The 144,179-nt window shown below is 36.7% G+C and overlaps 2 protein-coding genes and 1 pseudogene across 3 annotated transcripts; 2 read left to right on the forward strand and 1 right to left on the reverse strand.

Annotated features, from left to right (window-relative positions):
- Positions 1 to 24,145: 24,145 nt before the first annotated feature.
- On the reverse strand, positions 24,146 to 27,282 carry LOC149258414 (NAC domain-containing protein 68-like; annotated as a pseudogene).
- A 1,038-nt stretch (positions 27,283 to 28,320) lies between these two features.
- Positions 28,321 to 43,402, forward strand: LOC149258415 (uncharacterized). The gene is made up of 6 exons (XM_089415201.1): positions 28,321 to 28,580; positions 28,704 to 29,190; positions 29,451 to 29,650; positions 29,732 to 29,982; positions 30,074 to 30,149; positions 42,952 to 43,402. Exons 1-6 carry the CDS (start codon positions 28,321 to 28,323, stop codon positions 43,400 to 43,402), a joined length of 1,725 nt encoding a protein of 574 aa, XP_089271327.1.
- A 1,346-nt stretch (positions 43,403 to 44,748) lies between these two features.
- On the forward strand, positions 44,749 to 97,630 carry LOC149258416 (upstream activation factor subunit UAF30-like). 2 transcript variants are annotated; one of them, XM_089415324.1, is made up of 3 exons: positions 44,749 to 45,141; positions 96,879 to 97,008; positions 97,133 to 97,630. In XM_089415324.1, exons 1-2 carry the CDS (start codon positions 44,875 to 44,877, stop codon positions 96,999 to 97,001), a joined length of 390 nt encoding a protein of 129 aa, XP_089271450.1. In that variant the 5' UTR covers positions 44,749 to 44,874; the 3' UTR covers positions 97,002 to 97,008; positions 97,133 to 97,630. The 2 variants fall into 2 exon arrangements, with proteins under 2 accessions (XP_089271450.1, XP_089271448.1); XM_089415322.1 differs by having other exon boundaries at positions 44,753 to 45,141; positions 96,879 to 97,630.
- The last annotated feature ends 46,549 nt before the right edge of the window (positions 97,631 to 144,179 follow it).

The following is a 144,179-nucleotide window of genomic DNA, read 5'->3' on the forward strand; positions in this document are numbered from 1 at the left end:
TAATTAATTAAATAATTTTAATTATTTAGTTAGTTAACCATTATTAATTTAATTTAGATTATAATTTTTAATTAAAATTTTTTAATTTTAGCTTACGCAGATATTTTTCTAGAATTTTGATAATTTTAACATTTTATTTTTGGAGATACATATCTCAAGATTTATTTGGTTAAATGAAGTTCACAATACCTCGTTGGAAAGCTAAGATTTGAGAGAATAATCTAGGAGTGATAAGTTTAACATATTTAATCACTTAATGACCAAAAAAATCAGCAGAAGACAAAGTAACGAATTTGCAACAATAATTAGTTTTTTCAAATTTGATTTGGGCATATTTCATTGGCTTGAGAAAACTGTTGTCACTAATTCATTCTCTAGTATTGATTCAAAGGGTAATCATATCCATTAGAAGCAATCACATCTTGAAATTTCTTTAAATTTTATTTATTTTAATTTAGTAATTTCATGAGAGTTTGTTTTTCTGATTTCTAATTTGCAAATTAATTATTATGGTTTTGATTGGTTTGTAACAGGAGATCACTTGGAGAATTTAGATCTGAGGAATTTTGCAGAAATGGAAAAAGACCAACAAAGAGAAAAATGGGGAATTTGCAACTCTAATTCAAGATTTGGAAACTACTCTCAACAGTTCTCTATTTTGGAGATGTCTTGTAATTATTAAATGGTAGTTTAGCGAATGAACAATGAATTCCTCTTCTTTGCAACTAGAGACTATGAAAGCACTACTGTAATAGGATATTATAATTGTAAGTGAGGGGAAAACTTCAGATCCGAGGTTTGGGGAAAGATCTATGATTTTTCTTGTTATGCATTTTCACTGTTGTAGTGTACTGTGAGTTGAATTATGGAGAGACAGATTATTTTTAGTTCTGAAGAGAAGGTTGTTTTTCAATATTGTTGGCAATTTCTCCAAGGATTGACGCTGCTCAAGGACTGCAAATTCTTGTAATGGGATTTTGGTATGCTTTTAATTAATTTTCATTTCATGTGCACTATTGTCTGGGATATAAATCAATCATTTTGTTATCAGAATTTCTACAATTGATTTTAATTATTGTTTTAAATAGTGTATGGCATTCTGATATTGAGAATTATTGTCGTATCGATTGTTTTATGTTATTGAAGTTTTGTAGGAGCTATCTCTGACGGAAAGAACATAATTAGAATTAATATGAATTCATTGAGATAGGAATGTATTGAGCATTAATTATTTATTGTTTAAATACATTCCCGTTTTGTTTTATCTTTCATTAATTGAATGAACTACTTCTTTAATTAATGAAAACTATATAATGAATTAAATCATATAAACAATCCTCTTCCTTTATTTAGTTAATTTAGCCACCCTTGAATTGAGAGAGGGTTATCATTTTCCCAATTCGACATAGGATTAGTTTTAATTGTATCTTAGAGTAAATTTGCATTTAGATTTAAGTAGGGGCAAACCTTAGTTGTGGTTTGGCTGAGATGTAGAGTCAACTTAAGGATCACTTTCTTGCAAGAGCTCTGCAAGAGGGTAGATCTAATTTATCTCTTTCAATTGGTAAATAATAGACATATTATAAGCCATCAGAGAGGGAGAGAGGGTAACTAGACCCAATTGAACCAATCGGAACCACTACACCAAATAGATAAGAGCTTAGTTGGGACTTTGACCGAGTGGTCTCCCTTACATGTTGATAAGGTCATTTTTTATCATCAACACTTTCATAGATTAATTGGATAAATGAATCACCTCATATTTGGTTCTCAGAAGTATCACAAGATATTTTGTTAAGCGTAAAGGAAAAGTCATCTCAATCATCCAAACATACACTTTTAGACAGGCCCCCTTTTGACACACAAAATAATGAAGATAAGTTGGGAGACATTAGCAACATGGAATCTGTCTAGTTAGAATAGAGCGTTCAAGACAATGGGTAGCACTTTGATGAAGAACATTATTTAAATAAAGGTAGGAATGTGAAAAATAGTGGAGACAACAATGAACATAATATTCCTCCTCCAATTCAAGAGCAAGAATTGGATTAAGAAAAAAGTACACAACAACAGTCAACTAAGCACACCATGACCAACAAACCGGTTGAGGGGAACCCAAAAAATAAAGCATAGGATGTGGAGGGCACATTGCAAATAACTCCATAGCCTATTGAGCACTCAACTACAAAAAAAAGGGACTAATTGGAAGGTCAATTAAGTTGACCAGTAAAGAGTAAATGAAACAAAAGTTGAACAAGATGAATGGGATAAAGTAGTTGATAAAGTAACCAACCATCACTACAACCACAACTCCATCAAGACAGTCATCAACGAGTGTAGATGTTGAGATTGTGTTAGATCCAACTATTTGGTGTGAGGGGACTAAGGAGGTGAGTGATCTTATATGAATAAATAAGGGATCATCTTCTAGAGAACAAGAATTAATTCCACTTCAGACATCAATAGATCCAAAAGAGAAGACTAGTAAGAAGAAGAAGTAGGTATCAAAGAGAAAAGAGCCTAAAGTCTATACTACATTTAGAACTGCACAAGAAATTGGACTAGCAACAAGTGCAATCTTCGATTAGCACTAACATTCAACACGAAAAATATTAGATTTATATAATGAAATTGTGAAAGAGTTAGTCAAGGATGGTTCCATTCAGTGAAAGTTGAAGAGTTAATGACAACACAGGAAGAATAAAGAGAAAATCGTGTGGAAGGAATGTGTAGAATTGGCACATGATAATCTTCAAGTTGGCCCACCGAACATTAAGACAAATTGATTTGATTCTTTGAGGAATTTAGTCCAACAACTTGTGGATTTAAACATTCATTTGTTGTAGGATAACAAATTGTTGCATCACGAAAATAAATGACTAAAAGTAGATCAAATTGCCACATTTTCGTAGAAGGGATGTGATAACTTTAAGGAAACCAAGTAGTCTTTGGAACCAACATTGAAACAGGCTACAACAATGAACATAATATTTAATAATTGACCATCCTATTTTCCATCAACTTGTAGTTGACTAAAGGCACAATAAGTGCGAATAAAATATCTCACATCTAAAGAAAGTATAGTCGTCAACTGTCGGACATGAAAAGCATTATTAAAACAAATTGATGAAGAAAATCAAGTTGAAACAATGTTGATTCAAGAAGAGAGACAATGGTTTTGTGAAGGTAAAAGAGCACAAGTTGAAGTCATGAATGTTGTTGAGAACCTCAATCAAATAGTTCAACAAGTGCAACACTTACAATATAAATTCAACCCCAACTCATTGGACATGCTAAAAACACTAGTCATAGACAAATTGGAGTACCTTACCCAAATGAAGTCACTTTAGGTGAATTCCCAATCTTCTATTAATGAATGGTAAGTTTTTCATTAGCATCTACAACACCTTTCACCTCACATTCACCTGACAACATTCACTTGACTCCAAGTTCAACCACAATCGTGAACACAATCTATTCTAGCTTCTCCTCCTCAACCAATATTTAAATTATTCAGCCCTAGTGCTTAAGAGTTTAATTTTCCATCTCTAGGTTAACACACATCGACATAGGTGGAACGTTTTAGTTGGATAGAAGCACAATGTCAAACAACACGTGATAAGAAACTAGGGAAATAATTACCCCTCTACACATGGACAAAAAGCATTATAAAAGAACCCATCAAGCATCTAGTGCAAGAACAACAAACAAATCTAATAATAGTAGAGGCAACATTGGCTCAAGCATAGCCAACAGATCAATCAACATCAAATCCAATAAATACTTATCAAGTATGAAGAGAAAGAAACAATACTACTTTGACGTATATTCTATAAAATGCAATTGTAATAAATTCTATACAAAACCTTATAAACATAAGTCTACATCTCTCGCTTGCTCGATACCACCTTAGGATGAACAAAGAATTGAGGTGGGGGGAGATGTTGGAAGGGATACTTAGCTATGTTTACTCAACCTAACAATTGACCTAGGTTAAAGTGAAGTAAAATATATGGGGTTGACCACACAATTGGGTCAAACAACCAAAGTAGTTAGACAACTATAATTGTCTTGCAACCAAAAAACAATTATAAATATGTAACATAGAAAAAGGATGTAAGTTGTTGTTGTTGTGAACTATTATTAAAGTGCACATTGTTGATTCTCTCATTACTTTTTGTTCTTTTTGATGTTCGCTTGTCAACTTGACAAAAACAAACCACCTTTCACATTCTCTCAGGATTTTACCTAACGCTCACTACTCTAGATGACTATCTTTGTATCTCCCAAATGACAATGTTTTTTCCCCCAAATTGGTGTCCTAGCCATAGGGATTGGGTACCCCTAACTTTTGAGCTTTCCAAAATAAGTTGTGACCATGTAGATAAGAAGTAAACGGGTAAGCCAAAAAAGAGAATGAACCCAAGGCTAAAACCTGTTATACCTTCAAGTTAGAGTTGCCTTAGTTATAAACTTACTACTGTGTCCATATAAGCTTTAGATTCCTCCATCATACCTCTACAATGCCTCATTTGATCATTATTTCCATCCCACCAGATGAGCATCCTCACATTGAATATGCCATAAACATTCATCGTTAAGCCTTGGTCCTTGCAGATTAAACTTCTAGAAGCTTCCACATACATGCATGAGTATCAACTGCCAAATATAGGCTCCCTCCCATTTTCATAATTCCTCTACACGATTGTGCTAAGCACCATGACTACCTCCCCTTGTGACTATAGGTGTCAAATGATGGCATGTTGGAAAGTGACACATATTAGTGATCACATCCCCTCCTGTAATTACTCCATTCAGGTATTATGTTGATGATTATTATTATTTATTTTTAACTGAAGTATTTGTATTAAATAAAGGATATAACAAAAGTTTGCAACAAAATTACAACCAAAATGATCCCTTGGAGATTATGATTTGGAACAAACAACAAAACAAAAGAGAAACCTTCTCCCATCAAAATGTTGAAAGGGAGATTTCCAATCTTAGACCTATCATAACTTAAATCTTACTACTTCCTAAGAACATGAATAAATTCTTACAAATTTCTTGCATAAGATGATGCAAAGGCAAGACATAATTATCTTTTCTGTAGAGCACACCCCTTGGCAAACCTTAAGAATCTAAAGTTCGCTCACCAATTAAGATTTTTTATTTTGCCTTTTAATCATGGCTTGATTTTCTATTTCTTGTTAATGGAGGGTAAGGATGTGAATCTTTCTTTGATATCTCTGCAAAGGAAGGAGAATTAAAGAATGCAAGAATTTCACCCTTTAATTTGTTCACTTTTTCCTTTTTTGCTTCTATCTCTTCCTTTTTTGGTTTTGATTTCTTCACTTGTGAAGTTGCACATACCCAATTGAGGTCTTATCCCTATTAATTGGAGCTATATTCTCTATATTCTCTTGTTCCTTTGTTGATGGCCCAAATTTGCATGCTACACTATTCTTTTGAGAACCATTCTCATTGGATCCCTTTTTCTCTTCGTCTCAAGTCTATGGAACTTCAAATATGTTTGGAAAGATAAGAGGGCTATGACAGAGGTCTATGCTTTCTTGAAACTTGTTTGAATTAATATTACTTAGTGTCCTTCTAAGGAGTTGGAGTCTGCTTAGAAGATTGTTGAGTTTCTTTAGCTATTGGAAAACTTTTAATGAAATTCCCATACTCATGGCAAGAGTTACACTTGAAAGAAACCTACTTAATATCAAGGGCTTCAAGATGACTTCGGGCCACCAAATTGAGTTGAATCATCTCTTATATTCCCTTTTAAAAATCCATTTCCACATAGATTTTGGCACATGTGAAAATACTACCCTTTGGTTTAGTGTGGTCAATAAGACAAACCAACTTGTCTTCAATAACTTTGAAATAAAATTCACCCATAAAATAATGGGGAGGCGTGACAGTTTGATCAGTACATGATCAATAGGAATTTTCATGTGTGGATTAAAGTCAAGCGTCTAGGGGGAGGGAACATTCTCCTAAAACCTCTTTCACAATAAATATCAACGGCACTATTTCAAACAACCCAACTCTCAGAGATACATTCTTAGACAATTCGAAGGCTAACCCAAAATATTGCAAACTTATCTTTTAAACCTCTTTCATGTGGAATAATATAATTTATTTTTTTTGTAGAGGATATCATGTCTAGATTGGGGATGATTTTTTTCCTTTTGAAAAATTTGATCTTCTCGGGACATTTAACAATAGTAGCTTTAAAGGATTTGACCAAAGAAGAAAACAATTCCTCATCTGAAAGAAGGTCCACCCATGGCGAACAACCGAACAACCCAAATTTGATTGAAGAAAGTTGAAAGTGATGGTATCAAAGTGAACTCAAACCAACAAACCTAACCCGCTTTGAAGACTTTCGCTATTAACATTACAAATTGTACTTGAGCACACAGTTCAAGTGGAGGCAAGGAGATTGTTGTAGGGAATGGCTAAAGTAAATCCTAACTACTTGGGATGATTCTTATAGACATAATCACTCCACAGCTTTCACAATTATATTATGTGAAATAAATATATTATTAATAATCAAACAAAATATTAATATTCCTTTAATTAAAAAAAATAAGAAATAATAATTTTAGTAAATATTTAATATAAACCAATATATCTAACAAAACATATGTGTAAAGTTAAATATCTAAAGTAATAATAATTAAACCAATTTTTAAAATATTAACATTAAAATTATTTAATTATAAATTATTATTAAAGTAATTATCTAAAATATTAATGATAATTAATCAAACCAATTTTTAAAATATCAACATTAAAATTACTTAATTATAAAATATTATTTAATATAATTGACATTATATTAAAATACTTTTTTTAATCATAAACGAGTGTAGATTGTATTAAGTTTGTGCATGGTCACAACAAGTACTTAGGAAATTTTACATTTTGATCCCCTTCTTTCATGTCCCTCAAGGAGGTCGCTTATCTCTGCGATGTTACTATGTAGATTATGTGAATGGCCGAAATTGTTTATTGGCACTTTTGAAGGACTACATATAATGACAAAATTCAATACATTCGAGTAGGTATACACTTTAAAAAAATTGTTGAGCAAAATACAAATTTTACAATAATACATACTTCAGTTATTGTTATTAGTTTCCTTTATTGGTGGTCGATTGAGATCCAAACACTATCCATCTTCTCTCTAATTCTCATTGTTGTAAACGTTGAGTCTAGTGTTCAGTAGTTGAACCTGCTTTTGCAAGGCCACTATTTGGTTGTGGAGGCCTCTGTCTCATCCTCATGTCTGGCCAACTTTGTTGTTAAGGCCTAAACCTCTTCCAACGCTTGCACACCAATCATCATTTGTTTCTTCAGATTTAGGTTTTCCACTATCAAGTCCAACTAGAAAACATCCAATTTCTTCACCAACTGGTTGGTCCTATCATTGCAGCCATAATTGAGATACCAAGCACAATCGTCAGTGCTCGCTACTCCTGATTAGGCTCACCACATTGTAGTTTCTTCTCTCTTCATTGATTCCCACACCCACCTCTTAGGTCTTGTCACCTAGATGGTGATTACTCCTTCAAAAAATGTATTCCACGAGTCTCGGGAGGCACAATTGCCTTTCCCCCAAAATGATGAGTAAAACTCAGTGATGTTCATCCTAGGGAATCAGGGATACTTAGTTCGTCCAAACCCACTGTGTGACCGTTCCTGACTGTAATGCTCATGCGTGTTGGAGTTGTTGAAGCTAGTAATATGGATCTCAAATTTGCATTGAAAACAACCAAACAAGGCCGATATTGGACATCACCAATATCCTCTACACCACATTTATTTGAAGAGGATCTCGTCAAAATCCGAGCTTGGACACGATTGTAAATTCACCCACCATGTTTTGCCAATTTATAGGAACTAAGTATCGCTCGATCTTCCATCATATCCAGCTGTAATCAAATGCCTTGCAAATCCCAAGTTTAGAACAGGGGGCTGAACATACCAAGAATTTGAGTCTTGCTAACGAAAGCAAAGGTGCACTAGCCTGATGTCTACATCTCCACAAAACTAGCCATATTTTCTGGCGTTTTAATCCCAAATGAAGAGCTTAAATGGAAAGCCCTCTAGCCAAGCATAAAGGTCCATGTCTGCATGCCTTTGGTTTTCATTTTGCTTGACAAAAGCATTTTATGTAGTCGATGACTTCCCATATTAACACATTTATTGCTTCTTGTATCTATTTTTTCATGGAATTATAGAGGTTAATATAAACACAAAAAGAAAGGAAGTTACTCATTAATATCACCAAGTATGTTGTTCTTGTGAGTACATTGATTGTTCACTTTGTTTCTCTATCTATGCAAAATATGCACAGCGTAGTGGACTTAGAGCATAATCCCTATTGCATGGATCTCGTGATAACATGACGTTACCTTCTCCATATATTATATAAGGATCCCATTGAACTATAAAAAAATGTTGCTCCAATCATTAAGGTTGCAAATCATACATTTCATTGCTCTTGGGCTTGCATTTGATGTAGAGGGAAAGAAATGTAAGGAGTATTTTCAAATATTTGACACTTGAAGAATTGTCACACTAATACTAGTGTTTCTAAAAAGAAGAATAAGAAAGTGAAAAAGTGTTATAGATAAAAATGCATATAGTTGGGGAAAAAGGAATGAACATAGTAAGAAATTGATGATGCAAAAATGCAATGAATAGAAAATCACAATTCTTACTTTTGTAATCTCAATATTAGCTTTTGTGATATTGACAAGGTCCATTTTGTGCATGTTCATACATAAACTTAATCAAGAACATACACGTTATTGCTAATCTTAATAATATTTTTTATCCCAATCAAAATCATTAAAATAGTTTTTTGTGAAACAAAGAAAAACTATGCATTATGTTTATGATGGGCATGTCCAAACCTATACAATATTAATGGAATGTTGAGATACTCACATTCAAGTATTAATTATGTGGTTTTTTATGTGACTATACACTCCCATAATGTGGATGCCATGAACTACATACTAAGTGGTACATCTAATGTTCTCAAATAACAAATAAATATTATATAACAATGCTATAATCATGTTAGATTTGTTAATATGTTATATGCTTTTAGACATAAGGAATACTATATGAACATGAAGAAAGAAAGGTGAACTGATTTTCTTGGGTTCAACCAATATCTATGCTCTTCAAAATTGTCAATGAACTACACATTTGTAGTGAATCTTGCTTATAAAATTGTAATAACAATACAATGTACGCCCATAACCCATAATTGATTGTTTTGGTTTTTTGCAAAACAAAGAACATAGGCAAAGATAACAAATAATATAATAATATGTTCATCGAGGGATTTGAAGAAATTATTTATGAATATTAAACATCATGCAAATTATCGTATCAACAAGGATAAAAAATACATTTATCACGTGAATTCAATTCGGAATTCAAAAAGATAAGGTATTGATGCTTCTCTCAAAAGTTTACATTAAATGATAATTAATCTGGTGGACACTCTAATATAGTGATAAAATTCTCTAAAATTGAGATTGTGCTCGAGTTTATATTGTGAAAAGGTACATCATATCAAATAATGGATGTGAGCGAATAAGAATAGAGACAATTTTAGTCTTTATATGTAAATAAAAAGTAATTGATATTGAATCTTGAATATTTCTCATGATTCACATCCATCCTCATATAGTATGAAATGTATAATACTCATTGAACATCCCAAGGATTAGGAGAATTAGAAGTTGATGGATTATTGAAAATGTAAGTCTTTTTTTAAATTTGATAATATTTTTTTCCATTCACAAATAACAAATAATTTCAAACATGAAAAGTATTTTCTATATTATTATTGTAAAAAAAATTTAAACCCTTTAGAAAAGCAAAAAATAATTCATTTTTGATAGTTAATTCTCTCCTAACTTCATAACTACTTTCATCAAAACTTACATAAACATACAAAATATTTCTATATAAAAATTTTAATTCAAGTCTTATAAATTTCCCTAAATCAACCCTTACGCAGTGAGTTTCAAATAGAAAATATTCATAAAACTTTAGATATTGTTAGCCAAAATATATATTTAATTACATTATAAAAATTTAGTGATATCTATTTTAAATACGTTACTTTGAATATATATATATATATTAATTATTTCTGAATTTTTTATAAGATATAAATTAGTTAGTTAATTTACATTATTTATGAGAGATAAAAATAAAATCAATCACAAAAATTGCATTATTTTAAGAAAAGATTTTTCCTTGAGCCATATACCTCTAATTTAAATATAGTTTAAAAATATATATATATGACACACTGTTTGAATGATAATTTAGTTAATAATATTTCAACATTTTATTTTTAAAAATAAAATTATTATTTTAAAGGTTTAGTTAATAATATTTATATGAATGATAAAGAAGACCAATGTTTTAGTCACCATTTAGCTATTTAACTATCTCACACAAAAGACTAAATTGCTCATTTCATACAAATTTCATTAATTATTGAAATATCATAATTCCCACTTACCCAAATTGTTGTTACTTTAGAGCTTAAAACAAAAAATCTAATTCACAGTGGATATCAAGATTACATTGCGAGTGGTCATTGAGTTATAATGTTGTGGTTGGCAAAACACACTAAATGTGTAAATTAAAGGGAAAAAATGGCTTTCTAAAATCATAACTGTTTTGTTAGCGTTTTTTTTTTGCTAGGTTATGTGAGTATTGAGATGACTGTCATGCTTACCCTGTGCCTTGAGTAGTCACGACCCAAGGGCATCTAAGTTGTGTCGTCAAAATCACCTAGGGATCACAAGTGACCTCGCCACAACAACCCTTAGAATGGTTTGATTTGTTCCCATGAAGTTTCGAACTGATGACGTTTACACCACAAAGTGCCTTAACATAAACATCATGTCACTATTTGCTCTACACCCAGTGGGTTAAGAAAAATCGGTCTATAAAATCATAATGATTTTAAAATAATATGTTTTTTAAGAAAGAAAATGAATGTATAAAATCATAATTGTTTTGTTTATAATTTTATGAGGGCATTTTGTTGCAACTACTAGCACGACGATGCACAGTGAGGCCAAGCCGAGTCTACAAGACATTCAAAACGAGCTCCAGGTTATCCAACGTCAGTGGCAGAATCAGAACATCTGTCTGGGCCGGATTGAGCGGCACATCCCATGCCTGTCGCAATCTGAATTATCAAGATCAAGGGCTAAAGATCCTGCTCCGGTGGAGTCGTCTGATGAGTTAGGGGTCGAAGCTATGACTATTAATTTTGGCTTTTTTGTTGTTGTTTATGTCGGGTAACATTTATGATTTCAGTGTGATGTTTATTAGTTGGTTTCCATACGATCAACCTTGTAAGACTTGACTAAAAAGACTTAAAATATTTATGTTTTGGATGGCTTGTAATGCGATTCAGTGGCCAACAAACTTGGTTTCCCATTGGGCAGGTTAAGACCACTGAACGAACCATATATTTGCAACCTGCCTATTTATAGATGAATGAATGAAGAATCAAATGATTGGATTGTTAAGTCTTCCATAAAAACCCTAAGCCTAACAAAATAATTCTTCCATTCGACCCCTACAACAAAATAATGAACATGACACGTGGTTTAAGTAGGTGGTGAGTGTGCACTCTCTTCTAGTATATATATCGAATACGAGCTTCTGTTGTGGGGCAAATTCCGTTTGTACTATGTGTACACCGAATGCTCTATGAAAAAACTTGGATGCAACCTGCAAGCATAGAATCAGATATAGAACGTCGCGTGAAGGAACCCCTCTGCGGAGCTCATAACAATGGAAGTCTTCAAATTCAGATGAGCATGAATGTAAGAACGTGAATCACTTGCTCAAATACATATGAATGGATTTGAATAAATAAAATACTGCTTAAATTCAAATTTGAATTCAATGGGCTCAGGATTTCAATAACATTGATGCTGCCAAACTGGACTACGAGATTACAGACTGCATAGATGGACAGGCTGATCACGGAATGCAAAAGATCATGTGTATGGTAATGCTATGTCATGGGCATGTATGGCATCAACGACTATTTCCTGATGGTCATGGAAGTGACTGTAAATACCTCATGTATGCCATGGCCATAACATGGTTATGACCCACATTACCGTTTGTATTTCGATGTAGGGTATGCCATGTCTTGGAGTTGTGAGCCGCATAATCGCCCGCATTAAAATCTCTTAAGGGTATTAAATAACCTATAGCTTGGGAAATATTGCTTGTCGTTTTATACAATGTTGGGGTCTTTTGGGTTGAGGCAAGTTCCACCACCTTAGATCTCTATCGATTTATAATTGCCCTAGATTTCCATTGATTTCTAATTTCCCTACTTGAAGTTGGCATGCCCGATTGGCACTACAGTTAGGTTCTTACATTTTGGTTTCTCAAGACATGATTTTTTTAAAGAAATCTCTCCAATAGCTTTTTTATTCGTTTCAGAAGGTTCTCTACGTATTTGTCGCTTGCAAGGTTTTGTTGGATAAGTATTCAATAACAATGAGTGAATCCCCAAGATAGTATATTTGTCACTTATATGGTTTTGGCCGGAATCAATCCTTGAAATGAACCATGCATTTATGTCTGGTTGTTAGTCATTTGTCCCAATCTCCATGCATACATTTTTACAAGTTTTCCTTCAGGGCTATACAAAACCCTTCCGCCTTCTGCCACCTTTGACATTATATTAAAATTTTATAATTCAATACTAATTTAAATTCTTCACATTATGATGAAATACTTATAATTTAATTGATATAAGTTAATATTAATATCTAATAATGATTTAACCATGGTCGCGGGTTTAGTAAAGTTTATATATATATATGATTAATATTCGTTATTGTTTATATATATATATATATATATATGATGATGATGATGATGATGATGATTAATGTCCATTAAGACCTATATGGTCTATCGAACCTTAAAAGGTTAAGAGATTAATCATAATTATTTTACATTTTATTTCTATGCTAAAAAATAAATGGGAGCAGCATTCCCGAATCATTGTAGTTTTCTTGAGTCAAAAGGTCAAGAAGGTTGGCAGTGTGAGAGATATTTTGAAAATCAGATTGAATCTGAGTGTAAGATTGGCAATCTAAGAGATAATGTTTTCATCTTCAACCCTATTAGGGTCACAAAGGTGATAAATTCTTTCATCCCATGGTGTTTTCAAAATTGGCCAATGCAAAATTTCAGTATGAAGCTCATGAGAACTATTTCTTATTTTTGCAATGTTCACTTTCTTTTTAACACTAGTCGAGAGTAGAAGATAATGGAAACAAGAAATGTAAAAATATAACATTAAAACATTATATATATAAAAGTTGTATGAAAAATTGAATAATAAACTATTTTATTTATTATTTTTTAAAGTAAGTTTTGTGTTGAATTTATATTAGTATATGGTACATAATTTTTTTTTGCTTGTGTTCATTGTCCAATCAAGGGAAATTATATAAACACCAACCTAGATCCATCTTAACCTCTGGTCTATATCAAGCATCGAGAGGGATCAAATTTCTCAACTTGCAAACGTCTTTTCTTGAGTGCAAAACTTTAAATGTTTGCACCTCGAGAGACCTAGATCCATCTTAACCCCAGGTCTATCAAGCACCTAGAGGGATCAAATTTCTCAACTTGCAAACGTCTTTTCTTGAGTGCAAAACTTTAAATGTTTGCACCTCGAGAGACTTGATCCCTCTCGGAGCTTTATAGATTTGGAGTTAATATGGATCTAGGGTGGTTAATTATTAGTAATTTTGTATTTTGTATTTTATTTGTTTTTTAATTTTTATTTTTATTTTTATTTTATGTAATTTCACTTAGTCGAAATATTTTAATTAATAATTTTGTTTATTTTTATTTTTATGTAATTTCACTAAGTCAAAATGCTTAGATTACATAACATAATAAGACATTACACCTCTTCCATATTGGGATGGAGAGCATTTCTAGAATATATATGTGTGTGTGCTTTTCTAGAATATATATATATATATATATATGAAAATGAGGAATGGTTTTTGGCATGTGGTATTGATGAACCATGGTATTGGGCTATAGTATGGCATGGTTAATAGTTGGGGGTGAATATCCATGGTTTAAAATCTTATTATATTGTAAGTATTATTTTGATTGTGAAATGAGAGATGGATTTTGTGCATGTGGTATTGATGAGCCATGGTATAGTATGGTTAATAATATCCATGATAAAGTGGGGTGAATATCCATGGTTAAAAATCTTGTTATATGTAAATATATCTCAAAAGTAATTATAATATTTTTGTTATTAAATTTAATTGAAAAATGTTATAAAATTAAATTAAAATAAATTATTTGTAAAATATTTTGATTGTGAAATAAGAGATGGTTTTTAGGTACTTGGTATTGATGAGTCATGGTATTGGTCCATTGTATTGTAATGAAACCAATTTACAAGTTGATAATGTCTATGGTAAAGTGGATGTGAATGTCCATGGTTAAAAATATTGTTATATTGTAAGTTTATCGTAAGTATTAAAATTTGTATGTGCTTGTTAATTAAATTTAACTAGTACAACCACATTAAAAATATTAATGTGGCTGATAAAGTCGAAGACTTCATAAATATAACCTAAAAAACTATTGCAACAAGAAGAATGCCTTACTAATGATGAACCTAAAAAACTATAGACAATAATGATGAACTTATTAGAATTGAAATAATTTCAAATCCCTAGGAAATTGGTGGGTGGGGAGCCACATTGCACGAATCTAATTTTTAAAATTTATTAAAAGTCATACAACCTAACAAACTCTTTAATACACTGAGCATATTCCCTTGAGAATCAATCTAGGCCCTTAAATAAAAAAATAAAAAAGTGTCAACAAATGTTCATCCACCTTAAGTTGAAATAAGAAGCCTTTGGCGAATATGGTTACACAATCATTATTTTAATTTATAAGGTAAAATGGATCTTAACTTATAACTGCTACTAATATGTTATAATATTATGATTTTCTTTTATCTCAAAATTTATTTGTAATTTTATTAATAAAAATAAAATTACAATAGAGCAAATTTAAATATATTACACTACATCTCCCCCAATTTGGGCTTTATATTACTTTTAACCTTTCATTATTATTTAAATGAAATGACATGTGAATGTTTACACATTCTTTTTACTTCTTATAATTTGAGCATATTAATATAAGTTCAACATATTAATCCAACATGTAAAAATGTAACAAACTTTCTTACATTACACCTACACATATCCCCTGTAGTGGGTTGTTGAGCGCTTATTGATGCAATAATTCATGCATTCATACATAGAAAAAATAACCCCATTACTTGCCTAAGGAGGGAAATCACGTTTGGTCAAACAAATACAAGACCTACCCAGGATGAGAAACCACGCCTTCTAATACAAAAAATGTTTGACATAACACTTAGAGGCCTGCCATGAAAGAAACTAGGCCCAAAGGGTCCATAAGTTTGTTGACTATTGTTATCCAAAGTAGTAGACTACATAACAAAGAAAGCAACATAAAAATTAGACATTAAAGAGAAGTGGTATGTCCTACCTCCTTCGAAGACCATTGGAGCACTTGGGGTGTTTTCCACTTCTTAATCATTCATGAAATTAAGGTGATCAAAAGGTGGTTTACTTCTTAATCAATTCTAAATGCGTGTATGGTTCTTACTAATCTTGTTCTTGAGTTTGCATAGATTCAACCATGAAGGTTTTCTTGTGCCATTACAACTATAATAACCTCTGATATGTGACTTCCCTAGTTTGACTTGAAACATGGTCTACAATGAAGGGCATCACCTCAACCTCAATTTTGAATCTTTCCAGGAGAGCTTGTGATCCATGGTTAACAATTGTAAAGGATTGTGTTGTCCTGGTGAGGTGGGATAGAGGAATTCTCTTGCTGCATTAAAAGCATTTGTCTCTGCCTTGGTCTACGATGGGGAAGGCTTATAACGAGATTTTCCCTTGTGGGTTGAGCTTTGTGCCATTGGAAAGGCAACTATACATCTGGACTAGAGAAAGATATTTAGGGATCGACATTAAATGTGTTGAATTGAAGGGAGAATATGAGGTGAAAGAGGGTAGTTGTACCCAATAACCCTCCTAAACCTCCCAATTGAGACATTAATTAACAACATTATTGTAAAGAGTGGGTAAGATTTTGATCTGATCTGCATCATGTTGCTCCCACATTTGCGAGTCCTCCCATCATTCTAAGTGACTGCATTAGTCTCCTTGTCATGATTCCACATTGAAACCATTTGTACCTCATCATTGCATAATCTTGGAATCATATATTCCACACACATATATACATGATTGTAGTAAGTGGGTTGCAGTGAGGCAGAATCATAGCTCAAGGCTTCTTATCCTTGGCATGTGTCAATTATAGTAGGGAGGTTGCTACCATTTACCATATCATGTTCATACCCTCTTGCCACTAGACGTGGGGAGAAATTATTTTAAATTTATATGCTGAATGAAATCTTTAATTTATAATATAAAAGAAAATTTGACATAAAATTAAAAAGGAAAAAAAATCATGTGCTTTACATAAAATATTTTATGTTTTTTAATGAGTCTTTTTTCTTATTGCGTCGAGAGGCTCTACAACCTAGTATAGGGGTAGATGTGTAGGTGTAAATGTTTAACATTTAACATTTATATGTCGACTCAATTAAAAAATAATAAAAGGTTAAAAGTAATATATAGTCGAGTATGGTGGAGATGTTGTTGTGTAAACATTTAAATGTTGGCTCAATTAATAATAAAATGTTAAAAGTAATAAAAATAATAAAATTCAATTTGTTATATTCTAATTTTGTTTTGCAGGCTAGCTTAGCCCCTCCAACTCAAGTTAGAAATTATGCTATGGGAAAATTGCATAAATAATTATAAGTTACATTGGTCAATGCTAAATTAACAATGGTTGATAGACAAATCATCCTATAGTCTTGCTTTGGAGTAACTAATAAATTGAGATGTGAAGAGGATAAAGAAATTGCTTGTTCAAGCAAAATAACTTGTATAAATTTTGGTTAGTAATAACCACCAACATAGATCCATCTTAAATACAGATCTAACATGAGCCGAGAGGGATCCAATTTTTTCACGTGTAAATCTTTTTATGAGTAGATATTATTTAAATGTTTTTTTATAGTTTTTTTTCATAAATTTTATTTTGGCAGATATGAGCAAAATTTCAATTCAATTTTGATGACGGATGGACAACGTTACACATCATACTGGGTTGTAGAATGAGCTTTTCGGCTCAACTAGTAAGTCTACACATTTACATTTTTACTCCTATATAAGTGTTGAAGAAAACACAAATAATGGCACAAAGTAACTTTTGTAGGTATCATTTTTACATCTTATTCCTATCCATTTTTTATGCAAAGACTTGCTTAAATTATGGTGGGAAGTAATTGATGGTAGATATGTTATTTACTTGAGTATAAGTTATTTTCAAGTATTTTATTTTTGGATGGTTTTATTGCAAATCTTAAGAATAAAAAATCACTACACAAACCCCGATGGGGGTGGATAACACGTGGATGTCAGGAGTCGTGTCTGGCCTCCCCCTAAACTCTCCATGTGAATGACAAACAAGTGGGTTGCGTGGCAGGGCATGCGATAACAAGTCAGTGTGAAACCTTCCATGGGTGCTCGAGCACATTTATGTGGAGGCAGGTGGGAGATGGGTCTCATACGATGATTAGTGGGCATTATAATGTTATTATGGCGATGGCAGTTCGAGGTGTGCATTTTGGATTGGTGCCTTACACCAAACTCAAGGCTCATTGATGAGTATTGGAGCTTTGAAGGGGTGACTTTCCATACCTCGGTTTGTGACAAGGGTGGCACACAGTTGTAGAAGGGAGTGTTTGGCCCCTCGACTTTCTATTTATTCTTGTATTCTTTGTGGTGTCCTCTAGACTAGACAGGCTTTCGAAGTCCAAATTATTGATGGCTCTCACCGGGCGATTTGCATGAATTGTGGTTTATAACGGGGTCTATTTATGGAAACACTAGTGGATTTGGGCATAGTATCAATGGGGAATTGGTGAGGCACCTACCCCAATTACCTCTCTTCGCATCATGTTTGTGGTTTAGCATGGCTCTTCAACCCACTGGTGTAGGAGTGTGTGGTCGTTGGCAAGTTTTTGTCTACGAGCTTCTCAACTTGTGGTGGTGCACTCTGCTAGGGTTGAACTAGTGTGGGGTGACCATAATTGGGAGTGAAAGGGGTTCAACGGTGAAGTACATTATGCTCGGTGGAGGGATTTTGATATAGTCGTGGCCTAGTTTAGGGCGATAGTTAGACCCACCGACGAAGTTGGAGGTTGTCAAGGTGGTCACCTTGGACAGTATTAGACATGGCTCCGCGTCGAAGCTCCCATTTGGAGGGTGGTGGCAGTGGAACAACCATGGAATCCTGACCTCGATGTTGTTACCGGAAAAAGGAGGATGTTGGGCCGAGCACGACTACAAGGGGAGGCTCGTTGGGCCCTTGTCAAGGATGCTGACCAACACAGAGGAAGAAAGGAAACTCCTCTTGCGCAACTACGTCCCCATTGAGGCAGTATGTGAAAATGCAGTTGGAAGCATACGAGAAAAGTTGACATGAGGAACATGAGGCGGTAATGGCAGCCATGGACCAACTTCAGTGTTTCGAGTGTCAATTCCAGGAACAAGTGGTGGTGGTCTCGCGCATGCATATGCACATTCTAGACAAGCTGGAGCAGTTGGAGGCCTGGTTGGCTCGCCCGGAGCAACACACTAGCTGGCCATCCCACCCTCCCCTTCCTTCAAGGATGGGACCAGACGATCCAACCTTTATCAACTTTGATGATTGAGTATGTCTTTTGGTGTCCTTCTTATTTTGTCAATTTTTTGGCATTTTTTTCCCTTACGGTTATGGTCGTCCAACCTGTGTCTTTTTTGGAATGTTTGTTTTGCATTGATGGCAATGGTCAACAAACTTGGTTGGGGTGAGACCGACAAAATTTTAAGAAACAACCCTATAAATATTTACATTTGCAACTAATAGAAAGTTCCAACTTACAAAAAAACAAAATCACTACACAAATATATAAAAATCATGCATGAATATTGCAACCATATCCATACATTATAGCATAAAAAATGTAAGATAGTTATTCACATGGCATTATATTGTGTAAAGGATGTAATAAAACCTTCAAGTTATGGTCCAATCAAATGTTTGATTTTTTTAATAATATTTAAAAATAAATATTTATTTTTCAAGCTTAAACATTATAATTTGCACTGTTCAATGCTAAACTTATAATGATTAACAAACAAATAGATTGTTAGAGTTTTGCCTTGGTAGAGATTAATAATGATTCCATAACCATATTTAAATTTATTTAATAAGCACATAAAAACTTAATACTTACAATATAATAAGTTTCTTATCCATGGATACCCACCCCCACTTTACAAGGAATATTATTAACTTATAAATTTCTTTTGTTACAATACCATGGACCAATAACATGACTTATCAATACCACATGCCTAAAAACCATAAATCATTTCACAATAAAAAATTAAAATGTAAAATATTTTAGACACTACATATAACATTGATTACATAGAATGAAAATTATCCATGATATGGATAAGAGAGAGGGGGGAGGAAGAAAAGGAAAGAGGGAGGGAGATAGTGACAAAGCTGGAGAGAGAGAGGGGGTGACAAGGGAGAAATGGAGAGAGAGGGAGAGAGGAGAGGAGGGAAGATAGAGAGAAGGAGCGGAGAGAGAGGGAGAGAGGAGAGGAGGGAAGGCAGAGAGAAGGAGAGGAGAGAGAGAGGGAGAGAAAGGAATAGAAAGGAAGAGAAAGAGGGAGACTAGTGATGGAGGGGGGGGAGAGAGAAGGAGAGAGGGAGGGATATGGTGATAGAGTTGGATGGTAAAGAGGGAGAGAGATGGGGGGAAAGAGAGAAGGAGGTGGGAGAGAAAGGGAGAGAGATGAAGGAAGAGAGAGGACTCGAGAGAGAGAAGGAGAGAGGGAGGGAGGGAGAGAGAGAAATGGAATAACAAAGGCATAGAGAGATAGAGGTGGAGAGAGGGAGAGAATGACAAGGGAGAGATGGAGAAAGAGTGAGTGAGAGAGGAGAGGAGGGAGAGAGAGAGGGAGAGAAGGGAAAGAGAGAGAGGGAGACACAAAAATGGAGAGGGAAGAGAAGGGAAGAGAGAGAAGGAGATAGGGAGGGAGATAGTGATAGAGTTGGAGGGAAGAAGAGAGAGAGAGATGGGGAGGAGAGAGAGGGAGGTGGGAGATAAAGGGGGAGAGAGGAAGGAAAAGAGAGAGGGAAGAAGAGATGGAGGGAGAGATAGATGGAGTTGGAGGTGGAGAGAGAGGGAGGGAAGAAGAATTACATAAAGACAGAAAGGTGGAGAGAAAGAGAGAGAGGGTGAAAAGGGAGAGATGGAGAGAGAAGAGAGAGAGAGGGAGTGAGGAATGGATCCAACCTAGATATGGTATGTGTGTATATAAAAATCAACCTAGATCCATTTTAACCCTAGATCTATCAAGCGCTGAGAGAGATCAAAACTTTTCACTTTAAAAGAGGTTTGTATCTTAAGCGATTTGAACCCTCTTGGCACTTGATAGATCGAGAGTTAAGATAGATCTAGACTAATTTATCCAAATAAAAATGATGACGATTAACATTCACTAAAATCAAATATGATTTATGAGACCATAAAAAAATAAGAAATGACTTAAAACTCTAAAATTTTATTTCTATATTTGTAAAACATTAAGAAAACCATTATAAAGTAACCATAATTTTATCAAATTAACAACTCTCAACTCCTTTCAAAATTAAATATAATTTTTAATTAAAAATATTATAATATTACCTTTTTTCATAACTAACTTGGGATTTTAAAATATGAAAATATTTAAATAAAGATACTTACTATGAATGGTATAATAAGATAAAGAAAATAAAATGTTAAAGAAAATAAAATGTTTTTTTTTGGGTTTCCATTACTCAATTTATTTGATAATAATTTATACTGTGATTATGAGTTTTCTTATAATTATTTATTTTAAACAGGTTCACTATGACAATAAGGATTTGTACTAATAAAACTTATAATAGCGTTTACAACAATAATATATTAATAAAAAATGTTTCTAATCAACTATTCACAAGTAAAAAAAATATTATATATAATAATAGATTTAAAGGATTTCAAATTTATTTTTCTAAAAGATGCTCAAATGATAGTCAAATTGAAGCTTGAATGTTTTGTGAGGCTAAGGATGAGTGCCAAAATTGCTGCATATAAGGTTATAAATGCAAACATCTAGCTTAGCTAAGAGCTTATGAATCACTAGCCATGAAAGTCTAAGTATTGCCACATTAAAATCCCTCTATGATTACATCGAGATTGGTCGAATGATTCAAAGACACGTAGGAGGAAGACGGGTTGTGGAATGAGATTGGCGATCTTGTCTTACCCTCCGTCGGTTGAGGACGTTGGTCCCCAGGTCCTGGTTCAAGTCTTGGGTGAAAAATGTAATTAAAAGTGAACAAATATACTCAAAAAAATGAACAATGAATATACTAGCAATAGCCCCTAAAGGTGCAAAGATACACCGAAGGCATAAAAGATTTGGAAATATCATCTTGTGAAAAATAATCTCAACATAAACAATAGAACATCAACTTCTCAATTTCCATTATCATTGTGATGAAAAAATTGTTACAAGACCTAAATGTAAGGAATCTAAGTTATTTCTCATAGATATCCATCCATTATGTTTATTCAAGGAAAATTCTAGAGAAAGACATCACCAACCTAGATATAACACAAACTACATCTATTAAAATACCCACTTAAGAGCCTCCTTGTGTGTAATCTGAAATTTCCCTCCATACTTTTTAATGAATTATAATTCCCTTGACATTATATTTCCTTTGATATGTCAAAATAGTGAAGATGATTGTTTAAATTGAATGTAACAACACCAATAATTTCATCCAATATATTATTAAGTCAATACAATATATAATTTACAATAAAATATCTTAATAAAGTATAAAAATGTAAAATTCCAAATAAAAAAATCTTTCATCAAATAAAATAAGAAATTGTGATATTTAAACCTTATTACAATCCATTTCAATGACTTATACACTCACTTAAAAAAAAGTACATAAATACACATTGAAAAAAAATGCATAAATACACATTGAAACTTTTCAATTTCAGTGCACTACATATCATCATCTCTAACTTGATAATACTCACAAATAAGAATCATTAAAACATTATTTTCGGTCATTTACCCATTCAATTTGTATTAAATATTCATATTAATTTGTATTTGGTGTTTGGAAAAACATTTATAACTTTAAAACATCCCATGAATTAACCCTCCCATAAAAATCATGATTATGAAATCCCATTGAAACTAGTGTTCAGATTGACATCCTTACAGTAATCGACTTACACAGAAATATTAAACCTAAAAAAACAAATGAAATGCAAAAGAAGTCAGAGACTTCTGTCACATATCCCATTACCAACCCTTCCTCCTTGATGGTCACAACTTTAAAGAAAAAGCATGTGTTTGGACTTCATAGGAATTTCTATTGCGTAGCAGGACCCTTGAGAACATCGTCTATCTCAGTGTGCACTAAAAATAACAAACACAATCCTTTCACTTTTTACCGCCTTGTGAAAAAATACGGGTGCTTTGTTGTGGGCGTCTTCATTGACTCATATTCTCTGAAGTTCTTTGTATTTTTTTGGAATTGTTTATACTGCCCGTTGCTATAAAAGAAAGGCATGTGTGCAGATATTTGTACTTGCCAGATATTATTTCACCATATTTGGTTCTGCTAGCAGAATGGGATAATCGGTTGGACGAGTTCTGATCCATGCCATAGCTCTCGCATGGCTATGGTTAAACATTTCTGCTATTACTGGAGCTTCCCATGTGATGCATACCATTAATGCAACGAACTCAAGCGTTGAACAACGGTAATTTTCAACCTCAAAAGAACTCGATGAATGATTTGTATATTCTATCTTATTCAAGTTTGATTTCACATTTAAGTTTTCTATTTTGATTTTTAATTAGATCTTCTAACTCTCTTTTCGTTTGTGGAGCTAAGGAAAGAGTTCTCAAACACAACTCAGAAATGGAAATTCCTTCAAAAAAAAAGGATTTGGGTATAAATACAGAAATGTCGGCCTGCCTAATGGCATGTAAGGTTGAATCACTACACAGAGTAAACTTATCATTCTGTCCAAAACAAACCCTAAATTTTCTATATTGATAATAAAAAAATTCCTAGAACTCCAACATTTTAGCGTTTACAAACAAACACTGAAATCATACCAGTAGTATGAGCCCTGACAACATTGTTGCTTAATTAATTTAACAGTAAAACATACTAACGAACACTTTTTAAAATTCTAATTGTTTTGAAACATAAATCAATCAAACGAGGTTCGTCAAAGCCTGGAAGGCTTCAATATCAACCCCACAAAGAAAATTCCTATAGTACTATCGAGTGTCGGTTTTCCTCAAATCTGGTCAATCATTCCGCAATTTCAAAAATTAAGAACCACCAAATGATTATGGAGATGCATCGGTGAAATACAGAGTTGTAAAAAAGAAAACAAAGTAGAAAATGGAGAACGATGAATGCAGCAAGCCAGGTGCACGAGTTTTGTATCGACTTAGTTCTCATCATCAAAGTTTTAAGGTCCCTGCCAGCTTTTGTTCGCCATTTGTTTGGCTTGATTTAATTTAAGGCGAGGTATCTCAGGCAACCTTGGAATCAAAAATGTCTGGGACGCTGACGAATCGTGCAAAATGCAATCTGATTAATTTGATTTGGGTCGAAGTAAGTTGGAATTTTTTTCCATTTCATTTGATTCAAGACCAAGAGAGTTCGGCAAGAGCTAACCAGCCTGCCATAGGGCATTAAATGCCCGTATGGAGGCTGGCTCTACCATGGATGTCGATGGGGGTCATGGGCACATCCATCCTCCATACATCGTAACTCCGGCGGCCAGCTTTCCGTTTCTGGGAACGCGGGACCCACCACCCGCGAGCTCGCACCGGGACCCATTTTCAAACCTCCCCTCGCGCCAAAAGACCATTTTCGCTATTCGCGCTCCCGTTCGAACCTGCTCTGCCTCTGCAACCCGTCTGGACGAAACACGGCCTCTGCAACTGCTCACAGTTGCTTCCCCCTCGCAGGCAATCCCGGGCTCCTAGTAAATTAAAAATACCTGTTATTAAAAATACCTGTTAATAACAATCAGATGCACTTACACGTTAATATTTTTCCTTTAGTTGCATATATAACTGTGATTATTATTTATGTTAGCAAGAATGACTGTTGAACATCACTTTACATTGGAGGTCATTGGTCGATGGTCGATGGATTATGAATAAACTACATTCACAGAATAAGACTCAGCATATAAATGGTTGTATCTGCCTTACCATTTTAACAATATTGAACTTATTTGAGATATTGGAGGCACTGCTGAATTGATTAGTAGTATTGCAGAGAAAGGGGCAGAGTTAGTTTGTTCATAAGTATTATGTATTAAGCTTATGGTGAAACTTCGAACCTACAGTCTTGGTTTCAGTAACCTTGGTCATAAGTAGTTGTAAGCAGTAACAAACAGAGCCTGACCAGTCCTTCCCCTCCTTCCTGCCCCAATAACAAACAGAGCTGCAGGAAGGGCAAGTGCTTCTGGGCGATCATTTACTGATTCCTCTTCAACATAGATTACAAGTGATCGAGCTGCCTTTTGCCTCTGCGATCGGCTGGGAATTTGGCACGTTAATAGATTAAGATACAAACAGCAGGGACAGAACAAGACATAGGCAAGGCGGAACCCCGGTACAATCTTATTTTTCAAAATATTACTGGAGATCTCATACCAGAGGGTTTAGATTTGAATTCCAAATTTGTTTTCAACATATTACTGGAGAACTCATACCAGAGGGTTTATATTTAAATTCCAGTGCAAAATGAGGACAAATTAAGCCATGTGAAACGTACACTAAAAGGTTTAAACTACAAAACTTATATTTATTTGACTAAGAAAGCACAAACCGAACAACTACACTCCTTGGGCAAGGTCCAGTAAAGGCCTTTAAATAAGGCATGGAGAACACAAATCGAGCCCTTAACCTTAAACCCACGGGCAAGGTTCAGTAAAAGCCTTCAAATACAGAAATTATACTTAGATGCAGAGCTCTGTTGTCCCATTAACAGAAAACAACATATCGCAGAAATTCCAAAAATCTTTATTCTTGCGCCCCAGGTTGGATACATAGAATGTAGAGCATTACACATTTCTCCAGCCTAGAACAAAAACGAGAATCTAGCTAAGGCACAGGCAACAAAACCCTACAAAATTCACCAAAGATTTCGATCTGTGTGCATACAGAGCAGATGATTTATACTGAAATTTATATAAATAATAATAATAACTTAATTTTAAAGTCATTACCAAGCCAGATAATAAATGGATTAGGGTATGAAACCCTTAAAATGAAATATATGCCAACAATGCTTTAGATATATTTTCTTAAGTGAGGCAATTTAATACTCTAAATAAAAATTCTAAATCTAGTAATTGTTTTGGACTTCATATGAGCATAACAAAGTGGAACAAACTGATTAAAGTTTTATAACAAAGTGGGACAAACTAATTGAATTCCCTTTCATTCAACAAAGATGCTAAAGTACATGGCAAGCTCATGTCCTTAAACTTTCCTTTCCTTCAATTCCAACCTTATATTACATTAAAAATTTTATATTGTTACAACCATTCAAAAAGTAGTTCAGACAGAAAGAGTGAAACTTCTGATTAAAAAAGAGGTGGGCCTTTTGCTAAAAATAGCATGGGACCTAAGATAGACTGAATATCTGTGGCATCCAATCCTGTTTTATGTCAAAGGTTCTCTCCAAAGAATCAAGTTGTACATGATTTTGAAGCTAAAACGAGAGATTCAGAATATGGTTTGAAAATAACTATAGCCGGATAAGCTGTACAGGCAGACTCTTATAAAAAAATATTTAACCAGGGACCGACAAGACAAGAAAATAAATGACAGAGCAGACAAGAAAATATAGAATCCAGTCCCTAACTTATATTTCATTCTCTAACTATTTTCAAATGGCCAAATCCAAGACAAGGAAAAACAATTCCCAGCCTTTGGGACTCAGAGAACTGATAGAAAAAAATACAATAATTCATCCCATAAAAAATGCAAATCCAAACATTCCACTGACAATAGCTTCAATTGAGTAATCAATCATTTAAGTCCCCTGTCTTTTATTTCTATTCCAATCCAATACAGAACCAATATCTGTAATTGAGGAATCAAGCATTCAACACCAATATCCTTATTGCTAATGCCCATATGAGCAAACAGGGGAAGAAACAGAAGGGGGAAAGCATGGAACATAACAACCAGAAGCCAAATTGACCCAGTGAACTATATTTCCAAAACTACCGACTCAAGACCTTACAAAGAGGACAAAAGAACTTACTCTTAAGCTGCCTTTCTTCCTTGCAGGTCTGCTAACATCAGCAAGACGGTATTCGTGCATGATCCAATTTGTCTTTGTGCCTTTGGGTGCTTTCCCAGCATAGAAGACAAGAGCCTTCTTGATGCCCACTCGCTTCTTTCCACCTTTAGCAGTAATGGGCTTATCAGCACCTGTAGCTTTCCAGTATCCAGAACCAGCAGCCCTATTGGGCCTTGATCCATTCCGGTACTTCCTATCCCTGGAGTGAAAAAATACCATTCCTTCTCTCCAAACAGGGCCTTCTCTGTAAACAGAAAAAAGAAAAAAACAGGCTCTTCGTTAAGTCCTGAAATCCATCTGATCACACCTTCTATAATCTGTTTAGAAATATGGGTACAAGGATTAGAGGGGAGAAATGAAAAATATACCTGGAAGTTGCCATGGATCATATTTGTAGAGATCCACTTCTGCTATTATAGGAACAGGGATCATCTGAGAGGCTGCCTTCTTGCACAAGTAATGCACAACCAGCTCTTCATCTGTAGGGAAGAATCTAAATCCAGGAGGCAACTGTAAGTCAACCTCTGCATTTCTTCTACTCATACCCATGGCTATGTTTATCCTAGTGTTTTCTTCTCAATACTCCTGAGATGCTCTGATCATCTCTACTAACACAACATATAATAAATGATGCATCATTACAGTAATATTTTAGTCTAGACAACCTTGTCATGTCTGCCTAGAAGAATATTTTAAAATGGCATTTTCGAACAATAATTTCTGAACACAAGGTAGGGATACCTTTCATTATATCCACAACTGGAGATGTTGCAGGAGCCAATTGTTTTTCCCTCTGGTATGGAACTGCAGGAACTGCGGGATAAATGGCAATCAGTCAAAGCCACTGTGAAATCAGACATTATAACATCATCTTATAGCAGCACTAACTTTTCATACTAATAATGTGGAGTTAGGGCTATTTTGACACCTTCATAAGCAATACACTTCAAAAGGTAGCAGATATGGGTTTGGGAACAAAAACATTTCCCATTTTCATAGGACTTTAGCGAATGCAGCCAGCTACTCATTGGGTTCAAACAGTTATGTTGGTAAAACTCAAAACTCAGAAAAGTGCTTGTGCAACATCTACTAAGTAGCTTCTGTGCAAGAAGTTCTTGTTTCAGGGATTTGGATAAAGAACAATGAGGTGGGGAATCTTTGCAGACGACTTGGAGCCAAGAGATTGAGGGTTCTGTTTTAAATTGAGATACATAGACAGAGGTTTCAGTAATAGGGTTGGGTCTTCAGAATATAAACCCATGTCATGATCCATATTTATCAAGGAGTTGTTGGATTTTTTTTGCAACAGATTTTGCATGTTATTATGTTTCTTTCAGCAATGTATTGATTATACCAAGATGAAGAATTTGAAAGTCTATAATACTGTTTTGTGCATGGGTAGGAAATATTGAAGGGGAGATAGGGAATTATGCTCTAAATGTGTTTATATCTGGTGGGGTCTTGAGTGTAAATTGTACACACTACAAAAAATTGCATTTCAAGTGGTGTTCAATATTTATAGTATGAACTGTTGCTCATATGTTTAGTCAATATTCGTGTTCCCTCATTTGTATAGGGATTTGAAGAATGAAGAAGTGGGACTTGATCAATGAGTTGGAGGTTGAGGACCCAGAAGGAATGATAGAGTTTTCAGCGGAAGATTTGACATGGACAGAAGTAGCAGGAGACCAAGTCGCGATTATTCCATATTGTCGACTTGAGGATTTTATAAGTGGAGAGCAAATGAGGGAAAGTGCACCTACTCAATTTGTTGCTAAAACTCGACGAATTAAAGATGTGAAGGATATCAAGAGGACAAATTCTTCAACATATCTAGAATATGTTGTGTGAGTCTCTCTCTTTCTCTCTCTCTCTCTCTCTATCTATATGTATATAATTTTGATTTTAAGTTCACTATGTCAAACATGCATAAATATTTTATTTAATTTTTGGTAAATTCTTGATCACAGATATTGGTGTGCCTATGGTCCAAATCATGTACAATCCAGCAATGTAGCTGAACCTGGATCCACAACTAAGAAACGTCTTCCACGTCACAGCATCAAAGTTGGTTGTCAGTGTCACTTTATTATGCGAAGACTTGCTCTTAGACCAAATGATGCTGTTCTAATATATACAGCATGCAGACATATTGATGACAAAAATGTGGTTTGTCATGGAAATGAGGCAAATGACATGCCCAAGAAATTCAATTTTGCGTCGCATTTAACAGAGCATATACGAACTATTGTTGAAGATTTGGTTCGTGATGGTTTTAATGCTACGATGATTTGGGAAAAATTTATCTTTGATTTAAGGTATGGATCTGGTGAGTTGTTCACAGGGGCACCTCGAGATTCTTTCATGACAAGAAAGGATGTGTCAAACATGTACAATAATATCAAGAGGCTAGAGTATGTGAAGCATGAAAGTGATCCAATGAGTGTGGATTGTTGGGTTAGTGAGTGCCCAGAGAGCTTTTTCTTCTACCAACAACAAGATGTTGTTAAAAACATCCCTTTCATTATAGGCATACAAACTAAGTGGATGCTTTCAATGATGGTGAAATACTCACACAACAACATGTTATCAATGGACTCCACTTTTAGCACTAACAAATATGGGGTAAACATATTTACCAAAACTTCATTTTTCCTGTTTTATTTCAATGTCGTCCTCTTATATGCTTATAATCTTGTTTTCTTATTGTAATGCAGTATCAACTGTACACCATAATGGCTTTTGATGATCATCACAATGGGATTCCAGTGGCATGGGTAATATCATCACGGAATGGTACTCCTGATATTTGTAAATGGATGTCACAATTATTTGCAAATGGGAAAAAGGAAAACCCAGATTGGCATGTCCGAGCTGTCATCACAGATGATGCAGCAGCGAAAATCGAGGCATTAAGGTGAACCAGTTTTTTCTTTTTAGAAGAGATAAAAAGAAATAATGTTCAATGATATTCTCTTATAATGTTATATTATTTCAGGACTTGCACAAACTGTACACTATTATTGTGTGTATGGCATGTCCGTAGAGCGTGGTTGAAAAATGTTGGAACCAAAGTCAGGGGAAAGGAAAATAAAGTCCGTATCTTCCGTGCTCTAGGATTAATCATGCATTCGTGTGAAGATGATGCATCTGTGCAACATGAAATTCAAAGTTTCTTTGATGAATTCAAAGAAGAAACTGTGTTTTTGGATTATTTTGCAACCAACTGGTTAAACAACAACAAATTATGTAAGTTTCTTAAAGTTGCATTTTATCAGTTTATTTTGTAATTGACCATTTTCTATTGTTTCTTCGCATCTAATATATGTTTTTTTTCCAGATATGTGGGCAAAAGCATATAGGGACTTCCCACATTCCAACCAGGATACTAATAATGCTATCGAATCTTATCACCGGTATCTAAAGCAAAGGTACCTCTGTGAGAAGAATAATGCGTCCCATAGAAGGGTGGATTGGCTGTTGCACCTATTATTAAAAAAGGTTGAGTTGTATTACATTCACATGCAACGTCTAAAAAATGTTGGTTTTGTCCGAGCTTCAAAAATTGAGCAACAAATAAATTTAAGTAAGTGCAAAGCAAAGAATATCCCAGATGAAAATTGTATGGCTGATGGAAACAACGAAAGTGAGTATTTGGTTCGTAGCCAAACTATGGCAACTCGTGATACATGGTATCATGTCATCTATAAAGGGTTGAACCTAAACTTTTGTAATTTCAAATGGGCCCTAAATGGCAATATTTGTAAGCATATTCTAAAAGTTGAGATGGTAGTGACTAGCAATGTTTCAAGGGGCAATGAATTGCCTAATGTCTCTAGGTCTATTACAGAAAGACCTGGATATTTACTTGATTTAAATGAATCGTTTGTAATGAGCCCAGAAATTGAAATGAACCTTCCAGCTTCTCCTTCCACTGATTCAACCATTGTAAGGCCAGATAGCGCCCTAACAATCGATGAGGAAATTAAACTTGTGATGTCATCAACTCATAAGAGATTGAGGGGTTTATTACAAATAACACCCACAACTTTGGAGCAGGCATATGCACTAAATTAATTGGTAAAAAATGTAAGCCAAGAGTACAATAATAAGAAATTTGATGTTGTAACTCCATCCAAGGTCATTACCAAGAGGCGACATAGTTTCTTGAGCCCAACAAAAAAAGGGGGGCAAAGTGTTCCTGCGTTGAAATCAAGAAAATATGGACCACAATTTCTAAAGGTTGGACGGTGTCATGGAAGGAAAAGAAGCATGAATGAACAATTGGAGATTTCTTCTACAAAAGAAATCAATCTGGACCACACATCTAGAAGGGTACAAGGTTCTATTTTGCAAAATACTGGTATGGAAATATCAATTGATGTATCATTTTATGTGAAATTCAAAATATCATTATCTTCATTGCCTTCAATGCAATTGCATAACAATGTGTTTTTTTTTTTTTTTGTTACAGCTGAAGATTCCACATCTCATAATACTTCAAGTTGCCAAGTTCGTTTATTTCATGAGAATAATGTGGATCCAAATATGGGGGGTTCATTGATTCATTTTCCATTTGATTCACCATGTCCACCTCTCCCGTTTGATCATCGAACCCCCTGGTTGTTTCCACCAATTGCACCAAATTCATTCATTGGGCAGCCTACTTCAACCCATAACATTTTGGTTCCACACCCTAGGGTGATGCCCCCTATTGTACAACCAGTCGGATTGTATCGCCGCTTGCACTCTATACAGGAAATAGCGGGTGAAGAGAACAATCAAAGTGCCAGCAATCAATGGCGAGATGACAAATATTCGAGCTGATGAGTATTCATGGATATAATATGGGCATAACCCTATAAAGGGATCTCCTAATCCAAGAACATGTTGTGTGCATGATGGGTTGAAAATGTTTTTGGATATGTACAACATTATCTAATTTCAATTTTGTATGGTTATCGTATTGAGCTATTGAAATCTTTTTGTTGAACTCAAAGCATATAAAATCTCAGTGTAAATGTTGGCTGAACTCTAACAAACTCCAGGAAAAGGTTATTTGCCTTTTTGCTACTATAAGCTTGATACATCCTTTTTGGATAACAGTATAGTGTATTGTACATAAAGGCAGAATTGGAACTCTTATATATCAGGCTGGCTCATTATTGTAGATGTTATTTTGGCATGTTGCTTCAATACAAAATGAATTTCAATGAAAATTGGTGAAAATTGGTGAAAATTATTGACATGCTCAAAGTCAGTCCTTTGGTGTCTGGAAATGATTGAAAATTGTGGAGTTGGAACCCATCTATGCATACTCAATGCTATGTCTTTCAAGTCCAATGTGTCATGACTCATGAAGGAAGGATGGACCTAGCAGGATAAAAACAATTATTGTAGAGCTATGTTGCAGGAAATGTACCCCCTGCATACCAGCCACATTTCAGTACAAAAACTCCAAAACACGGCTGAAACACGCCTAAAATACATTTCAGTGGGGCTGAAAAAAGTATCTTATTGCTTCTTACTTTTGGTGAAAAAACTGCGTGACCAGAATTTTGGATCTGAAATAAAAAGGTATCTTTTAAATCATGAATCTATATTCTAAACCATAATGTTAAAACTGAAAATTTCACTGTTTACTAATTTGAGGGGTCACATTTCCATCACATTTCTGTTTCAAATTCAGGTTTCCATTTCCCCATATCATGCAGCTTAGTTATAGAGGTATTCCTACTTCACCAAATTTCGTCATCCAACATTTTCCTTGGTTGTCCATGGCCACATAGTAGGTGTATTGTCTCTTCCATCTTAATTAGAGAGATCCAATTCTGCCATTAGGAGACAGTCCACATATGCTGAAGAAGGAATCTAAACCCCTTCAGCCATTACTTCCCTTCTAAACTTATTGGCATCCTCATATTTAAAATGGCCATACTCAAAAAATTCTCTCTCTTCTTGCAAAACAGTATACCATCTAATACTTTGTTTGGATACAAAGTTTAATCCAATTCCTAGCCTATCCATTTTTTGGTTGGCAATGGCTAGGAGGCCAAAAATTTTGGCTCAAATAAAGGGTGTTAGAGCTAGCAATTTACACATTGGGATTTTATCATCTGGTAAAGAATTCATTGGTTGAGTTAATGCCTTTCTTGAAAAACCTTAAAGTTAAGACCTAGGGAGAGTCGAACAGCAACTTGCCCTCAAAATTCACAAGAGGGGACCACCACAGCTGGTGATCATGAAATGACATGCCATATCTGAGAAACTAATCCTTCTAGGAAATAAAAATCTTAATAGCCTCACAAGCCTTCCAAATGCTCTTCAAACCACAGTTCATCTCGTTATCAGTTACCACAAGGTGAGTTTCCCCATATTTCTTTTGAATTCTTTTTCAATTTGACCATTTTTCATCACTTCCCAGGCCTCCATAATGATATTGCTTGCTTAAACATTGGGAGTTACAGGTAACAGGCCCAAGGATCCATGCTTGCTGACTTACTGTTTACATTTCCATTTCTACCCATTTGCAGTTGCCCTTTTTGCATGGTTTCCCTGCATTTTTTATGGCCTTGGAACTGTAAACTGTTAGTGTATGTGGAGATTTTGGATTAGATCAAATAGGGAATGGTGGTTCTAACTTCTAAGTCAGCTTAGAACACCATGTTCTCTGACTGCAATTTAATTCTATTGAAGAGCATTGCCATCATCATGGGGAGGGGTTGGTGGTTCATTTATGCCAAGTAAGTTTTCTGATCAGTTGGGTTGCTGTGCCAAAATATTTATTGGAATGAAAAGAACCTAGATGATCCTAATGGTGTTATGGCCAATAACCCAACTGCCCAAAATTCAGTGACAGTTTAAACTGATCTCGCCTTGCAAATTGTTTGAGCCATGCTAGGATTGGATAGTGCTGCTTTGAAAGATGATTTATGATTTCATGTTTGTTATTGCAACTAAAATACTTCGTAGCCTTCCTTTCAAGGGAGGAATCAAACAATTGCCATTACCTGTTTCTTGCTATGGTTTTGTCATTTCTTTTGGTCAGTGTATTCAAAGTGTTTCATTTTGGGGTTTTATTGCTTTGCTTCCTCATGATATGACTTTTGGGCTATTCTTCAGTAGGTCTGGTTGGTTTTATAGTTGCAACAAAACACCTCTGAGGATTGCTTGCATAGTGATGTTGGCATGAAATGATCAGCTGCTCTATTAAACAGACAGGGTCTCATTGTATAGTATTAGAGACAGCAGGGATTTAATTTCAAGAGCTATGCTGGAAAGATATTGAATTTTGTGAGAGCAGAAGAGACTGGCTTACTGTGGGAAACCATTGTGAAGTCAACCTGTACACAACCTGGACACCTACATTTTTCAGAGGTATGCTAATCAAGCTCGTTCCAAATTGTGACATTTGACCTTCATATTTTTCTGCTTTGGGCTTTTTCTGTTCTTGAATTTTTGAGTTAAAGAATGCACTCAAAATTTTGAAAGTTTGCAGCTGCCCCCTAGAATTCTCAAACAACACTTAAACTCAAGCAACGAGTACATGCTACAATATCAGTTCTCTAAATTTTTTTGTGCTTCATGTTTCCAGGAACTTAATCACCAGGCATCACCCAGCAGTTTGCGTGGCAATCGACTGCAATCTTGAGCTGATTATTAATTTTTTAATTTTTTACATGAGATGACATGTACACTATGACCATTGAATCACCCTTATTCAACCATAGCTTAACTGGCACTCATTTTCTAACAAAGAGTCACCTAATTTTAATTTGTGTTCGGATTCCAATTCGTACCCTTCTTTTCACTTGCAAATACTCTCTTGTATATGCTTCACAAGCTCTACCAATAATAGAGAAGTGAGTGTCCAAGTATGATATTTTATACAATGTAGGTGCTCTCTCATTCACTTATTTGTGTGTGTCATTTTTTAATAGAGGCGATTTCTCTTCATATGTAGCGATGTCTGTGCCCACTTTGAATATGTTTGCTTTTATTACAAAACCTAGCCTAGCCTACCTGGCATGAGATCCAATGTATTGTTGATTGAAATGATATGATGCACCAATCTAATAGGTATTTGTTTGATACATATATAAATAAACTAAAAAACAATTAATCTTCTTCATATTTACATCTTTATAAGTCACCAAGACTTTTGTTAGAGGACCACAATGTGCATATATTTTGACTGCCACAATGTGAATATTATCATCATTTTCATGTGATCATGTGTAAACTTATATTACTTATATTTGGTTTTCATTTAGAAATCATTATCAGTTGGAGTTAGGATGATCGCATGAAAGACATATGATATTTGTGATGAAAGGGCTGCTAAGTTTGAAGTGTATTGAATGGATCCTCTAGTCTTGGTTACTACTATTACCCTTGTTGTGTGTTTGACACCAAGGGTGACCTCTTTCATGTCCACAACTACGACAATGTTAACTTTGTTCATGTTTAGGTCAAGGATCCTTCCAACGGAGCCCAAGATTCATGTGTTATTGAATGTCAAGTGAAGCCTCTTGAATGCAATGTCGACTATTGTTGCCAAATCATTTTATTTGGAGACATCATCACTTATTTAAATTGATAAGAAAATGCTTTCTTGGAAGTTGGCACAATTTATTTCCCCCAACATCCAAGATGTATGTAGGCATAATTGACATTGAAACCAAGAACAACGCATACCATTTATATGTAAATATAGCCTACAGGGAATATAAAAACAACTAATATAATAGTCTCTATATAATCATTTTTTTAAAATATATTAGGCATCACTTTGAACAATGCATTCAAGGCCAATTGAAGTGAGAACCTTAAAAGGTCAACTACATCCTAACAAACTATTCCAAATATAGAGGGTGATCTTTTCAATCAAAGACATGGCTTACTACTAAGCAAGTGTCTGCCATCAAGCCTAAAGAAACAAAAGTTTCTTGAAGCATTTGTTGAAGGACTAGCTTCTCTTCTCTCGGAACCAAGAGATAAATATCCATAAGTCCTATAAAATAGAAATTTATTCATGCTTGGCCATAACACCTCTGAGGATTGCTTGCATAGTGATGTTGGCATGAAATGATCAGCTGCTCTATTAAACTGACAGGGTCTCATTGTATAGTATTAGAGACAGCAGGGATTTAATTTCAAGAGCTATGCTGGAAAGATATTGAATTTTGTGAGAGCAGAAGAGACTGGCTTACTGTGGGAAACCATTGTGAAGTCAACCTGTACACAACTTGGACACCTGCGTTTTTCAGAGGTATGCTAATCAAGCTCGTTCCAAATTGTGACATTTGACCTTGATATTTTTCTGCTTTGGGCTTTTTCTGTTCTTGAATTTTTGAGTTAAAGAATGCACTCAAAATTTTGAAATTTTGTAGCTACCCCCTAGAATTCTCAAACAACACTTAAACTCAAGCAAAGAGTACATGCTACAATATCAGTTCTCTAAATTGTTTTGTGCTTCATGTTTCCAGGAACTTAATCGCCAGGCATCACCTAGCAGTTTGCGTGGCAATCGACTGCAACCTTGAGCTGATTATTAATTTTTTATGGCAGAATCATCATCTCCTTGCAGTTATAGTTGTCTTTTGATGTCCATGAAAGTGAATAAAATCAGCCTTTCCAAGTTTGTTTGGAAAGCCATCTCACATATTCTCTGATCAGGGAGTCAGCTGGTTCGTATAGGATGGTAACAAGGTGCAATAGGTGGAAGTCATAACTAATAAAGTCCTGTTCACACTAAGAATATATTAGGTTTCTTTTCAAATGTTTAGTCTAACCTTATATCACTTTCCTGCAGAACGATCTGGTTATTGTTATACCTTTTCGGCTATATTATGTATCAAGAGTTATCTATTCTTCAGAACAGAGCTATAATAGCAGTTCCATGGCTATTTGAGTTGTGAGCCTCCTCCAAGTGAGACACCCATTGCTTTGGAAAGTAGAGTTAGTGATGGAGTTTTTCAAATGTCATTGTAATTTGTAGCATATTTCACTATATTTATACAAAATTGTATTCTTTTAGTATATGCTTGGGAAGATAAGGCCTGTAAAGCACCATGGTTTTTCAACGAGTTTTTTTTGTAAAGTTTGATCTGTGTAACTAGCCATACGGCTAAGCGGTTATCTTGTCTATGGAGGATATTGGCAGCTTAATGGATCCTTGTTCTTCAATTAGTGAGGAGGAGGAAAGACAGTATTATTGTAAAAGTTGCAATTATTATGGACATTACATAGATAACAACCCATATACCAAAGAGGGTCCTAAAGGCATTACACTGGATTTAAATCTAATGAACAAAAGCTGTAATATCATACTAATCTGGTCTCTGGGTGCACCATAATTTAATTCATTTAGTAAATGAACTGATTTAATCTGTTATGATTGTGAAAATAGGTCCAAAAGGCATTACACTGAAACATTCTGGATTTAAAATCTAATGAATAAAATTTCTAATACCACACTAATCTGGTTTCTGGATGCACCATAATTTAGTTCATTTAGTAAATGAACTGATATAATTTGTTATGATTGTGAAAACATAGTGATGTCATATGTAAACTAGCCTTGGCTCCAAAAAACCACGAGCACAGGCTATCTCTTGGCCATTCACGCAACCAATTTTACATCTCTATAAAAGCATAGCTATACAATTATTCATAAGGCTTCAGGATATATGAATTAATCAAGCTGCTCACTGCTAGACTCTAATTAACATATAATATAGAAATAACCTTGACACCTTGATATAAGTGAAAGTGATGCTTGTGATAATAGTACATGGGCTCCATAACATAGTATTCCACCTCTTTATGCATTACACGGGATCTAAAGATGAATTATATGGTACAACGAGTAATCCTCCTTTTAGATATATTATTTGACTTGGTTGGGGAGTTATTAATCCCCGTTTTAGATATATTATTTGACTTGGTCAAATGTAAAGTGATATTCATTTTAAACTTGGAAGTTTTAAGAGAGCTTCAAACTCATTGTAACGTTTCTTTGTAAACGACTCTGCTTTACTTACTAGTTTGGATGTGAAAGATGCATGTACATCAGGGTAACGAAATGCTGTAAAGGTTACCTAAATTGCCATTGAGCAGGTAGTGGTGTACAAGTACTTGAGCTCTGAACTGTTTAGGGTTGTTGCTAGTTTTGGGTTGTTACAAGTGGTAACATTGTTTAGTTTTGGCATGCTATTGAAGGGTTCTTGCCATATTGTGTGGATATTGAATGGAGCATTATTCTAAATGTTTGATAACCTACTCTGTTCCATTAGGATTCTTGTAGTTGCTGTGTATATGTTAATAAGCATGGTATTTTGTTACATCTTTCTTCGTTACACTTTGATGAATATGGATGGTGGTGATGTACTTCCCTGTTATGGTTTATGGCATGCTTTTTATGGTCGCACATCACTGTTGATTCTGGTGTAAAGTCAATAGTGAGTGTTCTTGATTAGATGATGAGCTATGGCCATTAGCTAAGTTAGACCTGTGGTAACGAGATGGCCAATATTATGGGGCATTACGCTTTAAATTTCTAGTTGTTATTGTTGGTGTCATTCTTGCAAATTCCAAAGCATTAGTTTTTGGTTCCGGTGCTGGAAACATGGGACACTAGACTCTAGAGCATTTCTTGTGCTTGTAAGAAAGGTGTCCTAGTTGGAATATTAGTGTGGGTGTGACGAACAAGGGATATGTCAAGAAAATGGGGGATTAAGCATTTTGAAGCAAAATTTATCATTATGATTTTGACAAAGTTTACGGACTCCATATTTTTAATCTTTTAGGCAATTTTGAAAGATGAGCGTTTCTTCACTTGTGTTCTTTATTTATTAACTTTATTTATTAAGATTATGGCATCTTCAAAGGCATCATGGGCATGTAGGGCTTCATTGATATATGCGTACATTGCATCATTCTAGGGCAAACCATGTACCTAAGAAAATTAACTTCATACTAGGTTAGAGTTTGTCATTATTATGCATCAATGTTCCTAGGAGGGTTTCATGGTATGAAATTCTTCATCTCACATTAGATCACGCATCAACTATTTTCGGCTTGTCATCATATAGATATGGATATAGCTAGGGTTTGCATCAGAAATGACTTATACTTCTTAAATGTTGTGAAAACCAACAAACCAGATGTAAATAACCTTATTTTGTTACTTTCATTTATTCCCATGGCATCCATCCAGGTGGAAATCAACACTATTAAAGAGGTAGCATCTGAAACTTGAAATTAAAATTAAATTCAAACGGAGCTACAATAATATTCGCTGAACCACTAGTAGGTTAAGAATAATTAGTTCACCTCAAATATAATGTACATAATTGGACACATGAATTTAGTTATAACATGATTGGACATCTAAGGTGAATGATATTACAAAACCAAAGAAAAGTACATTAACGAGTTCTTTACTGAAAGAACCACGGTATGAGAATTCCAAGAAAAATGACAACCATGGTGTATACACATAGTCGAGACCTATACTGATGCTGATCAATGTTTGCCAGTGGAATGAACGATGATCCTGAATCATCTCTGGCACCTGCATCTACACTTGAGATTGCTCCAACCATTAGATCAGTAGAGATTTTATGGATCTCCGCAAGGTGCTTTATCGAAAAAGAATTAAATCGAGCACTCCAGATTTTTGCCTCTCTGTAGAGGGGCTTCAAATTGTCTGCGCGAACATTGTAGATGCCTTCCATGTGATTACAGATTAAATCTGAGTTTGTCAGCACTGTTATGTTATTCACCCCATTGTGTTTTGCCTCTTTTAACCCCGCAACAAGTGTAATGTAGTATGCTTCGTTATTGGTTGTCTTTCCCTGCACTTCCCATATTCTATAAATCACATGATTTTTTGCCCCATTGTGAAGGACAAATTTTAAAGATGCTCGACCCGGATTTGGGCGGCATGATACTTCAATGCACAGTGTCCACTTTTCCACCATTCCGTGAGCTTAGAAGCACTGCATAGTGACAACAACAAAATAGATTCATGTTAGAATACTTTAATATGACAAAATATCCTGATTGAAATTGATTATTTTTATGCTACCTCAAGTTTGAATGCACATCCTTGAAAAATAACAGAAAATCAAATATCAGTGATAAGACTTTGGGCATAAAGAGTTAATAATGCATGCATGTTCACGAAAATGAGGATGTAGCATGACAAGAAGAAATGAATCATTTAAGACAAACCTTATCATGCTATCAAGGATTCTAAGGACTTCAAAATATCATCTTTTAGTAAGATTGACTAAAGAAACCCTAGAAAATGGTTTTTCCTGTTACATTTTCAAAAACATTGCTATATCCATTTTCAAAAACATTGCTATATCTAGCGATTCCAATTGCAGTTCACTGTTTTCCAGAGCTATTACTCACATCTTGAAAGAGGGATTGCATTGGGTGGAGGGTTCCAAATAGAGAGAACACTCCTATGCTTATCTAGATCACCATCAACAAGAGGCAATATCCAGGAAGTCAAATCATGTGTGCTAAAAGTTTCCAATCTATGAAGTCAAATCATGTGTGCTAGCAGAATCTGCAATCCAAATCATAAATTGTTTAGCTTGGTTGCTGTCCATTCTGGATGTTCGCAGAATCTGCAGTACAAAACATAAATTGTTTGACTTTGCTGCTGTCCACCCTAGATGTTCGTAGAATTTGCAATTCAAAACTTTTGGGTGTTGTCTAATGACCCCAAAATTTTGTCCATACCATGAATTTCTGGACAATATCTTGTGAGAAAATTTTGGGGAAATCCGTGGGAGTGTTTAAATCGTTGTTTTGATGGTAGAAATGGATTGGCACCATAAAAAAAAGGCTTCGACACAGGCTGCTAAATATTGCACTGATATAACTATTATGATGATTGATGTTTGCATTGTCTGCAAGTTTAAAGAAATAAACTAATACCTCTTTGGCCAAGAGGGCATGGATAAGGAATTTCAAAAATTGGTGGAGGTTAAGTAGAAAGAAATTCATACCTATAGCCTCTGATGTTGTTACAGAGGAATCGGTTAGGATGCCATTAAATGTGAAATTCTTGTTGTCCACAAACTGAAGATATTCCCTTACTGGGTCATAGCTATAATTTGGCAAAATTAGCAGCAAATATTTCCAGCCCTGCAGAGTGTGCATCTTGTACAATACTTGTAGGTGCTTCTAAATACAAGTTTGTATCGACCGAGCAAATGTAGTCCTTTGGAACCATGATTCCAACAACAAATTTCCTCACAAATGCTAAGCTTTTTACGAGGGAACCATATGTTGCATTTGTTGATGGATCTACATCATATTTGCCAAGAAGCCACAATATTAGCTTTGTCTTTGTTTTTCTAAATTTTTGTACAATGTCTTGTAAAAACCAAATCTCAGTGGAAGAAATGTTGATCAAAGTCAATGATTTAGATACATATATCACAAAAGAGGACATGATTAAGTTCTGGTTTAAAAAAAAAACAGCGTACTGATACATATCAAGAAAAATGTAAGTATCCAAGATGATGAAAACAAACAAAACAGAGCATGAGAGAAGTCATTGGAAACAACACCCACAAAGCATATTTCTACTTTCTAGAAAAAAATAACTAAAAGTCCAACAATTGTGAAATGAAACAATAGATATTGACATTAGAAATATAAACATGTACATTCAACCAAACTGTAGCTGGTTGATATTGAGTTATGTCATCTGGTTGAAGCAATGGATAGATATTGTCAATGCATAAGAGCGGGACTAAAATGAACGAATTGCTGGAAAAAATGGAAGCATGAGATTCTTGTAGTAATTCAAATTTAGCAAAATCAAGAAATTCCACTTGGAAGAAGGATGAATGTTGGAGCATGAATGGTTTCTATAGTCTACTAGAATGCCAAGTATCTACTCAAGTAAGAGGATGGTTTCTTTTGTGATTTTCGTACCTTGTGTAGGACTGTTGAGCGAGGGTTTTGGAGGTATCCTCTGTCTAGTTTCTGCCCTAGTTTATAGCTTCTTTTATGCAAAAAAATTCACCATAAGTCCGTCGCTATGCGGCCTAGTTTTTTGCATTAATCATGAGGAACGAGACCCTTAACAGGTGACATGCTACTGTGATATGTCTCTGCAATAAGGACACATGACTTAAGGATTTAGCACATGTATTTTAGTGAGGAACAGGGGCCAAGATATTGCTCAAATTGTGGCAGAACAAAGCATGTTGGGACTGTCTATTGGATTGTATTGAAGTGAAGGCTAGTGGGAAGAATCAAGGAGAAAGGAGTGTTGAAGGTTGGTGGGTAAAGGTCTGTTTAATAGGCTGATTGGGTAGCGTGTGAATAAGCCCTAAGTTTCATGCAATTTGGGGAGAAAAATTGCGGATGTTTGGGTTGTTTCTTGATGCCTATGATCATCCTCTTTCGTGATGATAAGCCCTAAGTATTCAGATGATCCATTTGCCCTACTCAAATTAGTCCTCATTATGATGAATTTATGGGCTTTCATGAGAATTTATTCAAAACATCAGATTTGCAGCTCAATCACCAACATAGGAACCTTTCTGTCAAATCTCAACACATTCCAGGCTAATGATGGTTGTGATGAAGCTCATTCACGAGCTCAGTTCAAGGTCTGTGCCACTGCAGGAACTATGAAAGAAAACTATGTGAATATATTATGCATGCTCTTCTATTTTTGTTAAACATGGATGAATGTGAATATATTATGGATGCTCTTATGTTTTCGTTAAGCATGAAGTTCATCCTTTTCTTTTTTTAAATTTGCATATTCATTTCTACTTAGAGATCTTCTGCAAAAGCAACAAGGAAACTACCCAAAAAATAAAAACAAATGGATCTCATAAATTGTTCGAAAGGTTCATTGGCTCTTTGTGTCATCTCTAATGACATTCTTGAAATAGTTGGTATCACTGTTTTCAGCGATGTATTTTGCAATCAGCACATATTAGATCATCTTATTCAGATGATCCCATTTGCCCTTACTTGAGTAGATACTTGGCATTCTAGTAGACTATAGAAACCATTCATGCTCCAACATTCGTCCTTCTTTAAGTATTGCGGGCAACTAGGGTATTCGTCTTTCTTTAAATTATTAAGATCAATGTTTTCAATCATGCACAAACAGATTCTATGGCGCTGTGCACTCACGGTTGCGGGTTAACAATCATGCACAAATAGGTTCTGTGGCGTTGTGCACTCATGGTTGCGGGTTAATACAGGTTCTGTGTTGAACTGCGAGGAGAAGGAAATATACAGCAGAAGCGTTTTTTATTTCCACACTCGCATAGATCCTAAATTTTCTGTAAGCAGGGAGGTTACTTTACCTCACGCCGCACAGAATGCCGGGATTGACGAGAGCGGACCTGCGAGGTGGGTGCACAACGCCGGCTGGTTTCCTCGAGACGGGTTGCAGAGCAGGTTCGACGGGAGTGGGTGCCGAATGGTGAAAATGAAATTGTATTTTGGCGCGAGGGCAGGTTTGAAAAGTGACCCTGTGCCAGCTCGGAGGTGGTGGGTCCCGCGTTCCCGGAAAGAGAATGACGCGATGGGGACGACCGGCCGGATTGTTTATGGCATGACGATGGATGCGACATTCGATTATGGGACCGGGTATGGACATCCATGGTAAGGGCCGCCTCCATACGAGCATTTAATGCCCTATGGCAGGCTGGTTAGCTCTTGCCAGAGAGTTCCACTTGGCCTAATCTTACCACACTAAAGAAATGTTGAAGACGACTTCTTGGCCCCTTGATTTGGTGGTAGCCGAGGAAAATATGTACAGGTGTTGGCGGCTCAGAAGCTCAAGGCGTCTACCATGATTGGACGTCGGAAAACCTTGCCCCGCCCCCAGTTTTCCTATGGGGACAGAGGATGTGCACCAAAAAATTCGCTCATGTTAATTGTGCAGACGAGGGGCTAGGTTTCGCGTTGTGCAAACGAGAGGCCAGGTTTCGTGGTGGGAAAGGTTGGACGTGGCATCAAATCAACCGAGGAAAATAATGACAGCTGTTTTTAAATGAACGATAGCAAATGAAAAGGTTCACGAAAGTCGGTGCTGAGCTCTTTCAAAAGAGAACACCTTCGGTGTAAATACATAAAAAAGGACAATAATAGAATTCCTTATCTCTATTAAATTTTGAATACACAAAAATTTGTAATTCATATTATTATTATTATCTAATTTTAAGGTCACAATCAAGCTAGACACCAAATTGGTGTATGAGACCCCTTGTTTGTGGGACAAGGGACCCACCTCTGCGTAGCCATTTGACTACTAAGCCTACGAAGACATACATACTCCACCCCCTTGGTTTTGAACCTGTGACCTCTTAGGAGGAAACACATGCTCTTAATCATTAAACCCACTCAAACTATTATATTCAATGAAATTATTAGGGAATTGTCTTTAGTGCGACTTTTTGGAAGCTTTTACGGTGGGTTTTTCCGGTCAAATTTCTCTAAAATCTGGCAGGAATTTATTGAAATCACAAGCTTGATGGGTAATCCTGTGCAATAAAAGTGCCCTAGGGTTTTTCGAGGGTGCTGAATTCATATATCCAGTAAAAATAACTAGTTTAAATAACACAAATCAAAATTTCACCTCAAAATTTTCCACCCATTTCAACACAAAAAAGTCCAAAAAATCACACTAAAGACAACTCTAATTATTAAAAATGATACTAATACTCTAAACACATGTATAGATAACTTTTTCCATTGAAAGTAAAAATTAAACCCCAAACTTACCACCCCTCTAACAAGTTAATTAAAGCCATAAATATTTCATAATTTTTTTATATAATAGATTGGAAATTATACATTACTTTTATGGGCAAGAAGATGGAATATCATCTGTAAACCATCCACGTGCTTCCCAAAATCCGAAGGGACTCCTAGGCATTTTTGTTTAATTAACGGACGCAAGAATTTTTAAATTGAACACAAAATTTAAATGCCAATGCCAACGCCAACGCCAACGCCAACTTCCAAGGATATTCCCAGCCTTGCTCACTAGCAAAAATGAGTGGATAAAGAACGCCCTGTTTCTCCTACTGTGTTTTGTTGGTGTTCTCAAGGAAATAAGAAGTATTGTTAGCTCGCATGGCTCTCATGGCGTTTTCCTTGCGATTATCCCCTACATTCGCTGGCCCTCTGAAAGCAAGAGATGGTTATCAGATGCGCCGTTTTCAACCCCTGGTTGTTAGATGCGCAGAGACGGAGAAGGGGAGCGGCATCCGCAGAGGAGGAGGTATCACTCAGCCGCGTCCCATTTCGCCGGCCATGCAAAAGTTCTTAGGCGTCTCCGAGATACCTCGCACCAAGGCCATTAAGAAGATATGGGAGTATATCAAGGAAAACAACTTGCAGGTGGGTTTTGGATTCAATTTATCCTCTCTCTTATACTCTTTGATGCCCAACTGTACTGTCTTTCATGGTGCGAACATGCTAGAAACCTAAGTCGTATGTTTATATTAATGGATATTGATTGGAATCAAATTTAGGGTTTTAAGTATAAACAACCAGTAGGTTTACGCCTTGGTAGAACAAATATGTACAAGATTTGTTAAAATTAATGAGCATAAAAGATTGGCAACATGATGGTCTAATGGGTTTCTCCTGTGCAGTTGTGTGCTTTAGATATGAGGGGATAGTTCACGGCTTTAATCTCGGGAACTCTATTGGGTTTCTCTAGTCTAGCCTTCTGCCTCTTCTCTCGGGGTTGTTCCCTTTTCTTGTCGCTACTACCGTGGTACCTAAGCCACTTGGGTTTTTTGCTTTCTTCTAGAAACCGTCTTTATACGTAGCTGGAAGAAGTTTTCTTTTAGGCTTCACCCAGGAGAACTTCCTATTCTTTTTGGCGCTAACATCTTCACAACCGTAGTTCCCAATCCAGTTGTATTTGTTCTTTCTCCTCATTTTGATTTTCTACGAACCATCTTTATAGGCAATTGGAAGATGTTTTCATTCAGGCTACACCTAGGAAAATCTCCTGGGACAATTATCCATGGAGTGGAATTTTTTTGTGGAAGATCTTGCACTTGGAAGCAACGTCTTCATATTTATAACAATTGCGTCCTTTGGGGCGTAGAGGCCAGATTCTGCTGTATTGGAATTTGTGGTATGGAAATTCATTACTATTCAGTGGTATCACATTTTTTTATTATACTATAAATATGATATGATCAACTTATTTTTGATTATGTGATAATATATTTCATATATTTTGATACTTATTTGTTGAAATATGTAACTACGTTCCGTCTTCATAATCATATGTAATGATGATTTAATGTATTTGATGTAAAGAGAAAAACAAATTTATTATTGTCATTCTTGAGGCATGGGTTTCATGCTCAAGGTAAATTTATTTATAGTTCAAGCACCCATTGAGTGCTTCTAGGGCTTGTCATTGAGTCAACAAGTCAATTGAGTCATTGTCATGTATGGAAGACCCTTTTGGGCATGTTGTATCTTGTAAAGAAAATTATTGTACAGTGAAAAGTGTCATAAAGACCCTCCAAGACCTTGTCAAAAAAGTAGCAACAAGTCGTCCTACATGAAAGACCAAGTCGGCCTCATGAAGGGCTATTCGATCACCTTGTGAAGCATATATATAAGAGACATCAACCTCACTTGAAGATCACTCACTCACCACACAAGAAATTTGATCAAGGAAGAGAAAGAGACCTAAAAGAGTGAAGAAAAGGAGGAATAAAGGAACAAAGTCTTTGAGTATTGCTTTTGGGCTATCTTCTCCTCACACATGGGAAGATTAGGGCAACTTTACTACAACAAATTTGGAAGTTACAAAAGAAACTGCTTGGAAATCGAGTGTTAGCAAGGTTAGCACATGTGAGGTGACCACCAAGTACATGGTTAGCACATGTGAGATGACCATTGGGTGATCATCAAGGTTAGCACATGTGAGATGACCACCAAGTACAATCATTCAACCAAGGAGAAGTGAGACTCACCCAAACCAAAGAACTCCATCAAATATATAATGCCATGAAGAGGAGGAGCTCGATGAAGATAAATCCTCCAAGTCAGTCTGTTGCTCCAAGATATCGATGACAAATCTCCATCATTGTGATGAAAATCACAAAGTGGAACCTCATACAGTGTGAGGTGTATCAACTCCTAGGAGATGTGCTAGTGATGTAGCATTGGTCTCTTCCATCCATGAGATCTCTAGTTATTCATTGGATGAGAGGTTTGATGCCTTGATGGATGATGCTGAGATTGATTCTGATTTTGGGGTTGTAATTGATGGGAATATTATGGAGCATAGAGCTAGGAGGGATTTTGGATTCACTGAGATAAAGGGAGTTAACCTTGGAGATGCTCTTATTTATAGTTTCTCTTGAGATGGGGAAGTTGATCTAGTTCATGTTGGTTTAGTTGCTAGGGTATTTAAGGTACATGAAAAGGGTTGTCATGTTGACAAGTTGATGATGATCTTGCATAGTTTAATGACTATACAATGAGCTTTGTATTCTAGGTTTGTCTTGATCTTGTATGGAGATGTGATTGTCTTTGTAGGATGTCCTGGAGAGTTCATGACGTGGTTTCCATTAATGTTGGCTTGTGATGTGGATGTGGAGGATGATGGAGTTTGGTAGGTTGTTTTTGCTATAGGGAGATATTCCTTCATATTCATAGATGGTTGTTATTCATTGGATGACTGAGATTTTGTGATAGCACAGTTGACAACTTTGTTGCAAATGACAATGGTTGATTTTGAGACCATAGCTAGTACTATTTTGCAAATAGTAGGTTTGGTGGGGTTGTTGAGGGACTTAATAGGTATTGATGTAAACAATTTCCTCATGAAGAGGGAGTATTATATTTCTAGTTTATATATGTTGATGTGAGTAGCATCGGAACGTCTTCTACAATTTTAGCATGTGGAAGACAGTATTTGCCTCTTCTAGTGATTTATATCTTCTTTCCTAAGTTTAACTTAGGAAAAGTACAATAATTAAAGTCAATTAATTATTATGGACTATTGGGTTATTTTATAAGGATAAATAATTTAATTATTTAAGTGACTTAGAAATAATCTCAACTGTTGATCTTCAAGATGTTTCTAAAAGGAATCTTTAAGATGTTTCTAGAAGGAAGATTTAAGATGTTTCTAGAAGGAAGATTCAAGATGTTTCTAAAAGGAATCTTTAAGATGTTTCTGGAAGGAAGATTTAAGATGTTTCTAGAAGGAAGATTTAAGATGTTTCTAGAAGGAAGATTCAAGATGTTTCTAGAGGGGATATTGGGGTTAGAGATTTGGACTCAATGAAGATTATAAATGGAGGCTAGCGATGGAGGTGAAGACACAACAAAGAGCACAAGTGTGTGAGCGAGTCATTATGAGAGAGAGCGATTCTCTTTGAGTGGCTCAATGACCAGTGCACAGAGGAGGAGAAGTGCGAGTGGCTTTGAGTGAATCCAGGAGGGTAAGTTGGAGGAGATTTGTAGGGTTGTGTTGTCGGAAGGAGATCGAGTTTGTTTGGAGGAGGCGAGTTGTTGGAGTGTTGGGGTTTTCCAACGCATGTTAGTGGCAGGGCGCAGGTCGAGTTGCTGGAGGGCGTAGATCTAGTTGCTGGAGGGCACAAATCTAGTTGTTGGAGGGCACAGATCTAGTTGTTGGAGGGTGCATATATGATTGTTGCAAGCTGATTTCTTTAGAGTGATTTCATCTAGAGGCAAATTTCCTTAAGGTCGTTTACCTAAGACGAATTCATTCTGAGGGAGCCAAGTTGTAGGTTTCAGATTGCATTTTTCCTTGTATCTTTGTGGGTCGAAAAACCCAATTCTTCTAGATAATGAATTGACAGATAATTGTTTGTGGGTTAATTAATTTTGTAATGTGTGATTGATATCTCTGGTTTATTTCTGCTGCATATTTTTTATTCTAGATGTTAAAGATATTGATGGTTTTATTTTTCAGTGATTCAATTATTATTTGGGTAAATAAATAATAAACTGGGGATACATTAAATTGTCGGGAGAAAATAGATCTAGCCGATATTAGAAATTTAACAGTTGTGCTTCCTGAGATTTGGAGCACATGGTGTGCGTTCGCCCCTTGGATGGTCTGAGATGGATTGTAGCATGAGAGATGGTTCGTGATGGACATGCATAATTGAGATAGCTTTCTCAATGGATGCTTAACTTTAATTTATTGTAGGCTCAATGCTATTCCTTGTTCTTCCCTTGGATGTTGGAGATCTCTTGGTAGTTTGGTGGATGCCCTTCATTGAGGCCTCATGGAAGAGTCACATGTTTGGAGAAGTACGTTACAAGGGATGTGGAGCACTGTGCATCACTGAGGAGGGATTCAAGCCATAGTTGGCATGTGGTAATTTGGTTTCATGTTTGGAGGATTTGAGATGGCTTGGGGACACTTGGAGTTTTGATAGTGTTATTGTAGGAAGTAGTTGATCAAGTGGAGTACATGGCTTTGGCGGATAAATGGAGTTTGTGGAGGATTGTGATGGAGTGGTGTGGACTTTCCTTGTGTAGCTACAATATCATGGAGTCATTATTGTGCATGATATTGCCTTTGGAGCATGACACTTATACAAGTCATTGGACATGCCCTTAAGGGGTCACGTGTGACAAATCCCACATGTTGGACATAGATTTGTTAAGGCACATGTCGAACATGAGTTTGGCATGTGTCTTGTTCATAGGACACATGCCAAACTCATGTTTGACACATGTCCTACATGTGTCCCAGTTTTAGGACGTGCCTTGTCAAAAAAGCAGATGTGGGATGTATTTACAAGCAAAGTGAAGAGTGGTTAAATGGAAGGATAATGACGTGGGATGTGTTTTCTGATGATACGGGTTTGGATAGTAGTGTTGAGTTTGCATTAGCCAACTTGGATCTTAATGAACCAATGCTAGAGGCAGTCACTTTTGAAGATGGTAATCCTCTTGAAGGGTCATCCTCCACACTAATAGATGCATTGATTGGATTGGATATAGAGGAGGAGGGGAAGTATTAAGGAGAGAGAAATGGCAGTGATTGTGATTTTGATGATTTTAACATGAAGGATAGAATATTGGCAGTTACGAGCTTTGAAATTCTTCCATCTATGGTTCTATTATCTACCCTATTTTGTATTTTCGATTGTCACTCCCATTTATAGTAGCAATGACTCAATATCTATGTAATACATTTTGTTTTGATTAATTAATGAGAAATTGTAGTTTATGGTTCTAATTTTTGTGCATTCGTCATTAGATCATCAATGATGTAGACTGTATTACTAGTAAGTACTAAGTAGTAACTAGTTGTATGATGGAATTTGTATCATTTAAATGTTTTGGTTTCTAAATTCTAACAAAATTTGAATCTTTGTCTATATATCATCTTTGAATGTGTAACTTATATATATATATATGTATGTATATATATATATATATATATATATATATGTATGTATATATATATATATATATATATATATATATATATATGTATGTATATATATATATATATATGTTCTTCATGTCCTATTTCTCGGTCACTCATGTTTCTGTGTCCACCATGTCTTGTCAAGTGACATAGCTTGTACTCTAGAGTGGATGCCCCGCTTTATATTTCCAAGGTCGTTATGTCATGTGTCGTCCACTCATGTTTATGTGTCCTCCATGTCTTGTGTCCACTGACTTAGCTTGTACTCTAGAGTGGATGCCCCACTATATATATATATATATATATAATCAGACTATGTAATCCATGTCCTATTTCCAAGGTCACTATGTCTTGTGTTGGACACTTGTGTTTTTGTCCTCCATGTCTCGTGTCAAGTGACTTAGCTTGTACTCTAAGTGGATGTCCCACTTATGTGGCCTACAAGGGCCCATGAAGGTGGCTTGTAAGGGTTTAGACCCACATAATATTGTTGGCCTCCCTTATGTCTTGTATAAGTAGAGGATGGAGAGTCTTGCCACAACATATTAATTTAGTCACTTGTATTCACTCTTGTGATGAGATGTGACTAAGAGAAGAGAGTGTGCACTTCCTCTCTCTCTCTCTCTCTCAAGTCTTCACTTGTACTTTTTTATTCTCTCTGCCCCTTGAGGCGCTAGGTTTTCTTGGTCTTCATGGAGCATCTTGGAATTCTAGGGTTAGGGTTTATCTCTTGGAGATTTGAGATTATGGTTTTGAGAGAAAACTGTAGGGTGGATTTTTGAAGAATAATTGAAGAGGAGGATAACTTGTCTTGGAGGTTATGTTGAAGAAATTCTTACACTTGGATCTTCTTGTCTTAGCTAGAGTTTGGTGATTTACCCTAGCTAGGGCTTTTTGAATAGTTGGAGTTTTTATGATAGTCTCGAGAGAAGACTATGGTATGCACTTGTACTTGTTCATGAAGTTTCCAGCTGTCTACATCTTGTACCTTTTTCACATTTGAATTTTAGCTATATGTGTTTTTTTATGTTTTGCTATTTATAGTCATTTATGTCTTGCTGATTGGACATAAGTAAAAGTGATTATTGTTAAGCGATCTGACATCCAAGGAAGATTATAAGGGACTGATTTTACTGCTATAAAAGTGTATGTTCCAAATCTGGTTATTTGCTGATAAGTTGTTGTAGAAGGGGCTGAAACTTATCTCTTTGTGTGGTATCTTTTCTCTTTGAATTGCTGAGAAGTTTGGGGTTGATTAAAGTGAATTATTGTTATGCTTCCGCTGTTGTTTTATACTCTAATTGACAGCAGTCCTAAGGACAGAAAATTGTATGGCAAAGATCCAATAAACATTCTAGGAAGAAGGTGCAATTTGAGTTTTGCATTAAATGTTTGACTGCATGAAATTTCCTCAAAGGGAACTTTAACCAAAAAGGATAGTGGGTGTGTCCTCAACTCTCGAGATGAAAATTTGCTCCATGATTGAATGTAGGCCGGAGAACGAGAAATGTTGCACATACCATATTGTAACACCAACCTCATTGCTTCCTTGGAGTTGAACAATTATCCCAACTTCTCTAGTGACATATGAACTTGAAAATTGTTAAGTTTGTCATTTTGTCCTTTTTGCATATAGTAGTAGCTAGATAGATGGAATCAATATAGAGGAAATGTGCCTTTTGTTAAAATTAATCTTTGGTGCTATTCTGATGAGACTCCCTTCCATCCAAATTTGAAGTGCTTAAAGGCCACCCTTTATTGTGAATTAATACCTTTGGGATTTCTTATGGGAGGAGGCCTACAACCTAGGAAGGAAGAATAGTCAATATGAATGATACTCCTAGATCAAGGCTTCCTAAAGAGAGAAATACTTCTCTTATGGTCTTGTGAGATAACAAGCATATGAAGTTTTGGGACCACAAGGGAGGCCTAAGAGGATTTGAGCAAGGCCTAGCGTTTGCAAATTTCAATGAGAATAAGATGCCTCAATCAAGCAAGGATGACAAGGGTCAACGAATAATTAATTTCCAATGAGTTTTAGGAACAAATGACGCAAGAAAATCTGCTAACTAAAGAAGCATAGGGGAAGGAAATGATGTTGGAGCTAAGGTTTGAATTTTCTCTAAATCTAGCTTGCCAGTTAGCACTTCAAGATGACCACCTTAATGCATTTCACACTAAGCCCTAGAAGACCCTCTAAGGTCGGGGCAAAAAATGGGAGAGGGAGAGAAAAGAAGAAATTTGACGTGATTAAACTAGGATTTAAGGTCTGTTGACCACTGGAGTGGCTCCTGATGATTATATGAAGACTCCATGCCCAAGGATGATCCAGAGGACACTTGTACCATCAGATATCATCAGTCAACGAAGTTTTTTAACTCTACTTCTATCTTCTCATCATCTTTTTTGTACCCAGATTCCACACCCTACGGGGAATTGTAATAAGTGATACTAGTAATGATGAGTTTTGAGTCTATAACAGGCCTAGGATGTTGGGACTCGATTAGCAAACGAGTACACCTTGGAGTGTTTTTTTAATCTGGTTAATTATCCCTTCTTTTTCAGAGGTGGATAATTTTCTAGGTTTTTGCATTCATGTTTTACCCCAAAGCCGGGGTGACGGTTTGAAGGTTGAGCCCCTGACACATCTTAGTGTCTAAAATCGATGTATATTACCATACTAGATGACACAAAAAATTTTGTGGAATTTGGCTAGGTCTAGGTAGTCATTTTTTAATTTTTTAGATTTCCCGCAGGTCAAAAATTGCAAATAAAATTGTATTTAAATTGTAATAAGTGTAGTCTAAAGAAGTTGTATGGGGCATGAGTAATCAAATTTACACTCCGCACCCTCAACTTTCTACTATGACACACTTTGAGAGGTTAATAATGTGTTTTGGACCCTCAAAATCCACTTTTCCTAAGTTTAGTGGGAAATCTGGCAATTAATTAAGCCAGAAATTAAATAAATGGAGAAAAATAAATATCCACACATGCTAAATGTTGTGGAAATGAAGTGGAAAATTATGGGGGAGTTAAAGTGAAGTCCCAAGGTGATGTGGACTCCTAAAATCAAGGAAAGGACATATGCTCAAATAAAATCGAATTTCTGGCATTAAATAAAAACGCTGCTTGGAAATTCGAATTTGTGAAGTTAATGCACATTTGGGAGGATTTGGGAGAATATTTGGTGGAGATTTTTGTGAGAAATTGTCCCCACATGGGTTACCACCCATATATACTTGTCATTCCACCATAAAATTCGAATTTGGCACATAAGGGAAGAAGAAAATGATGTCCACTTGCCAAAATTCGATTTTTACACTTGGCATTGGAGCTCCATTCAACAAATTTGAATTTATCTTTGGGATTGTCACCTCATGCCACTTGTTTAATCACTTTTACATTGGGATTGGCTCCAATGTCATTTGTCATTGTCATTCTTCATTGGGATTTGCTCCCAACTTTCTATATAATAGAGCCATCGGCTCTCACATTAGAATAAGATTGTTACTAGCTATTGTGCTTGTGAAAGCGCCACTGTCTTGTACACTTTCAGAAATATCAATAAAGACTTTGGGGTTTCATTCATGAGGTGTTCCTCCTTTTCGAGTGTGATGAATTGTTGAGCATTGGTATAATTCTTTTTACGCATGCTTTGATCTAATTTGTTTTCATATGCTTTTGTAGATTTGTTAATGTAGAGCTATCTTGCATTGACATTTGATTTAGAAATATGCTCTAGGTATAGAATGCTCTAGTTGGTTTTAAATAAATCTCTAAAGTTTCTTATCATTGTTTATTGCTAAATCTATATGAAACTAATTCTTGATTGAAGTTTTGTAGAGAGACATCTTGTTGAGATTACAAAATCAAGCGTGAGGGGAAGTCTTTGGAGAGACCAACCCACTCTTGATACATTCTTAAAAGAGCTCTCATTTATTCTTTGAACCTTCATAGTCTTATCTTACAAAGTGGTTTTGTAGGGATTTTGGCACATAGCTTGTACACAAGCTGAGAACTTCTAAATTTAAATCTCTTTTAAAAAACATTGTACTTCATTTCTTTCATTTGCTATCTAAGAGCTTGAAGATGGCTAAGCAAAAACGAGAGTTTACTCTCACTCTTTAGCTTAGCCTTTTGTAAATTATAATTGTACATATACATTTTATCTTGCTGATTTTTCCATTAATACTTAACTTATTTTGCAGCCATTGTTTGGATTGTTTGCTAACTCTTGTGTGGTAGATTTTGAAGAGAAACTTCCTGCAACATCTAACAAATGTTTGCAAGACCTTTGGGAAGTGTTGGGGGTTCAATTTCCAAGGATGTCGTGAGCCATTTTGAGGCTTATTTTGGCCAAGTCGAGTTCACTAGAGGGTTGCCCATTTTCTGCTTTAAGCTGTGGGCATTTAGAGGAAACTCACACCTTGTTTCCCTTGCATAAGTTTTGTGAGATCTTGTCACTACTTTCTCAAAAAAGGAGGTCTAGTGTCCAAGTTTCAAGCAATTATTGTGAGGACTTTCCTTAAAGTATAATTGAGAACTTTGAAGGGCCCTTTTCTCTTTGTAATATTAATAAAAGATCTAACTTGCTTGTGGGAGTTTGGGATTTCTCCCATGGTATCCTATCTCCCCATTTAGAGGGAGGCTTCTCTTGGGTGGATTGACATTTGCATGGTTTAAGCTTTCATACTTCATTCTCTTACATGCATGCTTTAATTGGGAATTAACACAACTTCACTATCACATTTCATTAAGTTAAAGTTTTTTACAATTTCATTTGAGCTTTGCATTATCTATCTCATTGTTGCTTGAATCTACAAGCTTACATTTTACTTTGGGCAATTCATCCTTTACATGCAAGCATTTTATATTCTTAACAAACTTTGATTCGTTTCCATTTACCTTCGTAAATTGTTTCATGAGCACTTGAATACATGTTTCAATTTTATGCTACATTGTTATCTTGAATATTGGAGCAATTTATTGTCAGTCTATTTGAAACAAATTTTACTTTCAAGCAAATTACTTGTATCATTTTAATTCATTGATGAAACACATGCAACACTTGTAAGCTAATTTTATTCCTCCAGTTGAAGTTATAATTGCAACTTATGTTGAACACTATTTCATTCTTAAGCATTGCAAATCAATCTATTTGAAGCATTTGCATGTATAATTATTTTAATCTGGAGAATTAACATAATTTGCATTTCATCTAGGCATTTTAGTGTAGGAAGGTTCCAACCCTTATTAAAATTTTATCTACATAAGTTGGTTGAAGTAGACATCTTAGAGATCCTCTACTCTTCTATTGACTCCTCACTGTGAGATCCATATCATTGGGTGAGGGTGAGGTCTGAGGATTGAAGAGTTAAATTGTAATCTTGTTGTAGAGCTAATTAATAAAATTAACCAAGAGCACTTTCCATTACATTTACTTGTCTCTTGATGGTTTGAGTTTTCATATGCAAAGTCTATTCCAAAAGCAAGTATTGTAATCATTTCAAACAAGTGTTTTCTTTTCATGTTTCGAGTCTAATTGCATATTGATGTCTTGGTTTAGCACTTCCTTTCTTTTACATTTCCAAGTTAATTACTAATTTTTGTGTTTTGGCAAGATATGTTTCACATGTTTTGATTTATAAAGTTGATTATCTCAAAAGCATTTTGTATCTTACATATCTTGTGCTAACAATTCTTATTTACATTTCAGGGTGACTTTGTTTTCTCTTTTGAGAGAATTTCATTTTACTTTGAGCAAATATATCTTTAAATTGTTGAGCAAATTCCTTATAAGGCACTGGTTTTATGGTTTTTAATCATATTAATGATTGACATTGTTATTTCAAGTTGCTCATTTCATATTTGCTCATAAATCTTTAAAAGTAATCCATTTTCACTATAACACTCTCCTAGAAACTCACATTTTTTAACTTTACTTTTCATTAGGGACCACCCCCCTTAGCTAACCTAAGAGATAGCTCAAATGGAGAGAGTCGGGATTAGTGTGGCAGCCCTTCTCTGAGTTCCCTGCCACCAACCACACCTTGTGGGGTTGAAGGTTTTTCTCACTGACTTGTAGGGTAGGTGTAGGCGGGAGGGTCAACAAGGTCAATGCTTGGTTCTTGGGAGGATTGGAGTCAAAATTGTTGAGAAATCTAGGGGGCAACAAGTGTAGGTGATTTCTCTTACCTTGATAACTGCTTGTGATGTATTTTTACTTTACTTGATTAACTTTTTCTTTTCTTTATTATTATTAGAGTTCTCTATCTTCAAATAACTACCAAATCATAAAGAAGAATGGGACAATATGACATAAGATACAGGTGATCAACTATGGCCAAAACCTCTCCAATTAAGAGGAGAAACCCACCAGAACCCTTTTCTTCTTATAGAACTTCAATTGATGAATTCTAAGACCTATGACCCTTGACCAACACCATCCAAGACCAAGTCATCCCCCCTTCTTGATGAGCTTTCCTTACACAACTTCCAACAACAAACTTCGACCTTCCAACAACTTCTCCAGCAACTTCGACCCCAACAACAATTTCTGCAGCTTTGACTTAGCAACTTCAACAATTTTGACCTAGTAGCTTCACAACTTCGACCTTGATGTAGCTTCACAACTTCGATCTAGAGGCAACTTCACAACTTCGACCTTGCAGCTTCACAGCGTCGATGCAACTTCATAATTTCGTCTAGCCCAAAAACTATAGAAACCCTAACGAAAGAGAGAGAGGCCAAAAACTTCGACCTTGATCTTCTTCTTCTTCTTCGTCCTTTTCCAGCTTCTATGTTGAGGAGATCGAACTTGCTTGAGTGAGTGTGCAAATGAGGTTGAATGTTGGAAATACTGAGGGGGGGTGAATTAGTATTCCTTTCACTTACTATTATTATTAATCTTTCAGAGCATTAGTTAATCTTCAATTATTATCAGTGTTTGTAAAATGATAGCAGTAAACAAAAGGAACACAAATGCTCACAATTTTTATGGTGGGAACCCCCTCCGGGGCAAAATCCACTTGAACGCTTTTCTAATAATTCTTTAATCTTCAACTCCAATTGAAAAGACAGCTCCAACTTCCTAGAATCTAGAAAAGCATTCTTCTTCAGCTCCCACTAGATGGACGCTCCAACGCCCGAGATTCTTCAGTAGTCAACTGAACAGATGCCCCAACACCCAATGAGCTACAACTCATCCTAGCACCACCCTGAAGTTTTCACAGGCTTGAACTTGTTGGTGACTTCATGCACCAGCCTAGCACCCTATAGAAGAATAAAAGAAGAATGGACTCTCGTGCCAGGGAAAATGGTCCACTTTACAATGATATAGAATGATGTAGAAGAAGAAGACACACTAGACCATAACTCCAACTATGACACAACCACCTAATGATGATCCTAGTCCTCCCAACACTGCCTCTTCAACTCTTGGCAGATAGACACTTGTACAACTTTCACAATGATGCTTTTACAATGATTGTATGCAGTGCTGCCCACTTGAAGACTTCATATGGTGAACTTCTTGCTGCCGTTTTGCACCTTGATTGCTGCTCTTGTCATGCTACCCTTTCTCACTCTTCAGAACATTAGATTATGCATTGAGTCTTCTCTTGATGAATATATAATACCTATAGAAAGTCTTCAAGGAAATACCCATGACATGATAATAGCAAAACTTACCTCATCCTGCAGAGCATATGTTAGTGCTAAACAAAAACAACAAATTAGAATACAAAGAACCTAATGCAATTAAGAGATGAACATGCATATACAGAAGATACTTACCTAGAACTTACCTTTGCTGCATCATTTTGATGCACCTTGCTCTTTGTTGCCCTAGAAAGTCTGGTCCTTTACACCTCTTGACAACACTTGATCTAGTTTTTTTTCCTTGCCTTCTAGGAGCACAATATTGAATCTGATGTATCTTTGTGATTTCGGATCCCCAATATGTGATCTTTGGTCCTGTAGTAGCCCTCTGAGTCTTCTTTCCAATGCCACAGGTTTGACCTGATTTGGATTCTTCAAGGCAAAGTTATGCCCAATCTCTCACAATGACCTAATTATGGACTAGTTTAGTAGAGCGAACTTGTACGACGTGCCATATGTCACTCTTTCCTCCGGATCTGAAATTGATACACAGAAAACTACAGTCTGTGCACTATCCGCCACTTTTTACAGAATTCCAATCCGCTTCTTAGAGAGAGAGTTATGACGATTTTCCCAAGGTCACCTCTTTGAGATGAAATTCGGGAGCCTGCAAAAACCCTAACTTCCACAGATCATATCTCCGAAAATATAGTGAACCAAGATCTGAAATTCGGTCACGACGTTCATCAAGATTTCGGCTCAAATGGGTTTTAATTTCAGCATCTAAGACTTCGCAGAAATAAAGTTATAGCGAAAATGCCACGATCACTACTTTTGGAGGATATATGAGATTTTTTTTTATAGAGTTGAGAGGGGCTTCTATAGAGAATGTTGGAGGGATTTTAGGAGCTTAAAAAATTATTAATTATTGACTATTCAATGACCAAAATCAATGATAAATGCCATGCCACAACCCCATGGGGTTTTAGCCCACTAATTGGGGTTACTAACTTCAATCTTGAATAACTTACAAACTGTGAGGAATTACGAGGAGAGCTATATACCGATAGAAAGATATTTTTGAGTAGAGTATTCCTATAATGGTTATGAGACGAGAAACCATGAATGATGATGCCCAATGTGCCATGGAAGTTCAGGGTCATCCTTGGTGCTGCTTGGGTTGACATCAATGACAACCTCAGATCATCTTTAGATCAACATCGAATTCCTTCTTATTTATAGGCTTGTGAGGGGTACGAATTGCTATCTCGAGGCCGACTTGTCCCTTCATGTACGCTGACTTGATCTTTGTGCCATGACGAGGTCTTGGAGAGTCTTTTTGTTGAGAAACCAATGCTAGTAGAGTTAGGATTAGATTTCTCTTTCTTGATAATTATTTGTGAATTAACTTGGCTTCTTTTTCTTCTTTGTTATATTATCTTTCATCAAGCAATTACCAAATTATGTGTATGAAGATCACAAAAATACGAGACACAAGATGTAGGCACTCTACCAAGGCAAAACCCCTATCCAAGGGGAAACCCAGTCAAAATCTCTTTCTTAAATAGTTTTCTTGAGATAATCCAAGACTCTTCAACCTAGACAAATATCTCCTCCAACCACCAAGTCAACCTCTCCTCCCAGCAAGTTCGACCTAGATCTTCGACCCAACAAATCCATAATTTCGACCTTCTAGCAGCAGAATCTTCAACCCAACACTTTCAAAATTTCGACCCTTTCAGCAATAAAACTTTGATCCAACAATTGGCCCAATAACTTCGTATAAGAGAGAAAGAGATAACACAAAACCTTCAACCTTGATCCTTCCGACACTTCTTATTCTCTTGTTGGAATTTCACACTTTTCCTGCCTGCTTCACTTGGATATCGAACTTGTAAGAGAGATGCCTCCAAATGAATTCAAACTGCTTGTATATATAGGCTTTAGGCGAGGTCGAATTGCCCAGTTTGAGGCCGACTTGGTGTAGAGGTGTCAAATACCTTATTTGACCCAATAATGATCATTTTTACATGATTCAAAAGTCCAAGAAGGGTCTCATAAAATTTACAATGACTTTAATGACTCATTATAAATCCTAGTAGTCCACAATGGGGACTTTGACTAATAAAAGATGAGCCAAGCATGAAACCCATGCTTTGATAAGTCATTGTAGTAATAATAAAAAATTTCTTTTTCATTCTTTTGATAAGTACATTACATAATGACTCAAATACATTTATGAAGACCGAACCTAGTTACATTGTTCAACACTCCCTCTTAACTAGGGAGGTATTCATAATAACATATACAAGGAAGATCTCAAAACATATGAACTATGAAGAGTTTAGGCACCGCAATGCCATGGACTAGATTCCTGACCAGGGCAATCTATCCAGGTGGGACTAAGATGGACTAAAGCTTTCAGCCTCTCTAGGTACCATTAACCTTACTTGCTAACCATCAACCCAGGGATCCAGGTGCGTATCCAAGGTCAGAGCTCTATGACCAATGCCACCCTCCCTACTTCGGGATCTAGACATCAACACATAGTGCCGGCCTGATGTCCTCCCAGGCAATGTGTCTCACACACAAAGCCTCAACAAATCTCTTCCAAACTTTTATCATTATCAAGAAGATCAACAATATCTACTAAACCAAGCATGTTTCTAAGATATTCAAATTTCTTATTTGGAAGAGATCGTCGATTGAGACATACTGTAGCTTCACGATCCCACCCTACACCAAGTTCCTAATGTAGTGGAACTTATTGTTGATATGCTTCGTCCTAGCATGAAACACGGGATCTTCAGATATCTTGATGCAACTTTGATTATCACAGTAAGACCTAGAGTCTTCTCGAACAAATATGTCAGAAGCTTTCTCAACCATACAACCTCCTTTCCTACTTCACATGCATCCACATACTCTGCTTCAACACTACTCAAAGCAACGAGATCTTGCTTTCTACTAATCCATGAGATCATGGCAGATCCTAAACTAAAGCACCCACCTGTAGTGCTTCTTCCATCGGTCTCACTGCTAACCCAATCAGAATTTGTGAAGCCAATCAACTTGACTTCCTTGCTATCGTACTTTAGGTAGTGATGTATAGTGCCATGAACATATCTCAATATATGCTTGGCAGCGACCCATTGATCATGACGAGGCTCTAACTGAAACTGACTAAGAATGTTCACAGCGCAACATATATCCGACCTAGTATTTACTAGATACATAAGAGAACCCACCAACTTATGATAGGAGGTAGGATCTACGAGACTTGAGTTAGAGCTCCTCAACTTCTTGAGATTGGTGACAATAAAAGTAGTCATGGGCTTGGAATCCATCATTCCAAATTTCTGCAACAACTTGATGATATACTTTCCTTGCCTCAGATATATCTTCCCAGGCTTCTGCCATACTTCCAAACCTAGGTAATAGTGCATCAATCCCAGATCCTTCATCTCAAATTCAGCTGCCAACATCTTCTTGCATTCTTGTAGCCTTCGCTCCACATCTGTAATGAATAGATCATCCACATATAGTAGAATAATGACTAGCTCATTATCCACAACCTTGATGTTGAGATTTGGATCAACAGTACTTTTCACGAACCCAATTGTTAGAAGGTATGCATCCATTCTTGCATACCATGCCCTAGGAGCTTGCTTCAAACCATATAGGGCCTTCTTGAGTCTACAAACATGAGTGTCTTTGCTATTTACTTCAAAGCTTTTAGGTTGCTCAATGTATACTTCCTCAATGATGGTCCAATTCAGAAATGTTGTCTTTACATCCATTTGATGGATATTCCATCCAATTGTAGTAGCCAATGAAACCAAAAATCTAATGGTAGTATACTTGTCGATGGGTGCAAATTTTTCTTCATAATTTATGCCTTCCTTTTGAGTGAAACCCCTTGCAACAAATCTAGCTTTGTATTTGTCTATACTTCCATCAACAACATGCTTGATCTTGTAGATCCATTTGGAGGTGACAACTGATTTTGTCACTAGGTTTAGGAACGATTTCCCAAACCCCATTCTTCATGATGGATTGATATTCTTCCTACATTGCCTTCTTCCATACTTCTTGATGAGCATCTTCTTCAAATGTAGATGGTTCAACTTCAATCAATTTTGTCATATATGCAACATATCGAGAATATCTTTTCGGCCTTTTGCTTTCTCTAAAGGTTCCCTTCACAGCTCCATGTCCTCTACCATCTTCAAGAGTAGCTTTTAACCAATTTTGGCCTCTTCCTAGTGTTTAGTATGATCACAAGTTGAATAGGCTCACTTGGTCCTTCTTTTTCTTCTTGAATTGTAGAGGGATTGTCGTGGTGTACTTCTTCTTCTTCGAATATTGGTATATCTTCTTCATTGGAATCAATAGGGATATCTTTGGATCTTTTGTAGGCATGATTTTCATCAAATATAACGTCCCTTCTTACTTCAATATGTCTTCCTTCCTTGATGTAGATTCTATATGCTTTTGAGGAGAGACTATAGCCAACAAAGATCCCTTTGATGCTTGTAGAATCTAACTTCTTTTGTTTGTCCTTTGGAACGTGGATATGGGTAAGACTCCCAAAGATTCAAAGATGGTCCACACTTGGCTTCTTTCTAGTGAATGCTTCCTTAGGTGTCATATTCTCAAGAATTCTGAGGACTTCTATTTTGGATGTATATTGTTGTCATTGTTGCTTATCCCCATAGAAATTTTGGTAAGTGTTGATCAAGGGGCATTGTTCGTATATTTTCTTCAATTGTCCTATTCTTTCTTTCGACCACTCCATTTTGTTCGAGATAGTAGGGAACAATGAACTCCCTCTTAATTCCTGCTTCTTTACAATATGCAATCAATTCTTTAGAAGTGTATTCCCCATCATTGTCGGATCTCAAAGTCTTTATTTTTCTTTCGATTAGGGTTTCCACTTCAGATCTAAACTCCTTGAATTTCTTAAATACTTCATCCTTTTTCTTGAGAAGATAGAGCCATGTCTTTCTAGAGTGATCATCAATGAATGTTACATAGTAAAGATGACCTCCAAGTGATTTGTCAGACATAGGTTTGTTACCCACCATTTTGTGGGTGATATCCCTAGGAGAAATTATTTCTCCAAGATGGTCCTTAGCCAATAGCCAACAGCCCCTTGCAATCACCAACTAGCTCGTTGTGCCACTTCTCCGCCACTTGAGCCAGTCATGTGGTTCCTCACCCATCTGCCATGATCGTATGTTTGAAGGTGGGCTTCTAGAACCTAAAGGTATGCCTTATCATTTGGTAATTGAGTATTATAGTTTGCTTATCATGGACACTTCTGGGCATGGATTAATGGGGTGATTCAGTGGAAAGAATGAGCTAGGTCTGTGCTCTTGTCCCCTAGACCCTTTTGGATGTTAACCTTGGATTTTGGTCCTGTGGGATCTCTTTTACTGACCCTTTGGCTTTAGGGATGGTACTTCATGGGAAACACTAATTTTGGTTGCGTGGTCCCGCTCCCTCATCCACATATATTGCCCCCTTTCCACTCATTATAACCCCATTCATCATTTCTCCCACTTGGGTCCATATTCCTCCACTGGGTCCACATAAGGTTAGCTTTCCCCTTCCCCTTTCCCACACCTTGGGTCAGGGTTGGAATGATGCCTTGGAGGTTGATGCAGCTGAAAAGAAAAGTAAAAGCATAATTGGCCACATTCAACAAGAAAATGTACCACAAAATGTAAAAGATGGTCGGGACAAACACATTTAGCATGTGGGCAAAAACCAATACATGAGCTCTACCCCATCATCATGGCCATCACCTTGGTTCCTATAGGCCCTAGATGAGCCTCTTTTATCATTTAGGAACCCATGATTGTCCCAACCCCTTATGGGCAATGAACCGCCCTACCTTAAAGGGGGTATCCACTATTATATCTCACATGTCATGCTCTTACCCCTTGAGCCTTGAACAATTAATTAAAGAAAAGTCAGAAAAGGCAAAAGGCATATAAAGAAGGGTGGAAAAATCAAGGCGGGGGCACTTCATGTACCATGATTGCTCCCACCTACACATTATATACGTAAGTGTGGACTTCCCTTTTATTAGAGACCCTTGTACCCTGGCATGTGGCTCAGGGCTGCCCCGTTTCATTCCCTACTCTGTTCATCTCTTTACCACATGCCACCACCTTTTAAAGGATGTACCTTGGACATATTATCTGGGTCCCCTTTAGAAGTAGAAACTACTTAATGAGATACTTGGTTAACCCTGTTTGGAGCTTGGAGTCATTAGCACATGCCAATGCCCATTATGGAAGAACATGCCATTATGAAGTCTCCACCTGTTGTCCATGGTTTGTAAGCTCTTTTTACTCGATTTCTTTGACAACTTGGTGTACTGGAAGGCTAGGGTAAGCATTGGATCTTATGCAAGATTGTAGGTGGTCTCCATCTTGGGTTTGGTATCCCTATATGGGGTCCTAACCCTCCAGAGGGCTACATTGGCACATGTAGGGTGTGTGTTGAGAGCCATGGGCCTCCACAATAGTAGACAACACTCCATGGATCCCCAAAGATGTTCAAAGATTGCTCGATATTCACCTATTGGACGAGGAAGATGCACCTGGTTCACCTTTGCCCAACCAACCCCACAGTTGTACCATGCACTTGGCAGATAACCCAGGATTTGTATGCTGATGTGGCATCACTTACACCATCATCTGAGCCCTTACAGATGGTTTACAAACATCTTCGACTTGGAGACCCATGAGGTCACTTTGTGTGCTCTCATAGGCATTGGGAGCACCATAGGTTTATTATGTGGAGAACAAGGGGCCAACTCCTTGTCCATTACTTTTGGAAGTTCAATTCATCATTTTGGCACTTATGGAGTCCATCAGGCCTTTTAGAGAGCCCAATGACATGCATTATTGATTATTCGACGTCTTGGGAGGCTTGTTATTTTGTTTATGAGCTAGTTTGGTGAGCTTGTCACCAAAAGTTAGTTATTTGCACATTATTTTTATTTGATGGGCTAATGTAGGCTCAAATTAGGTAATTCGAACTCTTAATGAGTGTATAAATAGGAGAGACATGAATTCATTTTGTATCATCACTTGGATTGGATCATATCTTCTTGTGGATGAGACTTTTTGAGGATGAGACTTTCGCTATTTTTTGAGGATGAGACTTTTTGGATGAATGGATGAATTTCGATGTTTGGTTATTCTTCTTTGTCTTGGAGCTTCTATGATTGGCATATCTTGGTGATTGGATATATTTTTTTACATGTAAGTACTATGTTAATGCTATTTTGATTCTTTATGTTGCAACATTCATGATATTGGGATTTTCGATATTCTAGGGTTAATTTGCTGCTTTTCTTGGAATGAAATAGTGGAAATTAAATTTCTAAATAGTGTTGTATCATGATTGGGCCATGTTCGAATGAATGAATGTTCCTAAAGACATCATTCTCTTGACAAGTCACCAAATATTGTTGAACAAAGTATAAATGACCTTGAAGCTACTTCCATTAAAGCCCTAATGCCCAACGAAGTTGTCTTTTAGGCCTCCTTGACACTTGGAAATCAATCCAAACTCTAAATCTTCCATGACTCCATCTCTCCCAAAGGAAAAAGCATTGGTCCTCCTCTGGTGATCACTTTAAAGCTTATTTCTTTCCCCTTCCCCTCTTTTTCTAGGCCTAGCCTACATAGGTCACCTAGGGCATCAATTATCTCACAATTTAGGTATCCAAATGCTTCGATTTTTGGTGCACAACTGCGCTGGTGTCTCCTCAGGAAGCCTCCAAATTTCATGAGATTCCGATGGTGGGATCTTGAGATATCGCAAGCCCTAGCTCGAAGACCAATTCTTGTCCTTAGTTTCCCTTAGGCTAGAAACCTCATTGGGATCCTTGCATTGCCTTTCATTGAAAATTCATTCTTTGATCCCTTTCCCCTCCCTAAGTAGGTCAAGTATATCATTGGTTGCTAAATCCTATCCCCTTGACCTAACCTAAGGTCCACTTGGTCGCATGTGGTCCCATGCACTATCAAGGTTAATTCTTTAAAGATCACCTAGAACCCAAGTTTCCACAAGAATTCTAAGGCTTAGGGATCTCCTTGATAAGACACATACTCAAAACCTACCCATTGAAATTCTCCTCAAGCCCTTCCTAGAGAGCCTTCCATCTTGTCTTCCAAGACAAGCAAGCCACAATCTTGAGGCTCTCTTGTGAATAGGCTTCTAGGATCACCCTTCATGCTGTTGAAGAAAATGTAATTAGGTTCGGTCTTCATAAATGTACTTTTGATATTTGTCTTTATTCAAGAAAATAAATATTATTTTTATAATATATGTCAACGAGTTTCTTGTTCATTGAATTAGGTCTAGCACAAGTTAAAGTGCTATAGGTGGGTCTAATAGTGAAAAGAAAATATGGAAGACCTTAAGCGCATGATATACTATGTATAAAATATTATAAAGGTCAAAGGAATACCTCCAAGACAAGTGCAAGTCCTCTCTATGCAACAACGTCCTCCTCAAGAAGCAAATCAAAGAAAATAATGAAGAAATAGTTAAGTCGGCCTAAGGACAGCTAGTCGGCCTAAAGGAGGGATAGTCCTCTATATATAGAGGTTGTCCGCTCCCTCTCAATGTCATTAATCAAGCTTTGAAATTAGGGAAGGTAGAAATCGAGAAAGTGAATGTGAAATATGAGTCTAAGGGTCCCCAAGACAAGCAAAGAAAGAAGGAAGAAGACTGAAGTGTAAGGGACTGTTTCTAGGGCTAGAAACAGTCACACGTGCGAGGAACAGTAAGGCAAATTTGCGGCATAACAGTAGCTAGAGAGCAATTCATGAATTATCATTGTTTGGGTGAAAGATCAAGTCTACAAAGCCTCCCAAGTCAAGCGAAGGAGTCTCTATCTATAGCGAAGGAAAAAGAGCCCTAATTCTCTAGGGTTCCTACTACACATAGCTAAACTAGGGCTGCTGTTCAGTTACACCAGTTTGCAGACCTATCTCAAGAAGAACCTCGTTGGATCAAGGAAAGGGTGTCTTCATGAGTGAAGATCATCTCTAAGTAAAAAGGAAGCATATCACATCAAGAAGCTCACATGAGCAAGAACTATCTCTAGACAAAGATTAAAGAAGGAGGATGAAGTGCTAGGAAGCAAAGTGCCGGAAGGAGGAAGTCTATGTGCCGGGAACAAAGAGCAGAACAGAGGAAGGACTTGACTTGTGCTTGGAGGATATCCTAGTCAGGGGTCTAGGGTTTGGCATTAATCAATAAGAAGTCTCAATAAGAGAAACTTACTAAAGGGTTTTTCATCTCAAGAGAAGAAAAGTTTTGGCCCTGGTAGAGAGCCAACATCTTGTGTTCTTGTTCTTATGTTTTGATAGCAGTTTGATGAAGTACACACATGTGCATTAATAATAAGAAGAAGAAGATTAAGCTAACAAGAAAAAGTAAAAAGACTCCACAAATTGTTATCAAGTAACGAAGAATCACACTACACCTAATTGCCTTAGATTCTTCAACACATCCTATATTTGATCTATTCAACTTTTGTGATCCTTATCATATCGGGTCTCCTCCCATCGGTGAAAGTCTATAAAGAGTAGGGAGATTGAACTGAGGTGATAGTGGGCTATTGCTCCATTATTGCCCTTGAACTTGTTGGGAATTACGATTTCCATTAGACCAAAACCCACAGGTGGTAGTCAATGTTCACATCGCTAGAGATAAGGATCCACGAGAGGCATTTAGTCCATGTCACGAAACACACGGGGAGCGTTGGTTTATCCCATGTCCAATAGTCGTCCCCCAACGCGAGCTGGATGTGTATCGAACTCGTGACCTATGGTTTCATACCACTTGTTGGGAATCACAATTGTCGTTAAACCAAAACCCGGAGGGGTTAGTCAACGATCGCATCACCAAAGATAAGGATCCATGAGAGGTGGTTAGTCCATGTCACAAAACACACATGAAGAGTTGGTTTATCTTAATGTCCAACAAATTGTTGGTTAAAGTTGTCATTGATGTCAAATGACATTGTTGAAGATGGGTAAACCTTAATATCTTGGAAACCCTAATCTTGCATTGAACGAAACCCTAGACTACTTAAAACCTTATCCTTAAGTGCAAATCTTAAATGATCTAACCCTAACCATGCAAAACCGTAATCTTAGATGTACATGTGCAAACCCTTATCCATCAAACCCTAAGATGATAGAAATCTTTGTCCTAACCTTAGAATCATTATGTCAAGATTAACCCTAACCCTAACTTTGTTAAAACCCTAAATCTATCCCATATCCTATTTACTTGATCCTAATTCTTAAATTTTATAATTCTTGAAAAATCCTCAAGCAAAACCTAACCTTAGCTTTAATCCTAACTGCAATCCTTAATGTCCTAAATTATTATATTCTTTATTCCTAAGATAATGAAACCCCAAATACCTTAGCCCTAATTACAAAATACAGTGAATACATATCACAGTAAATGGAGTACGCTAGTCAATGGTTGGCTTTAATACTTACAAGTCAGCTCCTTCATGAAGTTGGGACGTTTCAACCCTTACAAATAGTATAAATATAACACAAAAGGCTATTCCTTTAGAGCATCAATTCGTCAAACATAAATGAGAAGAAAAAAGTAGAGTTCACATCTCGTGAACTTGCAAGGAAGTCTGAAATTCTTCGACTTGTTGAAGACCATTTTGCGAATCTATGGAGAAGCTCCTTCAGACTTGTAGAGAAGTTTTTGGATATGGAGAAATCTGAACAGTTACCTCCTTGTGTCATCTTTGTGACTAAAACTCTGGCTTGTGGTGACTCATTTTCTGAAGTGGCTTATAAATGCAGATCTGTGAAAGCTCGCATTTCTTGAAAACCTGTGGTGGATCTATGAACTATTCGAGGTACTATTTGTGAACTTGTGGAAGTTTTTGTGCAGTTCGAGCTACATAGCAAATCTGTGAAATTTCAGTGTGGATCTGTGGAGTGGCATCTCTTTGCGAATTTGTGGGCTATCTATTGTACCTTGCCGAGTTGAGGAAGAACCACTGTTGCAAACTTATGGATGTGAGAAAGTATAATTGTTACAAATTTTTCCTTCATTTGTGGACAGATTGATATTTGTTATTGTAGATTGACTTGTGTTTGGAGTTTTTGACCTAAGAAGATTTAGAGGATTGAAGATCTACAGTAAAAGCAATATTGTGAAAGTTATGAAATAAATTTTGAAGCTCATTTGTTATTAGAGGATTGGTGTCCTCACCAAGATTGGAGTCTTGGGGTATTTGCTCAAGGTTGAGGCCTTTAAGCTCATATTTGATTAAAGGATTGGAGTCCTCAAGGTTGTGGAGCCTTGAAACATCTTTGTGTAAGTTGGAGCTTGTTACTGTTGTAAAAGAGGATTGGTGTCGCCAACTTCTTGTTAATAAAATTATTTTATTTTTAACTTTTGGTTCGATTTGTGATAAATCCTCACTGGCATTTATAGCAATTGAAAGAAATACCGATTCAACCCCCCTCTCAATATTTCAACAATTGGTATTAGAGCCAACTTCTTCATAGTCAACCTAACAACTGGAAGAAGGATTCCTAGTCACAATGACCAGTAAGGATGCAGGAAAAATCCCTCAATTTGATGGAACAAATTTTGCTTTTTCGAAAGTTAGGATGAAAGTTTATTTGACGTCTCTTGGACTAGAAGTATGGCAATCAGTCCTAAATGTCTATAGTTCCACCTTCCCCACCAAAAAATCAGGACAAAAGAAAAGTTTATATAGCGAATGCCAAAGCCCTAAATTCCATAACAAGTGGAATTTCTGATTCAAAGTTTACAAAAGTTATGAACTTTGAATCTACAAAAGAAATGTGGGACAAGCTAGTTGCCATCTATGATGGAGACACCAAGGTCAAGAAGGCAAAACTTGAAACTCATAGAAGACGATTTGAGAGCCTTTTTTCTTCGAGTGGATGAAGTTGTCAACTTACTCAAGGGTCTAGGTGAAAACATTGAAGAAAGTACAGTTGTCCAAAAGGTTTTGAGATCACTTCTAGAACGTTTTGATTCCAAAGTCAGTGCCATAGAAGAAATAAAGGACTTGGATACCCTAACAATGGACGAACTTCATGGGATTCTCATTGCATATGAAATGAGAAAAGGAATCTCAAACCCTAAGGAAGTTGCATTCAAGGCTTCAAAAACATCGAGAAGAGGGAAAAGTTGTAATTGTAGCAGTGATGATTTCGATATTGAAACAGAACTAGCACAATTTGTGAAGAAACTAAGGAAAGGGTCCAAACTCAAAGGTAAGTATCCTCTCATTTGTTTTAAGTGTGGTAGAATAGGACATTATGCTGCAAAATGTCCTTTCAAGCATGATAGTGATGATGAAGATGAATACAAAAAGAGGATATTCAAGAAGAAAGGGTCAAATAAAAAGAATTTCTTCTCCAAACAAGATGATTCCGATGAAGATGAATTCAAGATTACAAAGAAAAATTCAACTAAAAATACCTTCCTTCTCAAAAGGGATAGTGATGAGTCTGATGAAGAAGATGACTATGCTGGAAGCAGTGAAGTATTATTCATGGCATTTACAAATGATGATGAATCCGAAGGAGAATAAGAAGGAAATATGGATGAATTACTAATTAGTGTTGTTGAAAAAAATGAAAAATTAAGGAAGAATGTCATTTCTCTCAAAACTGAAAAGGAAGAAGCAAAAAGGAAGGAAGAGTTTTTGAACAACAAATTAAAAGAAAGAGAAGAAATGTGTGAGAAACTTGAAGCTGAAATTGTCTCTCTAAAGAAAGAATTGAATCAAGTTAATAAGAGTTTGCAAAGTTCTCAAACTCTAGATATCATCCTTAATACTCAAAGACCTCAACATGATAAGACTGGAATTGGTTTCAAAGATGAGTCATCAAGTTCAAAGAAGAATGCCAATGAAGAAATTCAAAAAAGCTATGTTGACATCCTTTGCAATTATCCAAAAGAAGAGAAGTTGTTCCACCTAGAACAAAGATCCACCTACAACAATCCAAGGAATGAAAGAAAACTATCTCCAGGAAGGAATACTACATCAAGTCAAGGCTATCCAAACAGGTATCAAACTATCTTTCTTGGTTATTGTTTCTACTGTAAAAATTCTGGTCATCAAGCTAAACATTGCAAGGCTTATAAGGATAATAGCTCAAGGAGATATAAGATCAATTATCAAAATAAGTTGCTTGGTTCAAAAGGACGATCAAATCAAGACCTATAATTCATTTAATCCTTTGTCTAAGTATGGTCTAGAATGTTCCAAATGCAATAATTTAGGTCAAGATGCACAAAATTGTCCACTTATGTCAAAAAGGAAAGAATTGGAAAAAGGGAAACCCACTACAGATAAATGTGGTCTAGCTTTATGTGCACAAAGTGATGAAAATCAATGGTTTGTATATAGTGGATGTTCAAGACACATGATAGGTGACCAAAAGAAGTTTGGCTCATTAAATAAAAAGGATGGAATTGTATCCTTTGGAAGTGGATCTGCTAAGATTGCTGGAAAAGGTACAATTGCTCTTGTTAATGAAGAAGGCAAAGCACAAAACATATTACTAGTAGAAGGGCTCAAGCACAATCTTTTGAGCGTTAGCCAAATTTGTGACCAAGGACATAATGTTATTTTCAATTCTAAAGATTGTGAGATAAGAAAATCCTCATTAGGAGAACTTGTGGGAGAAGGAGTAAGAACACTAGATAACGTATATATTTTGAGTAAAATTCAAGAAGAAAAATGCTACATGAGTCAAACAGATAAAAGCTGGTTATGGCAAAAGCAATTGGGACATCAAAATTTTGACAATTTGGTTAAAATCAACAAAACAAATGCAACAAGAGACATTCCAAAAATTTTAAAACCGGAACAAGTTGTTTGTGATCCATGTCAACATGGCAAGCAAACTAAGACTTGCTTGAAGACCAAGGAATTCTCAACATCAAAGCCTTTGGAGATCATACATGCAGATTTATGTGGGCCAACCAGGACTCCAACTCTACAAGGAGAAAGATACTTTGCTCTATTTATAGATGACTATACTAGAATGATGTGGGTATTTTTTATAAAATTTAAATCAGAAGCACTTGAATGTTTTAAGAATTTCAAAGCTCTTGTGGAAAATGAAAAAGAATAAAAAATCAAGTGTCTTAGAACAGATAGAGGAGGAGAGTTTACTTCAAGAGAATTTAATGAATTCTGTGAAACACATGGAATCAAAAGAGAACTTTTTGTTGCTAGAACCCCTCAACAAAATGGAGTAGTTGAAAGAAGAAACATAACTGTACAAGAGATGGCAAGAACAATGTTGCTTGCAGCCGATTTGTAGGCCAAATTTTGGAAAGAAGTAGTTGGAACAACAATGTATACCTTGAATAGAGCTCAACTCTGAACAAATAATGATAAGACTATGTATGAATTATGGAAAGGAAGACCCGCTTTAGTAAAATATTTTAGAATTTTTGGAAGTAAATGCTTTATGAAGATCAATGATAACTCACCAGGAAAGTTCGATTCTTGTGTTGATGAAGAAATATTTCTTGGATATTCTACAAGGAGCAAAGCATACAAATGCTACAATAATCGATTGCGGAAGGTGGTAGAAAGTATTGATGTAAAGATTGACGAGGCACTTCCAGAAAAGGGAATTGAAATTCTTGAAGATCCTATTCTTGGAGAATCTGAAGAAGATACTACAAAGGAACCATCTCAAACTCCATCAAAAGTAAAATTCATTCAAAAACATCATTTAGAAGAATAGATTATTGGTGATGTAGATGATGGAATACAAACCCGAAGAAGGATGACAAATACACCAAGAAAGGGTGATGTTGCTCTACTGTCTATGATAGAACCAGAAAACTTTGCCCAAGCTAGTAAGGATCCTCATTGGATAAAAGCTATGGAAGAAGAAATGTATCAAATCGAAAAGAATGAAACATGGGAACTAGTACCTCGTCCAAAGGATAAAAATATTATTGGAACCAAGTGGGTGTTCAAAAACAAAATGAATGAAGATGGACAAATCATTAGAAATAAGGCAAGGCTGGTTTGCAAAGGATATTCACAAGTTGAAGGAATTGACTTTGAAGAAACTTTTGCCCCTGTAGCTCGATTGGAAGCAATAAGAATGTTTTTGGCATTTGCTTGTTCGAAAGGTTTCAAAGTTTATCAAATGGACGTAAAATCAACATTTCTAAATGGTGACCTAAAGGAAGAAGTTTACATGGAGCAACTAGAGGGTTTCGATGTGGCAGAAGGAAAAGATTTTGTTTGCAAATTAAAGAAGACGTTGTATGGATTAAAACAAGCTCCTAGAGCTTGGTACACAAGATTTGATCATTATCTACAACAACAAGGTTTCAAACATGGAGTGGCTGGAAGCAATCTCTACATGAAGATAGACAAGGATAGACTACTAATCACACTTGTATATGTTGACGATATGATTTTCGCCAACAATAATGATGAGATGAGTCATCAATTTGCTCAAAACATGTCCAAGGAATTTGAAATGTCTATGATTAGCGAATTATCTTATTTCCTTGGACTACAAGTAGCTCAAACTAAAGGAGGCATGTTCATATCCCAAACCAAATATAGAGACATGCTTAAAAGATATGGGATAGAAGAATGTGCTATTATGAGCACACCAATGACTACAAATTGCAAATTAAACAAGGATGATCAATCTCCCTTGGTAGACGCAACTCTTTACAGATCAATAATTGGAGCTCTTCTTTACTTAACTACCTTGAGACCCAATATTATGCAAGTAGTAGGAATGGTGGCAAGATTTTAGTCAGCTCCTAAGGAATCCCATTTGATGGTTGTAAAAAGAATCCTCAGATATTTGAAAGGTACTCCTAATTTTGGCCTATGGTATCCCAAAGCACAACTCTTACTTTGACAACATACACTGATGTTGATTGGGCTGAAAGCATAGACGGCCGAAAAAGTACTAGCGGAAATTCATTTTTCATGGAAAATTGTCTTGTATCATGGCTCAGCAAAAAGCAATGATCTATATCTCTTTCTACACTCAAAGTCGAATACATAGTTGCTGCAGATTGTTGTACACAAATATTGTGGATGAAGGAAGCTTTGAAAGATGTCAACATAGAAACAAATCAACCAATCACTATCTATTGTGACAACACCAACGCCATCAATCTTTCAAAGAATCCGGTAATGCATTCAAAGACAAAACATATCCCAATCAAATACCATTTCCTCCGAGAACAAGTTGCAAAACAAAATGTCAAATTGGAATATGTCAATACAAAGGAACAAATTGCAGATATTTTCACAAAACCCCTACCACGAGAAGCTTTTGAATACCTTCATCAAAAGATGGGGGTCATTTCTCTTGCATCACATTAAGACAACAAATTAACAGGGGGAGGAGCACCATGACAAGGGGAGCATAATATAAAGGAGTTGCCATTGATGTCAAAGGGGGAGGAAAAATCGGAAGAGGCAGTGTATTGCCATCAATGGCAAAGGGGGAGATTGTTGGTTAAAGTTGTAATTGATGTCAATATGACATTGTTGAAGATGGCTAAACCCTCATCGCTTGGTAACCCTAATCTTGCATTGAACGAAACCCTAGGCTACTTGAAACACTATCCTTAAGTGCAAATCTTAAATGATCTAACCCTAACCAAGCAAAACCCTAATCCTAGATGTACATGTGCAAACCCTTATCCATGAAACCCTAACCCTAGAACCATTATGTCAAGATTAACCCTAACCCTAACTTTGTCAAAACCCTAAATCTATCCCATATCCCTATTTACTCGATCCTAATTTTTAAATTTTATAATCATTGAAAAATCCTAAAGCAAAATCTAACTTTAGCTTTAATCCTAACCCCAATCCTTAATGTCCTAAATTATTATATTCTTTATTCCTAAGATAATGAAACCCCAAATACCTTAGCACTAACTACATAATACGATGAATACATATCACAGTAAATGGAGTACACTAGTCAATGGTCGGCTTTAATACTCACAAGTCGACTCCTTCACGAAGTTGGGACGTTTCAACCCTTACAAATAATATAAATACAACACAATAGGTTATTTGTTCAGAGCATCGATTTGCAGAATAGAAATAAGAAGAAAAAAAGAGAGTTCACATCTCGTGAACTTGCAAGGAAGTCTAAAATTTTCAACTTGTTGAAGACCGAATCTATGGAGAAGCTCCTTCAGACTTGTAGAGAAGTTTTTAGATCTAGAGAAATTTGAACAAATACCTTCTTGTGTCATCTTTGTAACTAAAACTCGGGCTTGTGGTGACTCGTTTTTTGAAGTGGCTTATAATTGTAGATCTATGAAAGCTCGCATTTCTTGAAAACCTGCGGTGGATCTGTAAACTATTCGAGGCACTATTTGTGAACTTGTGGAAGTTTTTGTGTAGTTTGAACTACATAGCTAATCTGTGAAATTTCAGTGTGGATTTGTGGAGTTGCATCTCTTTGCGAATCTGTGGGCTATTTATTGTACCTTACGAAGTTGAGGAAGAACGACTGTTGCAAACTTACAGATCTAAGTTTAATTGTTACAAATTTGTCCTTCATTTGCGGACAGATTGATATTTGTTATTGTAGATTGACCTGTGTTTGGAGTTTTTGACCTGAGAAGATTTAGAAGATTGAAGATCTACAGTGAAAGCAGTATTGTGAAATTTTTGAAATAAATTTTGAAGCTCATTTGTTATTAGAGGATTGGTGTCCTCACCAAGATTGGAGTCTTGGGGTATTTGCTCAAGGTTGGAGCCTTGGAGCTCCTATTTGATTAAAGGATTGGAGTCCTCAAGGTTGGAGCCTTGAAACATCTTTGTGCAAGTTGGAGCTTGTTACTGTTGTAAAAGAGGATTGGTGTCCTCAACTTCTTGTTAATAAAATTATTTTATTTTTAACTTTTGGTTCGATTTGTGATAAAGCCTAACTGGCATTATACCAATTGAAAGAAATACTGATTCACCCCCCTCTTGGTGGACCACTTTTAGAAGCATCAAAGGATCTTATCATTCATCACTCTTGGAAGCTGTTGTTGGAGGAATCCTAGGGAACATCTTTCAAGGAAGTCTCTTCAAAGATCTTGAAGGCATCAAGAAGGTTGGAGACATCATCAAGGAGAATCTTGGTTATCAAGTAAGTATCATATTATTACATCATGTCTGAATCTACAGGTCATATGGGTTCTTTCTACAAGGAGAGCAATAAGCTCGTTGGAGCATCAAATTATCTAGCATGGAAGAAAAGGGTTGACTTGATACTCACAAAACAAGAAGTAATGGAGTATGTTACTGGGGAAATTACTGAACCTAGCAAAGACAAGACACAAGAACTAGCAAAGTATAAGAAAGGGGAAGTAAGGGCTCAAAGGATCATAGTTGAATCCATTAAAGATTCTCTTCTTCCATTTGTTGCAAACTTGAAAACTTCCAAGGCTATGTATGGCAATCTAGTGGACTTGTACTCTATAAGTACATCAGGACAAAATATGTCTTTGTGGAATAAGTTGTATAGAATGAAGAAATCAAAGGATGAGGATAGGGCATCCTTTTTCATTAAAGTCTCTTAGCTAAGAGACCATCTGCAAGGACTTGGAGAAACAATTTCTGATTCGGAAGTAACCATTTGTGTACTATTACCCACCACTTGTGGGTAGTGTATATAGGAGAAAAGTTTTCTCCTAGATGGCCCTCAATTGGTAGCTAGCAATCCTTTGCAGCCACTAGATAGCTCGATGTGCCATTTTCTCCGCCACCTGAGCCAACCATGTGGTCCCTCGCCCATCTATTATTAATGTATGTTTGAAGGTTGGCCTGTCGACCCCAAAGGTATGACCTATCATTTTAGTTGAGTAATTTTGTTTACTTTTCATGGACACTTTGGGGCATGGATTGGTGTGGGGATTCGACAGAAAGAGTGGGCTAGCTCTGTGCTTGTCTTCCCTGCTTGATTTGGTGTTTAACCTTGTATCCCAGTCCTGTGAGATCTCCTTTACTGACCACTAGCTTTAGAGTTGGCACTACATGAGAAATCCTGATTTTGATTGTGTGGTCCCACTTCCCAACACCATATACATTGCCCCTTTCCACTCATTTGGACCCCATTCATCATTTTTCCTATCTAGGTCCACATGTATCCACTGGGTCCACATAAGTTTAACCTCACCATCCCATTGGCCACACCTTGGGTCGGGCGTGGAACGATGCTCGAAGGTTGATGCAATGAAAAAGAAAAGAAAAAGCGTAGTTTGGCAACTTTCAATAGGAAATGTACCACAAAATGCAAAAGATGGTTGGGACATATAAATTTAGCACGTGGGCAAAAACCACAACATGAACTGTACCCCTTTTCCATGGCCATCACCCTAGTTCCTATGGGCCCTAGATGAGCCCCTTCCATCATTAAGGAACCCATGATTGTCCCAACCTCTAGTGGGCAATGAATTGCCCCACCTTAAGGGGGTGTCCATGGCTATATATTACACAACATGCTCTCATCCACTGGAGCAAGGTTACTTGGGAGGGGGAGCGAAAATAGGGAGCGGGAGCGAGAGCGACATTTTCATAAGCTTCTGGTTTGGGAGCGATTTTTATATAATATATATATATATATATATATTTTATATTTTTTATATTTTGATGCATATATGTCAACAAAAGCATGTAGAATGATGAATTAGATATAAAAAGCATTAAAAACACAGATTGAACCATATAACAAGAATCATCTAGAAGTTATAATCTTCATCAACCACATCCACAAGTTAGTAACATAGTAACATACAACATATTGAATCTCATGATTCATCAATCTTAAAGTTTAAAGCTTTCAAGATTCAATATATAACATTTATCATCTTTGATCACCAAAGTTGTACTTGTAAGCTAAGTGTAACCGTTACAACAAATAATGCCGAACATGAAATGAAATGTTCTAAAATGAAATGAAATGAAACAACTTCCAACTTTCACGTAACGTCATATTCATATTTCATTACCAATGAGTTATAATTGCCAACTTCAAACTTCAAACTTAAATTGTCATATATTGTTTACAAAAAATATCATAATAAATATGAAAGGGTCAACAACTATAAAAACTACTAGAAACTAGAAAAGACAAGTAAATCTATTATCTATTGCTAATGCTTGGGCCTCTTGCCGCCACGAGAAATGTCTAATTTTTTAGTCTTGTTGGAAAATCAAGATCTTTGTCATTATGTGACCCTCTAAGCATTAATATCTAGAGGTATCTTTGTCATTACCTCTGGATCTGTATAGGGATCTTTGTCATTAATATCACCCTCTAAGCATTAACATAAGATAGAAAAAACATAGCATGTCAACTCAAGATTTTGTTTGAGTGATGGGTACATTTTTAGTAGGGTCATGATAGAGGAGTTTGACAACCAATGTCACTAACATCAAGGTACATAAAGGGATTGGTGGTCTTGATTAAATACGAGTTCCATGCCCTAATACATGACAAAATCCAATGGAAACATTGCAATCCCCCCAATCTAGAAATATTGAAAAACTGATAAGTTTGCTGGATTTTGAATGAGATCTAAAATTCTACTTTCTCCATATGAAATCCAATGAGGTCGGAACCACTCTCAAACATCCCGAGTCATTTCATGGTAATGTTTAAGAATTTAACATTACCATGAATCTTATATCAATACTAGGGCCATAGGCTTGATCATTAGGCCGCCTCACTAAAAAATTATTTGTTTCTTTGAAAAGAAATTCCATTTGGAATATCACTGCAATTTTTTTTGCAAAAAAGACTAGGGAGCATCCCTAATTGCTCCCTAAAAACTAGGGAATGTGCTCCTGAGCAAAGCGCAAATTGGGAGTAGGTTCGTGGGGGAGGGGGGCGCTTCCCCCCAACCCTGCCCTAGAGCCCCGAGCAGTTACGAAGAAAATTCAATCAAAGGCAAAAAGCATATGAAGAAGGGTGGAAAAACAAAGGCCGATGTAACTCATGTACCACGATTTTCTCCCTCCCACATTCATATACCCAGGTGTGGGATTCCCTTATTATTGCTACCTTTGTACCAGAACATGTGATCTAGATGATTCCCTTGATCCCCACTCTGTTCCACCACTTTATCATTTGCCACCTACCACTTGAAGGACGTACCATGAACATGTCACCCCCTTTAAAGGATGAAAGCACCTAATAGGATCCTTCGATAACTCCCTTATTGAGCTTGGAGACACTTGTACATGCCAAAGGCCACTATGGAAGGGAATGCCGCCATGAAATGCCCCATTGCTTCCATGATTTTTAAACTCTTTTACTTGATTATGCTAATGATTCATTGTATTGGAGGGCAAGGGGACTCATTGGATCTTATGTAGGATTGCAGGTGGGTCTCCATTTGGGGCTTGGTTTCCCTATACGGGTATGTAGCCCTCTAGAGGGCCACATGGGCACTTGTAGGGTGAGCATTGAGAGCCATGTGCCTCCATCATAACAGAGATTACTTTGTGGATCCCCAACACCACCCATTGATTGCTCGTGTTCCACCTTTCAGATGAGGATGATGCACCTGATTCGCTATGCCCAGTCGGCCCCACACTTACACCATACACTTGGTAGATGTTCCAGGATCCAGAGGATGTCTCTCGCTACAAAGGGAGGGCTTACATCATCATCCTAGCCCTTACAGATGATCTACACACATTTTTGATCCACTTGGAGACCCATGAGGATGTCCTTGTGCCCCCACACCTAGTTGGGGGCACCACAGGTTCTTTCTTGGAAAAAAAGGGGCCAACCCCTTGTCCACTATGTTGGGAGTCCAGTTTCACATCATTAGGCCAACCCTTTGGACTTCATTAGGCCTCCTCAAAGGCCCAACGATTCACTTTATTGATCATTCGACCCTCTTGAGAGGCTTATTATTGTATTATTGAGCTATCTTGGTGGGCTTGTCACTAAGAGATGTTGTTATTGCACATTATTTTATTATTTGGGGCTCAATTAGGCCATATTAGGCAAATTGAACTCCTTAGTGATTATATAAATAAAAGTGAGATGATTCATTTTGATCATCATCACATGGGATGTATTATTGCACATTATTTTATTATTTAGGGCTCAACTAGGCCATATTAGGCAAATCAAACTCCTTAGTGATTATATAAATAAAAGTGAGATGATTCCTTTTGATCATAATCACTTGGATTGGGCTATTAACTCTTGTGAGATTTTCGCTATCCCTTTTAGAGGACAAGTTTGGATGATATGGATGAATTTTGATGTTTGGATCTCTTTCTCGTCTTGGAGCTTCATTATTGGCATAATTTGATGATTGAATATACTCTTTTGTACATGTAAGTGCTCTTTTCATGCTTATTCTTGTTATTTACTTTTGTCACATGAATGTTGCTAGGATTTTCACTATACAAGTCTGAAATTTACTGTTTTTCTATACGAATTGGTGGAAATTGTGATCTTTTATAGCGTTGCATCATGTCATGGGCCATGTATGAATGGGTGAATGTTCCTAGAGATAATTTGTGCTAAATACATCTCGATAAGTCATCAATTACTGCAAATCGAAGTATAAAGCCCTTGAAGCAGCTCCTCTCATGCCCTAATGCCATGCGAAGTTGTTTGAAGGCCTCCTTGAAAGGGTGAATTGTTTCTGAACATTAAAATCTCCTTGACTCCATCTCTCCCAAAGGACAAGGCACTAATCCTCCATAGGTGGTCACTTTCAAAGCTTATTTCTCTCACCTCTCCTTCTTCCTCTAGGCCTAGCCTCCATAGGTCACCTAGGGCATCAATTATCTCATGTTTTAGCCATCAAAAGCCCGTGATCTCTCGTCATCTACTGCGCTAGGTTTTTTTCTAGAGGCTCTCCAAATTTCACAAAATTCCGACATTGGGATCTCGAGATATAGCAAGCCCTAGCCCAAGAATCGTCTCTTGCCCTAGGTTTCCCTTGGCTAGTGACCTCATTTGGATCATTGCATTCTATTATAAGACGATTTGTCCATTGGTCCTCTTATCTTCCACAATTAGGTCAAGCCCATTTTTGAGTGATCAATTCCACCTCCTTGACCTAATTTTGGGTCCACTTGGTGTTGCAACTTTATAACTCCGACTGCACAAAGATCACACAAAGACTAAGTCTCCATAAGGGTTTCTAGGCTTAGGAATCATCTTTTCAAGATACATTATGAAATCCTAACCTTAAGAGTCCTACCCCTTCCTAGAGAGCCTATCACCTTGCTTCTTAAGCAAGAAAGCCATATAATTAAGTCTCTCTTGTGAATAGGCCTTGGAAATCACTCCTCGTCCTCTTATTAACCTATTCATATAGTGATTCCTCTTTATACCAAGTCTCCTCGCATCAGTGAAAGTCCATAAAGAGTAGGGAGCCTTAACTAATGTGATAGTGGGCTATCGCTCCATTGTTTCCTTTGACCTAGTAGTTGCCCTTTAGGATTGTTAGATCCTTATAATACTAGTGATTCCCCCATTACTATTGTCATTGTAGCCCTTATTGTTATTATTGTGCCCCTATTGTCCCCATATTGTTATTAGTGTGCCCCATAGAAACCCACTATTGTTATTGTTGTGCCCTTATGTTATTCTGTTATGTCAGCTTGATTATATTGTGACCCCTTAGACTCCTATATATAGAAGGGAGGTTTAGTCATTTGTATCATTCAAGAATTGTTCATTTGTGTAATGTAAAGGAGGTTGCCCCATCGAAGAGGCTGAATTCTAAGGCGTTGATCTATATTTTCTATCTTTTTGTGAGCTGGTTTCATAACATTTGGTATCAGAGCTTTGGATTCTAGGGTTTCGTTGCTCCAAATAGGTCATCGTGGCATTTTCGCTATAAATTTTTTTCTGCGACGTTTCAGAAGTTAAAAAAAAAATCCATTTGAGTTGAAATCGTTTTGAACTTCGGGTCCAAATTTCAGAGCTTATTTCGCTATATTTTTGGAGATATGATTTGAGGAAGTTAAGGTTTTTGCAGACTCTTGAATTACATTCCAAACAGGTGACTTAGGGAAAATCGTCATAACTTTTGTTCTGAGCATCAAATTGAAATTTCATAAGAAGTTTCAGAAAGAGGACGGCCTGTAGTTTTCTGTATATCAGTTTCAGGTACTAAGGTCGAACAGTGACACGTGGCACTTCGTACAAGTTTGCTCTACTGAACTAGTCTATAATCAGGTCACTGTGGGAGATTTGGCATAACTCTTCCTTGGAGAATCCAATCTTGATTAGACTTGCGGGGTTAGAAAGAGGACTCAAAGGGCTACTGTAGGACGCGATTTTAGATATTTGAGATCCGCAGTTATAAAGATACAACAGATTCAATATCGAGCTCTTACAAAGTGAAAAAAAGGTGTGTAGTTTTTTTTTAATTTTGCATAAGATTGGTTTGAAAAATTAGTTTGAAGGAATTCAAAGGGAATAGTGAAGAATTATTAGCATTAATTGATGCCACCTAATAAGCAACCTGAAAGCTTTAGCATGACTTGTGAAGAAGAGGAAGAAATGCAACCTGATATATCAAAATTACAAGACCAAGTACAACAAATTTCACTCTCACAAAAGGTAATTGAAGCTAAGATGAATGGCATGGACGCTAAGATGGAAGAATTGAAGATAAATTTGAATAAGTTGCTACAAGAAATGGTTACTAATGGTGAAAGGTTAGTAAAGGAAACTCATGATGAGAACAAAAAAAATGTTAATCATGATTTCATTGACTCTAATGTTGGATTGAAGACCCACCATGTTCCAAAAATCGATATGAGAAAGTTTGATGGCAAAGATACCGGAACATGGATACTACAGATGGAGCAATTTTTCGATTTCCATAATGTGCAAAACACACAAAAGGTACGTATTGCAACTTTATATTTGGAACCAAATCAGTTTGTATGGTATCGATGACTTTTCTCTCGTAAACAAATTGTCACTTGGGCAATTTTTATGGAAGAAATGATAACACATTATGAGGATACAAAAAACAACACCTTTTTTAGCCAATTGATAAATCTCAAACAAAAGGGTTCAATGATGGAGCACATTGAGGACTTCCAAAAATTGAACATAGGAGTAAAAGATATTCCAGAGGAGCGTAGGATGGATGTGTTCATAGGGACTTTAAAGGATAATATCCAACATGAGGTTTGCCTTTGAGAACTTGATTCATTGGAGAAGGCATTCAGGTTAGCAAGAAAAATGGAAAGCAAAATTATGCCTACTAGGAAGCCTACCACTCACAACTATAAAGATGGAAGTGTTGTTGCCCCTAGCCTTCCACAACCTGCAAGGTTGACACCACAACAATTGGAAGAAAAAAAGAGCAAAAGGTCTTTGTTACAGTTGTGATAGCAAATACACTAAAGGTCATAAGTGTGCTGAGAAGAAATTATTCTACATAGGTTGTGAAGGGGAGGAAGAAAAGGAACAAGAAATGTCAAAAGAAGAGGATATGCTCTAGGAACAAACCCTAGATAAAAAAGAAATGAATCCGACCATATCTTGTAATGCATTGGCTAGAATTACCACTCCTCAAACTATCAAGAGAGAAGGACATATCATGAATAAAAAGGTAGTGTTGATTGATTCGGGAAGTACCCATAATTTTATTCATTGTAAGATAACCAAGGGATTGGATTGCTTCCTATATCCAGTACTAGAGTGTCAAGTGATGTTTGCAAGTGGAGGAACCATAAATTGCTCTCGAAAGTGCCATAATATCAAGCTATCCATGGGAGAATATGTATTGGATAGCCCAATGCTTTCCATTCCAATGGGTGGTGCTGATGTTGTACTAGGAGTCAAATGGCTACAATCCTCGGGTACAATAGCTTTTAATTTTCAAGAACTTTTCATGAAATTTTGTGCAGAAGGAAAGGAAGTTGAATTAAAGGGTATTACAGGGAAACCGAGAAAGATAATCAGCTCTAACGGTATGACAAAGCTTCTAAAGAAGGAACAACGAGGTGTAATTGCACAATTATGTTCGCTAGAGGTTCCCACATCGAAATCATCTATTTCTCCAGATCTCCAAAAAGTCTTGGACAATCATTCCAAGGTATTTGAGACTCCCAAAGGCCTCCCACCTATTCGTGATCATGATCATGCTATTCATTTGATTCCAGGAAGTGTTCCTCCAAACATCAGACCGTACAGATATCCCTATGCCCAAAAGAGTGAAATTGAATGTATGGTTGCATAAATGCTAGAGGTTGGTATAATTCAACCTAGTCAAAGTTCTTTCTCTGCTCCAGTAGTATTGGTGCATAAGAAGGATGGATCATGGCGCATGTGTCTGGATTATAGGGAGCTCAACAAGCTCACTATTAAAGAGAAATTTCCCATTCTCGTCATTGATGGGAGCTCAACAAGCTCACTATTAAAGATAAATTTCCCATTCCTGTCATTGATGAATTATTGGATGAATTGCATGGATCAATTTACTTCACCAAGTTGGATCTTCATTCAGGATATATCATCAAATCAGAAGAAGATTGAAGACATTCCAAAAAGAGCATTTAGAACTCATGAGGGTCATTATGAATTTTTGGTCATGCCTTTTGGCTTTACCAATGCACCTTCAACATTTCAAGGTTTGATGAATTCCATTTTGAAACCCTTCCTTAGAAAATTTGTGTTAGTATTTTTTGATGATATACTAATCTACAACAAGTCTTGGAAGGATCATGTTCAACATGTTGACAGGGTGCTCAAACTATTGGAGGAGAAACAATTATATGCAAAAAGCTTCAAATGTTTTTTTGGAGTACAAGAGGTGGAATATCTGGGTCATATGATATCTCATGAAGGTGTTAAGGTAGACCCTAGCAAAATTAAAGCCATTAAGGAATGGAAAATCCCCATATCCATAAAGCATCTGCGAGGATTTCTCAGGTTGACAACGTATTATCGCAAGTTTGTTAAGAATTATGGGAGAATAGCAGCACCTCTAACAACATTATTGAAGAAAGATGCATTTTCATGGACTCCAGAAGCAATAAAGACCTTCGAACATCTTAAAGAGGGAATGTGCCAAGCACCGGTCTTAGCTACGTCGGACTTCACGAAAACCTTTATTGTGGAATGTGATGCTTCAGGAAATGGAATTGGTGCTGTTTTAATGCAAGATGAAAGACCCATTGCTTTCGAAAGTCGTCCAATGAAAGGAAAGTATTTACACAAATCTATTTATGAGAAGGAAATGTTGGCAATACTACATGCACTTAAGAAATGACAACCCTAACTAATGGGAAGACACTTCAAGGTAAACACAGATCATGATAGTCTTAAATATTTTTTAGAATAGAGATTATCCTCTGAAGAGCAACAAAAATGGGTCACAAAGATGTTGGGTTATGACTTTGAAATGATTTACAAAAAGGGGAAGCAAAATGTTGTGGCAGATGCACTCTCAAGAAAGGATGAGGATGTGGAAGCATTGTTGTGCGCCATTTCTATTATCCAACCAGATTGGATAAACGAAGCAAGAGATGAATGGAAGAATGACAAAGAAATGTGGGCATTCATTCAAAAGTTACAACAAGATCCCAGTACATCTGATACATTTAGCTGGAAAAATGATTCATTAGTACAAAGATCGCTTATACTTATGTAAGAATGCCCAACTCAAACAAAAGATTCTTATGGAATTGCACACTTCTCCCTTAGGAGGGCACTCAGAATTTTTAAAAACTTACCACAGGGTTAAGAAGGAATTTTTTTGGGATGGCTTTAAATCAGATCCCTACTAGTTTGAGCGGTAAAATGTACTAAATGCATTGCCACTAGAATGGGGTAGCTTTGTAACAAGCATCTGCTCCAAGAAAGATTCAACTCCCTTTGATGAGTTGTGGGCTTAATGCATTCTGGAAGAATCAAGGATTAAGGATCAAATGAGTAGTCTTAATTATTTCTAACCCGAGTTGAGACGCTGAAGAAGGGAAAGTTTGGAAAGCCCAAGAAGAAAGACATGTCCAAGGTTCAGTGCTTTAAGTGCAATGAGTTTGGACTTTAAGAGGGACTGTCCAAGCCAACAAACCAACAAGAGAAAGGAAAGAAGTGAAGCTCATGTAGCCGAGGTAGTGGGAGAACTTGAGAAGAAGTCGAAGAAGGAAGAAGTGAAAGATCTTTACTATTAAAGAAGGCACTTTGTTTGGCAGGTTCTTTATATAGGATGTTTAGTATAACATCATAAAGAGAAGCATATGATAGTAACATGTATAGAATTTACATGATTAAGTTGCTTTGTAGGGATCATCTAGATAGATGGATAGATAGACCATTCTTGCATAATGTTCATCCAAGTATTATCTAACATTATGTTAGAAGTTGTCATCTTGCTTAGTTGAATCATCATGATTCAGGAAGGACCATCATTTTGGAAGGTCCTTGGGAAAAGCATCATGACAAGGTTAGTAGACATTCCATGTAATGTGGAATCAATACTGTTAAAGGGATGAAAGAATGCAATGGGTTAGGTTGCAGGCTCACTTTAGGATAGATAGCTAGATGATTGGGTGAAAGCATAGGAATGCATGCTGAATGTAAAACTTTGGATAAGATTCATATGTATAGAATCTTGTGAAAAGAAAGTTGTTCATAGAATATATTATATGCTTAAGTATATGGATAAAGATAAGACTTTCTCTAGAATATGTAAAATAATGATTAACATCCAGTGTAGTCTTCGGAAGATAAGTTCGAACTTGGTAATCAAGTTCAATCCTTGGGTACTATGATGCATGAAGGAAGTTTTCAAGTGGAGATGGTTGATGAGGATGTCGATGGTACGAGAAGGTTACCATGATGAGGTAAGTCTGATTTTAATTGTTGGTTATCTTGTTAACATGTTATTTTTGCTACTTGGAAGAATGTTGCAGGAATACATGATGACAGTTGAGGCAAACTCAAATGTATGAAGAATGTTGAGGAAAGCTCAATATCTGGTACCTGGCAACTATGAATTCAAGATGTGCCATCTTGGGATTGAAAGGTAACTGTGTGAGAAGATAACCTTAAGGTCAAAGAAGACCACTTTTATGAGGAAGTTGTGATCAACTTGAGGTTTGAAAAGGCTCAATGCAATGGCTTCATGTCGAAGATGAAAGTGATGAACAAGAAAAATGCCTTGGATCTTGTCACAAGAACGAAGAGTGGAGATGGCTTCATGATACCTTGAAAGGAAGCAAGCTCAATGCAAGAAATACAGAAGAAAGAGGGAGCCATGTAGCTATGGAGATCAAGTAGCTGGAAACTTTTCTAGATCTGAGAGGTAGCAAAGGAGTCTGCTTGAATAGGAGCAAGGATCTATTCTCTAATAAAATGGGAGAATAGGGATGTCCTCTCTTGTTGAGGAGTGATGTTGATATCACATGTGCATTCTCTTCTTTAGGTGATGAAGAGAGGATGGCGGAGGATTGGATAAGCATATGTGGTTTCCTTGAGGATATAGCATCTAAGAAAGGAAAGGTACTGACACTCTTTGAGAATGGGATAGGCATTCAAGAGAAGAGTGGTTGAAGAGGACCGATATTCTTTGAGGACTCAGGTATGGATATCCAAGATAATAATAGTCCTAAAAGGACATACCTTGTGGACATTTGGATGGGGTATGTGCCTTGTAGAGGTAGTGCAGTATCACACATAAAGCCTCCCAACATAATGCTCTTGAATGGAGTAGAGCTTGTCTAGTTAGGCCTCAGAGATAATGTTGGTCATGATGATGATTCTTACATTATGGCTTATCAATCCGACTCTTCTTATGAGAACTCTTCAATTTGAGAATGATGTTGTATTGTTTGTACAATTATGAATACCTCCCTAGTTAAGAGGGAGTGTTGAAAATGTAATTAGTTTCGATCTTCATAATTGTTGTACTTATTGCAATATGTATCCTATGTGACAAATAAGAGAAGAAAAGAAAAAGTTATTATTATTAAAGCATGGGTTTCATGCTCTTTATTGATGGTGTTCTAGGTAAAAGCATGTTCTTCATGCTTCTAGGATTTGTTAGGTCTTAGGATTTATTGTCAGGAGTCAAAGGAGTCAACATCATGTTTATAAGACCTTTTCGGGAAAATTGTAATTGTTAAAAAAAGAATTATTTCAAGTATAGAAAGTCTGGGAAAACTCCAAAAGTAACAGTCGGCCCTAACAATTACAAGTCGGCCTAAAGGAGGGAATTCAACCCCTTGAGAAGGCTATATAAAGGAGTAGTTTGACTGCATTTGGCACTCACTCATCCACAAGTTCGATCTATCAATAAAGAAGTTCGATCTATAGCTGGGAGAAGTAGAAAAGGAGAGCGAAGGTCTAAGAAGCAAGAAGAATCCAAGAAGGAAGTAAAATCTTTGTTTTGGGCACTCTCTCTCTCTCTCTCACACACACATGCAAAGTTCTAGGGTTTCTTGTGCTGCAGAAGGAGACCGTAGTTGTAGGTTTGAGTTGAAGGAGGACGAAGTGCAATATTTTGTTGTTGGAAGAAAGAATACCCTACCTTGACCTTGTTGACCTTGGGAAGAGATGTCTTGCTTTAGGAAGGTCTCAGGAAGAGGCAAAATTAGGGTTTCATTAGAAGATGCAAGGCCAAAATTGCAAGGTTGAAGTTGCAGTTTGAAGCTGGTTGATGCGGAATAAGGAAAAGACTTGTTGGAGGGTTGACTTGGTACTCGGAGAAAGACTTGGTCTAGGGTTTGGGTTTTTGTGTCTCATTTTGAAGTAGATTCTATAAGATGAGAAGAGTTTACCAGGTTTTCCCCCTTGGAGGGGTTTTGCCCTGGCTGAGAGCCTAATTTCTGTGTCTTCTATTGTTGTTTCATTCTTGATATTTGTTTGATGAAAAGATCTAATTGAAGAACACAAGAAGAATAACTAAGTTCACAAGCAAGTATTAAGGTAAAAGGAAAATAAGATTTAAATCGCTGCCACTTTGCATTTTCCAACATGAAGCAGCAAGAAGATCAAGAAGTTCAAGATTGATGGTGGTGGTGAATATATTTAGCAATGCTTTCTAATCATTTCTCAAATTTTAGGGTATCTCTTGGAAAAGCATTGTTCATTATGTTGAAAATGTAACTAGTTTTGGTCTTCATAATTGTTGTTGTACTCATTTCAATATGTATCCTATGTAAAAAACAAAAGAAGAAAAGAAAAATTTATTATTTTAAAGCATGGGTTTCATGCTCATTTTTGATGGTCTTCTAGGTAAAAGCATGTTCTTCGTGCTTCTAGGGTTTTTCAGGTCTTAGGATTTATTGTCATTAGTCAAAGGAGTCAACATCATGTTTATAAGATCCTTTAAGGCAAAATGCAATTGGAAAAAGAATTATTTTCGAGTCTAGAAAGTCCTGGAAACTCCAAAAGTACAAGTCGACCTAAAGGAGGGAATTCGATGCCTTAGAAAGGCTATATAAAGGAGCAATTCGACCTCATTTGGTACTCACTCACCAAGAAGTTTGATCTCAAGTAAAAAGTTCGATCTATAGTTGGGAAGCATGGAGACAAGAAGAGCGAAGGTCTAAAAGAAGAAGCAGACTTGTTTTTGGGCTCTCTCTCTCTCTCATACCTGCAAAAGTCTAGGGTTTCTGTAGCTACAAAGGAGGCCAAAATCGCAGATCCGAGTTACAGTAGGGCGAAGTGCAGTCTCTTGTTGTTGGAAGGAAGAATACTTTGTCTTGAGTCTTGACCTCATTGACCTTGGGAGGCGCTGTCTTGCTCGAGGAAGGTCTCAAGAGGATGTTGGATTAGGGTTTCCACAACTGCTGCATGGCTGAAGTTGTAGGTTGAAGAAGCAGTATTGAAGCTGGGAGGTCGAAGTTGCAGTTTGAAGCTGGTTGGTGCTAGATCAAGGAAGAATTCAAAGGAAGGGCTGGCTTGGTAGTTGGAGAAGGACTTGGTCTAGGATTAGGTTTTTTGGGTCTAATTGGAAGTAGATACTATAAGAAGAGGAGTTTTTCCGGGTTTTCTCCTTGAAGGGGTTTTGCTCTAGTTGAGAGCCTAATTTCTGTGTCCTCTGTTATTGATGTTTATGTTCTTGATATTTGTTTGATGAAAATATCTAAATAAAGAACACAAGAAGACTAACTAAGTTCACAAGCAAATATTAAGTTAAAGGAAAATTGATTTAATAAGTTGCCACTTTGAATTTTCCAACATGGTATCAGAGCTAAGGTGAACAAGAATGCAATTGAAAGGATCATCTTGTGGACACAAAGAAGGGTTTGCTTGTCAAGGGGAATCATTTGTGGAAGAAAAGAAGTAGAAGACCTATTGATCTGGAAGGAGGGTTTCTACATTGAAGAAGATCAAGATTACATCAAGCTCTCATCAAAGGAAGGCTTGAGAGGAAGACTATAAGAAAGGTTGTCTCTTGACAGAAAGATATCTATTTAAAGGCTCATTGAGAGACATCTTTGAAGGAAGCATCAAAAGGATCTTAGTATCATTCATCACTCTTGAAAGTTGTTGTTGGTAGAATCCTAGGAAACATCTTCCAAGGACATTATTGAAGTTTCTTCAAAGATCTTGAGGGCATCAAGAAAGGTTGAAGACATCATTAAAGAAGATGAGAATCTTGGTTATCAAGCATCTCATTATTACTCTGTTTGAATCTACAGGTCATATGGGTTCTTTATGCAAGGAGAGCAACAAACTCGTTGGAGCATCAAATTACCTAGCATGGAAGAAAAGGATTGACTTGTCACTTATAGAGCATGAGGTAATGGAATACTAGGGAAATCACTGAACCTAAGAAGGACAAGACTCAAGAACTAGCAAAATACAAGGAAGGGGAAGTAAAGGCACAAAGGATCATAGTTGAGTCCATTAAAGATCCTCTTGTTCCATTTGTTGCAAACTTGAAAACTTCCAAGGTTAAGTATGACAAGCTAGTGAACTTGTACTCTGTAAGTACATTTGGACAAAATATGTCTTTGCGGAATAAACTATACAAGATGAAGAAATCAAAGGATGAGGACATGACATCCTTTCTAATGAAGATCTCTCAATTAAGAGATCACTTGTAGGGACTTGGAGAGACAATTTCTGATTCAAAAATGACCATCTGTGTATTAAATGCATTGCCACTAGAATGGAGCAACTTTGCAACAAGCATCTACTCTAAGAAAGATTCAACTCCTTTTGATGAGTTGTGGGCTCAATGTATTTTGGAAAAGTCAAGGATTAAAATAAAAGATGACATTGGACAAGATGAATAATCTCAAGCCTTTCTAGCTCGAGTCAAGAAGCTGAAGAAGGGAAAGTTCGAGAAGTTTCAATGCTTAAGTGCAATGAATATGGACACTATAAAAGGGACTATCCAAGCCAACAGAACAACAAGAGAAAGGAAAGATGTGAGGCTCACATAGATGAGGAAATAGGAGAACTTGAGAAGAAATCGAAGAAGGAAGATGTGAAAGATCTTTACTATTGAAGAAGGCACACTGCCTGTTAGGTTCTTTATGAGGATTAATCTTTCCTTTAGAATAATATGCATTGTTGTTTACTTGATTTTATATAGCATCATAGAGACAAGCATGTGGTAGTAGCATATGTAGAGTCTACTTGGTTAAGTTGTTTTGTAGAAATCATCTAGTCTTTAAGAGTAGCTAAATAGACCATTTTGCATATTGTTCATCCAAGCATTATCTAACATTAAAGTTGCTTTGTAGAAGTCATCTAGTCTTTAAGAGTAGATAGATAGACCATTTTGCATATTGTTCATCCAGGCATTATCTAACATTATGTTAGAGGCAATCATCTTTCTTAGATGGATCATCATGATCTTGGAAGGACCATCATTTTGAAGGTTCTTGGAAGAAGCATGATGACAAGGATAGTATACATTCTATGTAATGTGGAAACAATATTGATAAAGGGATGAAGGAATGCAATGGGTCAAGATGCAGGCTCATTATGAGACATATAGCTAGATGATGGAATAAGAGGCATAAGGATATACGTTGGAAATGAATATTGGTTAAGATTCATGTGTGTAGAATCTTGTAACATGCTTAGTATGATTGTATGATGTTTAAAAAGAATAATTTGACTTACTTAAGGATGTATGAAAGATTAAGACTTTCTTTAGAATATGTAAAATTAACATTCGGTATAATCTTCAAAAGAAAAAGTTGTAACTTGGTAATCAAGTTCGATCCTTGGCCATTCTGATGTGTGAAGGAAGATTCAAGTGGAGATGGACCAAAAGGATGTTGATGTTTAGACGAGGTCATCGTGAGGAGGTAACTCTATTTTTAATTATTGTTGGTTATTTGGTTAACATATTATTTTGCTACTTGGAAGGATGTTGCAAGAATACATGATGACAATTGATGCAAGTTAACTATATGGATGGAAATGTATGAAGAATGTTGAGGGGAGCTCAATATCTGATACTTGACCACTGTGAAGTCAAGATATGCCCATCTTGGGATTGAAGAGGTAGCAGTGTGAGAAGATAACCTGAAGGTCAAAGGAGATCACTTTCATGAGAAAGCTATGATCAACGTGAAGTTTGGAAAATGCTCAATGCAATGCCTTTATGATGTCTAAGATGAAAGTGATGAAAAAGACAAATGACTTGGATCTTGTCTCAAGATTGAAGAGAGAAGATGGCTCCATGATACCTCGAAAGGAAGTAGGCTCGATACGATGAGATGCAAAGAAAAGTTGGAGCCAAGAAGCTATGAAGAACTGGTAGCTGATACTCTTATGAAGACAAGCTATAAGGGTTGTGGTGTCGACTTCCCAAATAGAAAGGAAGTCTAGAATGTCCTCTAGATTTGAGAGGGAGTAAAGGAGTCTCCTTAAATAGGAGCAAGGATCTATTCCCTAGGTAAGAGGGAATAGGGAGTGATGTTAGACATCACATGTGCATTCTCGTCTTCAGGTAATGAAGAGAAAATGGTGGATGATTGGATAAGCATATGTGGTTTTCTTGAGGATATAAAATCTAAGAAAGGAAAGGCACTGACACTCTTTAAGGATTGGACATGTATCTAAGAGAAGAGTGGTCCAAGAGGACTGATATTCTTTGAGGACTCAGGATTGGAGATCCAAGATAAGATTAGTCCTAAAAGGATATACCTTGTGAACATCCAGATGGGGTATGTACCTTGTAGAGGTAGTACGGTATCACACGTAAAGCCTCCTAGCATAATGCTCTCAAATGAAGTAGAGCTTGTCAAGTTAGGCCTCGGTGACAGTGCCGATTATAATGATGATGCTTACAGTTGGCTTATCAATCCGACCCTTTTTATGAGAACTCTTTAGTTTGAAAATGATGTTGTACTGGTTGTACAATTATGAATACCTCCCTAGTTAAGAGAGTGTTGAAAATGTAACTAGTTTCGGTCTTTATAATTGTTGTTGTACTCATTTCAATATGTATCCTATGTAACAAACAAAAGAAGAAAATAAAAAGTTATTATTTTAAATCATGGGTGTCATGTTCATTTTTTATGGTTTTCTAGGTAAAAAGTTAAAAACATGTTCTTTGTGCTTCTAGGGTTTGTTAGGTCTTAGGGTTTATTGTCATGAGTCAAAGGAGTCAACATCATGTTTATAAGACCCTTTCGGGCAAAATGTAATTGGAAAAAGAATTGTTTTTGAGTCTAGAAAGTCTTAGAAACTCCAAAAGTACAAGTCGGCTTAAAAGAGGGAATTCAACCCCTTGGAAAGAGCAGTTTGACCTCATTTGGTACTCACTCACCAAGAAGTTCGATCTATAGCTGGGAAGCAAGAAGACAAGAAGAACGAAGGTCTAGAAGAAGAAGTATAATTGTTTTTGGCTATCTCTCTCTCACACGTGTGGGACGAAGTGCAGTCTCTTGTTGCTGGAAGGAAGAATACTCTGTCTTGACCTCATTGACCTTCGAAGGAGCTGTCTTGCTCTAGGAAGGTCTCAAGAGGACGCTGGATGAGGATTTCTGCAACTGCTATAGAGCTGAAGTTGCAGGTCAAAGAAATAATATTGAAGCTGAGAGGTTGAAGTTGCAGTTTGAAGTTGGTTAGTGCTAGATCAAGGAAGGACTGACTTGGTACTTGGAAGGACTTGGTCTAGGATTGGGTCTTTGTTGTCTCATTGGAAGCAGATTCGATAAGAAGAGAGGAGTTTTTCCAGGTTTTCACTTTGGAGGGGTTTTTCCCTGACTGAGCCTAATTTCTTTGTCCTCTGTTATTGCTGTTCTGTTCATGATATTTGTTTGATGAAAATATCTAAATAAAGAACACAATAAGTCTAACTAAGTTCACAAGCAAATATTAAGGTAAAGGAAAATTGATTTAATAAGCTGCCACTTTGAATTTTCCAATACATTACACTCCACATCAAAATGGAGTAGCAGAACAGAAGAATAGGGCAATCATGGAGATGGCTCATTTCATGCTTCATTTCAAGAAGATTAGCTTTGATTCTTGGGAATGGTAGCACAACCCATAACATCAATAGAGCACCTACTTTTGCTGTCACAGGGATTTCTACTTGTGATAAATATCATGGCAACAAACCTTCTATCTTGCATTTTAGAATATTTGGAGCTAGTGCATGGGAAATAAATCTGTCTTTGGACTCCTGGTACACTTTGGATGCAATGGAACTTGTTAGAGATACGTCCTCTTTAATCCCACCACTCAAAGGGCGGTTGGATATAGAGGATATTTTTGACGAGGTTCCTTGTCATGGTCTACTTGTAGTATTTCTCCCTTTAGTTCTTTCAGCCAATTCTTTAGATGGATCTCGGCATACTTCCATGGATCATGCTCTGTCATCACCATGTAGGTCCTCTTTTAGATGATTCCTATCGTATTTTAATGGACCCCCTGCTTTTTCAAATTATGTGTTGGTCCTGGCTCTACCTTTACGAGTACTCTCTCATGCATTCCTATAGTGTTTGGAAAATTCCTATCACTAATGATGGCCCTGTTGATGGCTGATCTAATCTTTTTGTTGCAGATGTATCTTCACTTCTTCAGGGTATTCTCATCAGTGGCTCATCTAGTGCTCATGTTGTAGAGGATCAATGGCTTATCTAGTCTTCATGTTGTTGATGACTTCACCTATTTAGGATGCCCTTGTCAGTTCAAATCCATTATTCACTGCTTTCAGGCCGAATTTGATGCAATTGAGTTACTTGTTCGTCCATTTGAGAACTATCAAGAGGAAGTTCCTCTAGTACGAGCCATTACTCAATTGTATTTGTGGAACTACAACATTTCCCACGTAAATCTATCTGGAGCTCAGTCTCTGTTGTTGATGATCTTGAAGGCTTTAATAAGGAGCAATGTGGAGTTCAAAGGGGTGATCTGGCCCATTGTTCAATGTGAAGAGGTGAAGTAAATTTAGTTAATTTTGTATTAAATTACTTCCCTTTGTGGTCCGTTGTTCATCTCAAGGCGGGCGGGTATTGAAATTATTGGTGTAATCTATACATGTGGCCACAATCCATTCATATGTATTATTATATACTTGTAATTATGGCTAATGTGATATTTTATTTCATTTATTATATACTAGGTTTGTTGTTAAGGCCGACCTAGTCGAACTTTATTTATGTATTTATTTTTTCTTTTGTATCAGGAGAATCATTAGGCCTGCTGCCTGTTATCAATGTGGCTTGGTGTTGAATTGGAGGCACTGCCCCTATACTCTTGAGCCTAGTTCAACTGCCCACAAGCCATGCTAGGCAGGTTAACTGAGTTTCGAACTTGGGCAGGGCCCCAATATTGGTTGGCAAACACTTTTCGGTGTGGGACTTCAACTGGTCGGCCTAGCTCAATGGGCTGGTCAAATTTGATTTGTAGGCTCAATAATCCATTTGGGGTGGGTGCCCTTGTTATATATGAGCCTATAACCCCTCTTGGGAGTATGCTTCTCTAGAGCTGTGTATAAATACATAGCTTCAGTTCGCATTTTTATCATCTCATCTTGTGATTTTCTTCATCAATAATACAAAGTGTGTGTGATAAGCCTAACGGCAATTTTATTTGGCATTTCTCTCTTGTGCACACTTGTGCATTTCTCTTTTCAGCGCACTCGTGTTTGGGTTTACAAACACTCTCAAGTTCACTAGAGGTAACATAGCTTCAGTTCGCATTTTTATCATCTCATCTTGTGATTCTCTTGATCAATAATACAAAGTGTGATAAGCCTAAGGGCATTTCTGTTCGGCATTTCTCTCTTGGGCGCACTTGTGCATTTCTCTTTTCAGCGCACTTTTGTTGGGTTTACACACTCTCTCAAATTCACTATTTCAGAAATTCGGTGACATCTGATTTCATTGATTCTCGTGTTGACCCTTTTAAATCTCAACATGCAAGATCACTCTGGAACCGCTGATGCTTATATGCAATTGAAAATCTCTGGACAGTGGATGTCATTATTGCTACCTTGATATTGTTTTTAAATTTTGAGAGTATCAGGGGGCAAATCGGAAATTGCCTGTATTTGGCTGCCAAGGATCAGATAGTGCCGCTGCCAAGAAAAATTCCCCTGGCCTGATATGATAGCCAGAAAACCATATCGAGCAAGGCTAACTAGGATTCAAACTGAGGTGGGCAGCATTATCACTGTGAGTCCCAACCACTCTCGCTACTCTTGACAGGCACCACCTGGATATCTTATCAAGTCAGAGCTCCTCAGGTATTATCAGAAAATTCAATGGCTGACACATCTGCAAGCACATAATTCTACACATTGAACACCTTTTCTTTACTCACCAAAGTCTAACTGGAGAACTCTTGATTAACTTGACGCGGAAGTAAATTCAGGCTAGTTTCTGTGTACACTGTAAAGTATTGTCCAGTTCTATAGTTGATCATATAATATGTTGTGAGAATGTAGGCAGGATCGTGGTTTAACTTTATATTATGATAAATCGTTTTAAGACGATGTATTCACTGCTATAGATTAAGTTCGGAGTTGTCCATATTTCATAACTATGACTGAAGTTATATCTGGTGAATATTTACAGGATCCCGCGAACAAAAAGGAGATTGTCTGCGATGAAAATCTCAAGAGCATCTTTGCAGGAAGGGAACGTGTTGGCTTTCTTGAGATTTCTGGGCTAATGGGGGCCCATTTTCTTAAAAAATGAGTGAATGGTTGTTAACGAAGATAGCAAATATATCAATCTGCATTACTTCAACAGTTTTTGATAATATTCTGTGACGTTTCTTTTGATTGGTTCAATTTGACAGAGTCATGCCTTGTTCTGTTTATTTGCAGTTATTTTGAATGTCGCTAGAATAATTTTGAAGTCCACAATTATCTTGGCGGGATTCTTTTTGGCGGTCTAGTTGTTATGTGGGAATGGACAGCTTACAGACTGTCTATTTACATTCAGCTTTTGCCTTCAAAATGATTAGATATGGAGACATTAGTATGTGTAATTCCAGGATGGAGGATATTATATTTGACTCCAGTTCTTCATGTATATGCAATTTCAGATGCCTGTTCCCCATGCTATCACAAACCTTGTTGCGATTAATTAGAGCACTGTATAGTCCTCGACATGTCAGAACTTCATGTTCGGTTTACACCTTTGCATGAGTTCATTTACCGTGTATTTTGACTGGTGCTCTACGCAGAAAATGTTGCAGGAACTGAACTTATGTTCCGTTTCTGATAGAATATGAACTTTAGCACCAACCTTTTATTCCTTGAATTTTTGTATTTTGGTGTAAACAACCACAAAGCAACGTAATCTATATTGTTACATGGTCACTCTTTTGAAAATGTGTTGTATTTCACAAGGATTTAATTTAAAATCAAAGTGCTCATAGTCATACAGAGAAAGCCTTGGGAGATCACTATTCACGGCCTATATCACCTTCTTGCCACCTTGTTGGAGCCTATATTCTCTAGTTGACTTGTTAGGAATTTACAGAAAACAACATTTATCACATTCTAGCGTGTACCTATCTGTAAGACTAGACATTTTGACTGTTCATGCATAACATACGTTCTTACATTTAGGTACATAATTATGCTTCAATTACTAAGATATTTTTTTTGGTTTACTTTGAACACTAGGGGTGAATAATATACTTTAATTTTAAAGCTGGAAACTCAGGATCATCTACAAAACTTAATTTTAAAGCTAGAAACTCAGGATCATCTACAAAACTTAATTTTAAAGCTAGAAACTCAGGATCATCTTATTTTTGTGAAGACTAAATGATATGTAGTTATCAGACATGATAAATTTTTAATATATTTTAATTTTATTTTTAATGTAATGAGAAGAAAAATAACAGATGGGTAACAAAGGTGAAGGATATTTTATATTTTATATTGTTTTAAAAAGTATTTTTAAAAACAATATAATGAGCTTTTATATAAGTTTGCAGTGAGCATAAAATATTTATTCAAAATATATTAAACAAATATAATATAATCATGAATTGTTGGAATTAATGTAAATAATAAAATTAATGATGCATTAGTTAGTGATTTCTGTTGTGTAAAGTTATATTGTATTAAGTTTTAGACTTGACAAGAAAGGCCAATAGTCTTGCTTTGTGAAGACTAAATGATATGTAGTTATCAGACATGATAAATTTTTAATATATATTAATTTTATTTTTAATGTAATGAGAAGAAAAATAACAGATGGGTAACAAAGGTGAAGGATATTTTATATTTTATATTGTTTTAAAAAGTATTTTTAAAAACAATATAATGAGCTTTTATATAAGTTTGCAGTGAGCATAAAATATTTATTCAAAATATATTAAACAAATATAATATAATCATGAATTGTTGGAATTAATGTAAATAATAAAATTAATGATGCATTAGTTAGTGATTTCTGTTGTGTAAAGTTATATTGTATTAAGTTTTAGACTTGACAAGAAAGGCCAATAGTCTTGCTTTCTGGATGATCCGTCTTTTAAAACAGACGATCAAAGGCCATTAACAACCTTCATAAAAATTATAATCAGAACAACTTTTATTAATTTTTTTTATAACATTTCACAACTTTTAATCTAAACAAAGGGCTTAGTGATTATATATTGTTTTGGATGAAAATTTCAATTGATCAAATGCCATTAACAACCGTCGTCAAAATTTTAATTGGAACAACTTTTATTAATTTTTTTTATAACATTTCACAACTTTTAATCTAAACAGAGGGCTTAGTGATTATATTGTTTTGGATGAAAATTTCAATTGATCGCTCTTTCTCCCGCTTAACTACCATGTATCATTTCTCGAGTTTTGTTACAGTGCCTCTTTATTGCCCTTAAATATATTACATTGCTACATTATATGTGCTAACAAATAAGTGAGCATTAGAGAAGGGGCTTTTCATCTCAAATCAAACTAAGATAGTATGACCGAAGTTCAACCTAACTCTAGCTAAAAGTAGAGTCTCTTGTTTCACAGCAAGGAGTTATAGAACTAACAACTTTGGATAAAGCACACGCAAGACTCTTTTGGAAGTGTGTTCTATTTCGGTGGTGGCTGAGGTGTCCTTGTCATACTCTTGTAATGTTTCTTCCTGTAGCATCCATTTGCAATAGGGTTTTGAAAGAATTTTACCATGATGTTAATTAATTGTCTAAGTGGTTTCTAGTGTTCTTGTGGAGCCTGTTTCTCATTCCAAGCACCTTGTGATGAGAAAGATACTTTATTTTAGTTTCCTTTATTGTTTAGTGTGATCTTTTACATGCCTTTTCTTACCTTTGCACTACTTTCACAGAGAAATGGAGTTGGACCCAAACCATTCAACAACATTGGACAATATTAGTTGTATCTATAAGGGGTTTGGGTTTTCTAGAGAAGAAATTAATAGTCTCAATGCTGAATTAATAGTCAAGTGCACCATCTTTTGTAAAATTAGATAACTATCTTAAACCCCCAATTTACCTAAGCATTCGACCCCTCAGAAGAAAATAGTGGATGAGTCCTCAATCCTTGAAAATGTTATTGATGCCCATGGATGCATTTCAAAAAGACTATTTTGTTTGGTAGTTTTATAAAGCTTTTTATGTGCAAATTTGAATTTAGTCTTTCCAAAGGTAATAGAGATAGGAATATTGTTTCAAATTGGCTTTATCCTGTTAGATTATTGTTATGATCATTTTTATACCATTTCCCTATTGCATATTCTCCTTCAACACTATTTGTTGCTTGTGAATCAATTATTTGCTTTTAACTATAGCGGTTATTCTTGTTTGTACAAACTCTCAATTGCTTTATTTTTTTAGTAAGGTGAGAGTAGTTCTATTAGATGATGCAAGACAAAATCACATCATAGATATTCATCATTGGTCTACCATTGGGGAAACCAATCTAGTAACATAAACTAAGAAGTTTCAGGTTGCTTCTACTATTTCTAATCTATTGATGTGAAGCAACAAACCATGAACAAAAAGAACATATTACATAAGCCATAATGCATGTGCTAATAGACAAAAACATATCATAAAACAAAATGTGAGACAAAGCATGCACTTCGAGTGCCATCATGTTCTTGGAATGTGTTGTTGATCGGGCTGTTGGGGATTTGCACAGGTGTTCGATGTGGGGTGTTCAACATCAGTGATGTGCTTGATCAATAGATTGATATTGTCATTGATTGTGTCCATTTTTTCCGTAAGTTCTCCCATACATATTATGATCTCTTGTTGAGCATCTGCTTTATTTGTGAGAACCTTGCCCATGAGAGTTTTGATGTGCCAATAAAGATTTATGGTTCCCATGTCGATTGAGGTCCTAGCCTTGGTTGAGTTTCCAACTTCAGGTATCCAATCTCGGGTCTCTCTCCATCTGATAGTCAGGGATAAATCTACAGGCTTGCCTAACCTAGTCTTAAATTTCTGCAATGGTCTTTTGAACACCTTCGAGAATAATGCGCTTGTACCTCTCCATGTATGCCTTGGCAGAGGATTGGGCTTGGGTACCATGTAGGGAGGGGGGGTTGAGAGTAGGAGAGGACGATGGATTGGTCTTGCGGTGGCCACCATGCCTTGAAGGGATAGTAAGACGATAGTGACCCATACAAGGCAAGAGGAGACAAAACTGAAGGCGAAGAACATTGAGGGTGTAAAAATAATATTTAGGGGAAAGTGGCTAGGAAGCAGAGGAAAGCGATAATGAAGGTTGTAGGGGGGTTTGAGCCAAATCATTGGGAGAGAGGAATAAAAGTCCCCCCAAAAAACTCGGCTAATGAGGGGAATTGGAAACCAACAACTAGTATGCCAAACAAGGGCAAAAGCTGCAAGCATACGTTGATGCTAGTCTAAAAACGAGATGATGGGAACAGTAAGAAGGAGGACAAACCTAAGCAATAGCAAACCACACAGAGAAATAACTTGAATGACAACTAAGAATCTCATGCCACTGACATGGATTGCTAGGATGAATGTCTAGGCCTGCATGTTCGTTGAGGGCATGATTTGCGAGCTCGAGATTGCTCTAGTAGGGGGGTAGACACCATGTTTTAAACGCTGATGTGCTAACCCGGTTCTTGTGATTGGTTGCATAACCAACTTCCGCCCACTTCACAACATAACGTCAACAAATTTGGCCTTGCAAAACCATAATGGCCTCCATGGACTTGCCTTAAAGTCGATGTATTTACAAGAGTGTTCACATGTTTGCTTGGAATGTGGTGATGGATTTGAGATGTCTGGATCGTAGATCTGGGTGGTGGTGTGGCTATGCAGGTTGCCAGGTGGGGGCAAGCCACCATCCCTCTTCAAACCATAATCACCTCATATCATATTGTCGAGCAGACTAGCACCCTTTGTGGGGGAACTCTGGATTGCTTTGTTAGTTTTTTTTTTGTTAACTTTTCTTAAATTGTGGGGGGAACTCTGGATTGCTTTGTTAGTTTTTTTTTTTTTTGTTAACTTTTCTTAAATTGTCCTTGCACATTAGATTTGATCACATCTACACATACTCAAACATTGGGTTGGTGTCACTAGATCACATGCAAATCAATTTATGTAATGAGGATTAATCATGCTATTCATGCATCCACACTTTTCCTTGTTTTATAATGCCATCCCTTACATGCCCACTTGCAATATTGCTTCTCATTATTGTTGTTGTAAATTAGTGCAAACATTCTTTTCCACCTCCATTTTTCTTGTTGCAACGCATAATTTGTTGGTGATGAAGTTTGTTTGTGCATCAATGAGAAAATTGTTGATTTTTTGTAGCTCGTGCAATTGCTTCTGCATAGGCCTTGTGTCTAGGGATGCATAAGTTCCCTCATTCTCCTTAAAACTCTTGTTCTAGGTTGAGAAAGTTGCTGATGTAACATAGCGTAAGTTTAACTTAAGAAAAAATACATATTAATATGTTGGCTTTTTGTGTTAATATAAACATAAGAAAAGTAAAGTAATTTACTATAGTGAATAAATTTTAATCTTAGCCATTGATCTCAAGTAAGGCGATATTTAATCTTGGTCATCAATCACTTTGAGATTAAGGTTAGGATTAGGTTTTTGGTTCAATGTAAAGGTATAAAAGCAACGTTGAAGAGTGTTGGAAAATCCATAGTGTTGGCAGTTAAAACGATTTTCCTTATTATCACATTATCTTGTGATGTTTACGTTATTATTATTAGATCTTTCAATTTATCTTTTCTTATCATCAAGACTAATGCCAAACAACAAATAGAAGAGGACACAAGATGTAGGCATGCTGCCATGGCAAAACCCCCCTTATGGGGAAAACATAGACTTGCGACTACCTCCATCAAGTCATCCTTCTTTTATGTCACCGAGTTTGCCACTGAGTTCGCATCGAGACATCATTCCTTCTCACTGTGAAGAGATCGAATCCTTCTCATTGTTGTAAATTCTCATCACTGTTGTAATACTAAGAGATTGTGTCGAGATCTTCTCCATTGTAACACCGAGCCTTATCACTATGGTTATACCCTTAAATTAGATCAAACCGTCATCACTGTAAATATACCTTTCTTCATTGATGGGGTGCCAAAATAGAGTTATTGAACCTGTGGTAATTCGAGCTTCATGTTAGTGATATCCGCACTTCATTTGAGAGAGATTTGAACTTGTCATTCTGTGATTTTATGCGAGCTTCCTCTTCTGTGATAACCAAATTGTACTTCAGAAAAGTGCGAGCTTATTTTTTGCACTGTGGAGTGGTGCACCCTCCTATTTATACTTGTTTGTCCATAAATGCGCTGACATGATATTTGAGGAGCAGTGTCACTATTTTGCGCTGACATGAGTTCTTTTAAGGGTAGTGGACTTGATGAAGATTATTTTGAAGCCAACAACAAGGAGACCTTGATGTAGGAGGAGTATTCAAACAACAATTTGACTTTAACAATTAACCTAAGGCCTTCAATGGAGGCTTGACCTAAGACATTTGACCCAAGCATGAAACCCATGCTTTAATAAGTCAATTCAATATAATAATAAAAATTCTTTCACTTTCTTTTGACAAATATATTACTTTTGACTCAAGTAATGAAGACCGAACCTAGTTACATTTTCCAACACTCCCTCTTAACTAGGGAGGTATTCATATTTACATATAATCAAAGAGGTACATGGAAGATCTCAATACATCATCTATGAAGATGTTTAGGCACCGCAATGCCATCGACTAGATTTTTGACCAGGGCAATTTATCCATTGGTCTCTCAATAATTTAGGCACCGCAATGCCACATACTATATTCCTAACCAAGGCAATCTATCTGGGTGGGATTAAGATGGACTCAAGATTCCAACGTCTAGGTACAATCAAGGTTGCTAACCATCAACCCAGAGATCCATGTATGTATCCAAAAGCAAAGTTTTATAACCAACACCACCTTTCCAACTTCGGGACCTAGACATCAACACAAAGTGTCAACCATATGTAATCCCAGGCAATGCTTCACTCACAAAGCCTCAACACTCCTTGATCCAACAAATTAAAGATAACCAATCTCTTCCAATCAAACTGATTGGTAACGAGCATGCTATCAAAACCTTCAAGAGATTTACTTGTACAAACACAACTCAATCAATAATATACTTTCACATGTACATAATCACATACAAACCTTCGGGGTCTTCTAGACAACTGATGTTGCTTCTCAAAATAATAGGACTATCAACCAAATCTTTGACAGAAGATTCCTTAATAATACACTTTCCTTTCCTACTTCATATACAACAACATATCTTTAAAAACATTCTCCAATCAAAACTATGTTATGCCCTCCCTCTCAACCTGGGAGCTTCCCTTTATCCAGGGTCGCTCTTAATCTCAGGGAGATCAACTTCTTTTCTTTGACATCAGATAATTTCATCAAAGTTATCATCATCCACATCATGCTTATCACATCAATGAATATCTTCACCATATTGAATATTGTGTACTTTCACAACTTATATAGCGAGTACAACCAAACCTCTAGAAGCATGAAGTTAGCCATATCAAAATCTTATAATAACGGAAGCATTTCAACCAGATATTCAAATAAGAGACACATACTATTCAACATCTTGCTAGGGAGTTTGTCATAAACCCTAGACCAATTCATAACAACTTTCATTACATCTAGGGTTTCAATGTTTCTTTCAAAGGTATGACATACTCTCCTGCAACATATGGAAAACCCTAGAAACAATTTAAACAAATATAGGTCTTACAAGGTATCTAACAACTCTCAAAATTTATATGTTATTTTCCACGAGGATTTCATACAAATCCTATATTTCATACAAATCCTAGATTTCATACAAGAGAATTAATCAATCAAAACCAATCACAATTTAGTTATCAACATGACCAACTTCCACTAGGGTTAGTTGCAAACCCTGAATTTTTAATCAACCATCAATTGCAACTAAAACTCAGATTTCAACAATCTTACACAAATCTCAAATGATCACATTGTCATCATACATAAGATATTTTCACTTTTATTAAGGTTTAACTCCAAGACCCTAGAATTTTATTTTCACAACCTCATCAATCATTATATAACTAGATCTTAGACTGTTATATCACACATACTATAGAATTTAACTCCTACTAGGGTTTCGCTACAAAAACCCTAGATTTCGATATATCATCATCTTAAAATTTCAGACAAGGACTTGTATTAAATCCTAAGACTTATGACCATCAATAATTAGGTCAACACACATATCTAGGAATTCATTATCATGCATAAGCATATCATATGTAAAACAACATTAATACATTAAACATACACTGACCTAGAACAAACTAGGGTTTCAACCAAATGGACTCATACCTAGGGCTTCATTCTTAGGACTCTAAATACATAACAATTTTTTTCTTTTAGACCTAACCAAACCCTAAAGATCTAGGGTTTCATAGCAAAGCAAACCCTACTATTAAAAAATTTCAAAGGTTTGGGATCTCAGACAAACATTCTTCAACCCTAACAAGTTAAGATTTTATGATCATACTGAAAACCCAAACATGACATCATCAACAAAAACTTCAAATAACATTTCACAATAACCCTAAGTAGGCTAGGGTTTCACACATTCTCTGCATACCCTTAGGTTAGGGTTTTCCAGAGAACCGGTCCAGGGTTCTTTAAAGTCAATTAAGAATATGAAGGGGTTAGATTGATCAAGTGATAAATCACCCAAAGCAAGAATCATTATGGTTCAAGATTGATATACATGAAGATGTTAGTAATGTAATGCAAACTTAAAAAATAAGATGATCATATTTTAAGAGAATTTTGTAAGGTGTATAATTTGAGACATACCTGGAGATGTTTCATCGCAGATCTGGTAAGGATTCCTTGAAGTGTTCTCTTTGTATTAAGCCATCATCCTTTATACCTGTAGTACATACTTACAAGCGCAACATGTGATAGGAAGGATGTAATTTAATTTCTTAAGTTAGTTTTGATACATAATCATGGAGGAGGGAAACTTATGATACACTATTCATTCTTTCAAACATCAATAAGACCTTTTATTTGACATCCTAGATTACATGTAAATCCTAGTGGAAGAGGATTAAGGTTCTAATATGTTATCTAGAGAATACATTCTTTATCCTAGACTAGATATAAACAAGAATTATTAAAAATATAAAAGTTTATGTACATACTTACCTTGTGATTACATATCTCTGATTGGGCACCTTATTAGACTTGCATGTGCAATTTTGACAATACTTACTTGATTTACCTTAATCTGATTCCTTGAGATTGTATTCGGATCCTTGATATATCTCCCAGCAGTGATGAGGATAGTTGGGTTGATGTAAAGCTTTCTAATTCCCTTGGTTTGGATTCTCCTTGTGAGGCTAGAGCTGCATCTTGTCTTGAAATATTGAATGATAGGAGAAATATTGAAGGTGCAATGAACAAGAAACCAGCAATATTAGTTAATGAGGATCGTTGGAAGATCAAAGATCTTAATGATAGGACTGGGCATGAACATCCTACTAGTAACATATATTTTCAAGTGCATTCTCTAGAAGAGAACATGGGAACAGTAAGCACATCTGAATGTTCAAAAGAAAACAAACGGGTTGAAGAAGCTAGACAAGAGGATAATTCAATCCCTCCTTTTTTCGCAAACAATTTAAGGCCGGAAAAGACATTCTACAAGGCAAAAATTGAGATAGTAAATGCTAAGCCGTGAATGTCTCTGACTATTCGGCTGCCATCTGCTCAAGACAAACATTTTGTTGAAGTTGAAGAAATCTGTATCCATGCCATCCCTGTTGCAGCAGTCATGGAAGGAATGGAACACATGGGTTTCAGCAGTCATTTCAATCCTTTTGGTAGCTCAGTTGGAGGCTCTTTACTGGCAATGCTTGTTCCAAGTATTTTACAGATGTCAACGGGTGGGTTTGGTCAAAGACAAGAAATGTGTTTTGTAGGCCCATTCAATGGCAGCGAAGCGAGTGATTCGTCAGAATGTGAATCTTATCTGTCATGACTTCAGCTACCTCCCAGTCTTCCCAGTCTTCCATGACAGAATCACCAGTTTCAACAGGAGAACATGCATCTTATGGTAGGTATCCGGATGAAAGATATTTAACCAATTTACTTTTATATCAAGACTAGGTTATTTCTAGTGACAAGGTGCTGATAGAAGCACATTGAGAAGTGTCTATGTGATTTGGAGAATCACTCCAATTCTGGGCACTGCTTGAGGAAAACTTTAAGGTCAAAGTGGCTGGTGCATATCCAAGGAGGTTTGCTAGAGTGTTGGCAACTAAAAATTATGGGGCGTATGTTTGAATGTTGGTCTCACCAATTCAAACTATTTTTTTTTTAAGATAGATGTTTTTTAACCAAATTGGAGGTTATCAAGGCCTGCTCTCTGATTTGTTTGGTTCAAAGCTTATTAGTGTTGAAATTAGTAACAAAACATTTTTGTAGTGTTAAAATTTTGGGAAATGTTTAAAAAGCATATGCAAGATTTAAATGGGGAACGCAGCAAATTTGCTTGGTATTTTTTTTTTTTTTTTAAATCAAAATGTTGGAGTGTTTGAATGGTGGAAATGGATTTAGCACCATCAAGAACCTTTGGGGCACCCAAAACCCTGAAGTTTGATAGCTTTAACTCAAATTTTCAAAAAAATTCTACTGGATTTTGTCATAATCTTGCCAGAATTTCCATTATTTTCCGGGCTAATTTGTGGGCTCTTTAGACTAAGTGTTGGTGGAAAAGTTTTGTTACGATTTTACCAATCTTGTTCAGTTTTGTGGATTGGTTGGATATTCCTTTTGCAAACTATTCAAGGGCTTAATTTTCAACTTTCCAAGTAATTATCAGTTTAAGATAATCTATGTGTTTTCATTGGAAAAAATGTACACAAAATTGCCTTTTGAATAGCCTTTTTATGGCCTTTGTTCATCCAAGGTTTAATCTTCATTACAAAATTTCATTATTCTGTATTTTAATTTGGATTATATATGAAATTGAAATATCACCACTTAACATTCATATGTAAATTAAAATAAACTGTAAATAAATTTTAATTAATTTTTGGAAGAAAAAAAATATTAATTAATAATATAATTTAGAGTGTAGATTTTATAATCCAATCATTTTAATTTAATTTTAAATGGTGATTTCCAACAGCGGTTATTCTCTATTTTTAGTATTTTGTTAGAAATATATCTAGTGTTTTTAGTTTGAGCTCTAAAATATATATATAATTTAAAAAATTATATATAAATATCATCTTTTACAATATCTATATAAAATTTAAATTTGCCAATACATATGGTATATGGCCTCGCTTTCCTTGTATCATTTTTCCAATTTTTATACTATTTTTACAATTTAAAAAACCTATTGTCCTCTCTGTGCACGTTTTGGGGCAATGGCTAGTTACATAATTCTCCTATCCCAAAAATTAAGTGTCAACAAAGGTGGGTAGGGAAAGACTTCTACTTAAGTGTGTTATGTCCAATAAGGGTGCAAATGGGGCAGCAAGTTGATTCAGATCAATCAACTAGATCAAATCTAGATTGTTGTATGCATCTTCTGCAGTTTGGGCTATTTTTCCAGTAAGGGAGCCTAACTAAGTTCTGATTAATAAAATGAAGCCGTTGATTGAACAGAAATTTGTGTGTATGTCAATGTGAGAATGGCCAATTTGATGTGCTTCACAGAATATTTTTTCTTTATGTTAAGAACTCAGCTGTGCTTTATTCAATAGACATAAATCTGCTAGGTATTGATTGCCAGCTTGTTGGGTTCAGAAATTAACCACATCTAGCAGCAGAGTGCTCCCCTTTATTCTTATAAGATTGGCTCAAAACCATTTGAAACTTTGTTGAGGTTAAGTAGCTTTACAGGTGAGAGGAGGATATTATCTGCATCGTTGAAAAGCACAAAGACAAGCACAATAAACTGTTCATTTCCTTAGAATGTGAGAGACTTTAAAAGCTGAAAAACAAGTTGAACACCAAATCAATCGCCAGTTCCCTCACCAGATTGGCATGAAACTAGTATGGTTCCATTCAAATTATATATGTGTGTGTTTGTCTTTGAATTTTGTGTACTATATTTGTTGTTTTTGACATACCCTTGTGTAAAAGATGACAGTGGCACAAGCTTATCTTTTATCTCGTCTTGAGAATCAGGATGTGCAGTGAACATTGGTACCATGACATAAGAGGACTGAATTCAATTCAGATGATGATCAGACAGACAAAACTTGCATATTGAAGTCCAAAAATACAGATGCAGGGTTTTTTGTCACAGAAAGAGCTACAAGTTGTCAATCAAAAAACATTCTCAATTGAGGGCTATCATTGTCCTGTTGAAAATAGATCTACAAATGATCACAATTGTTCAGAACTGTTGGGAAATAGAAATAAAGAATCAAGCAAACCTAAGGAAACTGTAATTTTACGATTGCTGACACAAGAACTGCGGGCAGATTGGATGTTTTCAAACTCCCAGAAAATACATCGGGGAATAACTTGTTAGGCTAGAGAATCAAGAAAATAGTCTTACAAAGTTCTGAAGAACGATGGTCCTTTTATGATGACTATTTGAAGGTGGAAATCATGTATATAAACTGTATACAATGAACACTGTAAAGGACTTATCAGGGAATGCGAAGCTGTTTTTGCTGTCACGTTTTGAATAAACATACAAAAGGCTCAGAAACTGGTTCATTTTTAGGAGGATGCGTGGTTGTTTCTAATATGGTTTAATATGGTTTAAAGTATATTTATAGAGAAAATGATACCGTTGGTTTTGTTGAAGAAAAGGGTAATTAGGTTTGGTGTTTGTCAATGTAATTTTGATCTTTGTACTTGTCAAGAAAAAGAATTATTATTTTTATAAATTATATGAATAAGTTTCTTGCTCATTCTATAGGTCTAAAAAAGTCAAAGAGTCTTGTTGAAGAAAACAGTAACTAGGTTCGGTATTTGTCAATGTAATTTTGATCTTTGTACTTGTCAAGAAAAAGAATTATTATTTTTATAAATTATATGAATAAGTTTCTTGCTCATTCTATAGGTCTAAAAAAGTCAAAGAGTCAAAATTATATTGAAGAGCTCTTCTTGAGCATTTATGTAATGAACATGAGTCAACCTAGTGTCAAGCAGCCCTCCAAGACAAGCACCATCCTTCAAAGAAGAAGCCTGCAAACAAAGCGATGAAAAGACATCATGTTAGCCTGCAAAAATATATTAAATAACTAAAGGATGACATGTCGGTTCACCTGGATAAGTCGGCTCAAACTGGAGACATAACCACTATATATACCCAGTTGGGGTATCCACAAAAGACACAGAAAATCTCAGACATCTCTGAAGTTTTCGGAGGTATGGTATAGGACTTCGGATAGCACAGTAAGACAGAAAATCTTAGATAGCCCAGTGAAGACAGTATCTCGGACAAGGTACAGGATGACTGTATTTTGGTTAAGCTCGTAGGCACAATATTACTGTCTTGGTATACTCGGACAAGTCTCAACATAATTATGATCTCACTATGCCATCTTAGACACATCAGAATCTCGGACAAGTATGGAGGATAATAATGAATACCTCGGTGAAGCATTCACATAGATGTCTCAGTATGGAAGCCTCATCTACATAATGATGATCTCAGAGAAAAGTGCAGTAATAATCTAAAAGAAGATGGAGATATGGTGCAGCAGTTATGGTCTCATTATTGTGATGAATATCTCAGTGAAGGTGCATGAATGATGAATTCAGTGAAGCAGCAGTGTTGATGATGATCTCAACAACAAGAAGAGGATTGGTGACTTGGTCTTGGAGTGGCCTAGTAGGTCAAGGGTTATGGTCTTGGTGTTCGTCAATTGAATCTCCATAAGAAGAATTTCGTGCGGGTTTTCCTCTCCAAGAGGGAGAGGTTTTGGCCCTGGCAGAATGCCAACATCTTGTGTTCTTGTCTCTTTATTTTTGGTAGCAATTTGATGAAATAAACAATCTCTAATAACAAGAAGAAGATTAGGTTAAGATAAATTGTAACAACACTTCATAAATTGTTATCAAGTCTAGAAGAATCTTATTAATCCTATGACTATATTTTGGTTAAGCTCGTAGGCACACTATTACTGTCTTGGTATACTCGGACAAGTCTCAACATAATTATGATCTCACTATGCCATCTTAGACACATCAGAATCTCGGACAAGTATGGAGGATAATAATGAATACCTCGGTGAAGCGTTCACATAGATGTCTTAGTATGGAAGCCTCATCTACATAATGATGAGCTCAGAGAAAAGTGCAGTGATAATCTAAAAAAAGATGGAGATATGGTGCAACAGTTATGGTCTCATTATTGTGATGAATATCTTAGTGAAGGTGCATGAATGATGAATTCAGTGAAGCAGCAGTGTTGATGATGATCTCAATAACAAGAAGAGGATTGGTGATTTGGTCTTGGAGTGGCCTAGTAGGTCAAGGGTTATGGTCTTGGTGTTCGTCAATTGAATTTCCATAAGAAGAATTTCATGTGAGGTTTCCTCTCCAAGAGGGAGAGGTTTTGGCCCTGGCAGAATGCCAACATCTTGTGTTCTTGTCTCTTTGTTTTTGGTAGCAATTTGATGAAATAAACAATCTCTAATAACAAGAAGAAGATTAGGTTAAGATAAATTGTAACAACACTTCATAAATTGTTATCAAGTCTAGAATAATCTTACTAATCCTATTTGCCCTAGATTCTTCAACATGGTATCGGAGCCAAGGTACTAAAGTCAAAGGAAGGCAACAAAAAAGTCATACAAGGATCTGTCTTCAAAGACATCAAAGCAGAAGTAATATATTGCAAAAGTAATCCATGTGAAAACTCCTAATCGTCAAGGAAACCCTATTGTAACAAATCTGAATCTACTTCACCTACTTGATTTTAATTACATTCATGATTCATCAAGTTATTCTTTTGAATACTGAAGAAATTACTTCTGCAACCTACACTACTTAAATTTGATTTGCATGAAACAAGGAAACTGAGCACAAAACAAGATACATAGGACACAGTTATTTTTGTACAAAATAGTTCCCGGAAAAACCCAATGCGGAAAAACCGGTGCAGCAGCTCTAAGGGTTTATTATTATGCAGGAGAAAATTTTGAATACAAATCTAGGATGCTCAATTAGCAATCCTTTATAGAGAAAATATTGGACAAAAGACTGGTGAAATGATCTCACCCTGTCACTGGGGAATCAGTGACTAATCCTTCAGATCTGGAGGCTCTGCGTCACCCTCTGCGTGGCTTATGCACAAAACTACGTCACCCTAGGCAGCTTCTGCGTCACCCTTCCTGGGTATTATGTTGCCTCTCTGCTCTGGATCCTCTGCTGGCTGAGAATTCGACTTTCTTGCCTCCAGTCTCACACCTTGGCTTCCGACACCTAGACTTCGAATTCCCTCTGCAGAATTTCAACTTCCCCTCATTGACTGCGCTGCCTCTATGTCAGCATTGCGTAGGCCAGCGTCAGCCCTCCTCTAGACGTCTTCTGTCCTTTCTCTGCCTTGTATTCTCTGGAAAGTCCTTCTTCCGGATTCTCACTGCCCATCTAATGCAAGATCTTCCCAATCGATTTTCCTCTCGAGAACTTCTCACCTCAGAAAATCGATTTCTTCAATTTCTCTGTGTGTTTCTAAATGAACCCGAAAGCCTTTTTCTTATACTTTTCCTGTTGAGACTTCAACGACCGAGATTAAGTCTCTAATCAACAACTAAGATTAAAACTTGACTTGATCCGCCTTCTAGATCATTCTCACCCACATTTTGATTAATACCTATTAATATTTCAATTTTCCTAAGTTTAAACTTAGGAACCCCGTTAAAAATATTAATTATTTTAATAAAATACAATCCGGGTGGAATTTCACCAAACGGATTCTGGGTTCTTTAGAACTCATGTGCCTTAGCTTCTCCACCAATTTTCAAGGCTAGAGCACTTCCGATGCTACATAAAACTAACAATCCAAAGAATACCTCTCACAATCCATGTTTACATCACTATCTCAATATAGTTATTACATCAAGGCAGTTTCGGTGATGAGATAGTCTCTCTATACAGTGCCACCCACAATTTAGTTATGTTATTCAGTGACAAGTTTGGGCTCTCTATACATTGCATCTCTACACAACTCTATGCACATAGACATCACTGTCTCAGTGCAGTACCATATCAATATACTTGTCATAGTCTCAAATTCTGTCTATGAATATGATCTCAATAGCATGATGCTCGGATCAGAACATAGTATCACTAGCATGTCAACAATATGTTGAAGTCAAAAATACCTTAAAGATGAATTGGGAAGGTCATGAAGCAGTTTCGGTGATGTCAAGACCACTAATGTCATGGTGCTAGAAGGTCTCCAAGGAAGTCATGATGAAAGGATACTAATGATGGGCAACTCAAGCAAAAGAAGCATCAAGGTGAAGATCTCCTCTTCACACACCAAGTAAGTATCTTTCAATTTTATAATAAGATTTGGTTAAATGATTTCATGATTGCAAGGGGATCTATAAATCAGTTAGATAATCGAAAGTCCTTGGATAGAATAAGGAGGATTGTCATAAGCCTCATAGAAAAGAGAAATCTTTGATATCTATGAAAAGGTCTATGAAGGTCAAGCATTGTTTGAATCCATCAAGAGATTCATATGATTCATATGATATCACTCAAAAGTCCTCTCATACCTAAATAGCAGAAGAGGAGACATAAAGAGAGATATATGAAATGCTAGATATACTCTCGGAAATTAAAATAAAGAAGGTCACTTAGACCTACACAATAGTAAAGGTATCAAAGAATGAAGGAATAACTTCATGAAGATCTAGGAAGGATGGTAAGAAGGTAGTCATCATTGATGAGTAAGGTAACCAATATCAATGAACAAGGAAGGTTACCTCACTTGACAATTTGTGGTCTCTATGCTAGATAGAGAAAGACAAGTTGCAGTCTATAGTATTAAAGGATAAAAGAATTCAACCATGTGCAGAAAGGAAAGGCAAGGTTGGTCCTCAAGCAAAGACAAAAATAAGTATAGTTAAGATTCAATGCTATAGAAAGATTTTGGAAGCTCATATCACTGAAAGATGGAGGAAGCTAAATAAAAGTGCCAAGGAAAGAGGGAGTATCAAATCTCTCCTATGAGTAAGATGGTATCCCTCACAAAATAATCGTATCATATGCTCCTATATCTTGTGTTATAAGATATGACAATAATAATAAGATGCATCGTGGCATCATGAAAGCATTAGAAGCAAGAACTCGTGACATCACCATGGGAATCATAAAGGACAAAAGGGACAAAATCCATGGCAGCTAAACATGAAGGATATAGCTCTTGGGAATCTCATTGAACATTAAAGGAAAGAAAGATGTCATCCATGACAATGCTCATCATACATCAAGAAACATCTGCCAGATGGGGATATGCAAGATCCTCAAGTTTCTCTGATGGAATCCTCATCGGAGGGTTCACTAATCTAGAGAGGAAGCAAGTGTTTCATCAGGAACTCCAACTTATGGAATTCATGGGATAATGGTGTGATGACATGAAGCAGATCAAGGGATTGAAGATCTCTTCAATCAAGGAAGCTGCTGGAAGAAGCCTAGATGACCTAAAGGTAAAATGAAGTATGTATGCTTGTATTTAATATTATAATGTCATGTCATATGGTTGCAGGTAACAATGGATCATTACTTCTATCTTGAGAAGAATGATCAAGAGAAAAAGGATCTTCTCCTCTCAAAGAATGCAGGAAGGCGTAAGTCACACTAGATGAAATCAACATAATATGTCCTCATATGAAGTATGAGGTATTTGACTAAGAAACTCTGATTAAAAGCTTCGGGAAATGGAATGTGTGACGAAAGAAGAGATTGTGAGATATGCAACCATGATGAAGGCAATCAAAATCTAAAAGACCAAGAAGATTTGGCTAGGAAATCTCCCAGAAAGATATAAAGACTCTGATGAAAGTCTGAAAAAGATGAAGACCCTTGACAATAGATATCTTTGGGAGATATGTCAATAAGTGTGTAGGATGTCGATACCTACAAGAAGATGTCATGATGAAGAGCCATCTCGTAAGGTATGATTTAATTTAATATGATGTTTTGAATTCTTGAATAATATCTGGATGAGTTCATGTAGGGCTACTAGAACAAGACTTGTAAGTACAAGTACAACCAACATTCATGCGATGGATGGAAACTCCTGAAAGAAGCATGGAGAGAAAAGAAATAGTCATATGAAGAAAGTTCCAGATGTATGCCAAGAAGGCCACTTTCCATGAAGAAAGGAATGACACGACGGAATAAGAAGGAAAGTGATCGATGGCTGTTGCCCTGCAAGGAAGAAGCTCAACTAAATTTCATGACATCAAGGAGAGAAGTTGATCAAGCAACCGAAGAACCCATGAAGAAGAAGTTGCTGATGTATAAAAGATTCCCTAGCTAAGAGAGAGCTCTGACAGGCCTCTGATCAAGAGGGAGTTTGAATTAGATCACCCTTGATTACAAAGGAGTGACAATTGTGTGTTCCATTTCATGTGTCATGCACTAGACCAAGACTAACAGCCGTAAGTCTAGATGAAGGCCATGAATGGAAATATAGACACATGATAGACACAACGTTCTTGTTTTCGCTAGGGAAGAATGGGAGGATTGGGTAATTATCTGGCATCCGATACTCTTTGAGGATGTGTAGGGCATCCAAGATAAGAGTAGGCAAGAGGACCGATATTCTTTGAGGGTTGGGAACCCAAGATAAGAATAGTCCTAGAAGGTCATATCCAGTGAACACCCAGGTGGATATGTACCTTGAGAGACAATGATGAAGGTGTCTATAAATCATTGGTCTTGCTCGCATTGTAGCTCATGGTCTCATGGAAAGATGGAGTTGTTAGTCAAGGCCTTGCATTATGACAATGTTGATTGATATGATGCTATACAGATGGGATTATCAATCCAATTCTTCTTACGAGAAATTATTCAGATTGAGAATAACCAAGTACCATTGTAAATACCTCCCTATTTAAGAGGGAGTGTTGAAGAAAAGAGTAACTAAGTTCGGTATTTGTCAATGTAATTTTGATCTTTGTACTTGTCAAGAAAAAAAATTATTATTTTTATAAATTATATGAATGAGTTTCTTGCTCATTCTATAGGTCTAGGAAAGTCAAAAAGTCAAAAAGTCAAAATTATATTGAAGAGCTCTTATTAAGCATTTATGTAATGAACATGAGTCAACCTAGTGTCAGTTCTCCAAGACAAGCACTATCCTTCAAAAAAGAGGCCTGCAAACAAAGCGATGAAAAGACATCAAGTTGGCCGGCAAAAATATATTAAATAACCAAAGGATGACATGTCGGTTCACCTGGATAAGTCGGCTCAAACTGGAGACATAACCACTATATATACCCAGTTGTGGTATCCGCAAAAGACACAAAAAAATCTCAGACATCTCTGAAGTTTTAGGACGTATGGTACAGGACTTCGGATAGCACAGTAAGAAAGAAAATCTCGAATAGCCCAGTGAAGACAGTATCTCGGACAAGGTACAGGATGACTGTATTTTGGTTAAGCTCGTAGGCACAGTATTACTGTCTTCTCTGAGGGTCATCATGCTCACAATCTTGGTATACTCGGACAAGTCTCAACATAATTATGATCTCACTATGCCATCTCGGACACATCAGAATCTCAGAGAAGTATGGAGGATAATAATGAATACCTCGGTGAAGCATTCACATAGATGTCTCAGTATGGAAGCCTCATCTACATAATGACGATCTCAGAGAAAAGTGCAGTAATAATCTAAAAAAAGATGGAGATATGGTGCAGCAGTTATGGTCTCATTAATGTGATAAATATCTTAGTGAAGGTACATGAATGATGAATTCAATGAAGCAACAGTGTTGATGATGATCTCAATGGAAAGAAGAAGATTGGTGACTCGGTCTTGGAGTGGCTTAGTAGGTCAAGGGTTATGGTCTTGGTGTTCGTCAATTGAATTTCCATAAAAAGAATTTCGCTTTGGTTTTCCTGTCCGAGAGGGAGAGGTTTTGGCCTTGGCAGAATGCCAACATCTTGTGTTTTTGTCTCTTTATTTTTGGTAGCAATTTGATGAAATAAACACACTCTCTAATAATAAGAAGAAGATCAAGCTAAGATAAATTGTACCAACACTTCACAAATTGTTATCATGTCTAGAAGAATCTTACTAATCCTATTTTCCCTAGATTCTTCAACAGGCTTTGGTATAGGTTTTTCAATAGACGTCTCCTGTTTGCCTAAAACCTTGTCTGTACGTCCTGTTTCATGTGCTGCAGCCTAAAATGGTTCACATTCTTTTCTAGAGGACAGACCATTTTATGTTACACCTGTTAAACTTGTTGGCTAGAGTTCAACTAGAATATCCCACTTACATCCTTTATGGTCTAAACATGTTTATATATCTACAGGTGGAAAACTCGTAGCCTGCATGGTTTAAATGAACAAAGAGGAACAAAATAAACAATTCATTTCATTTGAAAGAGATACTTTACAAGCTGAAAAGCAATCCAAAGATCATATCAATTGCTATTCACCTCACTTGACTGGACAACCGTAGATATGGTTCTATATTATATATATATATAGTCTGCAATTTGGAGTACCGCACCATTTTTTCACTTATCCTCAGGTAAAAACTAAAAGTGGTATGACTTGTCTTCCCTATCTCTTGCTGGGATGTGCAGTGAACATTGCTAACATGAAAATAAGAGGTCATACAGACAAGACTAGTACATAGAAGTCCAAAGATATAGACGCAGGGCTTTATATCACACTAAGTGATACAAGTTGCGAATCATAAAACAATCTCAAGAATGTGCTGTCATTGTCCTGCTGGATTATCTCTATAAATGATCGTAATTGTTCAGTCAGGAATCAAGCAATCCCAATGAAACAACTATTAAACAATTCTTCACAGACAAACTGCAGGCAGATAGTATTTCTGCAAACATCCTAGAAAATAAATGGGAGCATAGCTTGCCCAACTGGAGATCAATAAGTCTTATAGTATACCAAAGATTGGTGGTCATTTTATGATTGACCATTTGCAGGATGCATGCATGATTTTAGCTTGCAAGCAATGAAAACTGCGTAAACATTAAAGGTACTTCTCTGGCAACGGGAGATTGGTTTTGCTGTCACATGATAATTCTGAAAGAAATAAAGACCTTCAGAATATGTAAAGAGCTCAGAAATTAGTTCATTTTTATGAGGGTGTGTGGCAGTTCTTAGCATGGGCTAACGTATTTTTATAGAAAAGGATAACATTGTTTTTGGTTTTTCAAAAGATGTTTTCTGTTTGCCCGAGACCTTGTTCCTCCATCCTGTTTCATCTGCTACAGCCTACAATAAGTTCAATTTCCTTTTCTAGAAGAGCAAATCACTTGTATTTTGCTGTCAACATGTTTGGTAGAGTTCAACTACCAAATATAACCACTTACAACCTTGGAAACAAAATGCAATGGATAGAGATGCTCTTGAAGCTCCAGAATGTTCAAATGAAAAGTTGCAACAATGAATTCTCCATAACCAATCAAATCCATACTCTATACATGAGTTTTCCATGCCAATCAAACAAGTTAGAAGCACAAAGCATTTGGAAGGAGGGTATGTTTACTTGGTTGCTATGAGTTTTTCCCCATCAGTGTAGCATGTTGAGCAGCAATTCCTTAGCACGAGCAATCATGCACCAGTTTGAGCAGAGATTGCTTGGCTCAACAACAGAATGCACTTGGGGTGAGAGAGAGTCTCATGTATGGTGCAGTGCAATGAGGAGACGTAGTAGAAAACTCAGAGCAGCATACATGCAGCCGAGTTTCCTTGGACAGTGGAGTAGAGGGACTTCCACTCGATATGCTCTTTTAATCTAATGGTCTGTTTTTGTGGTCATTTTTTGGACAGTTCATTGCAATAGATCTATTAAAATAAACTGACATCTATACTATGAAGTGTGAAGGGTTAATTCCTTTTAGATTCTAGATTTGTTATCACTGTTTTGTTGTTTATGCATGTAATATATAATATGTGGAAAATAGAGAATAGGTAAACAAAATCACTCGTAGACCATAATTAACACCGAAATATGATCTAGAAACCCTTGCGGGAGAAACTCAGCTAGAAGGTGAGACTGCTATGCTCTCTTTTGTTTGAAATGGAAATAATGCATGTACCAAGGAGAAGGCACTCTGTATGGATTTGCCTAAGACCCGGGATCTGTGGGCTATTAGAGAACACAAACCCACTTTGTTATGCTCTCTCTCTATCCACACTCAGCTACTATGCTCTACTATGGAACAAAATGCAAGCAAATAGAATCGAACCCCTTTTCTTCCAAGTGGCCCGGTTATAACACAACCCGATAGCCAACTAGGGTTTTGATTTGTGGTAGAATTGGATGTGCTCTAGCCATTGAAATTGGTGGAGAGACTAAGGCACATAAGATATCCAAGACCCAAAAATGGTTTGGGGAAATTCCACCCTGTTGGAGAGATATTAAAATAATTAATATTTTTAATGGGGTTCCTAAGTTTAAACTTAAGAAAACTAAAATATTAATGGGTATTAATATAAAACTGGGTGAGAATGTTCTAAATGACATGGATCAATCCAAATCTAATCTTAGCTGTTGATTAGGAACTCAATCTCGGTCGTTGAAGACTCAACAAGAAATGTATAAGAGGAGGCTTGAGGGTCAGTTGGCCAAGAGGTAGTGCCAGAAGAATTTTCGTGGGACAGACTGAGTGCTTGTGAGTCGGGAAGGGTGACACAGTCCCTGCAGAGTGACACAGAGCAGTGGAAGTTGCCATAGTTGATGTGGGATCGTTCATCCAGTGATTGATCAACCAGAATATTTGTCTCCGAGGAGAGGTACTACTACCGAGGGCATTCTCTGTTGGGTGAGCCATTTCTGGCAGCCTAGATGTATTCAGAAACTGCATAATAATAAAACCCTCATATCTGCTACACCGGTTTTTCTAGGGACAATTGTCCAAAAATAATGGTGTCCCTTGTGTGTTTGTCTTAGTTATTTTAGTTGTTGATCTGTATATGAGTTAAGGCTGCATTTGTGTTTATTTCAGTATTTATATTTATAAATAACTTGTTAATGGAATAAACAAGTAGGAGAAATTAAACTAGATAATGTAGTAGGGATTTCTAATATGTCAGACTTAGAAATTTCAACATGGTATTAGAGGGTTGCAGATCACAGGAGGATTGAAGGCACCAACAGTAATCTGAAGAATTTGCAGTAGTAGCAGCTGTCCCGAGAGACAACGTTGTTCCAGAGCAGAAGCAACAAGAGAAGAAGTGACGCAGAGCCTATGTCATCATTTTGAGTTGGAGGAGGGTCAACGCAGAGGCAAAGAGGGGTAGATCAGACCTACGCAATGCCCGGTCATCTTTCTCAGCTAGGAAGGATTGACGTTGTGGCCAGGAGGAGCAGATTCTGTCGTTTCTGGGATTGCGCAGAGCCTGAAAGGCTCAGTGTCTTCAGTTGCCGGGGCTTGGGGAGTGGTGGGGTGTTGTTTCTATCGGTGCAGAACAATACCTAAGGGGTTAGAACCAAGGTAGAGGGAGTCGCTACCTTGAGGGATTTCTAGCCAAGAAATCCAGATCTAAGTTGCAGTTGTAAGGAGGATTGGAGAGGAGTGGTTCAACATTTGGCAAGAGGATTTCCTGCAAGGAAATTTCCAAGAGGGAAGTCGAAATTGAGAGGGAGTCCAGAAGAGGAGCTGAAATGGCAATGAACGGACTGAGGGATTAGGACAAGTTGGACAGGGCTTCCGACATTGTCATTTGGAAGGCTAGGATCCTGACAGTCCTGGATCGACATCGCATCAAGGACTTTGCCTTGAGAACCGTGGCTATCCCAGTCGACCCAGCTGAAAATGAGAAGTATGAAGATGCAATGGCAAGGGCGAAGTGCATGATCCTTGACGGGGTCAAAGAGCATGTCATACCACATATCGCTGAAAAGAACAAAACAAAGGAGATGTGGGATACTTTGACAACCTTGTATTAGGGCACTACCGTGCAATGGAAGATGCTATTGGAGAATCAATTGTAGTCGTATCAAATGTAGAAGGGAGAGCAGATAGATCTGTTCCTCCTCAAATTGCAGGAGGTTCGTGACCAACTCACTTCCATAGGGTCTACACCAGATCTTAAGTTCATGGTGAGGACTGCCCTGAACGCAGTCTTCGAGGAGTGGGAGACATTTGTCCAAGGCATTTTGGGCAGAGCTACTCATCCAGGATGGGAGGAGATGTGGGAAACTCTTTGCCAAGGAGAGATCAAGACCAGGGTGAGGAGTAGTGGCAAGGGAAGTCGAATCAAGAAAGAGGAGGAGGAGGATGCAACTCTAGCATCTGCGAGACAACAAGGGAAGAGGAAGAAGGAGGACATCTCCAAGGTGAAGTGCTTCCATTGAGGGGAGCTGGGACATTATGCATCGTAGTGTCCAAGGAGTGAAACAAGGGAGAGGCTTTTGATTCCAAGGCGGCTCTTGCTAAGGTGGAGAAAGAGGTTGAGACTGATGATGATTTTGCTATGAGTGCTCATGCACCTCTAGAGGAGGAGGGGAGACATCGAGTTGTAGTCAGGGAGACTACATGCTAGGGGCAAGATCCTTGAGGTGCCCAAACTCTTGGATCATATCCGGCTACGGGAGCCCTTAATGACAGTAGCATAATGACAGATGTCGGGTGGTCAAAGTGCAGTGGAGCATTAAGGCAGTGCTTGGGTGCAGAAATCTGAGGCAATGCAGTGGAGGCGAGAGGCACAAAGGTGTATGCAACAACGCAGTGGAGGTTGCAGCAGTGCGAGAAGCACAGAGGTGATGTAGCAGCGCAGTGGCAACAAAGGCAGCACAGTATAGCAGCAAAGGAAGCTTCAATTTCATGAGGCTTCCAGACTGACTGGGATGTCAGTATTTTGGGTAGATCGGTGACTTACTTATTGGTAACTGAGTTGCAGTGCAACAATTAGTCGTGGCGGTGCTTGGGGCAGCATGGGCAACATATTGAGAGGGAGCTGCAATACAGATGTAGCAATGGTAGTGGCAGTGTCATGGGCAGTAGTATAGGAAGCAATAATGCAAATGATGTGAGGCAGCAAGCCAAGCATTAGCACAGGTATCGATGTAGAGGATCATAGTGATGTTTCAGTGGTTGAGCATTACTAGAGCACATTCCTTGCTAAGAGGGAGTGTTGATTTGTGGTAGCATCTGATGTGATTTAGCCATGAAAATTGGCGGAGAGCTAAGATACATAAGATCTTCAAGACTCAGAAATGGTTTGGCAAAATTCCACCCAGTTGGAGAGATATTAAAATAATTAATATTTTTATTAGGGTTCCTAAGTCTAAACATAGGAAAATTAAAATATTAATGGGTATTAATATAAAACTGGGTGAGAATGTTCTAAATGACATGGATAAAGCCAAATCTAATCTTAGACGTTTATTAGGAACTTAATCTTGGCCGTTGAAGACTCAACAGGGAAAGTATAAGAGGAGGCTTGAGGGTCAGTGGGAGATACACCAAATTGATTAGTCGGTTCGATTTTCTGGAGCGGGGTTTTGCTGAGAGAATCGAGCTAGTGATCTATTGCAGCGAGGGGCAGTTCAACACGAGGCCGAGAATACATAGCAAAGAGGCAGAGATAGTGCCAGAGAGACAGCGTAGAGCCTAGAGAGCGCAGAGCTTGGGGAGGTTGACGTAGAGGCAGTTGAGTGCTATGTAGAGGCAGTTGAGTGCTACACAGAGGCAGCTGGGAGCTATGCAGAGGCTGAAGAAGCCAACATGGGTGACACAGTGGGTCAGAGAGTTGACCCATAGGCTTTAGTAGCTGCGCAAAGGCTAACAGAGCTGACACAGGGCCAAGAGGCAGCGCCAGAAGAATTTTCATGGGGCAGACTGAGTGCTGGTGAGCTGGGAAGGGTGATGCAGTCCCTGTAGAGTGATGTAGAGCAGTGGACGCTGCCATAGTTGCTGTGGGATCGTTCATCTAGTGATTAATCATCTGAAATATCTGTCTTCAAGGAGAGCTACTACTGTCGAGGGCATTCTCTGTTGGGTGAGACATTTCTGGCACCTTAGATGTATTCAAAAACTGCATAATAATAAAATCCTCATATCTGCTACATTGGTTTTCCCACATTGGGTTTTTCTGGGGACGATTATCCAAAAATAACGCTGTCCCTTGTGTGTTTGTCTCAATTATTTCAGTTAGTTGTTGATCTGTATATGAGTTAAGGCTGCATTTGTGTTTATTTCAGTATTTATATTTATAAATAACTTGTTAATGGAATAAACAAGTAGGAGAAATTAAACTAGATAATATGTACAGATTTCTAACGTGTCAGACTTAGAAATTTCAATAGATTGAACCCATTCATCCCTCAACATGGGTTACAAATACACTCTTCTAGAGTTTTCTTCATAGCCTCCACGTGGCTAGCCCTTTTCCCATGAGTAACAGGGTTGGCATCCATCGTCTCAAATCTTGGTGGACAAAATAGGAACATCAGCTTTCGGGTGGCATAACTTTTGCATACGGACTCTGTTTGACATCTTTCTTGCATACTCGGAAAGGTTTTTGAGTGTACAACAATTCCAGGGGGTGTTGCACATGCGAGAGTTTTTGGACCCTAAAATATTCCTTTAATGCCTCAATTTGACTTTGAAAGATTTCACACCCTAATTCACCAAACTTGGACTCACCGGTAATAATGGTCTTGTAAGTTGATTCCTCCAATTTTTCCACGCTTAAAGCATTGAGATGGATGAAAAATTATATAATGATCTAATCTAGACATGCCTCCCCATTTTGGGAGGTTTTTGGTCCCCAAAATCTTTTGCTGAGTGAGGTGAGAAAAATTTTCCTCTATCTTCTCCTTGGAGTACCATTTAGCCTTGCTTGGAATTTGCCCTTTGAACCTAATACGCCAAAGGTCATGTTGCCTTTGTCTTGTAGTTCTAGACCTCTTTTGTAAAACTGTATATTCTGTCAACTCTACCTGAGCATCTGGTGCTAAATCCCCTATGGAAGGTAGGACCCACTACTCTTCCTAATCCAACATGGAAGACTCATGGAGTTTTAGATTTTCCACATTCACCACTACATATATGTGCATATATGGGGGTAGACTGAGTCTGTAGGCATCATCTCCCACATTTTCTAGTATCTTGAAAGGACCATATCACTAAACCTTGATTTTCCTATTAGGAACCTGTAGCCTCTCCTTGCTCAACTATAGCCATACACTGTCCCCCACTCTGAATGACCTCTTTGTCTTGTGCTGATCATGCCTGGCCTTGTCTTTCTCTTGTGACTTCTTCAGTGCTTCCTATACTTGTATATGGATCCTCCTAATCTTCTCAACATTTTTTTTTGCTTTTAAAGCATCCCCTGTGAGATCCTCCTTCACTCCTCCTTGTTGTCCAAATACTACATCCAAAGGCAAAGGTGGAAAATATCCAAAACAAGCCTCAAATGGTGACTTACCAATTGAAGTGTGGATTGCTCTATTGTACAAGTGTTGTATATTTACCATATTTTCATCCTAGGTCTTTGGATGCTTCTAATTCTAACCCCTCAAAAGATGAACTAAAGTTATGTACACTACCCTTTTCCTATCTGTCCATGGATGGAATGTTGTAGACATCTTCAATTTTTTGTCTATCTTCTCCCACAACGTTGTCCAAAATGTACTAAAAATTTGGTGTCCCTGTCTATGAAATGATGCTCCTTGTTATCCAAAAGTGCAGCGTCAACTGTTCAAAGAACAATTTTGCTGCTTCTTGCCCCCTGATAGTCTTTTATCATGTCATGAGAATGCACATCTTGCCAAACCTATCAACTACCATGAACAAGTACTCATGTCCCTTCTTGGTTGTTGGTAAAGCTCCCACAAAGTCCATGGAAATGCTTTCCCACAAATGAGTGGGTACAAGTAAGGGATGGTATAGACATTGTTTCTTATTATCGAGCTTGTTGCTACAACAACGTATACATCCTCTATTGAACCTAGCTACATCCTCTTGCATCCTAGGCCAGTACACATACCCCTACAAATTGGCAACTATCTTCCCAACTCCAAAATGCCCTACAACCTTAGAGGTGTGAGCCTCTAAATAGTTGTACTCACTTACATTTAGGAACACATAGCTTGTCCAACCTGCAGAGTAACTCATTATGAAGATGATAATCAATTGTGTTGTCACCATCGTCCATGTCAATTTGGTTCGTATTTGTTGATACACTTCCCTGAAGTCCACTTACTTTGTATATGCTTCTCTATATGACTCATGGGTGAAAGGCTCCATGTGAATGAGAGTTATCAAAGCTATGATTTTTTATGCAGGTGGCCTTGAAAGCATGATGGCCAGCTTGTTTTTGTTGCTTGTCTTGTACTTGATTACTAAATGGAATTGTTGTAAAAGCTCCATACACTTGTAATGCTTAGTTTTTTGTAGCTTGCTTTGGGCCTACAAGTATTGTAGGCATTAGTGATTTGTGTAGATGACTATCTCCTTTCCCATTAGATATTGATTCCACTTTTTGACAACTTGCACTAGGGCGTAGAGCTCCTTATCATAGGTAGGGTAGTTGAGAATTGCCCCATGAAACACTTCAGAATGGTAGCATTCAAGCCTTCCTCCATGCATCAAGACCACTCCAATAGCATACACACTTGCATCCATCTCCACTTCAAATGACTGCTGCAAGTTTGGTGATGAAAGAACTGGTGCTTGATTATTTTTCTTCATCAACTCTTCAAAGGCCTTATACTAATCCTTTCCCCACTGGAAATGCTTTCCACTCACTGTTATGGCACAAATAGGTGCAACTATTGCTGAAAATGAGGTTATGAGTTTCCTTGGGTATTGTGTTGCCTTGATGAAACTCATGACCTGAGAAACACTTGTAGGCACCGACTAGTTCATGATGGCCTCCATCTTGGCAGGATTCCTCTTGAGCTCCCCTCCACCAATAACATAGCCTAAATACACCAAATATTATTGTGCAAACTCACATTTCTTGAGATTTGACAACAATTGGTGCTTCTTCAAAGTCTCTAGCACCTACATCAAGTGTGAGATGTGCTCCTTCTAGTTAGCACTATAAACTAGTATATCATCCAAATAAACAATAACAAATGAACCTAGATAAGTGTGCAATACATCATTCATTAATCTCATTAATGTAGCTGGTGTATTACATAAACCAAATGGCTTGACTAACCACTCATACAAACCTTGTCTAGTTTTGAAGGTGGCCTTCCAAGTATCTTCTTCTCTGACTCAAACCTGGTGTTACCCTAATTTTAAATCCAACTAGATCATCTATCCTGGGTAGGGTGTACCTGTTCTTAAGCGTAATTTTATTTAACACTATGTAACAATGCACATTCGCTAAGTCCCATCCTTCTTTGACACAATTATGTTGCATGACCCACATGGTGAGGCACTTGATCGAATAACACCCCGCTCCAATAGTTTTTGCAACTGCTTCTTCACCTCACTTGCTTCTAGAATAAATTGCTTATACAACCCAATGTTTGGCAAAGGAGAGTCTCGCAAAATTGGATCACATGCTCCACTTCCCTCTTTGGTGGTATCCCTTTAGGCTCTTAGAACACTCCCTTGTATGCCTGTAGCAACTCTTCCAGTTGTTGTCTCGATTTATTAATTGTTTTATAGACTAATTTTATCTTAAGAATAATAAAACATACTTCTTGCTGGAACTAATCAATTTGTTAGTCTGATTGCATTCATTAGTGAAATATTTGACTTCCCAGTTTCATTTAGCAGTGAAATCTTTGACTTGCCTTTGTGCACGTTGATGATGAAGGATTTTTCGTCCTTGATGAGGTGGTATTGGTTGTCTCTTTACATGAATAGTGGATCCCACATGTACATATACAGACTCCCAAACACAACTCCACATATATCAAGTGGAACTACATCCAATTCTACTTCAACAATAAAATCAACACTAATTGCAAATTTAAGTTTACACTGTTTGGTTACCTTTATCTCTGCCTTCTTGTTGACCCATCCCAATGGATAGGTGCTTGGATGATCTTTTACATCCAATCCAAATTTGTTGACCAGCTCTACTGCGATGAGATTTTCCTGTGAACCTAAGTCAAACAAAGCATCAAACTTTGTCTTCGTGACCTATATCTTTATATGGAAGAGTTCGGTCATCTCCTTTTCTTCCTATTGATGAAGGCTACTCAAATTCACCTCCTTATGCATTGATGTGCAAACAATCTTCTTAGCCATGTCTGAGCTACTTTCAACTTAATTGCTAGAATATGTGGCTATGGTATTTTTCTTCTTCACATCCTTCTTTTGGTTCTTTGGATTGAACTTTGGATGTATTTTCTAACACTTTTCTTCTGTGCAACAATCAATACTATAGTGGTTGCAGTGGTTGCGAGGATCGTTGCACTGGGGTGTTGTGGCTTCTATCTTCTTGCCTTTTCTCGCTTTCCACTTCATCTTCCCCTCCTTGGTAGCTTCCTAGTGTTCCTTCTACTTTGAACAACTTGATTTCCCTTTCTCCTGGCCTATGTTTTCCAGGTATTGTGCTTGTACACAAGCTTCATCCATCAACATCACTTTCTTCCGTGTATGGCTTTATAGACTACTAAACCCCTTAGATACTTGAGGAGTACATTTGGGTTATTAGGAGAGATACACAACATTATTGCCATCTTCCTAAATTTATGTGGTGTACTCATGTACACTTTGCTCTTGTCTTTGCATAACTTAATGTCACTAGATCCATTTGTCCTCTACATACCCAATCGGGTAGAATTGAAATTCTATGAGAATTTTAAAATCCTCCCTCTTAGTTACTAGAGGACCCCCCTCCAGCCTATGGGTTTTCGTGTGGTTTTCCCATCGGGTCAAGGCATGGCCCTTTAATTTCAAATGAACAAATGAAATTTTTCGTTCCTCCTCTATATGATGATCACTAAAATAAGCCTCTAACTAACACAACCACTGATTTAATTTCAAAGCATCTATCTCACCTTGATACAACTTGATATCCACTTTTGGTTCCATCTTGAAGAGAGACTATGAATGGTTCATGGTGCTTGAACTCGACTGCTCCTTTTCGGGTTTCCTGGACTCTTCTAGTTCTTCTTAATCCCTTGATTTTCCCTTCAATTTGACCTTTGAGTTGGAACTCCCATCTTCTTTGGTTAGCCCGAGTTTACCGATTGGGGCTTCCATGAGGAGGTGCACATTATAGTTTATATCTACGACTTGTGCTTCTAGCAACACGATACTCTCCTCTCCTAGATATTGAGGGTTATCATAAACCAATTCGTTGGCTATGGCTAGGATTTTATGACTTTATACTTAAACTAATTTGATCCCCTACAACTTCCCACAAAATACCCAAAGAAACCTGCTCTAATACCAATATGGTTTGTAAATTGTTGTGGATATTCCATTGGACAGTTCCTCCCAATAGATCTATTAAAAAATATGTACTATGAAGAGTTAATTCCTTTTAGATTCCAAGTTTGTTATTATTGTTTTGTTGCTTATGCATGCAATATATAATACACAAAAAACAGAGAAAAAGTAAATACAATTATTCAAAAACCATGGATCCCCCTCTAGCCTATGGGTTTTCGTGTGGCTTTGCCAACAGGTCAGGGCATGGCCCTTTAATTTCAAATGAACAAATGAAATTTTTTGTTCCTCCTCTATATGATGAACACTAAAATAAGCCTCTAACTACCGCAACCAATGATTTAATTTCAAAGCATATATCTCACCTTGATACGACTTGATATCCACTTTTGGTTCCATCTTGAAGAGAGACTATGAATGGTTCATGGTGCTTGAACTTGGCTGCTCTTTTTTGAGTTTCCTGGACTCTTCTAGTTCTTCTTAATCCCTTTATTTTCCCTCCAATTTTACCTTTGAGTTGGAATGCCCATCTTCTTTAGTTAGCCCGAGTTTACCAATTGGGGCTACCATGAGTAGGTGCACATTACAATTTATATCTACGACTTGTGCTTCCAGCTACACAATACTCTCCTCTGCTGGATATCGAGGGTTATCATAAACCAATTCATTGGCCATGGCTAGGATTTTATGACTTAAACTAATTTGATCCCCTACAACTTCCCACAAAATACCCAAAGAAACCTGCTCTAATACCAATATGGTTTGTAAATTGTTGTGGATATTCCACTTGACAATTCGTCACAACAAATCTATTAAAAAATATGTACTATGAAGTTTAGATTCCAAATTTGTTATTATTGTTTTGTTGCTTATGCATGCAATAGATAATACACAGAAAATAGAGAACAAGTAAATACAAATACTCACAAACCATAATGGACACCAAGATATGTTCTGAGAAATCCTTACGAGAGAAATACTAACTAGAAGGTGAGGTTGCTTTGCTCTCTGTTGTTTGGAGTGGATATGATGCAAGTACAAAGGAGAAGGCACTCTCTACGGTGTTGCCTAAGACCTGTGGCCCACGGATTGCTACAAAACACAAACCGCCTCTATTATGCTTTGTCTATCCATGCTCAACTACTCTACTATGGAACAATATGCAAGCAAATAGAATTGAACCCCTTTTCTTTCTAGTAGCCCATTTATAACATAGCTCGATAGCCACTAGGGGTTAGATTTAGCCCATTCAACCCTCAACATGAGTTGAAATTAACCCTTTTAGAGTCTTCTTCATAGCCTCCATGTGGCTAGCCCCTTTTCAATGAGTTAATGTGGCATCCTCTCGAATAAAGGCAAGCAAAACAAGAAGGTTAACTTTTAGGTGGCATAAATTTTGCATATAGACTCCATTTGATGTCTTCCTTGCACCATTTGAAAGGTCATTGAGGGTAGTAAAATGTTAAGGGGTGTTGTGCAAGGAAGAGTTTTTGGACCCCAAAAAACTTCATTTAATGCCTCAAACTACCTCCGGAAGGTTTCAAACCCCAATTCGCCAAACTAGGACCCACAAGTAAAAATGGGCTTATAAGTTTGATTCCTCCAATATTTCCACTATGAAAGCATCAAGATGGATGACAAATAATATAATGATCCAATCCGGATCAGAGAGATTAATAAAATTATTTTATATTACCTTACAAACCAACATGTTTCTCGATCTCCACAAATATATTTAATGAAAGGGAACAAGTAAACAATACACAAACAAATTTACACTATACGCTATGAACATAAATAGATGATGCACTGTGTGCCGTCGGTGGAAGGAAGCCTCCTATGTCACATGTCAATCATTGAGGTATCTCCTTAAGTGTAGGGAAGGGACCAAGTAGAAGGTAGGAAAAAGTAAGCTCCAAACCACTACAAGATACAATCTTCAAGTCCAAAAGAAAAAAGAAAGAAAACAAGTAGTTTCAGGAAGGGGGGACTGTAATGTCCTCTCCCAATTGATTGCCTAAGGGAGGACGAAAAAGCTTATCCAACCCTGTAGGCTATAGTCTTGATAAATGGGTAAAACCCAATTTTTCCAATGTCGAGGCAACATTGTGTAAATATTGGGTTGACTGGGGCAAAAAATCCAAAATTTGGGGTTGCATTCACAACCCATCACATTTGAGAGCCATGAAGGAATCTATAAATAGAGGAGAGTTGGAATCAAATTGGCATCATTGAATTGGATCAAATACATTTGTTTTCTTGAGTTGTGGCTGTTAGGGTTTTAAGACACATTTTCCTCTACTAATTTCGGTGTTGAAAGACTCCACCCGAGTTAGTAAATTTCTCATTTATTTTTTGTTATGGGTTGGAAAATCATGGGATTCACATATCTAGAAGATAACAAGTTCAACAAAAATCTGAGGCTACGAAAGCACATTTGAGGGCGGTTTTCCAGGCCACAGTGTTGTAGACTAGGCCGAATTGGTGACAATCTTGTAGCAGTTCGCTGGCATCTCTGAGGCAATTGAAGGGCATTTTACGACATCTCGTTGGTTTTATGAGGCAAATTTGGGATAGTTTGGTGGTTTTATAAAATGGTGACTTGGATCAATTTTGTTCACGAGACTCGATCCTCCTATTAATTTTTCTTCAATTTGTTCTATGTTGCAACTATTACTTCAATAGAGTCCAATAGAATCCAATTTAACAATTTCACTTCTTCAATTATCCAATAGCAGTAGAGAAATAGTAGATAGAACAATTAAGCAAATGCACAATAAAAGATAGCCAAGAGACAAGAGACACAAATTTGGTTAATGACCAGGGAAAAACTCACTATGGGGAAAACCCTTGCAAATCTTCTTCTTATTAGATTGTCTTCAAATGTTTAGCAGTGAGAGCATGTCATCCATATCAAATATCCCAACAATGTAAGGTCAAGTTTGTGCCCAAAATGATGATGAAAAGCCAAATCTAGTTGACTATCAAACCTGCAAAAAGTCAACAATAATTGACTGCCCTAACCAATCAAGTCAACAATAGTCAAATCATGGACAATTCTGCTTCAATATATTTCGGTCAAAGTCCGGTAAATGTGGCCTCTTTTGCTGGTCAAGGACCAGTCAAAACAATTCCAGAAACTTTGGTCAAACCCAGTGAAAAGAGAGAGAAATTCTGTTGTTGCAGTATGCAATTTTCTATAGTAAAAATAGAAAGTCAACTCTAGTCAAATTGCCCATATTACCTCAGTCTTTGCGCTAGTCAACTCAGCCTCAAGAAATCAAACTTTTGTAGGTCAAATCAGATCAATATATGAAGTCAAACTCGGTCAAACTACAATCAAACTATCTAGCTGAAAAGTCAACACAGAAAAGACAAAATTGCCTCCAAGGTCCTCGCACGTGTGAAGATAGAAGAGTTGCCTTTAACCTGTACGAACCAAGTAAATGAAGAGAGAAGAAGAATGTGAGTTGTGTTGATTGTAGGAATTTACAAGGTAAGTTCCTCAGATAGAACACCAATGGACACTGCTCACAAAGAGATCACAGATCAATACCCAGTATTCTTGACGTGGTTAAAACCTTCAAAGGGGGAAACAGTCCACGACTAGAGCCAATGCAAGCACTTCAGGCAATTTATTAATAAAATAAAGAAAATTTACATAAGCTTCTCTCATGAACAGTCACCCTACAAATGACCCTCCATGCTCTTTAAATAGAGATCATGGACCAATCGGGTGTTAAGCCACAGATGAAGTGTCAATAATACCGATGAGAGAATGAATCGTCGGATTACTTCATGTCTAGAACATATCGTGACCATCAGATTGTAAGTTACAAATGTACGTAGTAAAGAAACACACTTTACCTAACTCTACACTAGACCAAGTTATACTTAACTATTTCCCATGTGTCAGAATATCCTAACATCCCCCTTTAAGAACAACTTGGGATAGGATTGAAGGATGTACAAATATGACACAATAGGAGAAGGAAGGAGACATTAGAACCTATCCCCCCTTAGTGACAACTTTCTAAACTCCAACCATAAATCAAAGTGTAGTAAACTTTGCCTCTGTGAGAGCCTTTGTAAATATGTCTGCAACTCGATCATTGGTTGAACAATATTACACTTCAAGAACATGGTCATGAATGAGCTTTCTGATGAAGTTCACGTGTAGTTCAATGTGTTTTTTGCGCTGATGTTGGAATGGATCTTTGCATAATTGAATGGCACTTTGATTATCACACCAAAGTGTAGTTGGATGCTGCTGCTGAAAGCCAAACTCTGACAGGATCTGACGAAGCCACATGGCTTCCTTACTAACTTCTATGGCGCTACGATACTTTGCTTCTATTGAAGAAAGAGAAATGGAACTTTGTTTCTTGCAAGCCCATGTAATAGGTCCAAAACCAAGAGTGAAGACATAACTTGCAGTAGACTTCCAATCATCAGGGTCACCAGCCCAATCAGAATCAGTGAAACCAACCAATAGAGGAGATGCTTCTACACTAAAATGAATCCCAAACTGAACTGTACCTCGAACATAACGAAGTATTCTTTCAGCTACTTTCCAATGACTTTCATGTGGGTTTTGCATAAACCGAGCAATAAGGCCAACAACAAAGGAAAGGTCAGGACCGGTATGGGTCATATACAAAAAGTTTTCCTACAAGCTGACGGTATAAGGTAGCATCAACTTCAGGGGAAGTACAAGTGACTGAAAGTTTGGCTCCAGACTAAAAGGGAGAAGGTGCTGGCTTATAATCTTCCATGTGAAAGTGGCGTAGAAGATCACATGCATACTTGGATTGGGAAAGAGAAATACCTTCCTTGGATTGCAAGACTTGAAGACCAAGAAAATAATGCAAGTGTCATAAATCTGTCATTTCAAACTTCCTTTTAAGGTTAGACTTCACATGGTTTATAAGGTTTGGATCACTACCAGTAAGGATAAGATCATCAACATAGAGAATAAGAATGATAAGAGACTTACCCACTTTCTTGGTGTAGACAGTATTGTCAGAATGACACCTAGAAAAGCCAATATCTAAAAGAAAGCTATCCATTTTGGCATACCAAGCTCGAGGGGCTTGCTTGAGACCATAAAGGGATTTCTTAAGCTGACATACAAGGCTGGAGTTTGTTTGTATAAAGCCAGGAGGTTTTTCCATATAGATTTCTTCATGCAAGTCCCCATGCAAGAAGGCAAGTTTAACAACCATCTGATGGACTTCCCATTTGAATGAGGTAGCAAGGGAAAGAAAAAGGCATATAGTGTTCATTTTGGAAACATGGGAGAAGGTTTCAGTATAGTCAATGCCTTCAACTTGTGAAAAACCCTTAGCAACAAGACGAGCTTTATGTTTATCAAATTTTCCATTTGGTCCAAACTTGGTTCTGTAAACCCATTTGCATCTAACAAGTTTCTATCCCTTTGGAAGAGGAACAAGATCCCATGTATCATTTGCCAATACTGAACGATATTCTTCATTCATATCTATGTCCCAATTTGGATGGCCTGAAGCTTCTGCAAAGGTGTCAGGATCATAATTCGCTGTAGTTTGAGCCAGGAAAGAAGAGACTCTATTGAACTGAGAACGTGTACATCGTTGATCTGTAGGATCACCTGCTGCATCCCAAGTAGCACGGATCCATTTTTAAGGTGTTGAAGGAGGATCCTGATAAGGTGGGGGAGGATTGTCATCCTTGCTGTCATCATCTGAAGAAGAAATATTTTGAAAGTAGAAGGGATAGAGAGAGGTGGCGCATCCGCCGAACTAGGCTCGTAGGCTGATATATTTTCAGCAAACCTTACATCTCTTCTAATGATAACATTTTTGGACTTAAGTGGAATAAGTCTATATCTTTTGACATCTTTAGAATATTCAACAAAAATACATTTTTCACTCTTAGGTTCTAAAGCTCTATGTTTCTCATCTGGAATATGGGCCCATGCTTCACTTCCAAAAACACGAAAGTGACTTACATCTGGTTTAATTGAGCCCCATGCTTCTTCTAGAGTGATATTCTTTAAAACCTTAGTAGGAGTGCAATTTACTACGTAATTTGCACAGTTAATTGCTTCTGCCCAAAAATTAAGACTAATACCTTTAGATTGAAGCATACAATTAGCCATTTCCTTTAAGGTGCGATTATTCCTTTCAACTATACCATTTTGTTGTGGAGTATATGGAACAATATGTTGCATTTGAATTCCATTCTCAGTGCAAAAGTTGATGAATTTGTTGTTAACATATTCTCTGCCATTATCAGATCTTAGCTTAAGAATTTGATGTCCAGATTGTTTCTCAACAAAGGCCTTAAAGGCCAAGAACATGTTAAATACTTCACTCTTGAGTTTTAAGAAGTAGACCCAAGTGCGTATGGAGAAATCATCAATGAAAGTTAAGAAATACTTGTATCCAGAGAATGAAACAATTGGAAGTGGACCACATAAATCACTATGCACAAGCTGTAAAGGGGCTGAGGCCTGCTAAGAGGTGCGTTTTTCAAAACTATCCCAATGATGTTTTCCAAGTACACATCCAAAACAAACACCATCTCTGCAAGATATCATAGGAAGACCTATCGCCATATTTTCTTTACATAGATTTTGAAGGGAGCGATAGTTTAAGTGACCAAATCGCTCATGCCAAAGTTTTCTCACTTCATCATTATGAGCACCAAATACTGAGGGAAGAGTTGATGGCCCAAAGTTGTTAAAATTATACAACCTTGTAGAATCATCAACAATGCCAGTAGCTAAAATCTGTCTAGGATCTCTTAGGTCCTTAATGACAACATCGTGAGGTGAAAATTCAACGATTTTACCTTCACCTGAATGAGTTATCTGATATATAGATAGAAGGTTGTAGGAAAAGGTTGGAACACATAATACATCATTAAATTGACCATTGTCTAGATGAATAGTTCCAGCCCCTACAACACTAAGAGATCTATCATCACCAACATATATATTTTTGGTGTTACAATCATTTAAAGAAGAAAACCTGGCTTTGTTTTTATCCATGTGATAAGAAGCTCCAGAATCAATGAGCCACTCATGAGAATGAGAGGAAGAAGATACATTTAGTGCATAACCAGATCGAGATGCTTGACAACCACATGCAGAAAGTGCTATTCCTAGAGATGAAGTTGAAGTTGAAGAGTGCTCCAAATGGATGTTATGCTTCTTCATTGCTGCTTCCAAGGCTTCCATCTTCTTAAAGCATTTGGATTCTAAGTGGCCATCTCGATTACAAAAGTTGCAATGTCTATCAGTCTTCTTTCCTTTTTTTTATTCGCCTTATCATTTTGTTGAATTGATTTTTCATTTTGAGATTGAAATTGCTTAGGACCCTCATTTGGTTTAGGACCATTCTTTTTAGGATGTTGCTTCTTAGGATTCTTTGAGTTTGGTTGATGCTGGGCGGTTAAGGCTTTCTTAGAAGAGTTACCAAGATTAAGAAGACCAAGATGTAAGAGTTTTTCTTGTCTCTTATTAAAGAATCACAAAAGGCATCAAAAGAGGGAGACTTGTAGTTTTGTCCTTGAGAAATAAAGGCTTCTCTAGTAGAATGGAAGGTGTAAACAAACAAAAAGTAGGTTGGTCCCAACTTAGTAAGAATGTAATAGATAAGGCTACCATTTTCTTTCTTAACCTTAACACCTTCCAAGAGAAGTCTAAGGGTCTTGAACTTGGACAAAAAATCTTCAACAGAAGAAAAATTATTGGGGTCCAACGTAAGCAACTCATTTTTGAGTTGATGGGCTCTAATTTCATTTTTAATTCCAAAAAATTTAGTGAGTTGTTTCATTACTTCATTAGGGGTATCAAGTTCTGCGATATGAAATCTAAGGTCTGGAGAAATAGACATCCCTATCAACCCACGTGCTTGATCTTGCCTATTTTCCCATTTTACTGCCTTATCTTCATCTTTAGGTTTAGTTTCTTGCCTGAGGCTATTTTGTAAAGACCTTTACTTCTAAGTAAATCCACAATGTAGGACCACCATTGGAAATAGTTGGTGTTGTCAAGAATAACTTGGCATGGAATTTTCATTTTAATAAAAACTGAAGCTGTAGATGTTGAAACTAAGTGTCCCAATGGAATGATCTCGAAAAATTAGGCCGATTAAAAAAAATGGCTCTGAAAATGGCTTCCGGATGAAGAAGTTGTGGCTTTTTTAAGAAAAGTTGTTGAAGATGCCGATGAAGTGCGTGAATGTGCGAAAGTGAATGATAATGTTATATTTAAAAAAAAAATTCCACCCCCCCACCCATTTCAAACTTAATCTAATTAACTCACTTAAAAAAAAAAGATTTTATGTGACCCACTTTTATAAATAAGTGAAAGTCACTTTTACAATGGTACTTTATGAACTACCCACTAAATTGTAACTTAAATAAAAGATAAAGAAACTTTAGAATTATAAGTGACTCACTTTTTATAATGGGTGAGAACACTTTTACATAAAGTAACTTTAAAACATAAGTTACATGTGCTTTTTGAAAAAGTAACTCAACAAAAAGAAAGACTTGAACTCAAGACCTCTATTCTCATAAAGTAACTTTGGACCAAGTGAGCTAGTTTAAAAGGTTAGTAATTTTTGGAAAAGAGGAAGGGTTTTTTTTTTTTTGTCACTGAAGCTTTGGGGTGCGTGCTTACTTGAAAAAACTCTTTTTTCCTACAAAACAAAAAACCACACAACCCAACACGGACATACAAAAAAACCAAACCTTATGGCTTGAAGTTAGCTTTCGTCAGAAACTAAATATAAACTAAATATTTTCCTCAATATTTTTTATTTTCCGAAATCACACTAAGGCGCAATGGAAAATAGCATACACATGAGAAAAATCCTTTTTTCTGTTTTTGATTTGCCCAGATACCATGTAGGAATTTACAGGGTAAGTCCCTCAGTTAGAACACCAAAGGACACTGCTCAAAAACAGATCACGGATCAATACACCAATATTCTTGACATGGTTAAAACCCTCAAAGAGGGAAACAATCCACGGCCTGAGCCAACATGGCCACTTCAGACAATTTATTAATAAAATAAATAAAATTGACATAAGCTTCTCTCATGAATAGTAACCCTACAAATGACCCTCCATGCTCTTTAAATAGAGATCATGGACCAATCAAGTGTTAAGCCACAGATCAAGTGTCGGTAATACCGAGGAGAGAATGAACCGTCAGATCACTTCCTGTCTAGAACATATCGTGACTGTCAGATTGTAAGTTACAAATGTACATAGTAAAAAAACACACTTTACCTAACTCTACACTAGACCAAGTTATACTTAACTATTTCCTATGTGTCGAAATATCCTAACATTGATGTCCAAATGAGGCATGAGGTCTCTCGTATTTATATGAATCCATTTTGGTGAAAAGACAAGTCATTTGGGCTTCATGAGCCTACTTGGAGTTGAAACCGAACTTGACAATTCAAAACTGCACTTCTCCTTTTTTGATTTGAGTGATCTTTAGGTCGATTTTGGTCCTCTCGAAAAGAGGAATTTAATGCAATAATTATCTCCATCAAATGAGTTGTACAAAGTGGAATTTGACTCTAGTTGCATAATTTAACACCCCCTCTCAACTAGGGATAATTCCACCTGTCAATATCTGTCCATAGATCATCATGTCATCCTGTCATCATATACCATCTCTGCTTGTCTTGCTCATCTCATGTTGAACATTCTCAAATCTAAAGAAGAAGAAATGTTGCAGGCGAGCTCCAACTACCACCCTGCCTCTATCACCATTGGGGAGACTTTGCTACCACCCAGAATCATCATCATCATCGTCATCGTCACCATCATCGGGGAGCCATACCTACCACCCGAAACCAAAGACAATGGGCGAGACCAACCTACCCCAAGTGTAGGGATCACACTCTACCCTATTGTCCCTGATCATCCATCTTAATCCTAAAGAGTTAGATGGTGGAACATGTTGAATCTCTTTTATTTTTGATAAGTTAGCCATTAGTTGAAAAAATCAAAATGCCATAGAAAAATGATAAGTTAGGATATGGACCAAAAACAAAATTGAAAATAAAAATGTTAGGATTTATTATTATTTTAGGTCCATATCATAAAAAATGATAGGGTAGTTGCTCTAAAAAAGGAAGGAAAATGATAAAATGTTAGATAAGAAATAAAAGAAAATATTTTCTTTAGAAAATAAAAATTAAGGCTGCTAGTTCAAACGTGCCTTTGAAATTTGTTGCTTAGTTTAAAAACAATGCTTAAATTCCTTAATCAGGGTTTAATTATTGTTTAATACTTGATCGCTTTGCAAATAGTCATATGATTTTGTCGTATGTGAATAAGCGACAAAACGTCAAATCAATACCAAATAACCGTAGGGCACTTTTCAACGGATACGATTCACCGTGCCTGGATCAACGGTGGAGGAAGCTTTTCAGCCCCCCTTTGGTCGTTTCCCGTTAACGCGAGGGGAGGGGGCCGAAAAGTAGTTTTAATGGTCGCCCTCTTTTGCTACGTGGCACTCCCGTAGTGTTTCGGGCCCCCAAAGCGCAAAACCATAAACCACCTCCCCCCCCCAAGCGGTTTTCTCTTTTCTAATCGTTTGACCTCGTTCCTGCTCCATATCATCCACCCGTTATCTCTCACCCATTCACAACCCGCCACATCATTAATCCATTATCTCTCACCCATTCACAAATCGCCATGTCACAAAGCCGTTGCGCCATACGCTCCTATGTCGTTGCCAGCCTTAATTAACCGTTCACCCTCCCGTTAGACATTAATCCCGCTCCTCTGCAATAAATTGCCTACGGTTAGATTTAAACGACAAATTAAGCCCAACTTCGCTTATAAATATCCCATGGCTATACTCTTTACCACCTTTTCTGCTTCCATCTAATCACCAAAAGTTTTATTTGCTCTGTGTATATCTTCCCTTGTCATCTATCTTTCAGCTAAAATAGTTTCCGAATTCTCCCCCTTGTAGCAAGATGGCTCCCAAAGTTAAAACACAGAAAACTATCAAAGAAGGGAATCCATCCATAGTCTTGCTTGACTTGGATCACCTCCCCCTTGTGGACTCCCTATTCAAATTCACTAATTGTGAATGTGAATTCGATTTCCACGAATTGTATTTATGGTTAAAACAGAAATATGCAGATAAAGAAGATCCCATTTGTTTCTGGGAAACACTTTTGCCCTTGTACTCCTTTCCCAAGACTCATCACTTCCCTGATTTGATCACTTGGTGTCAAGCCAGGTATGATCTTGTGCAAAGAACAATGATGACTCAAGATGGAAAAATCTTGATCACCATTACTACTCAGAGTATAAACCAAATGCTAATGATACCTTCATCTGACTCCCTCAGCCATTTCTCACCAGCAGCTCTCATGGACCTTTATAATAAACTCACCTTCCCATAGAGAGCCCTTATTTTTGAACTTTTTCTGCCAGAAGATGCTGAATTACCCAAGAAAAACCCACCTTATTCATCTTCTATGTTCCCTGAAGCCACTAGACATATCATCTCCCTGCTATCATATCTCCTAGGCTATGAAAATGATCAACTTGTTGATGAATCCATCCTTGGATTCTTTTCCATTTTTAGTAAAGAATATCAACCTGCCTTCATGTATAATTATAGCCAATATTTGGCTGATAATATACATGAACAATTTATGAATTTCACCACACAAGGAGTGTTCAGATATAGCTCAGTCATAATACATTTGATTTTGTTTCAGTAGGGAGATTCATTGCACATTCAGCTTAACAGGCAAGATGAGCAGGGAGTGAATCAATTAGTGATTCACTGGACAGAGTTAGTGAAAGCAACATCATCAAAGTTTACATTCTCTCAGTTCATAGATTCTTTTGTACATCCAGTTCTTCAATTACTCAATAGCCAGGCAGAGCCCAGAATTGGAGAAGAGATTAAGAAGACATTGCACTTATCAAAACAGACCAAGACTGGTGACTGGTATCTATACTAGAACTACACTGAAATTAGAATATATGGCAGTGAGTTAGCTCCATACAAACTGCCTAAGTATGTGCCAATGAGGATATTCTCACTGGAATACATCAGGTAGATGATAAATATGGATGAAGTCCATTTTGTCTCAGGTAAGAAAAAGTCACAGTTCAAACTCAAGGCCAAGGTAGGAACATTCATCTGTAATACTAGGTCTGCAGGTACAGAGGCAGACATATTATTAAAAAGCATGAATCTCCAACCAAGCTTCACTTGGTCCTATGATCCTTTTGGGATCATTTTAGCCCTTAGAGTTCAGTTGAAGGCAACACCTTACAACCATACTCCCATGCCAGAATTGGAGAAGTTTATGAACCAGGAGCAGTGGTCTGAAGGGACTCTCTTAGAAGCAGATGAACAGGTTATAACCACTCCACAGGTAAATACTCCAGTCACTTAGAGTACTCAACACAAAAGAGCCAGAGAGGAAACTCAGTCAACTACAAAATCAGTTAAAGAGTACTATATACTACAAAAGAAATTGAACACTGGATTGTCAATATCATTGGGAAGCAAGCCACCACAAATAATTGATCTTGGAGATCTAGAAGATGTTTCATCAGCAGGGACCACTAATCCCAAACCTCCTTCTACTTCTTCAACTCCTTCTTCAACTAAACCTATGGATATTATTCAGTCAACTGAGACCAGCTCAGCAAAAGATACTAATATCTTCTCAACATTTTTGGAAATCAAACAAAAAAATGAAAGTTTTAAATCACAAGTATACAATCAGTTTTGGAAACAGACATCCACTTCTCAGCATAGAATACAAGAAGACCAAGAAGCAAGCTCAAATTCCATTTCCCAAATCCAAAACAGCTTACAAGAAGACCATATTTTCATTTGATATAAACTATATACATCCTATTGATCAAATGGATTTGCATAGACAATCAGGTGAAATGTTATTTTCAACAATGATTACAACTGCCATGTCTCTTTCCAAGCTCAGAACTGCTTTGTCAAATGTGCAGTCATAGCTTAAGATTGAAAAATTGTCATCTTTAGCTAAAGATAACAAATTAAAGTCTTTAGAAGATATTATTGTCAAAATTGGATATGATCCCCAAGACTGTAAAGCAATTGAAGAAATACTCCAGAAGAAGAATATAGAGATAACAACTTTGAAGAAATAGTTGAAACTGCCTTCAACTGAGGATCCACAAACCAAAGAGATGGCAGAAAATGAACAACACAGGGAGGAGATGTTAAAGCTCATTATTGAGCAAAACATACAGATCAAGAAAATGGAAGAGAAAATAGAACTGCTTAAGGAAAAAGAGGCATCACAACTTGCTTTGACCTCAGTGACAACAATTCCCATAGCAAGTACAAAGCCAAGCTCATCTCCTATTGACATTGCTTCATCTTCAACAACAGTTGAAACAACAAGGATATCACAGGAGTTACAGGCACAAAAAAAACAGAATGAAAAGTTACTCCAGAAGTTCCAAGCCCTGGAGTCACAAAAGGTAACAAATGATACCTTGTATGTAAAGGAAATGCAAAAATACACAGGTTAGAACTAAAGGTCAAACAATTAGAGAGTAAGACTTTAATGGCAGACACTTTAGCCCAGGCCAAAGAGGACATCCGGTTAGATATCAGCCACTCCATAATATAAGTATGGCCTGTTATCACTCCAATATTTCTCTAGAGTTGTTAAGAAAGAAATGATTAGAGGTAACCACAAACCTACTTTGGAGATTAGGATCTAGCCTTCCTAATTCTCAGAGAGGGCTCTCTCTTTATGATTTAACTTTGTTTTAGTTATTTGATTTTAGGCTAGTTATGATTGTACTTGGGTTTTGATTTGGATTTGGTGGTGAGATCACTGACTTAGATGGGTAGAGGGATGTCTTTTACCATTGGGCTATGGGGTCAAGTGTCAAGACAAACAGGACTGGAGCAAGTTCTAAAACTAGTGTCTACAGGGCAAGGTAGCTGAGTAATTTCAGGTCTTAAGGCTGGAATGATGAAGTTGGTTTCAATTGGATCCAAGGAGCAATTAAGGGTTCCTTAGGCCGGATAATGAAAGAAGTGAAAGAGGTCAATCGGGATGGGAGAGCAATTAAGGATTCTCAGATCAGATATTAGAAGAAAACATAGAAATGATCAACTGTTCAAAACAGAGTGTACTTAAACAAATTCTGAGATAAATTTCCAGTTAATTCATTCACTTTAGATAACATGTAAGTTTGTGTAATACATAAGAAGATAACAAATTTGACAAAGAAAATACTTCACTATAATAGCTCAACACATGAATCCTGTAATGCAATCTTTTTATTACTCAGTCCAGTCTGCTGACTTGAAAAATTGGTACAATAACCCTTAGGTTTCTGATCAATACAACTCTACAAATGTCTAGCAATCCACACCTAATACTTCAAAAGCAGAAGTATTTATACAAAATTTACAAATTGTTTACAATAAATGCTGCCTCTAACAGACAAGACATTTTTAGCCTATAGATGAACTAAAAAGCTCTAACTGTTGGAGATTAATAGTTCTGGTGGAATGTGTTGTGCAAATGTTGTTGCTGTGGAAGTGGGAGCAAGTAGGATGTGAACCCAAATTTGTGGCTGTGCTGGCAGATGAACTAGCAGATGCAGATGTATCTTTCTTTTTCTTAGTAATTCACTCAAGTGCTTGTTGGTCCTCTGACTTGATAATCTGAGACTTCCCTCACTGATGGCTGATCCTGTCACTTCCCTTCTTTTTTATCATCCATTAGTGTCATAAAATACTTTGGAAAATATATAATAATATATATATTTGAATAATATTTCCAATTTTTTTTAAATGAAATTTATAATTAAATTTCTACAAAACCATGTGTTGTTTCCAATCTGTGGTTTTGTTTTCTCTTTCCATGAATTCACAAAACCATGTGCGGTTTTATTCCTATTACTCCTTCCTTAGTAAATTCATTTTATCTGTATGTAAATTCATTTTACTCTTGTAGAATACCTCGATGGTTTTGAAAAACCATGTGTTGATTTGTATGGTTGGAAGAGTACTCTTTTACTTTTACCTGCAACATGTTTTTACACCTGTAAATTGATTTCACCATGCTTGTAAATTGATTTCATGTGAAATTTTCCCTTTTATTTTCTCTGATAAATTCATGGCATCCATGAATTTTATTTCATGTGTGGCTGTAAAACTATTTTACCTTTGAATCTCATTCCACAACCTTAGTCTCATATTGCCTGTAGCTATGTAATTTTACATTAAGTATGGTTTCACCCGTAGCTCTCAAATATTACTGCATTCTCATATCTCTGTATTTCACTTGAAATTAATCCACACCCCATATTCCCGTAACATTTATAAGATTCAAAACCAAAACAGTTAATGGTTTATCCCACCGCTTTTGAGTGGTAGGTGGTACTTTTTCATAGGATGCAATATAACGTGGGGCTGCCACCTAGTAAAAAGATGGGCTGGGAAAAACACTAATCTCACGTGCTTTTTGAGTGTTAAGTGTTGGATGAGCTGAGCACGCAATATGGAATTTTAACCGTTCATTTGTTTTTACTAATCTCGAGGCAAAAAAATGAAGGGGGTTTAATTCTCAGTGCCGGGTGGGCCATCGGTTGACTTTGAAGGGGAAAATGTAGTATAGGCTTGGGGGGATAAATTAATATAAAGTCCAAAACTTTATATTAATAGGGTTTGGTGAAGTAAGGGGTAAAAAGAGGGATTATATATATATATATATATCTTTCTTTTTTACTTTATGGGATTTATTTATGTTTTAACCATTATG

Source organism: Pinus tabuliformis, chromosome 6 (genome assembly GCF_031772625.1).
Source record: "Pinus tabuliformis cultivar Carrire ecotype Pingquan chromosome 6, CPIR1, whole genome shotgun sequence".
NCBI lineage: Eukaryota > Viridiplantae > Streptophyta > Pinopsida > Pinales > Pinaceae > Pinus > Pinus tabuliformis.

Excerpts from the sequence above, each read along its gene's own strand:
- LOC149258416 (XM_089415324.1), top strand. The coding sequence starts at position 44,875 with ATGGCTCTCATGGCGTTTTCCTTGCGATTATCCCCTACATTCGCTGGC. Across the intron at positions 45,142-96,878 it reads TCAAGGAAAACAACTTGCAG|GATCCCGCGAACAAAAAGGA; the intron begins GTGGGTTTTGGA and ends GAATATTTACAG.
- LOC149258415 (XM_089415201.1), top strand. The coding sequence starts at position 28,321 with ATGAAGAAGTGGGACTTGATCAATGAGTTGGAGGTTGAGGACCCAGAA. Across the intron at positions 29,651-29,731 it reads GCGAAAATCGAGGCATTAAG|GACTTGCACAAACTGTACAC; the intron begins GTGAACCAGTTT and ends ATATTATTTCAG. Across the intron at positions 30,150-42,951 it reads GCTATCGAATCTTATCACCG|GTTCTGTGGCGTTGTGCACT; the intron begins GTATCTAAAGCA and ends ATGCACAAATAG.